The following is a 144,179-nucleotide window of genomic DNA, read 5'->3' on the forward strand; positions in this document are numbered from 1 at the left end:
ACATCCGCCGTCCCCTAATCACCCCCGGATCTACCCCCGGCATCTTGCTGCAGAAAAAAAATGGCGGGTGCATGCGCAGAGTGCACACCGAGATCTGACAGCCGGTACCCGGCAACGACAGGGAATTTTTCCGATTGGTTCCTTTTGATCACTGTGATAAATCCTATCACAGTGATCAAAAAAAGAAAAAAAAAAATCAAACCTCCTTTTGTGACCCCCTTAGTTAGATAAAAATTATAAAATAAAATATTTTTTTTCCATTCTTTGCAGTTAGGGTTAAGATTAGGGTTGTGTTAGGGTTAGGATTAGGGATGTGTTAGGGTTGGGGAAAGGATTGTGTTAGGATTAGGGTTGTGTTAGGGTTATGGCTAGGATTAGAGTTAGGGCTGGGATTTTTTCAAAAGTAAAGAAAAAAAATGATGACGATATGGCGACTAGTCTTGAGCGCAAGTGCTCGCTACTTGAGTTTGCTCGGGTATGCACAGAGTATCGAGGGTGCTCGAGTGACATGCTTGAGTCTCTGCCCCATATGCTTTGCGGCCAAAGAAACCTTGCAGGGATTGCCTGCCATGCAGGAGCGATCCCCGCATGTTTTTTTGGGTGTCTAACAACCGTGAAACATGCGGGACGGGGACTCGAGCATGTCACTCAAGCACCTGCGATACTTGGTGCATACCCGAGTACCCAATGCAAACTCAAGTAGCGAACACTTGCGCTCAAGACTAATGACAACTTATTCAATATGACCTAATGTTATCAAATTCTATGTCGTACCTCTGGGTTCAAAATGTTCACTATACCCCTTCATAAAATCCTTGATGGGTCTAATTTCCAAAATGGGGTCACTTGTGGAGGGTGTCCACTGTTTAGACGCATCACAGGCTCTCCAAACAATGCGACATGGCATCCGCTCTCGATTCCAGCCAATTTTGCGTTCAAAAAGTCACACAGTGCTCCTTCCCTTCTGAACCCTGCCGTGCACCCAAACAGTTTATTTTCCCCACATATGGGATATCGGCATACTCAGGAGAAACTGCACAACAGTTTTTGGGTCCTTTTCTCCTCTTACCCTTGTGAAAATAAAAATTTTGGGGCTAAAAGATAATTTTTGTGGAAAAAGTTTGATTTTTTTATTTTCACGGCTCAATGTTATAAACTTCTGTGAAGGACCTTAGGGTTCAGGTTGCTCACCACACATCTAGATAAGTTCCCTGAGAGATCTAGTTTCCAAAATGGTGTCACTTGTGGGGGTTTCCACTGTTTAGGCACATCAGGGGCTCCCCAAACGTGACATGGTGTCTGCTAATTATTCAAGCAAATTTTACATTCAAAAAGTCAAATGGCGCTCCTTCCCTTCCGAACCCTGTCGTGTGCCCAAACAGTGGTTTTCCTCCACATATAGGGTATTGGCGTGCTCAGGAGAAATTGTACAACAAATTTTAGAGACCATTTTTTCCTGATACCCCTGCGAAAATAAAAAAAATTGGGTCTAAAGTAACATTTTTGGGAAAAAAGTTAAATGTTCATTGTTTTCTTTCCCATTCCAAAAATTCCTGTGAAGCACCTGAAGGGTTAATGAACTTCTTGAATGTGGTTTTGAGCACCTTGAGGGGTGCAGTTTTTAGAATGTTGTAACTTTGGGGTATTTTCTGTCATAAAGTCACTTCAAATGTGATGTGGTCCCTAAAAAAATGGTTTTGTAAATTTTGTTGGAAAAATGAGAAATGGTCAACTTTTAACCCTTAAATTGTGGTTGGTTCAAAAATTGTGCTGATGTAAAGTAGACATGTGGGAAATGTTATTTATTAACTATTTTCTGTGACATAACTCTCTGATTTATGGGCATGAAAATTCAAATTTTGAAAATTGTGAAATTTTCAAACTTTTCTCCAAATTTCAGATTTTTTCACAAATAAACACAAGTCATACCGAATAAATTTTATCACTATCATGAAGTACAATATGTCACAAAAAAACAATCACAGAATCAGTGGGATCCTTTGAAGCATTCCAGAGTTATTACCTTGAAGTGATAGTGGTTGTAATGCACACGCCCGGACTGACTGGCGCGTGCGTGTCTAGTGGTTCCACTGTGCCATGAACCGGAGAGTGCCTGGAGGGGCGTAACTAAGTATCTGCCCGATCAGACCAAAGTCGCACGACGGCATACGACGCCAGTGCACCAGGGAGGAACCGAGCAGAGGGACCAGGGTCTACTCCAGGTCAGACTCCGGACACGGCTGTTGACTCACACCGGGGAATACAGGAACAGGCAGGCTGGGTAGGGTTCAGTACAGACTGGGAGACGAGTTCAGAGCCGCAGATGCGGTGGACAAGGCTGAGCAGAGCGAAACCGCAGACGGGGTAGACAAGGCTGAGCAGAGCGAAACCGCAAACGCGGTAGACAAGGCTGAGCAGAGCGAAACCGCAGACGCGGTGGACAAGGCTGAGCAGAGCGAAACCGCAGACGCAGTGGACAAGGCTGAGCAGAGCGAAACCGCAGACGCGGTGGACAAGGCTGAGCAGAGCGAAACCGCAGACGCGGTGGACAAGGCTGAGCAGAGCGAAACCGCAGACGCGGTGGACAAGGCTGAGCAGAGCGAAACCGCAGACGCGGTGGACAAGGCTGAGCAGAGCAAAACCGCAGACGCGGTGGACAAGGCTGAGATAAATCGCCGAAGAGGTAAACAAAGACAAAGCAAAAGGGATAGGGCTCTGTTCACAAGGAACAGACTGGAAAAGAAAAGCAGAACCAGATACACACAAGGTACTTGCAAAGAAGTAGCGAAAGGACTCCAACTCACAAACGGAAGTACAATGACAACGAGTAGAAGTTAGGTGCAGGTTCAGACTCTACAGAAAAAGGGAGCAAACGGACTTAAAGACAAAACAGGTAAGAAACTAGGAGACAGTTCAGACAAGAACAGTTACTGCAAGAAAATGCAGGAACGAGCCTAGGTAAAGCAAAGCGCTGGTTCAGACACTGCAGAAAAAGGGAACAAACGGACATAAAGACAAAACAGGTAGGAAGCTAGGAGACAGTTCAGACAGGAACTGTACTGCAACAAATACAGGAGAGAGTCTGGGTATGCGGCCCCCAGAGGGTGAGACAAACAGGCTAGGAGCGTGTTCAGACAAGCCTGGAAATACAGCCTCCAGGAAGGCAGAGAGACAGCTGGCTAGAGTGCACAGACAGGACACAGTTCAGACACAGGAACTGATACCATAAGGCAGGAAACATAGACAGGACCTGGCATGTCAGCGACCAGAAGCCAACTGACAGAACAAGATGCTCAGGTATGGATTCCAGGGAGGAGCTGGGTTAAATACCTGGTGACAGACAGCAATAGGCTGAGGACGCATTAGGGGTGTGTCTGCAGCAGCTACAAGAATCAGGAAGTTCGGCGGGCGTCGCTCTAAACAGCAAGAGCAAAGCAAAGCAGACAACATGGAAAGAAGCCAAAGTGGCAGTCTGGACTGCAGATCAAGTGCGCGCTCTTGCACAGTGGGAGATGGACCACTATGCAAGGACGCCGCCAGGTATGTTACAGTGGTCAGAATTGTACAATTTGGCTTGGTCATTAAGGACACAATTGGCTCCGTCCTTAAGGGGTTAATACTTCTAACATAAATAAAAACATGAGAATTAGTCAGTATCACAAAAAAATATTTACATCCAGGTACCTTATAGATGATGTTGTCTCTGACTGGAGTTGTTCTATTTCTTTTTCATCTTGTCCAGATCCCTTGATGACTTTTCATAGTCACAGCTGCGTCTGCAGACTTCCATCCTCTCCGGTCTTTTGCAGAACATCCCCACACGATGCCCTTAAAAATAGCAGTGTCATTATAATTCTCCTTAATAACAATATCTGCCCTACACTGAGCCCCTGAATAAATAATTGCCCCTCATTATATTCCCTGAACAAAATATGGCCCCCACACTGTCCTGCTTATGGTATATGCCCCCCACACTGCCCTCTCCTTTCTATAGTGGGCCCCCTTTTCACATTGTCCTCTCACAGTGTCCCCTCTATAGGGCCCAAGGGCCCAGTCTCTATACTGTGCGCCCTCATCACTGTCCCCCCATGCTATCCCCCCTCCACACTACTCAGTCTCTATTCTGTGCCCACACCTTTCTCTCCCCATATTGCCTCCTCATACATCCCCCGACTCCCCATACTGTGTCTGCACTCACCCCCCCACTCACCATACTGTGTTTGCACCCATACCCCCACTCGCTCCCTATACTGTGTCCTCATATATTCCCCTCTTCGCTCCCCATACTGCGTTCCCACCCATCCTCCCCATTCTGTGTCTGCTCCCCCTCGCTCTTCATTCTGTGTCTGCACCATCCCCCTCACCAAACTGTGTTCACACCATCCCCCAACTCACCATACTTTTTCCTCATACATGCCCCCCCATCTCTCCTCGTGTCTAAAAATTTCTCCTGCTCCCCATATTGTGTCTGCACCTGTCCCTTTCTTGCTCCCCAAACTTGTGTCCTAAAATCTCCACATCACACTAAATCTCCCCACACACTAAATACCCTTATTCCAAATCAACCACCCCCACACACTAAATGACCCGATCCCAAATCTCCCCCCACACACATTGAATACCCCCATTCCAAGTCTCCCCCCAACACACATTGAATCCTCATCTTAATTCCCTCCCATCTTATATTTAATCTTCGGCGTCTTCAGCTCCAATGTGGAACACTTACCACTCATGCGCACCTCTGTCTGCAGCACTGATAAGTGGCGTCAGCAGCGTGATCACATGACCTGATCACGCTGCTGACGTCGCTCTGACTCGGAGGGCAGAGCTTCAATTGTACTTACGTCGACAATTGTTCACTGGGAGCCGCTGCGCTTTCTGTGAGCCAGCTGTCAGCTTCACAGCCGGCTCAGAGAATGGCAAATCCCAGTGGGGGGGTGGCAGAATGCAGCCACCAGTGGAGACACTTCCAACTGCCGCATTAGGCAGCCTGACGGCGCCCCCTTTCCGGCTGCGCCCGGGACACAAGCCCCAGCTGCTCTCCCCCTAGATACGCCTCTGAATCACACTCCACCCTCTCCAGCATTGGCAAGGACTAAAGAGTGTCTAAGAACACCAGGGACAAAATTGTAGACCTGCACAAGGCTGGTATGAGCTTCAGTACAACAGGCAAGCAGCTTGTTGAAAAGGCAACAACTGTTGGCGCAATTATTAGAAAATGGAAAAAAAAAAACACAAGATGACTGTTAATGTTCCTTGGTCTGGGGCTCCATTCATGTTCTCGTCTTGCGGGGTAAGGATGATTCTGAGAAAGGTCATGGATTAAAATCCTGCAGGGCACGCAAGGTACCCATGCTCATGCTGGAACATGTCTAGAAACGTTTGGTGTTCGCCAATGACCATCTGGATGATCCAGAGGCATGGGAGAAGGTCATGTGGTCAGATGAAACCAAAATAGAACTACTATCAACTCCACTTGCCGCGTTTGGAGGAAGAAGGATGAGTACAACCCCAAGAACACCACCCCAACTGAGAAGCATGGTGGGGACAACATCATACTTTGGGGGTGCTTTTCTGCAAAGGGGACAGAACGACTGCACCATATTGAAGGAAGGATGGATGGGGGTCATGTATCGCGAGATTTTGGCCAAAAACATCCTTCCCTCAGTAAGAGCACTGAAGATGGGTTGTGACTGGGTCTTCCAGCTTGACCAGAAACACACAACCAGGGTAACTAAGTAGTGGCTCCGTAAGAAGCATTTCAAGGTCCTGGAGTGGCCTAGCCAGTCTCCAGACCTGAACCCAATAGAAAATCTTTGGAGGGAGCTGAAACTCAACATTGCCCAGCGACAGCCCCGAAACCTGAAAGATCTGGAGAAGATCTGTATGGAGGAGGGAGCCAAAATCCCTGCTGCAGTGTGTGCAAACCTGGTCAAGAACTACAGGAAATGTCTGACCCCTGTAATTGCAAACAAAGGTTTCTGCACCAAATATTAATCTCTGTTTTTTTATTGTATGAAATACTTATTTCATGCATTACAATGCAAATTAATTATGTAAAAATCATACAATGTGATTTTCTGGATTTTATTATTGATTCTGTCTCTCATAGGTGAGGTGTACCTACGATAAAAATTACAGACCTCTCCATTCTTTGTAGGTAGGAAAACTTGCAAAATTGGCAGCGTATCAAATACTTATTTTCCCCACTGTAGATAGATACAGAGTCGGACTGGGGTGCCACATCACAAATGTATATAACAATGAACTGGGTAGATTGGTAAATGGATAAGATGCTGCTTTTGTCTGTAGATAGTATATTGTGCCAAGTACTGCTCACATAAGAGGGGGTGGTGGGCAACTTGCACTGGGGCCCACCGGAGGATTCTCCTGAGGGCCAGTCCAAGCTTGGATAGACAGATGGTACTTTTCATGCAAAAAATGGTAGCAAAGCCCCTCAAAGTTATCACCAAAACCTCTTTCATAAAATCCCCAAAAATGGGGGAACACATCAAAGTCAGATGCCCTTGAGAAAGGCTGTGATATTTTGAGCAGAAGAGTCAGTGGGGGCTGATTAAATTCCGTTTGTTTCACTGACTTTGGGGTGCTGCCCCCATTTTTGGATATATATCTATATAGATATATATTTTTTTATTTTAATTTTGGTAAATCCACCCAAAAAATGAGCACGATTCGGAACGAATTAACTGCTGCAGATTTATTCACTATTCCGCTCGCCCCCCCCCAAAAAAAATCGCCCCATTTGTTCTCCTTTGTCGTTGTTCACACGGTAGCGAGGTTCCCGTTACACCTGCTCTATGGACAGTTTATTTTTTTTTTCAAATATTAACCCCATGAGTACCTGACAGAATGCACTCTCTCTTTTTATTATGTTTCAGGCCAATGTAATCTGCAGGCTGTGTAGCTAAAGTCATGAAATGCTGGCACCTGTAGTTCCACCCCTCTCTTGCACTCCCGGAGACCTCCCCACGGCTGACCCGTACTGGGACTTGTAGTCCCCACGCTGTGGTGACAGGAGAGGGGGTCTCTCTCCGCCGCTTTCTGGCAGTATAGCATCGCCATGGTGACCGGCCGCCCTGGGCTGTGGCGGCTAGTGGGGATGGGCGGGGCCTTCACCTCACACACAGAACTGTACGTGCTGACGTCACCGAGCACGACGTAATCGAGAGAGAGAGAGAGAGGGGAGAGCGAGGAGGAGGGAGAGCGAGGAGGAGGGAGGAAGATGGGAGGGCGGACGGAGAGAAGGGGGAGGCTCCGTGCGGGGCCAGCAGAAAATGGCGAGTCTGTGTAAGAGCCAGCAATGCTCTATCGAGAGGCGCGGTTTTCGACAGGAACTTGACTCTTGGCGGCACAAGCTCATTCACTGTGTAGGTAAGCTCTAATTCTATACACACACCGCACCTTCCAAAAATCACAGCCGGCGGGTCACCTCACAACTTACCGCCCGGTAACTGAGAGAAGGGGGAGGAGGAAAGAGACGACGACTAAACCCGGAACCGGTGTTGTGTCCAGTCCCCGCGTACACGGGCGGACAGCGGCGGCAGTGACTCTGCTCTGAGGTAAAGGGGGGGAAAAAAACGGCGGGAAAGGGGCGTGCGCGAGGGGAGAGCGGCGCGCGGGCAACGGCTCCAACGGTCATGTGACTGCTCCCCTCAGAATGCTCCCCAGCCGTCCGCTGCGCTTCTCTGGGCGGGGAGTTGGCTCCGCACCCGGGATCGGGTCGCTAGTTTTTTTTTTTTTTTATTAGTATTTTCCGTTGAGGGAGAGGCCAATCATACGGCCCCGGGCTCGGGTCTCCGGCTGTTGCTGGGAGTTTGATCAGAGGGGCGGGTACAGGTAGAGAGAGCGAGAGGGGAACTCGCGCCGCTCTGGCCGCCTTTCGAATGCCGGGCGCGTGCACGATGCATGCGCGTAACCCGACTCCTCCCTCCTGTGCGCGCTCCCGGCGCCTCTAATTACCCAAAATTCATTTTTTTTTTTGTTTTTTTTTTTAATTAAACCCCCCCCCCCCCATGTAAAAGTGCAGCAGGGGACTTGTCTGCCAGTGTTCACACTTTCCAGTTCCTCCCTCATTATATTATCAGGTTTCTGTGTAATTTTATTCCTCATTTATTTACAACTGCCTGGATCTGACTTTTTTTTTTTTGGGGGGGGGGGGGTGTTAAAAAAATAAATCTGCTGTTTGTTTAATTAAAGAAACTTGATGCTTTGCGCTTTCTCCCCCTCCCTTCTTTCTGCAAACACTTTTTTTGTGTGTGTGTGTGTTCCTTGAATGGTGGGCAGGGATGGGGGTGAGGCTCAGGAGGAGAGGGGAGTGTGAGAGGGGCCTGAGGCCTAGCTCGCTCGCTGCTGAGTGCTGCTGCCCTTTCCTGGAGGATCCCGTGCTCACCCCATGATTAAGGATCACCCTACTCCCCCCGGGGATCCCCTCTTCTTCGTCTTCATACGGGGAATATGAGAGGCGATCCGTTTTCGGTGGCTGCAGAATGCTGGGGGATGGGCAAGGGATGAATGAAAACTCCCCTCTTACAGTAGGTTGCTTTTTTTTATTTTGTGTGTGTTTTTTTTTTCCCCTTCCCCACTTTAAGGTCCTGTCGACGGGAATTAAAGCGTTAAATTCCGGGTGTTATTCAGTCGCTATTTAATCTCTCGCCCCCACCGTAAAAAGTTGCAAGGCTTTTGTGTTTTCTAATTGAAGATTTTCATCCCCTCCTCACTTGTTTTCATGGGATTGTTTAGTTCAATTTCATCCTCAATTGCTTTTTTTTGTCTTTTTTTTGGGGGGGGGGGGGGGGGGGGGGTGTTGGTATTGTTAAAACCCCAGCAAAGGGGGGTGGGTGCTGCTGCTGTTATTATTCCTGGTGGAAAGTTGATTTCATTTATCTTAAGCATTTTGCTTCGAAATAATTTTTTTTTTTTTTTTTTTAGCAAAGCCCATTATGCAAATTGTGCTTTGGTTGAGATGTAATTTCATGCTGCGATAGCGTTTCTTTGTCCCTTTCCTGAAACAGTAACTGAGCACGTATTACATGAGGAGAAGGAGGAGGGCGAGAGCTAAAAAAAATTCTGTAGGTTTACAGTTTGCACATGATTGATAGGAGTTGACTAAACGCTTTTAACCCTGACACATTTCGGAGGCTCCGTGCAATCTTTTGATGGGATCGAAAAAGCAGGGTGAACAGACATCTAGTAATAAGGCTTGTGTGTTTCCTAAAGGGAAAGGCGCAGGGGATGGTTTTTGTGTTTTTCTTGGCGTTAATGTAAATTTCAAGACTTGTTAACCCTTTCTCTGCAGAAGCTTGGCATGGTTAAGTGTTTTCGGTTCATGATAGACAATACGTTTCCATACTTGATTGCTGCGAAGAGGAAGTGATTATTAGGCTCTAAAATTGCACTTGACCCTAAAACAGTCTTTTTGCTTGCAACATTTTTTACTGAGATTTTTATTTAGGCTGCAGCAGAGGTTTCTAGGTTGTGAATGGTTTCTGGTGAGTGGTCAGCATTCCTTAGCAGTAACTGTCAGGGGCATACTGGGAGATGTAGTTTTGCAACACCCAGAGGAGCCACAGGTTTGGGTAGACTGTTTTGGCCCTAGAACAAAAGGTGAACAGTGGGCCTGTGCACACATTGCAGATTTGTTGTGTTTTTTTTTTTTCTGCTCAGATTTCACAAAGGGATTCACGATGGCCAGCAAAATCATGCACACATTGCTTATTTTTGACTTGCATATTTCAGCGTTTTTGCTGTAGATTTCACTCATACTAATCATTGGGTAAAAAAATGTGCAACAAAAACTCATGGAAAAATTTAACAAATACCTGTTTTATGAAGTGTTTTTCCTGCCAAGAGTTAAAGAAATTTCTGCACCAAATACTTAATGTGTGCATATACCCTAAGGCTATGTGTACATGGTGTGTGGTTTTTTTTTTTTTTTTTTTATGCAGAATTGGCCCCAAAAAATGCACTGCAACCATTATCCCAGGATTTTCTATGAGATTTTGCAAGCTCTGTGCACATGATCAGCATTTTTGCCTGCGTTTTTGCTGCTAAGAGGTGCAGAAACGCTGCAGAAATTTCTGCAAGCAAATACTGATCGTGCGCACCTACCCAATAATGCCCAGTTTCCTGGTTTGTCAGTGACTTGGCATCCTGTTACATTTGATTTTATTAGGTGTGGGCTAGATATTATACATTTATGCAATCTTATAAGTTACCTTTTACCCCTCAATTAATTAATGGGGCTTTTTAGAGATAATTTGAATATTTAGAGCTCATTGGTCAAGTAACTTTTATGACTTTGTTTCGAAGGCAAGTTAAGTACAATTTTTTTTTTTTTTTTTAAAGGTCCAAAGTTTAGAATTGCCAACTATTTTATCTTTACAACAATGACACAAACCTGAAATTGATTACTTTTATGGTATGGCCGTGCGTGTTGAACTTGGGTTTGTCTGTCTTGTATGTATTTAGGGAAGTTTTTTTTTTTTTTAGTTCCTGTTAAATTTTAACATTTTATGACTTGAATAACCTTTTTGTTTCTATGAAACTGCTATAATGTTTTTCAACTTTTTTTTTGTTACGGAGATCACTTTTATCCTAAAATACTTGTGTTTGTGTAGAGTGAATATTAAGGTAGAGAAATTGCTAAGATTTAGCATCCACAGATGCCTACAAGAAGTAGGTACATGATCAGTAGGTCTTCTAAATCTGTTTTGCCTATTATAATAGGACCCAGTAGGTTGTGGGCTTGTGGTGCCGGACAAACCCTTTAAGGCTGTGTGCCCAGGATGCAGAAATGCTCCCGATTTTTCCTGAGCGTTTCTGAGGATTGTACATGCATTTTTCCTGCCAGGGACAAGCGGATGTGAAGTGTTCTTCACATGCATTTCCACATACGGGTTGACAAGCGCTTTCCAAGCGATTTTTAGCATCACTTGGAAAGTGCTTGACAACTTAGTCACATCCACAGCATAAATTTATATAGTGTGACCGAAAGAATGGTAAAAAATAAATATATACTTACCTTCTGATGGTCCCCAGAGTCCTTGTCTCTGCTTGCCGGCAGCTCGCGGTAGATTTAAGGACCTGCCGACGTCAGTCGTCACATGACTAAATGACGTCAGCGTGGGTCCTTTAGTCTACCACGAGCTGCCGGCAAGCAGAGACAAGGACATCGGGGGCCATCAGAAGGTAAGTATAATGTTTATTTTTTTTTTTATTTCTTTTTTTTTTTACAGGTTCTATGGTATCCAGGTCCAGAGGAGTCTCCTCTTCTCCAAACCCGGGTACCATCCGCACATTGAAACTCATGGATTCCGCATGTACAGATGCAGTGATGCGGATGTCATGCGGTCCAATGCAAGTCAATGGCAGCGAAAACACAGCGCTTCCGCAAGATAATTGGTAGTGCTGCTTATTTTTCCGCAATGATAATCCGCAGCATGTGCACAGCACATGCGGATTATCATTGGGGAACATGGCAGGCCTTCTACCAAGCGTTTTTTAAGCGTTTCTGCAGCGGAATTGCCGCTGCGGAAACGCTTAAACACATAGTGGGCACACAGGCTAAGGAATTAGTTTAAAATTTCTCTTAGCCAGGCAGAAAAAATTGCCATATACTTTAAGGGTCTGTTTGTAACTTACTTGAGGCATTTATTGAAAAACTCCCACGGTATCACAAAGCATATGCCAACAGAGTGTGTTTTTGGAGCCCAGTACTTTGCTGTATGTTCCCTGGTTTAGTTCAGCTTATTCAGACATCCGTGCAGCACGGACTGACCGCAAGTTTCCCGACTCAAGAATAACAGCTTTATAGAAATATGAGGCCGTCACAGTTGGGTCGGGAGATCCTCAGTCAGTCCGTGCATTGTGGTCCATGCTCGGACCATATTGCACAGCCGACTCAATGAGCATTTAGGCCGGGCTCACATCACGTTTTATGTACTCCTAAGTTGCTCCATCGGACCTTACATCTGAAACCCTGAAACTAAAACTGTGTTTGGGCGTTTGCGCTGACAGGCCCATTTACTTTAATCATGCAGATGGATTGACATTGTGCTCTTTTAGATATAATTTTTCGGCAGTATCCACCTATTTGAGGTGAGCACAATTTGCAGTTGACCATGTTTTGGTGCTAGCATCAAATAGGCGGATACTACCAGAAATTATGTTCGACAGAGCACATGGTGACTCCATCTACATCATTAACGTAAATGGGCCTAGTCAGCTCAAATGTCCGAATCCCGTTTTTCAGGGCTTCTGATGTAGTCCCCGACAGCCACTGACAAGTTGATAAAATGTGATGCAAAAAAAACAAGTTGTCCGGTACTCTTTTTTTTAAATTGCCCAATGTATTCAGCATGTGGGCATAAGTATATTTGTAAATACCTTGTGTTGCTGATAATGCCTGTGAGCGTCGCTATCGGTGGCCACTCACAGGCATCACGTGACCCCGCGCTGACGTCACGACAAGTGAGGCGTGACTCTGCGCTGGGGTCCCCGCGATGGCTGCTGGGTTGTGGGTGGGGTTATTCCCTGCGTTACACCCAGCATCCACCACGCACTTTCCCAATGAATGGGGAGAGGGAGAGCGCGCGATTGATGCCGGGTGTGACGCAGGGGAATAACCCCACCCACAACCCAGCAGCCACCGTTGGAACCCAGAAGAGAGAGACCCCCGGCTGCAGCCTGGACTTGTCGTGACGTCAGCGGATGTTAGCGCCGGCTGCAGCCGGGGGTCACATGATGCCTGTGAGCGGCCAGTGATAGCGCTACTCACAGGCATTATCTGCAACACAAGGTATTTACAGAGATACTTTTACCCACATGCTGAATACATTGGGCAACTTTAAAAAAAAAAAAAAGTTCCAGACAACCTCTTTAAACTTCCGGAGATCCTCCTGACTTATACCACAGATCAAAGGCTCTTGCAGTGATATGAACAGGGCCAAAAACAAAACTACCTAATAAGTTAGGCGTTAGAAGCAAATCTGATGTATTGGCGATAGTTTTACCAGGAACTTGGTAGCCATCTAATGGCATGTCTGCATGTGTCAGATTTGTTGCAGTATTGTCTGTGAATGTTCCACTAATCTGAATGAGGCTTAGGCTATGTGCACACGATGCAGAAATGAAGCAGAAAATTTCTGCATCATTTCTGCATCTCCCTGGCAGAAAAAACGCATGCAGATTGTGCATGCGTTTTTCCTGCAGAATACATGCGGATCCACATGCAGATTCACATGCGTTTCCGCATGCAGATTCACAAGCGCTTTCCAGGCGATGTTAGCATCACCTGGAAAGTGCTTGATAACTAGGTCACACTATATAAATCCATGCAAACAGCATGGATTTATACAGTGTGAACCGAGAGAGTGTATATACTTACCTCCGATGGCCCGCGCTGTCCTGCTCAATCTGTTCTCCCTCGCCGGCAACTTTGAATTGAAAGACCTGCCGACGTCAGCGTCACGTGACCCGTCACATGACTCTGACGTCACCGCAGGTCCTACAACTCACTGCAAGTGCCGGGAACCAAGCGGGAGCGCTGCGCGGGCCGACAGAAGGTAAGAATACATTTATTTTTTATTTTATTCTTCTTTTACAGGTTTTTTAATGGTACCTGGGTGTGGATGAGACTCTCCTCTCCTCCACACCCGGGTACCATCCGCACATTAGAACGCACCAATTACGCAAGTACAAATGCTGTCTTGCGGAATTGGCGTGTTCTAATGCAAGTCAATGGCGGCGAAATCGCCGCGTTTCCGCAAAATTAATTGACATGCTGCGGATTTTTGACCGCAGCGTTAACGCTGCGGAAAAATCCGCATCATGGGCACAGCACATGCGGATTTCCATTGGGGAACATTGCTTCCCTTCTACCATGCGTTTTTCATGCGTTTCCGCGGCGTTTACGCAACTGCAAAAACGCCGCGGAAACGCATGAAATACGCATCGTGTGAACACAGCCTTATACAGGTTTCACACCTCCATGAAACATGTACCGTGCTATGATCGCAATACCTGGCCCATTCGCCGTGTCTCCGGTCCTGACCTATTTGCTTCATAAACCTATGTTAAGCAGTTAGCACAGGTCTAGAGTCGAGTCAGTTGGGCCAGGTATTGTGATCCGAGCCGAGTCCATGTGAAACTGGCCTTACAGAAATCCAAATGTTGGCTGCCAAACAATCCTATTCAGTTGAACTGTTTTGCAGTCGCAGAAATTTGCAACAAAAGAAATTTGAAGCTTGTGAATATTCCCTAAGGCTGCGTGCCCGCGAGCCGTAATAGCCACGTTTTTGGACGCAGCTCACCTGCACTGCTTCCAAAATGCTGCGTTCTTCAGTAGAAGCACAGTGGATGGGATTTATAGAAATCCCATGCCCACTGTGCTTCTATTTGATGCTGCATAAGCTTAATGGCGGCGCGGCTTTACGAGCCGCCGCATGTCAATTTCTGTTGCGGAGACGCTGCGTCCAAAGCGCTGCTATAGCTTAATCAAGGGCACATACCCTAATAAGATGTGCACATATAAAATTATTTGCACATTGATTTATCCAAACCAGTGGTGAGTAAATAGCTCTGTATCCTTAAATTTTTAGCGCTCACATTTTAGGCCTTGCAGTGTTTTTCTAATATTTTGTTTCTCTTCCTGCAAATCCAGCAGTCTAGCTGTTCATTTCTTCCCTTAATACTCTTGCTTTTGGATGATTTGGTATTAAGTTAATTAGTCATGGGGTTTGAATCACATTTTTTTTATTTGGATTCCTTGATAGAGGGCACATGCAAATACATCTTGACAAATTGCAAGAGCAGTAATGAAGATTACTTTTATTGTAATGCTGCCAGCCTGGCCATATTAGGATGCAGAGCAGCCAGTGATGCTAAAACATTCAATCACTTATAACTTTAGGGAGAATTGCGCTGGTGTGATTCCCTAAGTGTTCCTGAATGAATATCATGAATTATATATTCTTACCCTTCCAAGTTTTGTATAGCTATTAAAAGCTCCACCATGTATTTGGAGTTGACAAGCATGAAGCATAGTGGATAAATGCTTGTGGCTGAGTGCTTCCTCAATCTCCTTTCGTGTAATTTCGAAAATATATTTGATCTAATTGTCACATGATATTTTTTTTTCTGGCTTCTTGTAGTAATTAATTTTTTTTTCTACTATTCCACAATTCCTTTTAAGGCCTCATTCAGATATCTGTTTTTCATACCCATTAAAGTCTATGGTGCTATTCACAGGATTGTTTTTGTGCAGACTATTTAGCCACAATAAAATTAAACATGTCTGTTTTTGATCGGAGTCACAGATGAAAATTACCCGTACTAGTCCATGGGACAGTGAAAATCATGGACAGAAGACTAAGGCCACCAGTGTACGATCTGAGTGCTGGCAAAGATTCCAAGCACAATATATAGGAGAAGCTTTGCAGTTTATTTTTTATCAGTGAAAAATCACTGATGGTAAAAACTAACTTACTGATGAAACACGCAAAAAAACTGTCTGAATAAGGCCTTGGGCTGGGTTCAAGTGGTGTTTTTGATAACTAATGCCCTCACCTAGTGTATCCTCACCCATTCCTTGTAGACTGTGAGCCCTCGCGGGCAGGGACCTCGCTCCTCCTGTACCAGTCGCCGTCATGTTTTGTTCAAGATTATTGTAATTGTTCTTGTACGTATACCCCTTTTTCACATGTAAAGCACCATGGAATAAATGGTGCTATAATAATAAATAAAAACCCAAAGAAGAAAGTAGTTAATAAAGTGAAAAACTGGTCAGATGTTACAAGTCAAGTAGTTATGGAAGTATATTTTTAAGATGTTTTGGGAGATTTTTGCTTTAAAAGAAAACAATCATGCCAGAAATGATGTTTTTTTTTACATGGGCTTGTCTAAATGACATAAAATGCCAGAAAAAAATGCATGTTCTAAATGTTACAAAAAATGCAAAGAGTTAAAGTGGCTTTCAATGCATTCCTTCCAAGTATTAAAAAAATGCTGAATAACAAATTGTTGTGTTTGGGCTTAGAAATAGATAATATTCCGATAGGTATTACCTTTTAATAGGCTTTTGTGTAATGTGTGTGCTTTCTCCCCTCCTTGTGTTTTTGCTGACAACAAGAAATCTTGTTTCTAAGTGGGAGAATCTTACTAACAAATACTGTGAATTTCTGGCTGCAGGGATGAGGGAGTGATCTTACAGCTGATCTCTTCTCTTGCGCTGCAATTTTCCAAATATTACTGCAGAGCCACAGTACAAGTAAGTTCAGACGAGCACTGAACTCTGTGTACAAGTCACATCTGCAAATTGTGGACATGACAGGATTCAGTAAGCAAAGAGCGTATCCGTTACAAATGTAAGAAAAACTGATGGCTAATTAGCAGATCCATCTTCCATAGACTTCAGTGTTAAAAAACTTATCCAGCAGAGAGCAGTTGTTTAAAAGTTGGCTAAAAAGTTGTGCAGACAAAACATTTTAGCCAATGTATTGCTGCTGGATCCGTTGTAACTGATCACTACTGGACTTGTGAACATAGTCTTACTTGGGGTCTTCTTGTTTGGGGCATTAGTGAATGGCTTTTCCTGCCTAATTGACATAAGGAGTTTTCTCATATCTTCTAGTAGAGCTTTTTTTGTTCATTGCTTGAGGTGCTCCCATCTTCTGTCCACTTCAGTTACACTTTGAGAGAGTAGTACTGCAATAGTATCCCTAGTGCATTGTGCAGATGCCCTTCAATCTGCGTTAATTTGTATGTGTACTGAATAACAACACTTGCCTGGCTGCTTTTTATTGGACGCCTTTTTATGTACTTTGGGGATTGACTTATGATGTCTTTGTTCCCTGTTTTTTAGCAAATGGGATCAAATAACCTCAGAGGGGAGAAGGGTGGGGGTGGTTTTTCATTGATTTTTGAGAGCTTTTCATGCAGATCAAAGATGCAGCGTACAATGTCTTGCATCTGAAAATCTGTCAAAATATTTTTTTTTTTTCTTCCAAAAAAAAAGCTATTAAGCCCTTATAATGGGGAACTGTATGAATATAATTTCTCTAAAATACAGTGAGGCGTGTTCCTTAGAGTACACAGGCTTCCATAAACAGGTCTTGTATTCTACGGACAGCTCTCCATCTGCAGCTGCTGTTTCTATAATAAAATGCTGTTTTTATATTTCACATTGTTGAGTGACATTACACAGAGATGGTAGAATAAAGTATTATTACCTAGTAATGTATTGGCTTTATAATTTTTGCCTCTTCAACAGCTATTTTAGACTTGTAAACTAACACACGACAAAATCTTTGTGTGTATATATGCATGCTTGCTTTTTTCTTATTCGGCCTATGTGGTAAAGTGTCAGTTAAGTTTGTTGTTTATTATATTACTAAAGCTACACCATATATACTTGTAAGGGTGTGTGCAGATGATCCGGAGCCGCTACGGGCTGATGCAGCGGCCAGCAGCTACAGCGTAGTGGATGGGATTTGTACAAATCCCATGCCCACTATGCGTCTCTGTGCACCCGTGGAAACTGACATGCGGCACGTTTTCCAGACCGCAGCATGTCAATTTCTCCTGCTGTTCCGCATGCAGACTTTCCCCATAGACCTATTCTCTATGGGGAAAGTCCGTAGGTTTTAAAAAAAAAAAAAAAAATTAGCTCATTTACATATCCGCACGCGGCTCCTCTGCAGTGTCGGGGCCGTAGGCTGGAATGCTCGTCTGCACATACCCTCAGTGGTGAAAACATAATGAGGTGGGTTAAAAGTTAGAGATTTTACCACAGTAATGTTGTTGTGTGTTGTTTTTTTTTTTGTTTGTTTTTTGGGGTTCTTTTTACAAAAACCTTTCCCTTTTGGCTCTACTTTGGTAAGGGAATGGCAATGATGCAATATTTGTTTCAAATGGTGCCAAAGTACTGAAATTTTTCTCAGAGGCAATCTTTCCTTATGAAGTCCCTGCTGCCAAGGTTGAAACTTATCCATCCAGTGGTCCACAGCGATCCTGAGAACGGGACTCTTATTGCAGCAGTGGTCGAGCACATACGCTGTCGGACTTCCAGAGACAGTACAACCTTCTGCTCTTTCTGACAATCCTATAGACAATGAATGGAATGAATTATTGATTCCATGGTGCTGTACATAAGGAGGGGTTACATACCAAATACAGATGGTGCTGTACATAAGGAGGGGTTACATAAAAAATACAGATCACTTAAAGTAAAACTAACAATGATAGACTGGTACAGAAGGAACAGGACCCTGCCCTTGCAGTCTTACATTATACGGGGAAGGAGACAGTAGGTTGAGGGTTGCAGTAGCTCCGGTGTTGAGGTGGCAGGAAGCAAGGTCATGGCAGGCTGTAAGCTTGTTTGAACAGATGGGTTTTCAGGTTCCGTCTGAAGGATCCAGGTGTGGCGGATAATCGGACGTGTTGAGGCACAGAATTCCATAGGATGGGGGATATTCGGGAGAAATCTTGGAGGCGATTGGACGAGGACCAAATAAGTGTGGAGGAGAGAAGGAGGTCTTGGGAGGACTGTAATTACGTAAGGGAGTGTATCGGGGGATTAATTCAGAGATGTACGAAGGAGAGAGGTTATGGATGGCTTTGTAGGTCAGTGTTAGTAGTTTGAACTGGATACGCTGGGCAATTGGGAGCCAGTTAAAGAAGTTGTCCACTACTTTTACATTGATGCCCTATCCGATAACAGCTGTTAGGCTGTGTGCCCACGTAGCATTTTTCAAGCGTATATGCTGCGGAATTTCCGCAGCGTAAACGCTTGAAAAACGCATGTATATCCGCACCCCATGGTCCCCAATGGGATTCCGCAAGTTCTATGCACATGCTGCGGATTTTTCCGCAGCGTTTATGCCGCGTTCAAAAATCCGCAGCATGTCATTTAATTTTGCGTTTCCGCAAGCGGAATTGCCTTTGTCCAATGCATAAAAAACGCAAGGCAATTCCGCGTGATAAACGCGCGAAAAATGCGCGATAAACGCGTGCGGAATTCCGCATGCGTTTTTCCGGGAGAGGACTTGCATTTATGCAGCAGAAATTTTCTGCTTCATAAATGCAACGTGGGCACATAGCTTTATCGGTGGCGGTGGCTGCCGGCCGGAAGTGCTCACCTGCGGGAATCCGCGGTCAAGTGGTAGTGGCCGCTCAATTGAATGAGAGGCGGATCTGCAGTTGACTGCGGCGGCCACTACCACTTGAAGGCCTAGCCCCGCAGGTAAGCACTTCCGGCCGCCGGAACCGATAGCAGATCGGCGGGGGTGCCGCGAGCGGGAGCCTGGCCAATCATACATTGATGCCCTATCCTTTGGATAGTGCATCAATGTTAAAGTAGTGGACAACCCTTTAAGGGATCTGCAAAGTGGGGTAGCAGAGGAATAACGAGTCAAGAGATGGACCAGTCGCGCAGCAGAGTTGAGGATGGACTGGAGGGGTGCAAGAGTGTTAGCAGGTAGGCCACAAAGGAGGATGTTGCAGTAGTCGAGGCGGGAGATGAAGGCATGCACAAGCAGTTTAGTAGATTGAAGGTTGAGGAAAGGACTGATTCTGGAAATATTTTTGAGCTGGAGGCAACAGGAGGTGGTGAGAGCTTGGATGTGGGGTTTGAAGGACAGGGCAGTGTCAAGGGTTACTCCGAGGCAGCGGATTGTTGGTACTGGGGAAATTAATGTGTTCAACTTCTGCTCCATTCAGACTGAAGTCTGCAGAGTGCCATTTTCAGGATTGCAGAGCTCCTAGCATTCAGTCCTCCATACAGATTAGATGGTTTTCAGTCGAACGATGATTCAGCCGATCATTTGGACGAAGGCCAGCTCAGCTCACTCTTCATACTCAGGATTGCTCCTTTGGCCAAGCTCGCCTGTGTTCTTCATAGGAAAAGTGCTGGAGAACACATGGGCCTGTGGCTTATCTCTGAGAGGACAAAGTGGTTGGCAGACTGAAATTGGACATGCATGATTGACATCATGCCCGACCATCAGTTGGTTGGCACCGATATAGAGTATCGGACTAACCTTTTGATATTCGCAAGTGCGGCCAACATTAGTGTTTGGGGTCCTTAAGTTATGTCGTATCCAGTGTCGCCCCCCCCCCCCCCCCCCCCCCCCCAACTCCAGCCCTCGAGCCACCAACAGGTTATGTTTTTAAGATTTCCTTAGTACTTCAAAAGTGATGAAATTATCATGTGGGCAATACTAAGGAGTACCTGAAAATTTGATTTGTTGGTGGCTCTTGAGGACTGGAGTTGGGCAACACAACCTTATCCTGTGGATGAGGGATGACTTTAAAGGACTCTGTCCAAAAGATGTCCTTCCACTCGGTGCTTCACTGCTGAGCCAATCATTTAAATACACCTTCCCACCTGCTTGTTTTCTCTCATCTCCACCCTATCCCTTATTTGGCAGTGCCTTAACTTTCCAAAAAATCAGCTAACATCATCCATCCTCAGATTGTAGAGTCTTTGTCCTTAGCGAACTTTACACGACTGTATTTTCGGTCCATGAAACGAACAGCATTCAGACAAATGTATTTCAATGGGGCAGTGTTGATGACATGGTGTGTGTGTTTTTTGTTTTTCCAGACCAAATTTACCTGTGAAAAATTTCAGAATGTACTAGTGTCTTCCGTGTGTTGGATGACACTCCCCATTCAAACCTGTGTGCCAAAATAATAATAAAAATAAAAATTATCGCACCAACATATTCCGCAGCACTTTACAATTTTAGGGGGGACTTGTAGAGACAATAAAAATTGTATTCCATTCAGAGCCGCTGTATAACATCCAATTTTTACAGATATATTTGAATTCTTTAACACAGGAAACTGTATTTATTCTTGTAAACTTTACCAACTGCTTCTGTATAAAGACAGATTGCACACTGATGACAAATGAAAAAAATCTAACGCTACCTGTATTTCATTTCGACATATTTGTGACTTTTGTTCATATTGCTTACTTCTAGAAAATCCTGAATGGGGTGTGATGTAATAATCCTTTCTCCCTCTGATTCATTATATGTATATTATGGATCATCAGAGACCCAATCCTGGATTTTTCTCACTGCAATCATTCATTTTGAGTTAAAAAAAAAAAAAAAAAAAAATTGCTCAAAATCTTACTACTCAAATTACTATGATGGTAGCGACATCCTATTCCAAACTGCAAATTTTGCTTATTTTGAAGAAATGCTACTTAAATTGCGACACATATGTTTTAAATTATATAAAGTTTGTCCTACTCTCAGGAGATAGATTACACAATTTGCTGAAGTAACATTGCGCTGTCATTATGACCACTCTTTTGATAACTCTACACTGCGGGAATAATAGATCTCTATGCAGTTACAGACCGCATTGTACACTGTATGGAAGTACTTTGCTGCGGGAAACAAAATCTTGTTTTTTTGCAATCCTTTTGTACTGTAGAATACATGATGGTTGCTCACGCTGGAGATTCCAAGGGCCCAAATCATATTGCATTTGTGGGTTTGGGCCTAGTTTTTGGTGTTTTTCAGCTGTTTTTTCTCTTGCGCCTTATTTTCTCTTAATTTGCAGCCTTTTTAATGTCTACTTTGTTTATTTTTTTTTTTTTTTGTCCAACCACCCCCCAAGGACACGCCCATTATGACTAAAACAAATATTTATATTTAATTTTTTTTACCATTATAGTGGGCGTGATTTGGTATTTCTAGATATTTTAGGTTGTTTTAAACATGTCTCCCAAATATACTACTGTCCCCCTTGGAATGATTTTATGTACGCCTGAAATAGTCAAATTTTGCTACTTTTTATGTGCTAAAAAGTGTCAAAAAAGGTAAAGGGAAAACTAAAAGGGCATCTTTGACGACACAAAATTCATTCACCACATGTGCCATGTAAAGAATTTGCTGCAAAAAGTCAACAGATACCACAAGATTTAAAAAAAAAAAAAAAAAATAACAAATAAATTTTTTTGCAAATGATAAATTAAGACCACAAGGGTTTCTTTTTTGAGATGGTCAAAAACCAGAATTTTGTAGTGGGAAATACTTTTTTTGCTGTAGATTTTAATTTTCTGAAGATATTTGGAAGAGGTGTGTGTGTGTGTGTGTGTGTGTGTGTGTGTGTGTGTGTGTGTGTGTGTGTGTGTGTTGTCCCCCCCCCCCCCCCTTCCTTTCCATAAATGGATGGATCCCTAGTTAATTTTTCATGCTTGTATAGCACCATCAAATTCCTCAGCGCTTTACAGAAATCATCATCACTGTCCCCATTGGGGTTCACAATGAGCCCATCATTACTATTAGAACAGCATCTTATTGTTGTCCCCTTGGAACCCTCACAACCATAGGAGGGGGAAACGCATTGGGTCTGTGACTTTGGACCTACAGGGGCTCGGGGCCACCTGGACTAATGGATATTTGCTCCCTACACCAGTACATGGGCCCTGTGCAGAACAGCAGGAATGAAGTGAGTGCTCAAAAAAATAAAGGGAACACTCAAATAACACATCCTAGATCTGAATGAAATATTCTCATTGAATACTTTGTTCTGTACAAAGTTGAATGTGCTGACAACAAAATCATACAAAAATCATCAATGGAAATCAAATTGATTAACCAATGGAGACCTGGATTTTAAATTAAAGTGGAAAAACAGGCTGATGCAACTTTGATGTAATGTCCTTAAAACAAGTCAAAATGAGGCTCCGTACTGTGTGTGGTCTCCACGTGCCTGTATGACCTCCCTACAACGCCTGGGCATGCTCCTGATGAGGTTGTGGATTGTCTCCTGTGCGATCTCCTCCTAGACCTGGACTAAAGCATCCGCCAACTCCTGGACAGTCTGTGGTGCAACGTGACGTTGGTGGATAGAGCGAGACATGATGTCCCAGATGTGCTCAATCGGATTCAGGTCTCTGGAACGGGCGGGCCGGTCCATAGCTTCAATGCCTTCATCTTGAAGGAACTGCTGACACACTCCAACCACATGAGGTCTGGCATTGTCCTGCATTAGGAGGAACCCAGCATATGGTCTCATAAGGGGTCTGAGGATCTCATTTCGGTACATAATGGCAGTCGGGCTACCTCTGGCGAGCACATGGAGGGCAGTACGGCCCTCCAAAGAACTGCCACCCCACACCATTACTGACCCACTGCCAAACCGGTCATGCTGAAGGATGTTGCAGGCAGCAGATCGCTCTCCACGACGTCTCCAGACTCTGTCATGTCTGTCACATGTGCTCAGTGTGAACCCTACTTTAATCTGTGAAGCGCACAGGACACCAGAGGTGACTTTGCCTATCCTGGTGTTCTGCGGCAAATGCCAAGCGTCCTGCACGGTGTTGGGCTGTGAGCACAACCCTCATCTGTGGACGTCTGGCCCTCATACCACCCTCATGGAGTCGGTTTCTAACAGTTTGTGCAGGCACATGCACATTTGTGGCCTGCTGGAGGTCATTTTGCAGGGCTCTGGCAGTGCTCCTCCTGTTCCTCCTTGCACAAAGGTGGAGGTAGCGGTCCTGCTGCTGGGTTGTTGCCCTCCTATGGCCCCATCTACGTCTCCTGGTGTACTGGCCTGTCTCCTGGTAGCGCCTCCAGCCTCTGGACACCACGCTGACAGACACGGCAAATCTTCTTGCCACAGCTGTCATTGATGTGCCATCCTGGATGAGCTGCACTACCTGAGCATCTTCTGTGGGTTGTGGAGTCCGTCTCATGCTACCACGAGTGTGAAAGCGCAACCAACATTCAAAAGTGACCAAAACATCAGCCAGAAAGCATTGGTACTGAGATGTGGTCTGTGCCCCCCCCCCTGCAGAACCACTCCTTTATTGAGGGTGTCTTGATAATTGCCAATAATTTCCATCTTTTGTCTATTCCATTTGCACAACAGCATGTGAAATTGATTGTCAATCAGTGTTGCTTCCTAAGTGGACAGTTTGATTTCACAGCAGTTTGATTTACTTGGAGTTTTATATGCTGTTGTTTAAGTGTTCCCTTTATTTTTTTGAGCAGTGTATATGTTTCAATTAGTGACTACTATATAGCAAGGGTTGGTTTTAGGTAAAGTCCTCAGGGATAGCCACCGTTGAGCGGGGGTGCCATATCGCTACTAGGGTGCCAACCTCTGCGGCCAGACGGGAAATAGAGATTTGGGATCCTAATGGGGGTAGCCTTCCTTTATTGGGCATATATCTTAATAGTCTTTTCTCTCATGGAAATTGAGAAGTTGGAGGTTTGGCTTACCGACTCCACAGCCCTGAGGAAATCCACACAGACTGGGAGAACATACAAACTCCTTGCACTCCATGTTGTCTTTGGTCAGATGTGAACCCAGAGCTGCAAAGCATCAGTGCTAACCACTGAGCCACTTTGCTAGTTTGGAGCAGATTCTATCAGGAGCTGCTTCAAAGAAAAGAAAAACGCTCAAAAGACACAACTTATAAACAAGCAAAGTGGTGTTACAGTGGAAATAAATAGGAAGTATCTTTTAAGTGTCCAATGTGAGTTTAGACAGAAGTATGGACTGGTTGTCAGCCCCTAGGTTTTAAAAAGTTCTATTTACAGTATTTGCACATGAGAAAAGACTTTAAAATGGTGAACTGAAACACAAAGTATATTGGGAATGTGTCCAATATTTCATTCTAAAATTCTAAGCGTTCATTTGCATGAGGTCAAACCTCTTTAAAATATGCTTGCGCTGTCAAAGAATTTACATTGTAGTGTTGAAAAAGTCTATAAAAGTAGACAACCACACAGAAATCTATGCATCTCTTCTACAGGGATTTCAAGTAAATATCTTTTTTTTTTCCTATGAAAAATTGGCAGTAAATTGCATAAAGCTGCCCTACACTGTTTTTTTTCTTTTTAACTTGTCAGTAGACCTTTTTATTTATCAACTATCTAGCAGCAATTTAATATTTATAACCACTGGAAGATCCTAAATTGTTGATTGATACAGAATAAACAAAGGTCTACTGTATAGGGCAGCTTTATGCCGTTCAGTTTTAATTTTCCCTTAAAAAAGCTAATAAAAAAAAATGCTGTTTACTTGAAATCCCTGTTGTACACGGATGCACAACCTTTTTTTTGTCCAAGGGCCAATACTGTCATACTGAACCAATCCATGAGCCGGGAAAGAAAAAAAAAATTCAAGGGGTACTTGCATGAACACAGCACCAGAACCACCTTCAGTACATGATTTGAGTGCCGAATTTAGTACTGTAATCAATTGCAATGTCAGCTCAGCCCGCATCATATACACTTGTATCACATGAACAGTGTGTCCTTATCCATGGTAAGGAAGGAAATGTTAGGAATTGTTATCAGCCGACTGGACCATACAGAAACCACAGCACTGATGTGATGTAGTCAGCACCACAAATAAATATTTACATCCAGGTATCTTACAGGTGATGTCTGCTGAGTCATTTGCATCCCTTTTGCCTTCATATAGTACAGTCTCCATGATGAGATTTCCTATCCACTCTTCTCTGCAGAATTCCCTCTTCTCCGGCAGCCCATTCCAACATAGTGCCCCATGAATTAAAATATACCCTATGCTGTGTCCATGATTAAATTAGTGCCCCATGAATTAAAATATACCCTATGCTGTGTCCATGATTAAATTGCCCCTTACTGTACTTCTTGCACAAAATGACCCCACTCTGTTCCTCTTATAATACATTGCCTCCACACTGTCCTCCCTTACAAACTATAACTGTCATGCTATCCTTCCTTTATGAACTATGGCCTACACTGTCCCCAACACTCCCACCTCCCAATACTGTTACCCCACTTTGCCAACTTTTTATACTGTGCTGACTCTCACTTTCTCCTTTTTGCACACTGCTCCCTCTATACTGTGCCTTACTACGAACACCGCACCCCCTTCCTTGTACAGTAAAAGTTCCTAAAATCTTTAACTCTATAGAGTCATTGCCTTTGCCGCGTCTTCTTGAGTGCATGGGTGATGGCAGCAGCCATTGATCTATTAGTGGCCAATACTAACAATAGGCCATAAATATTTTGATTCCTGAAAACCATCTTAAGTTTTCTACTTTACAATAAGAGTATGTGCACACGATCCGGACAGGCAGCGCTTTGGATGCAACATACGTTATATGAACGCAGGTGAATCCGCATGTCTTCATTGAACCATGCGGATTCACCGCATTCAATACATTGTAGTGATCTAATTTCTCTTTAGGAGACTAGCCACTCCGCAAGAGAAATTGACATGCTGCGGTCTGGAAAGACGCGCCGCAAGTCAGTTTCCGCGGGTGATCCACAGGTGCACGGAGACGCATAGTGGGGATGGGATTTCAACAAATCCCATCCACTATGCTGTAACATCTGGCCGCGTGGGTTTGAAGCTGCAAAACACGCAGCATCAAACCTGCAACCTCTCCGGATCGTGTGCACATACCCTAAAAGAGTAGATTTGGTTTACATAGTGTTACGGTGGAATTTCTTTGCACAGGTCACCAAGCACTTCACATACCCTGCTTTTTATACTCCCATATAATGTTAATCAGCAAGTGAAATGCAATGTATTCATACTGACAAAGTAGAAGATCGAATACAAGTCTACAGCAATTGTTTGCATTGCAAATGGTGGTAACTAAAGTGAAATTTTTTTTATTATTTTTTTTTTAACTGTGTGCAGTGTGATTTCATAGGGGTTGTCCACGACTACGATATCTTGGGTACTGTGCCACTACTTCCATTCACTTAGTTAGAAGCTGAGCCCGCAGCACCGGAGTGGCCTCTATAGTGTATAGCGCTGTGGGGGTTCCAGTTGTGTACATAGTACTGTTTAAGAAAGGATAGGTCATCAATGTAGTAGTTCTGGACAACCCTTAGGCTGCGTGCCCACTATGCATTTTTGCCGTGGAATTTCCGCAGCGAAAACGGTTAATACGCGCCCCATGGTCCCCAATGATAATCCGCATGTGCTGTGCACATGCTGCAGAAATTTCCGCTGTGGATTATCATTGTGGAAAAATACGCAGCATGTCCATTAATTTTGCTGACACTCAGCATAATTACCGACAATGACTTGCATTGAAACGCATATTATCTGTGTCAGCACATTTGCACATACGGATAATATGCGATTCAATGTGCGGATGGTACCCGGGTCTAGAGAAGAGGAGACTCTCCTCCAGACTCCGGTACCATAGAACCTGTTAAAAAAAGAATTTAAAATAAAAAATAAAGATTATACTTGCCTTCCGATGGCCCCCGATATTTTCCCCGCTCCGTCTGGTCTGTTGTATGGGTCGCGGTGGTGTGAAAAGACCTGCCGTGACATCATTTAGTCATGTGACCTGTCACATGACTCAATGATGTCATCGCAGGTCCTTTCACACCACTGCGACCCATACAACAGACCAGACGGAGCGGGGAAAATATCGGGGGCCATCGGAAGGCAAGTATAATCTTTATTTTTTACCATTCTTTATTCTTTTTTTCTTTTTTAAACTATTACTTGGTCACACTATATATGCCGGTTGCATGGATTTATATAGTGTGACCAAGTTATCAAGCACTTTTCCAAGTGATGCTGAAATCGCTTGGAAAAGCGCTTGATAACCCACATGCAGAAATGCATGCAAAAAACGCGTGACAAACGCTTCTACCTGGCAGGAAAAAACGCATGTAAAATCCGCACGCGTTTTTCCTGCCAGGGAGAAGTGGAAAAAATATGCAGCATTTCTGCATTGTGGGCACAAAGCCTTATAAACATTAAGCTGTGGGACTTTCTGGGGTTTTACTGATTTAAAGTAAATCTTACTCATTTGTAATTGCAGTGAGTAAGATTGCAATTGCAATTTTCCAGTGTATTTTGTTTCAACTCCTTACTATTTAATAATCTACTGACTGATGGGGAATAAGAACATTCTTGTATGGGCAAGGTTTACAACTGCATTGGAGGCTTGGTCGCTTATTTTGCCACTGTTGCGCTGGATGCTACAAAATCTTATTTTATTTTTTCCCAGTGAAATGACACACAATCTCTGAAACCATAAGAACCCCATTACTCAGTAGGGTTGTCTGCCAGGAATTAGTGTCGATCATGTGTTAGATTTTTTGTACATCCTGAGATATAAAGCTGTACAAACATTAACTTTATCTTTTTACAGTTGTCTACAAATAATGTCCATTCTTGCTACATAGCGGACATGCCTGTACTCCAGCCTAATACAACCACGGATTAGCCAATCTCATATTTCACCACAGTCATGATTAAAGGGGTTTTCTAGCTTGTATCAGCTTGTAAATTGATATGCAAATAAGTCTGTAGAGCTGAAGCCTCTGTCACTCCAACTCTATTCATGGCCACCACCTTCTGCTTGACTGACAGCCTGTATGCTGTGAGACTTCAGAGAAAGGAGTGTAAGTGTGTAGTAAAAAAAAAACATCCATGTTTCAGGCTTCGGTTGTTTGTAACTGTAGAAAAAAAAAAAGTGCTCACTATTAGTGTTGAGCGAGTATGTTCTATTAACCCTTTCGCCAAGTATGCTCGGGCCGAGCTCCGAGTATTTACAGCTGCTCGGTGATATGTTTAAATCGCTCCCGTGTGCATGATTTGCAACTGTTTGACAGCTTTATTACATGTGAGGAATGTCTATTTTCCCCTTCTCCCATGACAGCACCACCTGAGAGAGGGTATCCGCCCACCAAGGACAGGAACCTACTGAATAAAAAGGCGGTACCTCTCCTCCGCATCAGTTTTGGTTCCTGTCCCTGATGGGAGCCTCACCAGGTGGTACCTCACGTACCTGGATTATGGACGGTGCGGCCTGGAGGCCGTGGAAGCAGCAGATGGTCCCTGTTCCCAGCCCGTCTGGCTGCTGCCCGGGTCTGCGTGTGGGGAGGAGGTGCTGTTTTCCTTTGGATGCCTCCCCGCGTGCGCCGGGGCCTGCGGCCGGGTCTGCGCCTCGCAAAGATGAACTGAGCGCGCCGGCCGGCAGGTCTTCCGGGCTGCGCACGTGGGGGTCGCGTCGCACCCTGTGACGGAGCGCGCCGGAAGTCCGGGCTGCGCACGCGCGGGGTGCTGACGCGCCCTATCACGGAGTGCGCCGGAAACCGGGTCTGCGCATGCGCGGGTGGGAAGCTGTCATCCCGCTGCAAGCGCACCGGGTGCCGCTGGTCTGCGCACGCGCAGAGGCAGGTGGATCTGCGGGTAGCGCGCCAGCTGGCTAAAATTTAAAAAAAAAAAGAAAAAGAGAGATGAGCATGCTGCCGGAAGGGGAGGAGCCTAAAGGAGGTGGAGCCCTACTGCTTTTAAGGATGGGGAGCAATCAGGATGGCGGTGTCTGCATCCCCGCCATGAAGAATGAGGAACCGCAGTCACCTGGGCAGCAGCTGTCACCGCCACAGGAAGTACAGCAGCAGCCACAGCCATCAGAGCAGCGCAAGCAGCTCAAACAAATGGAACGGGAATCTTCCCATCGACAAAGTCACAGCAGTGAGGGGCGTACGAGTTCCGGCAAGACTGGTCAGAAAAGACTTCGTCAGTCCGCCTCCGCCAGATGGGAGCCCTCATGTGAACGGCAACCACCGCCTCCGGTACCCTAGTCTGAACGGCAGTGTGGTGAGTGATCTTCGTGAAAGTCTCACCTTGAATAATGTGCTCTTCTCTCTCTCTCTCTCTCTCTCTCTCTCTCTCTCTCTCTCTCTCTCTCTCTCTCTCTCTCTCTCTCTCTCTCTCTCTCTCTCTCTCTCTCTCTCTCTCTCTCTCTCTCTCTCTCTCTCTCTCTCTCTCTCTCTCTTTTTTCCTCCTTCTTCTCCTTTTATTTCTTGGGGCAGGAGGCGAAGAAGTGTAGTGCTAAAAATAAAAACAGGGAGTGTGCTTTATGCTAAATCGGTCTTCCCACCTCCTATGCCAAAAACCTTTGCTCAGACTGTATTCAGAAAACCATTGCAGAGGAGTCCCCCAAGTTTTCTTTAGAATTAAAGGATCTAATCCAGACAGAGGTCAGAGAGTCTTTAAGAGGCTTAACCTCACTCAAAAAGAAGAAGCGAAAACTAGTTTCTTCAGAATCAGAGGAATCAGTGGAGTCCCGTTTTACGAGAGAACTGCCTTCCTCCTCTAATCACTCCTCATCGTCATCGGAGTCTTCGGATGATAATGGGGGGGGCAGACCTTGTTTTTCGGTTGATAATACTGAGAGACTAGTTAAAGCCGTCAGAGGGACTATGGGTATTACCGATACCAAAGTGCCCAGAACAGTCCAGGATGTTATGTTCGGGGGCTTAGACCAAAGGAGGAGACGCTCATTCCCGGTCAATGACAGGATTAAATCTCTGATAGAAAGGGAATGGAAGAAACCGGAGAGGAAGGGTCAGCTGCCGTCATCCTCCAAGCGGAGGTACCCCTTTGAGGATGCGGCTAAATGGGACAAAACCCCTAAGATTGACGTGGCCATTTCAAAATCTTCAAAAAAATCCACTCTGCCCTTGGAGGATTTAGGAGCCTTAAAAGACCCGCTGGATAAAAAAGCGGAGTCCTTCCTTAAGCAAACCTGGGAGTCGTCAGCAGGGGCCCTTAAACCGGCAGTAGCAGCGACTTGCACTGCTAGATCTATGATGATCTGGCTTCAACAATTGGAAGACCAGATCAGGAGGAATGTGTCCAGGGAGAAAATTCTATCAGACCTTCCTCTTGTGCAGGGAGCGGCTGCATTCCTGGCAGATGCATCGGCAGATTCAGTTAGGCTGGCTGCCCGGTCTGCAAACCTCTCTAATGCAGCCCGTAGGGCGCTATGGCTCAAGAGCTGGCCAGGAGATGTGCAGTCAAAGTCTAAACTGTGCTCAATCCCTTGTGAGGGGGACTTCTTGTTCGGCAAAGGTCTAGATGACATCCTAGATAAAGCCGCAGACAAAAAACATGGATTTCCCACGGTGTCTGGTTCCCGATTTTAACAGTTCCTTTCGGAAGAGAAAATACAGCCGCAGTAAAGCTCCCAGAGACCAAGGTAGCTGGAAAGAAGTTCAAGAGCAGGCCCAAGAACACTGTCAAAATATCAGCCCCCAGAGGTTTAGCGGAACAGATAGCCTTACAGCAGGAAGTTCTCTCTCTGCTCAGGAAAGGAGTTCTGGTGGAAACACCTGCACCCGAGCAAGGAAGAGGATTCTATTCGACCCTCTTCCTAATAAAGAAGCCGGACGGCTCCTTCAGGACCATTGCGAACTTAAAGAGACTGAACGACCATTTAATCTACAGGCCTTTCAAGATGGAAACAATAAAATCAGCCATAAAGATGTTATTTCCGGACTGTTTTATGTGCGTCCTCGATCTGAAGGACGCCTACTACCACGTCCCGATTTTGCCAGATCATCAACAGTTTCTAAGAGTAGCTGTACAATTCGGCAGGCACGTAAGGCATTTTCAGTTCGCAGCTCTTCCCTTTGGCATTTCCATGGCGCCGAGAGTCTTCACAAAAATCATTCTGGAGGTCACAGTGCACTTGAGGGAAAGAGATATTTTAGTCATCCCTTATCTGGACGACTTCTTAGTGGGCAGATCAAGTCAACTCTGTGCTCTAGCCCTGGCGGACGTCATGGCCAGTCTAAGACGCCTAGGTTGGCTGTTAAATCTGGAGAAGTCAAGGCTGGAACCAAAGAGGGTTCAGTCTTTCCTGGGTCTCATTCTGGACTCGGAAAACCAAACCTGTCTTCTGCCAGAGGAAAAGAAACTGAAGATCAGATCCCTAACATCTCAGATTGTCAGCAATCCGACCATCACCCTGAGGAGTGCAATGTCTCTGTTGGGTACAATGACGTCTTGCATTCCGGCGGTTCAGTGGGCCCAGCACCATTCCAGATATCTTCAACAGGAGATTCTGGCAGCGGACAGGCGGCTCAAAGGTCGCCTGAATGGGAAAATATCTCTTCCAGATGTTGTGATCAACTCCCTGGACTGGTGGACATCTCCGGTCAACCTATCTTTGGGGGTTCCTTGGACCTTCCAGGTGTCGGATACAATTACAACAGACGCAAGTGCGGAAGGTTGGGGAGCTCACCTAAGGGATCGTTCTGTACAAGGCCTCTGGTCGGACAGCGAGACAAGCCTCTCTTCCAACATGAAAGAGCTGTTGGCAGCCAGAAACGCGCTAAAAGAATTCAGTTCTGTTCTTCAGGGTCCTCACGTCAGGATAATGTCAGACAACAGATCAACAGTCGCCTACATCAATCATCAGGGGGGTACCAGGTCTCTCCCTCTGATGTTAATAGCGGATCAGATCTTCAGGTTTGCCGAGAGTCGGCTGGTTACGCTCTCGGCACTGCATATAAAAGGGGAAGAGAACATAAAGGCCGATTTCTTGAGTCGTCACATCTTGAAACAAGGAGAGTGGGAGTTGAATCCAGCCGTTTTTCAGCAGATTGTGGATCGGTGGGGACAGCCCCAGATAGATCTGTTTGCAAACAGACACAATCGGAAGACCGAAACCTTTTGCTCCCTGAATCCAAAAGAGGGGGCGTTTGCGGTGGACGCGCTGCAGATTCAGTGGGATTTCACTCTAGCTTATGCCTTTCCCCCTTTAGTACTGATCCCTACTATCCTGAGGAAGATCCGAGAGGAACGGGCGAGGGTTATATTGATCGCCCCGTTCTGGCCCAAGAGACCATGGTTCACTTGGATGAAGAGAATGTCCCAAGCAGATCCATGGGTTCTTCCGGACATCCCGGATCTCCTCAGGCAGGGCCCAGTCTGTCATCCCCAAAGAGCGGGCCTGCATTTGACGGCTTGGATTTTGAGAGGTCGCTATTGACGCAAAGGGGGTTTTCTCCAGATCTTGTTACTACCCTTCTAGCAAGTAGAAAGCTGATAACAACTAGAATCTATGGTAGAACCTGGGCTAAGTTCTTGTCTACCTCGGGTCAGTCTGCCAGAAGGGGTTAAACATGGGACTAGCCACCAGTACTCTTAAGGTACAGGTATCGGCTCTGGGGGCACTGTATAATTATGACTTGGCAGCAAATAGATGGATCATTAGATTTATTAAAGCCTGTCATAGATCCAGACCTATTCCTGTTCCAAGAATGCCTCCTTGGGACCTTAATTTAGTTCTGGAAGCATTAACCAAACCTCCCTTCGAGCCCTTAGAGAAGGTTTCAGAAAAAATCTTAACTTTAAAGACTGCGCTATTGGTGGCCCTGACATCACCTCGTAGAGTCAGTGACTTACACGCACTATCCGTTAACCATCCATTCACTCAAGTATGTATGGATAGAGTAATCTTAAGACCAGACCCGGCCTATCTTCCAAAGGTAGCCTCCAAGTTCCATAGGACGCAAGTAATCACTCTCCCTTCCTTCTATCCTAATCCTAGGGATTCTGAGGAATATAAGCTTCACACCTTAGATGTTAGGAGGGTGTTAGTCCAGTATTTGGAAGTGACAAAAGCCTGGAGAAAGAGTGACGCTTTATTTATATCCTTTCAGGGGGCTAGGAAAGGACTTAAGGTTACAAGGGGGACCATAGCTAGATGGGTCAGGGATACTATTACCTTAGCCTACTCTTCTAGCAATCTGCCGGTTCCTGAGAACCTGAAGGCCCATTCCACCAGAGCGGTAGCTGCTTCCTGGGCTGAGAAGGCGGATGTGCCCATCGACATTATATGTAAGGCGGCAACTTGGTCATCCCCTGCTACATTTTACAAACATTACCGTCTTGACCTTTCCTCTTCTACTGATCTGTCCTTTGGTAGAAGGGTGTTGCAAGCGGTGATCCCTCCCTCTGGTATTTAATCTCTATAAATCTCTCAGGTGGTGCTGTCATGGGAGAAGGGGAAAAGATCCTAGTTACTTACCGGTAACGGGATTTTACAGAGCCCATGACAGCACCCTATTAATTCCCTCCCCTTTATCACTGTGGTGTGCACTTTTTTTAAGGTGTTTAGTACATATGTTGAGGTGGTGGTTATGTATTAACCTGTCTTCGGAGGCCCTCTCATGCTCTGAAACAAAAAACTGATGCGGAGGAGAGGTACCGCCTTTTTATTCAGTAGGTTCCTGTCCTTGGTGGGCGGATACCATCTCTCAGGTGGTGCTGTCATGGGCTCTGTAAAATCCCGTTACCGGTAAGTAACTAGGATCTTTCTTACACATTCCTCACATGTAATAAAGCTGTCAAACAGTTGCAAATCATGCACACGGAGCGATTTAACCTCATCACTGAGCAGCTGTAAATACTCGGAGCTCGGCTCGAGCATACTCGGAACAGAACATACTCGCTCAACCCTACTCACTATGTTAGTAGTGTTCATGCTTGTTGCATTTCTTTTCCGTAATCACCATGTGGTTACGATATCGGCGGCGTCATTCAACAGTATGCAGAAAAGGATATCCAATGACTGATCCCTTTTATTTAGTGCAAAGATAAGGTGCTGCCAGAGGAGTCTGTCAGTGGCTCTCTCATAGAGAATACATGAGCGCTTGATCACGCTGAACGTTCTCATGTACCAGGAGATTGGCGAGAGTGCTGTTGGCTGAATAATTATCTAAATAACAGCTATCTAATGTTCATTGGGAGTTTTACTGCTCTCTTTTCATTGAGTACATAAGTATGTATGCAGGGTGGATTGGAAAATATCTATTGGCTAACAGCTATTTTAGGCATATGGCAACATTAAAGGGAATCTGTCACCCCCCTGGGACTTATCTTACCTCTAATATGGGCATGTGATAGAAATGTAAATCTATGCCTACCTGTATGCCTCATATTAGAGGTCTTGTTGATGTGAAATGTCTTTTTATTCCTACGAGTTTCTGAAGTGTTCCAGTCCCAGTGCCTGGAAGAAATCCCCGCCTCCTGTGTGGATTACTATGCTTTTTCCCCCCTCCTCTGCATGTCACAGTGCCTGGATTTGGCTGCTGCAACATCACAGGGCACTTTAACATTTCTATCACCTGTATGCTCATATTGGAGGTCAGATAAGTGCCAAGGGGTGACAGATTCCCTTTAAAAGTGTTGTCCACTACTAGGCCAACCTCTTTTTGATCTAAATGTTTGGCCCCGATAAGATAAAAAAGCTTATACTTCCCTCTTGTGCCGGCACCGTTCTAGCAGTGTCGGCACTTGCGGTTCTTGTGACATGTGAGCCTGGCGCCCAATCAGTGCTGGTGTCACTGTCCTCTCTTACAAATTTAACATCAAGAGGAAGTCTGGGCCGCAGCTTATCTGGCTTCCTCTTCATGTTCAACTTGTACGAAGACCCAGACAATTACGCCAGTGCTGATTGGGCGCAGGCGTCGTGTCGCTTTAATCGCACAAGAGCTTTGGGACCTGCTTAAACGGCGCCGGCACGGGAGGGGAGTATAAGCTTTATTTTATTGGGGCTAAACATTTAGATCAAGAAGGGTTTTTTCTAGTAGTGGACAACCCCTTTAAGCTTAAGGCTACATCGTCCTGTGTAAACCTCTGCTGTCGAGAGTAATGGTACACTATTGAACTAGATGATCTATTACTGATCTTTCTGTGCGCATCTGAAGCGCAGTTTGCCTGTCTAAATGGACTACTAAACCACCGCCGAGTGGCAAACATGTTGCAGATCGGTGGTCATTGAACACTGCCATTCATCTGGTCTACACCCAGCTTAGGGCTTAATGTTGCTTTCTCTGCAGGTATTTATGAATTTATAGTAGCATTGATAAATTGTCCAATAAGTTGTAGGACATTGAAAAAAAAAACTGCTTTTCTACACACATATTGCCTTTACTGCCATAGTCTGTGTAAACCTCAGTATTCAAGTGAGGTGAACCGATAATACCAGATTCCACCCATGGACTACATACATAGAATAATATGGTTCCTAAAGGAAAAGTAACTTTTCTAATCTTATCCAACCCACTTTTAATAATTAGTTGCTGTGAAAGTAGAATGATTGCCCAGAAATCCTTATATCCATAGCTAGTGTTATCAATGGTACATATTTTTAAGTATATATATATTTTTTTTATATCTAATTTAAAGAGTAATACGTGTACAAGTTAAATGGCAAATTGTGACTAGTATTTCAAATAGTATGGATGTTGAGCTTTCTGTTTATGGTAGGAGTAGCTTTCATGTCATGTTAATTGGTCAAATGAACAGACATGCTGGTTAACAACAATCACACACAATATGACTTTTCTATACTTTGTTTCCTTCCAGTCGCTTTTATGTAAGATTGTATAATTGATTCTGTAAGACTAAGACTGAGTACTCTTTTCTTTTTAGGTTTTGAGACTATTTTAGAAGGGCTGTTTGGATCTGCATTGCTTGATGATCTCAGCTTATTTAAAGGTATTTTAATGTGTTATTACTTTAAACATCCCTGTGAGTTCCTTGCATACTCTAAGGTTCACACAAAGTTTATAAAATATGCTATGGAAATACCATAAAAATCGCTGTGTGTGTACTGCTCTGGCAAAAGTCTGCAACAGATTTAAAGGGAATTTGTCTTCTGATTCATGCTACCCAAACCACGGGCAACATGAATCATCCTGGCCACACGACTTAAGCCAGGTATATTCTTCTCTGAAACACCGGAGCTTTTACTTTAAATATTCATAGCTGGAGACCAGACTAAATTGACCCCCGGCAGGCTCTTCCCAGTGCCACTCTAGGTGATTGCTAGGTGTCTCCCTTATGTGCGCATAGATAGACCGGTCAATCACTTACAGCAGCACTTGTGCTGCTTCTGACCAGCTTTTACAAGACTAGTCTTGACTCTGACTACGGTCCCTGGCCGGATCTTTAAAGTATAGTTTCTCTGAAATGCTTCTGCGTTTCAGGGAATAAAATGCCTATCTGCAGTCGAGCAGCCAGGATCTCATTCATGCTGCCCATGGTTTTACATGTACTTTGTTGTGGAGTTTATCTGCAAATTCTGTAACCAAACCCAAATGTGCTGTATAATAACTCAGCCAATAATTGCATTGTAGTTAGACCTCTTTTCTACATCATGCTGCTTTCTAGGAGTAGCAAAAAAAACTTGTGACATTTTTCCTATAAAGGAATTGTTGGGTTGTTTTTTGTCTTTTGTAGCAACCAAGATCTGGAAATATGTTTAATATAATAAAATGACCATAACTTCCCTATTCAATACTCCACTGCTATAGCGCCACAGGCGCTGGTCCTGCAGCGACAACACCAGGTCATTTGTTCAAGGGACCGCTACAGCCAGTCGCTAGCTCTAGTGATTATTTTTGCATGTTAAGCACATGACGACTGACTGCAGTGACCATGTTTATGACACATGATTAATTGCTATTTTTATGTTAATATTTTTGCAGCACTTAGCTATTTTTTTTAAAAAAAATTCTAGAAACCACTTTAGTAACAAACTGCAAGAAGCTTTGCATTATCTTTACCAAACATTATTCATGTTGCCGTCCTTTATTCTATGCAATGTGTGGCCTTTCCTACTCTTTTGTGTGTTTGTCATGCATATTGTTAGATTTTTTTTATTTTTTTGTTACATGCTGTTATTATACACCCATGAATTGTAAAATATGTTGCAGAAACTAGTTTCACTTAAAACTATTTTTATTTTTTCTTATTGTACCTGAAATGGGAAACACTGGAGTTCCTCGTTATGAGAAAAGTATAGGCAAGTGTTCAGGATATTATCGCTGGTCAATGTATCATATAGGGGAATTACATTTTTCCTTTTCTACAAAATGTTTTGACTTTAAAAGTACACGATCTCCCTTTCTAAAACAGTTAAAATTGTTTGTTGCATAAAACCTGTTCAGTACGTAGTAAAGTTTCCATGCACTCAATTTTTTCAAAATGTTGATTCACAAGTTCTTTTGACTATTCGTCTAATGTTGCTTTCCAGCAGGATATTTGAAGGCAACCTTAAGGGCTGCTTCAGATGCCCGTGCAAACCCATCCTAGAACAGGCTGGCCATGGCTCTCCCGACCCGAGCGTCACAGGCTCATATAGATATATATGAAACTGTAGCAGTCGGGTTCAGGAGACCTGTGGCCCGAACAGTGAATGGTTTGGGGAGGGCATTGGTTAGATAAATCAATCACTGCAATTGTTAAACATACACTCCAACCTTTTAACACCAATTCAGTTGTAGTTATAATGTTCTTCTGACAGTAAATGCCAGATGACTATTTAAAGGGGTTGTCTGAAATTAGGTTTATTAGGCTTGCCCGTGGGTGGGGGGTGCTCGGATTAACTATTTGGACCATCAGTAAGGTCGTGCCTTTGGTCCGAACTGTATACTCTCCCATGCTGCAAGCAGAGACAGCTTTACTTTTGATCCATTAAGTGCACAGTGGCTCTGAAGCTGGCCAGATCCCGCTATCCGGCCAACTGCTGAGCGTACAAGCTCTGTAGCCAAGATCTTCTGCGCATTCCACGCCTTGCCTATGAGACAATCCACCACTGATAATCTACTGACCACTATTGCTGCCTATAAAATTAAAAATCCCTCCCATTGTTTATAATGGAGAGAATTTTTAATAAGTAAATGACAAAGTTGCTGTTTGCTTTTCTTTCTTTTTTTTCTCCCCTCTTCTTAAACAGCACTCTTATACCTAAAACTGCTTTGTACAATGCCATTACTATTAGGCTATGTTCACACATCATAATTTTTTTGATGCGGGTTTTTTTTTATGCAAATTTTTCAGCTGCGTTTTGCAGTACCAGCAAAGTCTGAGAGTCCAGATATCTCATATACACCATGGTTTTTTTGTTTTTGTTTTTGTTCAGTATTTTGTGCTTTGCATGTTTTTTTTGCAAAATAGAGCATGTCACTACTTCCAGCGTTTTTTTTCACCCATTGGAAATAATGGGTAGTGAAAAAAACGCACCAAAAACGCAGGTGTTTTCAGCGTTTTTTTGTGCCTAAGCCAGAATGAGACTTTTTTTCACTGAACTTTATGTACAAGCATAAGGCTATGTGCCCACAATGCAGAAATGCTCCGGATTTTTCCTGAGCGTTTCTGCATCTCCCTGGCAGAAAAAACGCATGCGGATTGTACATGCTTTTTTCCTGCCAGGGACATGCGGATGTGAAGCGTTCTTCACATGCATTTAGGCATGCGGGTTGACAAGCGCTTTCCAAGCGATTTTAGCATCACTTGGTCACACTAAATAAATCCATGCAACTGGCATGGATTTATAGTGTGACCGAAAGAATGGTAAAAAAAATAAATATTATACTTACCTTCTGATGGCCCCCGGCGTCTTTGTCCTGGCTTGCCAGCAGCTCGCGTTAGACTAAAAGGACCTGCCATGACGTCATAAGTACAATATTTTTTTTTTATTTTTTTTTACAGGTACTATGGTACCCGGGTCCGGAGGAGAGTCTCCAATTCTCCAAACCCGGGTACCATCCGCACATTGAAACGCATGTTATCCGCATGTACAGATGCAGTGATGCGGAATCCAAGCGTTCCAATGCAAGTCAATGGCGGTGAAAACGCAGCGATTCCACAAAATTGGTAGTGCTGCGGATTTTTCCGCAATGATTAATCTGCAGCGGAAATTTCCGCAGCATGTGCACAGCACAAGCGGATTATCATTGGGGAACATGGCAGGCCTTCTACCAAGCGTTTCTGCAGCAGAATTGCCACTGCGGAAACGCTTAAAAAACGCATAGTGGGCACACAGCCTTACAGAGACAAAAGGACAGTGAAAAAACGTATCAAAATACTAACCTGCAAAAAAGAGAACAGCAACAAAAATCCTGAACAACCTCCTGGCAAGAGATCAGGTTTTGCTGTAGGAAAAAAAAAAAAAACATGTGTGAACATAGCCTAAGCAGGAATGTAAGAATCCCCATTGATCAGCTGTAACCTGTTCCGATGACCGGTCATATGTAGTAAGTGTTCCTGCAGTACCACCAGACTCGACAGATGCTTCTTGTAGCCACCATGGACAAAAGATAAGGAATCGGAACCTGGCACACATCTCTGCTAACTCAGAATTCTCTAATAGGATATACAATAAAGAAGGTTCTTAATTGGACAACACCTTTTATTCATATTGTGCTTTTATACTGAGCAAATTATTCTTATCGCACAATAATATATAAATCAAACTATGATCATGTGGTAGGCCTTGATACAATGGGCCTACAAACTTTCAGTAGCCAAATATGAGCCATTACTGTTCTTTTGGTATATGCTTTGCCTGCTATGTTCAGCCATAATTGAGCACACTGTTGCAGAGATATGAGCAAGAAAATATTTAGCACCTAATGAGTTCACTTTAGTTAAGTCCAAGTGGGTGTTATTCAGTAGTTTTCGCTGGGGGCGGTTCTGTTTAGTCTCCTGTAGGGCGCTGACCAATCCTAAGCAGGGAGCAACATAGAAGTGCAAAAGGACCTGTGATGGTAATCAGGGTCAGATGACCAGTGTCCAAAGGTCCTGCCACCTGCAGTGTGCAGCCTAGATAAGGAAAGGTGTGGAAATTTTAGCTAAGGGTATGTGCACACCATCAGTATTTGTTTGCAAAAATTTCTGCAGCGTTTCTGCAAGATTCTGCACCGCTTGGCAGCAAAAACACTGCGGAAATTCTGCACGTTTTTGATGCGTTTTTGCCTGCATGTTTGCCACACGTTTTTTCCCAATGCATTGTATAGGAAAAACTCTGGCAAATCCGCACAAAGACTTGACATGCTGCTTATTTAAATACGCAGGAAAATTCCTGATCATGTGCACAGATCTTCCAAATTCTCATAGGAAATGCTGGGATAAGGATTGCAATGTTTTTGGCCCATTTCTGCCTGGAAAAAACGCACTGTGCGCACATAGCCAAACACCCACTTGGACTTAACTAAACTTAACCCATTAGGTGCCAAATATTTAATTTCTAAGATCTCCACATTAGAGAGGTGAAATTAAAAAATACTATTTTTTTTCTCCTTTGCAGCCACTATTACATTGTGTCCAGCTGAAAATGAAAAATTTCGATAGAGGTCCTCTTCATTGTTTCACTACTTTTGCACAAGAAAATCATTTAACTTTTTTTTGTTAGAGCAATAATTCATTTTTCTACGTAGCTGCATAAGGCTTATGTTTGTGTTGTGTGTTTGCAGATCGAGCTGAAGTTTTTCTCGTTACCTATTTTGAAATACACTGCTCAAAAAAATAAAGGGAACACTCAAATAACACATCCTAGATCTGAATGAATGAAATATTCTCATTGAATACTTTGTTCTGTACAAAGTTGAATGTGCTGACAACAAAATCACACAAAAATAATCAATGGAAATCAAATTTATTAACCAATGGAGGCCTGGATTTGGAGTCACCCCCAAAATTAAAGTGGAAAAACACACTACAGGCTGATCCAACTTTGATGTAATGTCCTTAAAACAAGTCAAAATGAGTCTCAGTATTGTGTGTGGCCTCCACTTGCCTGTATGACCTCCCTACAACGCCTGGGCATGCTCCTGATGAGGTTGCGGATGGTCTCCTGTGGGATCTCCTCCCAGACCTGGACTAAAGCATCCGCCAACTCCTGGACAGTCTGTGGTGCAACGTGACGTTGGTGGATGGAGCGAGACATGATGTCCCAGAAGTGCTCAATCGGATTCAGGTCTGGGGAACGGGCGGGCCGGTCCATAGCTTCAATGCCTTCATCTTGCAGGACCTGCTGACACACTCCAGCCACATGAGGTCTGGCATTGTCCTGCATTAGGAGGAACCCAGGGCCAACCGCACCAGCATATGGTCTCACAAGGGGTCTGAGGAGCTCAACTCGGTACCTAATGGCAGTCAGACTACTTCTGGCGAGCACATGGAGGGCTGTGCGGCCCTCCAAAGAAATGCCACCCCACACCATTACTGACCCACTACCAAACCGGTCATGGTGAAGGATTTTGTAGGCAGCAGATCGCTGCACAGGGTGCCAGTGGCGACTTTGCCAATCCTGGTGTCCTGTGGCAAATGGCAAGCGTCCTGCACTGTGTTGAGCTGTGAGCACAATCCCCATCTGTGGACGTCGGGCCCTCATACCACCCTCTTGGAGTCGGTTTCTAACCGTTTGTGCAGACACATGCATATTTGTGGCCTTCTGGAGGTAATTTTGCAGGGCTCTGGCAGTGCTCCTCCTGTTCCTCCTTGCACAAAGGCAGAGGTAGCGGTCCTGCTGCTGGGTTGTTGCCCTCTTACGGCCCCCTCCACGTCTCCTGGTGTACTGGCCTGTCTCCTGGTAGCACCTCCAGCCTCTGGACACCACGCTGACAGACACGGCAAACCTTCTTGCCACAGCTCGCATTGATATGCCATCCTGAATGAGCTGCACTACCTGAGCAACTTCTGTGGGTTGTGGAGTCCGTCTCATGTTACCACGAGTGTGAAAGCACAACCAACATTCAAAAGTGACCAAAACATCAGCCAGAAAGCATTGGTACTGAGATGTGGTCTGTGGTCCCCACCTGCAGAACCACTCCTTTATTGAGGGTGTCTTGATAATTGCCAATAATTTCCATCTATTGTCTATTCCATTTGCACAACAGCATGTGAAATTGATTGTCAATCAGTGTTACTTCCTAAGTGGACAGTTTGATTTCACAGCAGTTTGATTTACTTGGAGTTATATTCTGTTGTTTAAGTGTTCCCTATATTTTTTTGAGCAGTGTATAATACGACTTATTATAAATAAAAAAAATTAAAAAAAATCCTATTTTATGTCAAGCGAGAGCAACAAAAATGACAGTTCTGTCATCGTTTTCTAATTTTGCAGTATTTACCAGGCTGGATAATTGATGTTTTTTATTGTACTGGTACCTACTGATGCGGTAATACCAGATGTCTTGGTTTAGGACATTTGTTTTTTTTTTTTATTGGATTAATCCTTTTTCTACAGCAAAAAAAAAAATTCTCCCCTTGATCCCAAGGTTAATACTCTGCACTGCTTTTGCAATGCAGAGCATTATCAAGCCTGTCAGTGCCACACTGACAGGCAGCCTAATAGACAGTGACTAGACTCTGATATATGGCAGGCCCGGAGGCCATTGCTAGGACTTTGAGCACTATAATATCCATGGGTGCTGAGGGAACAGATGAAGTGACAGAGGGAGCTATCTTCCTTTGTCACACTCCTTACATGCAGTAGTTGCCATTGACCAAGGGATGTGAGGAGTTGGAGCCACTGTAAACACTGACCACACTCTGTTCCCTTTGCTACATCTCTGCTAGTAGATGGAGTTGAAGGCTGAGTTCACACGATGCGTTTTTCATGCGTTTCCGCAGCGTTTTTGCAGTTGCGTAAACGCCGTGGAAACGCATGAAAAACGCATGGTAGAAGGGCAGCAATGTTCCCCAATGGAAATCCGCATGTGCTGTGCCCATGATGCGGATTTTTCCGCAGCGTAAACGCTGCGGTCAAAAATCCGCAGCATGTCAATTAATTTTGCGGAAACGCTGCTCTTTTGCCGCCATTGACTTGCATTAGACCGCATGGAATCTGCATCACTGTATATGTTGATGCGCTTTTCATGCGGTCTAATGTGTGGATGGTACCCGGGTGTGGATGAGAGGACTCTCATCCAGACCCAGGTACCATTAAAAAAAAAAAAGAATAAAATAAAAAATATATATATTCTCACCTTCTGACGGCCCGCGCTGCGTCCTGCCGGCTTCCCGCGCACTTCGCAGTTGAATGAAGGACCTTCGCTGACGTCAGTCATGTGACGGGTCACGTGACGCTGACGTCGGAAGGTCCTACAGTCTTCACTGCCGGCAGCCGGGACCGATGAAGCAGGACACCGGGGGCCATCAGATGGTAACGTATAGATTTATTTTTTATTTTTTGACATCACACACTATATAAATCCATGCCGGCTGCATGGATTTATATAGTGTGAAGTTGACAAGCACTTTCCAAGTGATGCTAAAATCGCTTGGGAAGCGCTTGTCAACCCGCATGCGGAAATGCAAGTGAAGACCGCTTCATTTCCGCATGTCCCTGGCAGGAAACTGCATGTACAATCCGCATGCGTTTTTTCCTGCCAGAGAGATGCAGAAACGCTCAGGAAAAAATCCTGAGCATTTCTGCATCGTGTGCACATACCCGAATACGATTAGGTAGCGGTAGACCCAGGATCATGATTTGGGGATAATGATGATTGGCTAGCTTTTCATGTCGTAGTTGAAAATGGCACATTAGGATGTGAAAAGGCACTGAGTTGATGGCATGCGGCATCATATTTGCTGCTTTACTCGCACCAGTCATGGATGAAATTTAAGTTACTAAAAAGTGAATACAAAACTTCATATAATAAACTTTAGAATGATGCCAAGAGAAGGAAGTTTCATTTAATTTCACAACTTCCTTCTTCAAGGACTTTAGAACTAGTAACATTTTGTTTGCTTGGTTTAGGCTTGTGTATGAGGAGTCAATGTTTAACATTTGGCTTTTCCTTTCCACCCCTCCCTTTTATTCTAGACTGTGAACCTACAGGAGTATGTGATTGGTCCTTTGATGAGAATTGCCTTTTCTGCTGCTTAAGAAGAGAAAAAGTTAAGGTACAGAGTCCTCTGTTCACATTTTTACTTGCTTTTTATTTTATTCTTATTATATTATTTACATAGTTAATACTGTTGAATTAAGACGCGTCCGTTAAAGTTCATTTGAGATGGGAAATGATAAAGGGGATGCGGTATATGTACAACCATAATGCATGTTCCAGTCTGCCCTAAAATGGCTAATCTTTCCCCTCCTTATCCCATATAACTTTTTATCACATGTCACTATGGTGTTTTAATTGTTGCTGGATTTAAAGGCATGTTCAGCCATAAAGAATTCTTCCCTGCAAAAACTGTGGCAAAATCAGCTTATTTTGTGTGGATTGTTCTCAACTTCTGCATTGCACAAGATGAATTCCACAGGATTTCTGCAAAAGTATGAGCCTGCTGTGGAATCCTCAGGGTATCCCAGTAGTCTGTGCTGTTTTAACACCAAAAATCTGTCATAGTTAGGCTATGTGCCCACGATGCAGAAATGAAGCAGAAAATTTCTGCATCTCCCTGGCAGAAAAAACGCATGCAGATTGTGCATGCGTTTTTCCTGCAGAATACATGCGTACCCACATGCGTTAACGCATGTGTTTCCGCATGCGGACTGACAAGCACTTTCCAAGCGATGGCATCACTTGGAAAAGGCTTGACAACTAGGTCACACTATATAAATCCATGCAAAAGGCATGGATTTATATAGTGTGACCGTAAAAATAAAAAAATAAAGCTATACTTGCCCCCGATCCCCCGCCGCGTGTGCTGTCGCGCTTGTCCTGGCTTCTTCCGGGTTGCCGGCATCTTGCGAGACAGCCTGCGGTCACATGACCTCGACGTCCTCTCAGTTCCTGGAAGGAGAAGTGCTGCAGGGGCCGCCGGACAGGTGAATATAAACTTTATTTATTATTTTATTCTTTTTTTTACAGGTACAATGGTACCCAGGTCTGGATGAGAGTCTTCTCTCCTCCTGAACTGGGTACCATCCGCACATAGAGACACGTATTATCCGCTTGTACAAATGTACAGACACGGATTCTATGCGTCTCAATGCAAGTCAATGGCGGCGCTTCCGCAAAATTAATGAACATGCTGCGGATTTATTTGCGCTGCGGAAAAATCCGCAGCATGTGCATTGACATTGCGGAATGCCATTGGGGACCATGGGGTGTGGATTACCATGCGTTTTTGATGCGTTTCCGCTGCTGGAATGCCGCAGCATAAACGCATGAAAAACGCATCGTGTGCACGCGAATTTCGGGGCATGTTGTGGATTTTGAAAATTCACACTACAGCTATTGCTGATACGCTGGATTGTCACAGCAAAGATGAAATCTGACTTGATTCATGTTTAATAGAAAAAAGCCCATATGTCTAAATGTCTCATCGCACCAGCCGCTCGTTGTTAACTATTAAAGGGGTTTTCCACTACTTGGACAACCACTTTTTGATCTAAATGTTTGGCCCCGATTAAAATCAAAAAGCCAATTCCATGCTGGTGCTGTTCCAGCGGTGTCGACACTCGAGCTCTCCCTGGGGCTCCTGTGTTGTTGTGATGCTGGCGCCCAATAATCGCTGGCGTCACTGTCCCCGTTTTTGGTCAAATCGAACAGGAAGCCCGGGCTGCAGCTGATCTGACTTCCTCTTCACGTTCAATTTGACAGGAACTGGGGACAGTGACTCCAGCTCTGATTGGCGCCGGTGTCACAACAGCACGGGAGCCCCGGTGAGAGCGAGTGCCGACAACCACGGGAACGACGCCGGCACGGGAGGGGAGTGTAAGGTTTTTTATTTTATCGGTGCTGAGCATGGGGGATGACAAGGAGTTGGCCAAGTAGTGGACAACTTCTTTAAGCATTCATTGCTAACTGCACCGTAATGTGCATTTACCCATCAGACAACCAAATGTAATTGTGTGTGGTTTCATTATATACAACGGTGCACTGTAACAAATACTAAATAACCTTGATCTATACTTTTTTTTTTTTTTTTTGCTCCAGAAAGCTTAATGGATGGCATCATTTTTATCATCATTTTACTAGGTACAGTCCAAGTACTGCACTCTAGTAACATTTTATGATGAGCAATAAACTTATTGCCAAGCAGGGCTGTGGAGTCGGTATAAAATTGACTGACTCCGACTCCTAAAATCTATAATATATTGGGTACAGTAGTTCAATGCAATTTGTGGGGAATATTTTTTCATAAGAATTTGGGAAAGTTATGAAATGTCCTATAAATGTCTGTCCTATTCCTGATCTAAGGGTCTAGACTTTTAGCTGAGATAAATCTGTGCTGCACTTTATATTCATGAAAAGTAGTGAAGCTCCTCATCTACAGATAAGGAGAAAAATAACAAACAGGGAAGGAATGCCTGCATTCATCTCAGAACTTCTGGAGTGAACAGGAAAGCAGGATTAAGGTAATTACTTCTTAAAGCATATCTAAACTTTCAATAAACTCTGCATAAATCAATAGTCCAGTATATGTTGTTTCTGTATGCTTGATGTTTTAGTTTGTTTTTCCTCTTAGCTCATGTTTGGAGAAATTAGCTGCTCTGATTACTTATATACACTATACATGGCATATAAGGGGAAAAACTGTTTTCTAACATCTCAAATTCAGAAATACAGCAACAGGATTGATGAGGACATATACACTGCTCAAAAAAATAAAGGGAACACTTAAACAGAATATAACGCCAAGTAAATCAAACTTCTGTGAAATCAAACTGTCCACTTAGGAAGTAACACTGATTGACAATCAATTTCACATGCTGTTGTGCAAATGGAATAGACAATAGATGGAAATTATTGGCAATTATCAAGAAACACTCAATAAAGGAGTGGTTCTGCAGGTGGGGACCACAGACTACATCTCAGTACCAATGATTTCTGGCTGATGTTTTGGTCACTTTTGAATGTTGGTTGTGCTTTCACACTCGTGGTAGCACGAGATGGACTCTACAACCCACAGAAGTTGCTCAGGTAGTGCAGCTCATCCAGGATGGCACATCAATGCGAGCTTTGGCAAGAAGGTTTGATGTGTCTGTCAGCTGTGTCCAGAGGCTGGAGGCACTACCAGGAGTCAGGCCAGTACAACAGGAGACGTGGAGGGGGCCGTAGGAGGGCAACAACCCAGCAGCAGGAACGCTACCTCCGCCTTTGTGCAAGGAGAAACAGGAGGAGCACTGCCACAGCCCTGCAAAATGACCTCCAGCAGGCCACAAATGTGTATGTGTCTGCACAAACGGTTAGAAACCGACTCCATGAGGGTGGTATGAGGGCCCGACGTCCACAGATGGGGGTGGTGCTCACAGCCCAACACCGTGCAGGACGCTTGGCATTTGCCACAGGACACCAGGATAGGCAAAGTCACCACTGGCGCACTGTGCTCTTCACAGATGAAAGGTTCACACTGAGCACATGTGACAGACATGACAGAGTCTGGAGACGCCGTGGAGAGCGATCTGCTGCCTGCAACTTCCTTCAGCATGACCGGTTTGGCAGTGGGTCAGTTATGGTGTGGGGTGGCATTTCTTTGGAGGGAAGCACAGCCCTCCATGTGCTCGCCAGATGTAGCCTGACTGCCATTAGGTACCGAGATGAGATCCTCAGACCCCTTGTGAGACCATATGCTGGTGCGGTTGGCCCTGGGTTCCTCCTAATGCAGGACAATGCCAGACCTCATGTGGCTGGAGTGTGTCAGCAGTTCCTGCAAGATGAAGGCATTGAAGCTATGGACTGGCCCGCCCGTTCCCCAGACCTGAATCCGATTGAGCACATCTGGGACATCATGTCTCGCTCCATCCACCAACGTCACGTTGCACCACAGACTGTCCAGGAGTTGGCGGATGCTTTAGTCCAGGTCTGGGAGGAGATCTCACAGGAGACCATCCGCAACCTCATCAGGAGCATGCCCAGGCGTTGTAGGGAGGTCATACAGGCACGTGGAGGCCACACACAATACTGAGACTCATTTTGACTTGTTTTAAGGACATTACATCAAAGTTGGATCAGCCTGTAGTGTGTTTTTCCACTTTAATTTTGGGGGTGACTCCAAATCCAGGCCTCCATTGGTTAATAAATGTGATTTCCATTGATTTTTGTGTGATTTTGTTGTCAGCACATTCAACTTTGTACAGAACAAAGTATTCAATGAGAATATTTCATTCTTTCAGATCTAGGATGTGGTATTTCAGTGTTCCCTTTATTTTTTTGAGCGGTGTATATTTTTGTGTGTTTTTCTGCAATATGATTCAGCACAAGCATGCTCCCTCCCGCCCTCCTCCCCTCTTCATAGACTGAAGAAATATGATGTGAAGCATTTAGTGAGCTGTACCCTGAGACGAGCCTGACATTGAAAGTTCAGAGTAAAGCTATCTAATAACATATTTTGCAAGCGTTATACTTATCTGTCCTATTGATTTATGCAAAGATTGTTTTTTATTTCTATCCCAAATTATACAGTACATGATTCCCTATTCTTGCAAGAATTACAATATACCTTATTTTTTTTTACAGGGCAAAATTATTTTGAGAGCAAATTTACATAATTACAAAATGTCTAAGAAGCATCTTATGAAGTCAGCTGTATTTGAGCATTTCACGGTGACTCAAGATAAAAAAGATTTTGTCAGTGTAGAAGTGACCCAGATGAAAACAAATGCTGTGATGTCAAAATCAGTGCATACTCAGGCAGTGATAAAAATGCTCCTTCAAGAGCTTCCAATCTAAAAAGACATTTACAACCCTGCCACCCAAAAGTTTACAAAGCTGTGATTGAAAAAGATCACCGCAGCACCAAGAAACCAGAGCCCAGCACTTCCCGCCAGACAAAGGAGGAGGAAAGAGCGTCTCAAACATCAGTTACAAGATATTTTGTAAGTGACAAAGTTACTGTAAGAATGACAGCAAATATATTTAAAAGACAGCTCATCCAGCTTGTTGTGAAGGACGGTGTACCATTATCATTATTTGCACGACCAGCTTTTACAGCTCTTAATGGAGAAATGGCCCGCAAACTTGGTGTTTCTCTGGAAAGAGAAAGTATTAGAAAATTAGTGATTGAAGAAGCCCTTAACCAAAAGGAAGATCTTAAAAAGACTCTGAAGAGACGCTTTGTGTTTCTTAAAATGGATGCCTGCACACTACACAGAGTTAACTATTTTGCTATCAACGTTCGATATGTTTTCGACGACAAAAAAATTGTTACTAAGACGCTGGCAGTAAAAGATAGTAAGGCTGAGTTCACACGATGCGTTTTTCATGCGTTTCCGCGGCGTTTTTGCAGTTGCGGAAACGCATGAAAAACGCATGGTAGAAGGGCAGCAATGTTCCCCAATGGAAATCCGCATGTGCTGTGCCCATGATGCGGATTTTTCCGCAGCGTAAACGCTGCGGTCAAAAATCCGCAGCATGTCAATTAATTTTGCGGAAACGCTGCTCTTTTGGCGCCATTGACTTGCATTAGACCGCATGGAATCTGCATCACTGTATATGTTGATGCGCTTTTCATGCGGTCTAATGTGCGGATGGTACCCGGGTGTGGATGAGAGGACTCTCATCCAGACCCAGGTACCATTAAAAAAAAAAAGAATAAAATAAATATATATATTCTCACCTTCTGACGGCCCGCGCTGCGTCCTGCCGGCTTCCCGCGCACTTCGCGGTTGAATGAAGGACCTTCGCTGACGTCAGTCATGTGACGGGTCACGTGACGCTGACGTCGGAAGGTCCTACAGTCTTCACTGCCGGCAGCCGGGACCGATGAAGCAGGACACCGGGGGCCATCAGATGGTAACGTATAGATTTATTTTTTATTTTTTGACATCACACACTATATAAATCCATGCCGGTTGCATGGATTTATATAGTGTGAAGTTGACAAGCACTTTCCAAGTGATGCTAAAATCGCTTGGGAAGCGCTTGTCAACCCGCATGCGGAAATGAAAGTGAAGACCGCTTCATTTCCGCATGTCCCTGGCAGGAAACCGCATGTACAATCCGCATGCGTTTTTTCCTGCCAGAGAGATGCAGAAACGCTCAGGAAAAAATCCTGAGCATTTCTGCATCGTGTGCACATACCCTAAAGCTCATCACAGCAGCTAGTTTCTCCAGGCCTTGGTGGAAAAAGTTCTGCAAGATTATGAAATCAAAAAAGAACAGGTTCTTGCTATTGTAGCGGATAATGCTTCAAACCTGACAAGTACAATTAAACTGATGAATGAGAATAATGAAGGTGAACAGCAGCTAGAAGAACATTTCAGATTCAGTATGTTGGAGATGAAAGGCCACAGTCCTGATCCCATAATGGAGGAGCAAGCAGATATTACTACAGAAGAACAGCAAAATGATTCTTTACAATTAGATGATCTTGTTGAAGCTGCTTCACACCTCTTTCCTATTCATCACATGTGCTGTGTTGTGCACACCCTGCAGCTGGCAATAAGAGAGTCTGCAAGAGGGACATGCTGCAACTCTGATCAGCAAAGGGAGGAAATTGGCTATTGCTGCCAGAACCCCTAAAATTGATTCCATGTTGAAGAGACGTGCTGGAAAAGGGGTGATTGTGGATCAAGCCACTCGGTGGGGCAGCACCTATTTAATGATTGAGCGATTGCTTGAGCTGAAACTTTCTTGTCGATATGGCGAACCCTCAAGTAACACTACATGATGGACAATGGACACAGGTGGCTGAATTGAAGGAATTGCTTCATCACCCATTTGCAGTGACTAAAAAGCTACAAGCTGAGGATTTAACTCCTGGCATTTTTATTAAGGAGTGGAAGCACTTGTTGTTTTGCCTGTCCCAAAGAGGAGGTTTAATCGCAGATGGCATTGCTGCTTCAATGAAACGGGAGAGAGACACAGCTATTAGAAAATAAAATTCTTTTGGCAGCTGTTTATGTGGACCCCAGTCATCGTATATTGCTGGATGATCAACAGCTTACTAAAGCAATAGAAGCTCTGACTGAGATAGCAGTTAGGATGAGCGGGCTACAGGACGACCAAGAGGATTTGTGTCCTGCCAGTGCTGCTGCCGTTTCTTCAGCCTCATCAGAGGAGGTGTTTAATTTCGAAAAGTATTTGGACAACCTGGAGCAGGCAAAGCGTTGCCGCAGGGAAAAAGATTCCACTCCCATAGAAAACAGATTGATCATATTTCAGCAAAATTTTTCACATGCTCTTAAAGAAGTAGAAGAGTTCAATCGTTCATCAAAACTGACTGTGCACGAGGCAATTCCTTTATACCCTGAAATTGTTAGAGATGTTGCCCATGTGGTTACTGCTTTGCCACCAACCCAAGTTAGTGTAGAGAGGTTGTTCTCTAGCCTTAAAATAATTAGGTCAGATTTGAGGTAGTCTATGAAGAAGGATCTGATGGAGGCGATACTATTTCTCAGAACAAATTCATAGACTGCACAAATGTTATTTGGTACGTTTTTGTTGAAAACTGTTTTCCCACTTACTGCATAGTGTATAATAAATTGTAAATATGCAAAAGTTTGTTTTGTTCAAAAGTTGTATTCCAATAAATATATTTTATGCTCTTATTTAAATGCCATGATTAAAATATAATTTACCATTTTACTACAGTAAATTTATCACTTAAACATGAGCCATGTATGAGGGAGTCGGTGTCATGGAAATTGATGAGTCGGAGGTTTGGCTTACAGACTCCACAGCCCTGTTGCCAAGTATGAAGGTTTTTTTTCATCAGTGGGGATCTGAATCCGGAGACCTTCCGTGATAACTGTATCAAAAGGGCAGAAACCATCCAGATCAGTTGAGCACTTTGTCTCTTTGTTTTAGTGATAACTGAAAGATCTCAGAATTGGAAACCTCATGAATCAGAACTTCAGATATGCTGCTGTTATAACATGTCAAAAAATCTTTAGTTACCCTTCTAACCCCTTTACCACCAATGGTGGTTTGCACATTAATGACCGGGCCAACTTTTACAATTCTGACCACTGTCACTTTGAGGTAATTTCTCTGGAACGCTTGTTTTTTCGTGACATATTGTACTTCATGATTGTGGTAAAATTTCTTCGATTTGTGGAAAAAAATGGAAATTTGGCGAAAATTTCGCAATTTTCAAAATTTTAATTTTTATGTCCTTAAATCAGAGAGATATGTCACACAAAATAGTTAATAAATAATATTTCCTACATGTCTACATCAGCACAATTTTTGGAATTAACATTTTTTTTATTTTTTTTATTAGGGAGCTATAAGGGTTAAGTTGACCAGCGATTTCAAATTTTTCCAGCAAAATTTGCAAAACCATTTCTTTAGGGACCACATCATATTTGAAGTGATGTTGAGAGGCCTTTATGACAGAAAATACCCAAAAGTGACACCATTCTAAAAACTGCACCCCTCAAGGTGCTCAAAACCACATTCAAGAAGTTTATTAATCCTTCAGATGCTTCACAGGAATTTTTGGAATGTGGAAGAAAAAAAAAAAGAAAATGAACAGTTAAATTTTTTTTCAAAAAAATGTTACTTTAGACCCCAATTTGTTTTATTTTCGCTACGGTATCAGGAAAAAATGGACCCCAAAATTTTGTTGTGCAATTCCTCCCGAGCATGCCAATACCCCACATTTGGGGGAAAACCAGGGTTCAGAAGGAAAGGAGCACCATTTGACTTTTTGAATGTAAAATTTGCTTAAATAATTACCGGACGCCGTGTTGCGTTTTGGAGAGCCCCTGATGTGCCTAACCAGTGGAAACCCTCCACAAGTGACTCCATTTTGGAAACTAGACCCCCCAAGGATTTTATCAAGGGGTATAATGAACATTTTGAACCCAGAGGTACGACACAGAATTTGATAACATTACGTCATCATTTTGAATATGTTGTCATTAGTCTTGAGCACAAGTGCTCGCTACTTGAGTTTGCATCGGGTACTCGGGTATGCACCAAGTATCGCGGGTGCTCAAGTGACCTGCTCGAGTCCCTGCCCCGCATGCTTCACGGTCGTTAAACACCCCAAAAAAAACAACAACGTGGGGATCGCTCGTGCATGGCAGGCCATCTTCACAATGGTTTTTGGGCCACGAAGCATATGGGGCGGAGACTCGAGCATGTCACTCGAGCACCCGCGATACTTGGTGAATACCCGAGCACCCGATGCAAACTCAAGTAGCGAGCACTTGCTCTCAACACTAATCGCCATATCGTCGTCATTCTTTTTCTTTATTCTTGAAAAAATTCCAACCCTAGTCCAACCCGAACTGTAGCGTTTGTTTTACGCAGTTCCTTATGTGGTATAAGTGATTAGACGACTTTATTCTTCTGGCCGACGCGATTGCAGTGATACCAGATTGATATCAGGTTTTTATGATTGACAGCTGTCACAGTAAAAAAAACTTTTTTTTTTTTTTTTTTTTTTTTTTTTTTTTATTTTTTGCAAAGACTAGTTTTTGTATTGCCATATTTTGAGAGCTATTTTTCCATATTTCGGCCGACAGTCATGTGACTGCTTGTTTTTTTTTTTGCGGGACAAGTTGACGTTTTTATTGGTACCATTATCGGGCACGTGACTTTTTTTGGATCGCTTTCTATTCCGATTTTTAGGAGGGAGAATAAGCAAAAACCAACAATTCAGGAATTGTGTTTTTTTTTTTTTTTTTTTTTTTCTTTATGCCGTTCCGCGTGTGGTAAAATTGATAAGGCTATGTGCCCACGATGCAGAAATGAAGTAGAAAATTTCTGCAGCATTTCTGCATCTCCCTGGCAGAAGAAACGCAAGCAGATTGTGCATGCGTTTTTCCTGCAGAATACATGCGGATTCACATGTGTACCCACATGCGTTAACGCATGTGTTTCCGCATGCGGACTGACTAGCACTTTCCAGGCGATAGCATCACTTGGAAAGGGCTTGACAACTAGGTCACAATATATAAATCCATGCGAAAGGCATGGATTTATATAGTGTGACCGTAAAAATAAAAAAATAAAGCTATACTTACCCCCGATCCCCCGCCGCGTGTGCTGTCGCGCTCGTCCTGGCTTCTTCTGGGTTGCCGGCATCTCGCGAGACAGCCTGCGGTCACATGACCGCGACATCATCTCAGGTCCTGGAAGGAGAAGCGCTGCAGGGGCCGCCGGACAGGTGAATATAAACTTTATTTTTTATTTTATTCTTTTTTTTTTTACAGGTACAATGGTACCCAGGTCTGGATGAGAGTCTTCTCTCCTCCAGAACTGGGTACCATCCGCACATTGAAACGCATATTATCCGCTTGTACAAATGTACAGACACGGATTCTATGCGTCTCAATGCAAGTCAATGGCGGCGCTTCCGCAAAATGAATGAACATGCTGCGGATTTATTTGCTCTACAGAAACGCTGCGGAAAAATCCGCAGCATGTGCATTGACATTGCGGAATGCCATTGGGGACCATGGGGTGCGGATTACCATGCGTTTTTGATGCTTTTCCGCTGCGGAAATTCCACAGCATAAATGCATGAAAAACGCATCGTGTGCACGCAGCCTAAGGCGGCTTTATTCTTCGGGTCAGTACGTCCCAGCGGTACCACATTTATATCTTTTTTTTTTTTTTTTATGTTTTGGCGCTTTTACACAATAAAAACTATTTTATAGAAAAAAAGAATTGTTTTTGTATAGCTTTATTCTGAGAGCTATAACTTTTTTATTTTTCGGCTGATGGAGCTGTATTGCGGCTTGTTTTTTGCGGGACAAGATGACGTTTTGAGTGGTAGCATTTCTATGTACATGTTTCTTTTTTATTGTGTTTTATTCCATTTTTTGTTAGGCGGTATGATAAAGTATAATTTTTTGCATCGGGTCACCATGACCGCATTCGGGAGCCGCTGCAGACAGCGCGGGACATCGGCAGAGGAGGTAAGTATCGGCTCTTACCTCCTTCCTTACTCCCGCAATGCTGCAATCGATTTTGATCCTAGCATTTCGGGGGTTAATGTTCAGGGACGGGACCACTCTTTGCACATTAGTACCAGGTGTCAGCTGTGAGAATCAGCTGACACCCGGCGGCGATCACACCCGCACAGCCTGTGTGCGAGCGAAATAGGCAGGAGATACTATTCCGTATATGGCCCAAAAGGCACAGGGTGCAGGTACGCCTAACGTCAGAAAGGGGTTAAATTCTATGTCCTTTTTATTTTTGCTATGACCATTCCTGTTCTTCACCCTTGTCCCTGTAAATAGAGCAGATTGCAGAGTGGAAATATTATATAATATATTTATTGTTCACAAATCTATTAACGCTTTACCTTGCTGATGGTTTTACAGTAGACTGTGCAAATGAGCGGCGCCAGGATTTTTTATTTTTTTTTTCACCTGTGGACTTTCCTCATGGAGGTTAGTCTACGGGGAAAGTCCACATACGGACCCGCAAGAGAAATTGACATGCTGCGGATCTGAAAGAAGCACCTCATGTCAGTTTCCGCAGGTCGCGTACTAGACATGAGATTTTCAGAAATCCCATCTACTATGCTGTAACATCTAGCCGCTGCAGGTTGACGCTGCATAAACACGCAGCGTCCAACTCACAGCGGCTCCGGATCGTCTGCACATACACTTAATCCGCTGTCTTGTGCTGGAGCTCGTAGGTCTAACTGGACACACTACAGCCCTGATGGCTACAATAACCAAAGTTTTTGGCATATCACTCCTTGCTAAGTGTCTGGAGGTCTAGCCTTATGAAAACTATTCATTGTAAGTTTTCTTTGAGGTAACTCTTTCAATGCCAAGGACATGTGTAATACATCACAACCTTAGCTCAAAGTCAACCCATATGGAGCTGCCGAGCGAAGCACTCTGCTTTTTTTTTTTTCTGCAGCCCCATAAAGAAAAGGGATAACCAGCTGGAGCTTTAATCTGCTTTATCAAACAGAATGCTGAGGTGTGTTTTTTTGGGTCACATGAAAGTCCTTTTTAATGTAGATATATAACAGCATGCCATCTTATGTGTTTATTTAGGAGCATTTAGCTGGCTTTCATAAACCAAATAATGAATCCGGCCAAGAAAACTTTCTGAAACAAGAGCAAGCAAAGATAATTCGACTAGAAAGACAAGCAGAAGAATTCATCAATGCAGTCTTCTACAAGAAAGGTTTGTGGTGTTTCTGTATAAATCTCGTTTCTTGTCTATAAATTTGATTTTAGTTTCTGTTCTTACTATCATCGTACCAGTATTTTATATGAGGGCTGGCAGACAGTTTGAGCTGACTAGTTGAGTCATTTGAGGTGGACTTGTAGTTTTAATCTTCAGTACTACCAGCTTCAGCTTTTTCAGCTTTGTTGTTACGTAGTGCATCCATAGTAACCAGTCTCCCTTGTACTGTGCAGATGTTCAGTTCAAAGGCTGAATCACCGCTAGGAAGTTAAGAGATATGATGCTTGGGAGAATTAATATTTTTAGAATAATCTTAGGTCTTGAAATATTAAATTCAAAAAAATTGGCAAAAATGGTGTTCTATATAAATTTTAGAATTGCATGATAAAATGTATTTTCATACATGTTTAATGTTAAAAACTGTAATAAATAAAAAAAAAATAGTTGTATAATATATTTTTTCTTTTTTATTCCCCTGATAAATCTAGACAGTCCTAGGATCTCTGATCCGAATATTCCCCTAGTTGCTCGTGAGATCATGCAGCGAATGATTCGACAGTTTGCTGCTGAATATACCTCAAAGAATAGCTCTACTCAGGATTCCAGCCCGCCCAACAGCACAAAGAACCAAAGCTTGCCGAAATCACCCTCCGGACAAAGTTCACCTCCCCCTGCCACTACCCAGAATCCTGTGCTTAGCAAGCTTCTGATGGCTGACCAAGATTCTCCCTTAGACCTCACTGTCAAGAAGCCCCATTTGGAAGAACCCTGTGAGCAAGGTATCTTCGTTTGTATACATTTGTTTCAATGACTCTAGTTTCACTTCTTGAGTGTCTGATTTTATTGCTCTTTAGCTGAAGCAAAGTTTTTCTTTCCTAACCAAAATGAAGCACTAACAAAATAGAGGACAGAATTCGTATATCTGTACTTTAGGTATAAACCCACTAAAACGCTATATATGTATTGCACTGGTGGTCGCCGAAGGCAGTGGTTCTCAACTCCTGTCCTCAAGACCCACCAATTGGTCATGCAAATTGTGGCCCTCTGTTTTGCCGCCTGCACGTTGCGGCCCTCTGTTTTGCCGCCTGCACGTTGGGTTAGGCAGGGTTCACTTCTATTGGGGAATTCTGTATAACTGGAACAAACAGAATTGAGGTCCAGATCAGATTGTTTATATGACTGGTACAAACGGTAGCCAAATGGCCGCATTGACTACTATACTGTGCTTCTGTAGTCCGTTGTTAAGACTGAAAAATTAAGTCCTGCTTGCTGTGCTTTTTGTTCCATTTTAAAAATGGACACATAACAAAACTATGTGAACCCTGGGGAAATCAGTCGGGCCCTTCTACCTCTGCATCTGCAGAGATATGTTTTGGACGTGAAATCCATTTGTGTCCCAAATTCAAATGTGAATCCTGCTTTACTCATAAATCTTGTATGAATCTAAATGTGTAAAGGTATTCTAGAGTAAAACAAGACTGTCCAATAAATTAGTGAAACTTTCCCATATGTCACTTTGTTGTCTATAGTGGGTGGAGAGTATTCACATTAAATTAGACAGGTTAATGCTAGGTGTTCCCCTCTCTGCTTGTTCTCTAGCAATGACTCATTGTTGACTTCCTTTCTTAATGATGGCAATTACCTATAGTAATAAAGAAAAGTAAATGTTTTTTGTCTTGTTCTATTTCAGCAGATGGAGTGCTTGACTTGTCCACTAAAAAGAGTCCTTGTTCTGGTAGCCCGAATTCCTCTATTTCTCCAAGTACCTCAAACAATATAGGGAATGGGTAAGCATCATCGACTCATCACATACGATCTATTCTTTTAATTGCTCCTAACAAAATCATATCAGGTTTCTAAACTAAAGTGATTATACCTTCCATCCTTTTAGAGCAATGAAATTCACTCTTTAAATTAGTGTCGTGTTCATGAAATCATATGCTTTGTTCCCATTCATTGTATGACCGATTTCATATAAATCTGCAGGATTTTAAGCTTACAATGATTGTAAGGATTGTGTGAGCACTTATAAAAGGGGAAACATGGCTTTGACCGATTAAATATCTAGGAATTTGCATAGTGCCTAAATTTAATAAGCATTTTCCATTTTTTAATTTTACTTTGTAAAAAAGGACTTTTTGTCTTTTTTAACCATTTTACCAAATATTTGTGGTTTCATAACTTAAGTCCAAAAATTCATCCCTGCATTTTCATTATATTTAGTGTGGCTTTTTTTTTTTCTTCATAACCCTTTATCACGCTATAAGGCATTTGTACAGATTTTATAGTTCTAGCTGTGTTTTAAAATAAAATGTAATTTTTACTTTTTTAACTATATACAGCTGTGGTAATTCAGCTGAGTGTTTGTTTGGGATTCATAAAGTTGGGACAGCATGTAACTTCTTTTAGACGTGGCTGTAGGAAGCATCCATATGCTCTTATTTTTTATATATATATATAAATATATCTTACATTTCAATGTATTAAATCACGTCTTAAAATCTATAATCAATCACCATCTAAATCACGCCTTTTGTCACCTATCGAATCTGTTCTGTCAAGAGGAAAAATGGTCTGACTGATGCGGTAAACACAACATAGACTTACTGATTTGTTGTGGTTTTGGTGTTTTTTTGGTTTGTTTGTTTTTTTTTTAATCCAAATTATAGATCTGCCCAGTGCACAATATTTGACTTTATAAATGGCACATGTTAAAAGTGCAGACTTCAAATTGTAAGGCCATTTTTTCTCTTATTTTATTTTTAAGAATAAAATCATTTAAGTAGTTGAAGCCTCATTGTCTTTACACATGGGCTATATGTTTTTTTTTTCTGTAAGATGATGTGAGCAGCAGACACTGTCTTAGTGTTATTTTAGAAGATTGCATTATGTACCAAGTGGCTTACTCTTTTATTACTGTACTTGTTTAGTGGTAACGTCACATAAATCACTTGTGTATACACCTTAAAGGGATCGACCACTATTTTCTTATTGATAGCTAAAGTGCTACTCACAGACCGTTGCGCAAAATCATTTTGATTTATTTTTTCCTTTTTCCTACAACAATTTGTGAACCCAGCCAAAGATCAAGTGAATTTTTTTTTGTTGTTTTTTGTTGCCCACAAAATTTCATTTTATTTTCTGTGAACCTAGTTTTATTTTTGTTAAACACACACTGATGCTGAGATAATGTTAGAATACAAAAAAAAGTGATGTTACCCAAGCAAGGCCTTCTAATAAAGGAGTGGCCCCATTCACCCATCCCTCCCTACCTGTGCAAGTTCTGCTCACATCAGTTTCCTTCCATCCAATTAGGCGACCTGGGAGACCCAGCCTGCACCGTCCAGATGGGCTTCTGCGCAGTGGTGATGGGGTGCCTCCAAGAAGTTTGCTGGATGCAACCAGGGAAACTTATGGCCACTCCACACCTCTAAAAGTGCCATTGGCTCGCTCCTTGCAGATTAGTGAGGAATTGCATAGCAGAAAATTTTCAGCAGCTGCCAGCCATGGTTCGTCTGGACTGCAGAATCAAGGACAACATTTGATCTTATCCAGGGAAGCTTCTTGGGCAAAACCGCACTACGAATTAAATTTTGGCCGTGTGAAGTATAGGGGTAATGGCGCACTCAGCAACATCAGTGACCTGCCTATTCTCACAGAAAATGCAAATGCTTTTCAAAAAAATGTTCACAACAAGCATGAAATTAAAAAGGAATTGGGCCTTTCTTCTCCAGTTGATTTAAAAATTCCACAGGTCCGAGGCATGGATTTGTCTTGGGAGTCCCGCAGTGGGGATCTTTACAATTACAACTCTTTGGTTATGGGTTCACAAACTGAGAGTGCACTTAGCAAAAAATTAAGGACTATCCTTCCAAAGCAAAATCGAAGGAATTTATTGGATACTACCACTGATTCCTGGAGCTCAGATGTTGAGCAGTCTACCTCTGGACAGCCATATTCCACCTCAGATCAGGAAGGAGATCCTGGCTCTAAACAACCAAGAAAAAAACGAGGGAGATACAGACAGTATAACAGTGAGATACTGGAGGAAGCGATTGCCGTGGTCATGAACGGCAAAATGAGTGTCTCCAAAGCGCAAAGCATTTATGGGATTCCTCATAGCACACTGGAGTACAAAGTTAAAGAGCGGTTAGGCACATTAAAAAACCCTCCAAAGAAAAAGCTGAAACTAATGAGGTTGGAAGAACAAGATGTTGTAGTAAAAAGTGAACTGGAACCTCAGGAAGAGGTGGAGGCATCGCCAAGTGCAAATGAATCTAAAGATGAATAGGCATGTTGTAAAGTCCTAAGTTTAGGAAATGAGTTGTAACCAAACTGGGCCTGCACTTCTGTCTTCTGATGCACAGCACACTTTACACCTGCTTAACTTATTGTGTGAAACTTTAAGGCAGTTTCGTAACAGACCTCTACAGGTGCAAATTCTGTGCTCAAAATCAGGCAGATTTGTAAATTCCTCATGCCCGGTACAACCCTTGAATACTTTATTTGGCCTTTACGCATGCTCTTTATTTTCAATAGCGAATTGTTACCTCAGCAAGAGAACCTATACATGTGAATATGGACTCGTTGCTATAGAGCCTGCATGTATTGTGTTCTTGATGTATATTTTGAGAAGAAAAAAAAATTTTCTTTGTTTTTTGAACACAAGTCCACTTTAAAAATTTCAGGAGTTACTTAAATATATACTACCATTGTCTAGGGGTAAAAAAAAGCAGTCTAAAGATATTTAAACAATTCATTTCCTAGAAGTCTGATTTTAAGTGTTTTATGCCAAAATGATTATTTCTGAAAAATTGAATGTACCTCGTGTAACTTTTGGAAGTTGTTACTTTTTTCGGAGAATGCAAAAAAGAAAGGCTTTAGTTCAGAGTGGCAGTGTGCAAAGAGCACAACATGTGGGTATGGGTAGGCCTCGCGGCAGTACGTTTCTAACCTACAAATGAGAGAGTATTACTAGAGCTTTACATTTCTTAAGTTTCAGAGATTCTCCTTGAAGCAGGGCAGTGTTCGTCCTGTTCAGCCAGGAAGCATGGAGGCATCTCATGAACAGGTGTGCGTGTGGTTTTTTGAAAACAAAAACAAAAAATTATTTTATTTTTTTTTTTACCTTGTGAAATGAAATTTTATGTATGTGTCAGTACACATATATCCTCATAACACTCCAGCAACGACCATTGAAAACATTTCATTGCAACTGAAGATGAACTTTTCTGTAGGTTTAGATAGATTACATGGTTAATTTACCACTACACTTCTTTCCCCATACCCCCAATCTTTGCTTTACCTGCCATATTACTTACAGGGAGGATCTTGTACACACTACCTTCAAAACTGTACCAGTTGCCAGATCAACACTAAACCTGTGTGGCAAAGTGATGGTAGGGTTTTTCTGTAGTAGCCTTATCACAAAGACTAGCTCTCTTTCTGGAGATGTTGGTTTACACACAGTCCTCATTTTAGAAAATATCCGGATATGTACATTCTACCTGATTTATAGTTACTAAACTGTGTGGTTTCTACATTTGTAGGTTTCAGGGGTCTCATACACACTTTTAACTACTGTGATATTTATCTGGTGCATATCGTTTCATAACAGTACAACCTCATAATTATTCCTCAGATTTCAGGAATGATGGGCACTCCTTGGGTCTAGCATGTTTGCTAGGATTGATTTTTACTGTATAATAGTCATTGTGTAAGCTGAGTCAATCATTGTCCGGTGTAGATTATCTTGAGCTACAGCATTTACAGCCTCTTCAGGTAACTGTTCTTTATCAGCACTCCTCCATGAACCACACAGTTTTGTACTTTTGTACAATATATATATATATATATATATATATATATATATATATATATATATATATATATATATATATATATATATATATATATATATATATATATATATATATATATAAATATAAATTTTTTTTTCCTTTCTGCTCTCTATACATTATAGACACTCCACTCTGAGCTTGTTTTGCACCATTTGTAAAAGCTGATAATAACACTATTTTTTTTTTCTTTCTTCAGTTGCTATGCTTTATACTCGTATGCAGTGGTAAATGTAAAATAGGTTTATACTTTACAAAAAAAATAGTCCGCTTAGGTTGCTACTTAATGACTGCAACGTTAACATGGCTGGATCCTTGTACATTATACATTAAAGGGGAGGCTCACGTTTTTTTTTGCCTTATACCGATGCTATAAATTTAAAAGGGGGTCTTTTCTAACAAGACATCCACCCCATTATTTACAATGTCAAGGCTCACTTAATTGGGTCCTAATCTGGTATCAAGTGACTTTGTATAGAAAATGGAGTTCTTAATGTGGATTAGGATGGTGATTTGAGGTCTGATTTGGTGAGGACCCCTGCCTGATACCGTCCACTGATGCTGATCCAGTCTGTACAGTGAATCATATTTAACTTGGGGCTTGTAAGGATTGTCAAACCTTCTTGTAGAAGCTTCAAATAAAAAGTCTTAAACTATATGTGCTGGGATGTTACCACCCTCCTCCCCCATCTATATGTTGTCTGTCTTATAAAACTGACAGCACACTGGACCATAAAGTGTAATGAAACCATTCACACATCCTTTTATTATTATTTGTGTACAGCCAGACTGAGCTTGTCCTATTCTCAACAGACCTGGCGAATCAAGTCTGAGGATCCATCACAATTGGATAAAAGCTCCATTTACATCAGTTTCTATCAGTTTTTCATCTGTTTTATAACTGATCTGTTGTGAAGTGTCATTAATGGGAAAATAAGTTTGGTCAGTTTACTGCCTTTTTTTCCCCAAACGATTGGCACATGGGAGGAAAACAGACTGGTATTTTTGACTGATGTAAAAACTGGAAACTGACAGTTGCCTTAGGCGATGTTCACACATCATGGTATTTTTAATGCAAATTTTCTGCTGCCTTTTGCAGCACCAGCAAAGTCTATGAGATTCCAGAATTCTTAGTTCACACATCATGTTTGTTTTTTTTCAGGATTTTGTGCCTTGCATGGTTTTTTTTGGAAAATAGAGCATGTCACTTCTTTCAGCGTTTTTTTTTTGTTTTTTCACCCATAGGAAGTAAAAAAAAGCTCAAAAAACGCATCAAAATTTTTTTCAGCGTTCTTGATGCCAAAATAGAATAAGGTTCTTTTTTTTCCACAGAACTTTATATACACTCATAAAAAGAGACAGAAGTACAGTGAAAAAAACGCACCAAAACTGGAAGAAAAGTCTGCAGCAAACCTCCCTTGAGAGATAAGGTTTTGCTGCAGATTTGTGACGCAAATAAAACCATGATGTGTGAACATAACCTAAAGTGGATTCAAAAGGCATTAAAAATGTCAAAGAACTTATCCTTCTCCTTTTTTTTTTGTTGGTTCATGTTTAGCTTGAACGGCTTCAAAACTGCAGTGAAACCCCCTCTAGGAGGTAAAGTCCCATCTTCTAATGTTATAGTACATTTGTGTGTGCCACACATGGCTTCAGTCCCAGCCACTTAGTTGTGCAGGGAGCCAAGACCCAGCGGTACAGTGAAGGGGTCCGGCACTAATCCAGCATTGTGGCCCCTTTATTCTCAGGTTTGGATTCCCAGAAGTCAGACTCCCAGCAATAGCATATTGCTAGGATATGACTATCTCATATCATAAAAGAAACTTAAAATCTTACCACTTGAGCTGCTACTTGCCTAAACATTTAATCAACTTGAAAAATTCTGGCCTATGGAACTGCAGAAAAATCACCCAAATCCTGCGATTTCTTAGATGTTTAATTGTAACCTTCAGGCCAATAGTTTAACCTCAGGAACCCTTAACTTTCATTACTGCCAACTACATACTTAGCTCTGACAATCGAGCCCTGGCGAAACTGTGTGCCTACCTTTTAATGTAGAAATGATACATGTGTAGTCATTGGAGTTTAGGATATAGATAGCTATCTCGTTTGGGTCTCTTGTTTTCTTTTTTTTTTCTTTTTTTTTTTTCCCTTTTGTTTCTAACATGTATGCCAAACACGTTAAACCTTTCTAATACCACTAAACTATCCTTTGACCTGAAGATTGTATTGCATTTTGTCAGATTATAAGCATTCCACTAGGATATGAAACTAAACTTTCAGGTAAACTTGTTTGAGAAGCTAAGAGCTTATTTACAGGGCACTTCTGATTTTTGCAGACGCATACATATATAAACCTTCTTCTTTTTTTTTTTTTAAGCACGAATTTAATTTGCAGTAATGTCTTTTACTGTTTTGTGAAGCAAAGTTAAAGGGGCTTTCCAGGACTCAAAGTAACTGCTAATTAAAAGAATATTTCCTACTTGGATTGAGCCCCTTTATCAAACTTGTTAGAACACCGTATTTGACTGTATGCAGTAATGGCAGTCTCTGGGAACGTACCACACGGTTATCCAATAAGCGCGCACTTGACGTCATATGGAGGACCAATTATATTGGGCGTTTTGCTTGCCATACTGCTGTTGCGTTTCAGAGTCATAAACCTAATGGTAGTATATGGGTTATTTATTTTTTGCAGATGCTTTATGAAAATTCTTCAACTCCCTTCTTTTCTGTAACATGAGTTTTAATGGTCCCTTTAATATTTCATAACCCTTTTAAAAGAAAAGCTGCTGATTTTATTTCAAAAGATTTCTATTTTATCTTGTAGATTTTGTAAAAGTTTCAGTCTTAATATTCAGGTGCACCTTGTTTGTGACACTAATAAGTTTAAACATTCCTACTTTAATGTACCCCTACCCCTAAAACGCTTCAATGTTAGGAATCCTGTACACAAATCTTTCTCCTAACATCGTTACCTTTTCAATTTCAAGTTCTGTTAACTTGTCATGTTTTGCATTACAAAGTAGTACTTCTCTAGAAGTAGCCCCCACCCCCTAAAAAAATAATAATAATCCTTTTAGTTTTAACACCGATTTTAAATCGGTGTGACTGAAATATGCAATGTAACTGCAACAGTGGAAAGGGTTTTTAAATTATTATTCTGAGCCATAATAGACCCAATTCTAATTGTATGGTTTTTGTTTCGTTTTTCACTACAACAAAATCTACCTTTTTGACCTTCTTTTTAAGTGATTCATAAGTGATGCACGATTCTGGCTTACTGTATAACAACCACCATATTGGAACACAAAATACCTCTTGTTCATACTCTGCTTTTGATAATGTCTGTCTGCATAGTCCAACTCGGTATGACCAATTCCACATCAGGTTTGCCATCTTATCTGTGAATTGTAAGTATATACTTTTGCAATGCCTACTATGCCTTTTTTGTAGGATTTTTTTTTTTTTTTCTCCCATTGATGGTTATCGTGGTCGATAGATCATTTTACTAGTTAACAACCTGCTGTAAATATTTTAGTTCTGTACGGTCACTTTTTTTTTTTTTTTTCATTAAGATCACTAAATTGAATTATTTTTATGTACAGATAAATTCCATACCTCAAAGTTAACTTTATTTTTAAAACTCGTAGCTTAGATTTAGTTCGAGTGAACAAGTTTTAATGGAGTTGTTTTAAAAAATTAAAAATGGAAAAAAAAAAAATTCTCTTGCTAAGGGAGAGCAGTGCAATTTCAATAAAGCCGTTTTTACGACAGAGCCATATGCAGGCAAGGGAATGTATTGCTGTGTCACTGAATTGTCTAGCATGTAAGTATTAATGCATCAGCTCATCCTCCTGATTACGGACTATTGGTTATTTAGCCGGTAGGAATTTTTTTTATTTTTTTTTATTGCTACAGTCTGTCAGTGGACCAATGCTAGATGTGCTTACAGGTGTATTTGCCAAAAAAAAGTCTATATACTACTAGATTGCAGCTTGTTGCGCTATGCTTATGTAAAGTGTTTTATTATCCTAATATTCGTACTCCTTTTGAAAAACGGGTGAGGGGTAAACCAGTTCAGCAGTTGTATGACGATGTATCATGTGCACAGGAAGAAAATAACACTGCAATCTTGTCTGCCATTTTACTAACACAAGTTTGGTAAATGCTGTATCTTTTTTTTTTTTTTTTTTTTTCTTTTTTTGTATACATGATTTTTAGATGATTTTAGAAAGCACTTGTCAGTTCCTGTTGAGTTAGAGAGAGGAGCTTTAGAAGCACTTTTTTCTGTTTCAGCACTAATATATATATATATATATATATATATATATATATATTCCTCACTGGAATTATCACTGAGATTATCACTGTTATTAGATGTAATTGTTTAGATCCTTTCTTTGATATATTTATTTTTCAAATACTGTTGGTAAAATTATCAGAATGTAATTCTAATACCCACGAGTTTAACTTTCAGGTTTGTTTTTCTGATGCTGTTCCTTAACGTACACTTTTAAATACTTAAATTTGTTTAATTTTCTTGAAAAAAGAAATCCAAAAATGGCATAATTTTGACATATCTACTATAATGACAGATACTTGAGGGTAATTGCAGGTAATAAGCAATCCTTTCACCAAGTGGAAGAATAATGTAGTCCAAGCCTGAAATGTATTAACCTACAAGTTCACCGAATAGATAAGCGTAATTACTAGTGTTGAGCGAGTATGTTCTGTCCGAGTATGCTCGGGCCGAGCTCCGAGTAGTTACAGCTGCTCGGTGATGAGGTTGAATCGCTCCCGTGTGCATGATTTGCAACTGTTTGACAGCTTTATTACATGCAAAACCTACAAAAGACAAAAAATATCTCATACCCTACCATCATTATATATAAATGTAAAGCAAAGTTGCATATGAAATATAGGGTACTTAGTGAACTATTTTTGATCAAAAAAAGTATACAAGCCGTCCCACCAGTGACAAGGTGACCCTAAATTGGTACGGTCCTAAGAATGTGTAAGAAATAGACATTCCTCACATGTAATAAAGCTGTCAAACAGTCACAAATCATGCACACGGGAGCGATTTAACCATATCACCGAGCAGCTGTAAATACTCGGAGCTCGGCCCGAGCATACTCGGCGAAAGGGTTAATAGAACATACTCGCTCAACACTAGTAATTACTTTCATAAATATGCCCCAAACTTTGTGGTGCAATTGATTAGTACGGCACACTGAATTCATTCATACTGAATGCCCTAGTTATAAAACCACTCAACTTCTTTTTTTTTTTTTTTTTTTTTTTTCTTCCCCATTTCCCCAATCGTAGCAATTTTGTATGGTCAGTGGGTACGACTAGCAATGTTTTTCAAGCTATATTTTGTACGACTGATTTTACAAAAGTTTTCTCACCACTCTTCTGTGCATTGACAAATATCTGCCACAAATGATGTGGAAATTTATGCAAATTGTGTTTTGTTTTTTTAAAACGTTAACATTAACTTGCTTTTTCCTCCGTGAGGTTCTAACACCTTCTCAGAAAAAAAAACCCCTCAAACTCGCATGTGAATTACCTGTTAAAATTAATAGGAAGAATATTCGAAGTACATGATTGCTCCGCTTCAGTATCTGGGTAAAAAAAAAAATACTTAAACATCTATACCATATATATGGTAAAGCAAACTTTAGAAAAGGAGTGTGGTAGACTGCACTTTTTTGTACAGTGAGCTACTGCAAAGAAATGTATACCACGCAGAAAGTGTATATATTTTTTATTCCTAATACAGTGGGGTCACTATTGTGAAGGGATGGCTCTGCCTCCATTCTGATTGCTCGCATTATCGGCGCATAACCCCAGAGCATATGCACCAGACCACCGCCACAAACGTAGTGTGGTCTTAGCCCATATGTATCACTTGCATATATTGGATGCGTGAATTAATAGGAATACCCAATCTCCAAGATCCTATCCTTATATGTAGTAGGTGTAGTAATAATAATATGCGCAAATACCTCCAATTAGAAATGTAGTATAGTTATTTTGATTAGCCATGTCGTTTACCCCATGTGCAGGGCATTGCAGTAGCTTGGGTATCCATAGTTACCACCACTCATAGTGAAAATTAGTTGTTAGTGGTGATAACCATGGATACCTAAGCTACTGCAATGCCCTGCACATGGGGTAAGCGACATGGCTAATCAAAATCACTACACTATAATTAGAGGCATTTGCTAATATTAGTAACGATTATTCCTCCTACTACATATTGAGATAGGATCTTGGAGCTGGGACTACCCCTTTAAGGTTTTTTATGTAATTAAAAAGGATTAAAGTATCTTGCTCAATATATTGATTATGTCCTTAGTGGCATAACCCTTTTTAGGACAAATTACAGTGAACATCTCTTGATAAATCCAGTACTTTATACGCATTAAAATGCGGCTAAAATTCTTAATTTTCAATTTTTATTTTCTTGTTTTGCTATTTCTTTTTGTAGAAAAAAAAATTTGATATATATTTAATGCACATGAAATGTTGAAATTCCCGCACTTTGGGTTTGTTTTTTGTTTTTCATGTAATGAGTAGACTAGTGTAATTATTCTACCAGCATACAGAAATGCCGTTGCAGAAGTATTTCTAGCCCATGAATGCATTTGATTGTAAACTGATAATTTTTTCAGGAAATAAATGTTTATATAATTTTTAAAGTAAATGTTTTATCTGACTCCCATGTGTTGAGATTACAGATGGGAAGTATTTGTACAGCAGTTGACTGCTGCTAGGAAGTTAAAAAAAAAAAAAACCTTGTACAAAATAGACTTAATGGTTTTTTTTTGCATTAATTGTAGCCTCTGCTTGATGGGATTACTGGGATTGCTTTTTTCTGCTGTTGCTTTCAGGCTAAAATGTTAAACTTAGGAATTCAACATATGTACACACTGCTTAAAACCCTCAGGGACACTCGACTCACTACTCACTTGATTCAGGTACTTATACTCTCTACTTAAATTTTAGCAGTGATTTGTATTTTCTTTTTCTTTGTTTCCTTCTTTTGACGTGCTTGTAGCACATCCTTGATGAATGTCAAGTTAAAAAAAAAAAAAAAAAAAAAACTCACTTCAGGTATCCAGGTATAACTCAGCCAAACGGTTTATAAAAGCTGCATATTAACTCCTCAGCACACAGTGCCTCAGACACGTATAGTGGCATTCTGTATATTCAGTGACTACTGAACAGATAGCACGGGGGTTCCTGTTTTGTTTTTTTTTTAAATAAAAATAAAAGACAGTATATCTGAAGAAGTTGTAAGCATAAATCAAAAGGAACTTAAATATTTGTCTCGTTTCTTTTGGATAGCGCAAATGAAAAACCATTTAAATTGAGTTAAAACCTATTCTGACCACTTACTCATTTGCCAATGAAAACCACTTAAGGCTTGACGAATGGTTATTCCTCAAGCTTCCCTTTTAAAAGCAAGACCTGATACTCTGCATCTGCTAAGAAACTCAAATTTCTTTTCCATGTGATGACTACTTTTTTTTTTAAATTGTTTATATATTTAATTTATGGTAATTGGATAACCTGTGTTTAAACAGGAACCCCCTCCTACACACTTATTGACCTCATTTCAATATGCTGTTTACAGTTTGACAGAATTGTATAATTTAATATTTCTCTTGTACTGTAGTTTATATTTATTTACAGATTTTTTTTTTTTTGTATTGTGTGATTTTAACTTTTTTTTTTTTTTTCGTTCTTGCTATGATCAATGTCTTATGTAGTAGAGCACTTATGATCACGATTACTTTTTTTTTTTTGTTTGATTGCACTACATAATTTTTTTTTTTTTTTTAATGCAGTTCTAATTTTGACTGGACTAAATAAGATGTCTTTTAATGTATGTGATAAGTACTTTAAAACTTTAAAAAAAAAAAAAAAAAGAAAAATCCATGTGGTTCATTTTATTAATTTTTATTTCGGCATTGTATGTTGAAAGCGCTGATTCTGTCGTCGTGCATGTGTAAAATTTAATGGTTCCATTGTATTATTTGACCATGTCCTTTTAAAAACTACGAGAAAAAAAAAAAATACATTCCCAGCTGTAATGTTGTGTATGGTAGTTCTCACTGGATGCTAGACTTTTCAAAACCACTATTCTTCTAATAAATTTGTTGTGAAAAAAAAAAATTCTTCTGTTCTTTATGTATTTTTAACGTGCTTTGATTTAGTGTTTATTTCAGATAACTGGTTTATTTCACGGTCTCCGAGTCTGTTAAAATTTCTTCTCAGGGTGCAGTCAGACAGCCGTATAAATCAAAAGACTGGAATGCAGTACATGGACCGGCCGGCAGCTCTCCTGACCCAAGCGTGACAGCTGGATGGAAATGCATGAGGCTGTCGCGGCGCTCGGCTCAGGAGAGCCGCCGGCCAGTCCTTGCCTTACTGTCCGATCTGTCCTATTTCTCCGGCTGTCTGACTGCGATCTTAAGGTTTGTCTGTTTTTTTTCCCCGGGATCAACACATTCATTTATAAGAGGTGAGAAGTGTCTGATCCAGATACTGGGCCTTCTACAATCATGGTGCCCCATGTTCCCAACTTTAAATAATGACGGTCAAGCATGCTTGTTGCTGCTCTATTCAGAGTCTACAGGACTGATTGACAGATGGCTGGCTAAGCGCTGTATTTGTCGGTCACATAGACTTTGAATGGAACGGTAGCAACCATGCTGAACCGTCCCTCCATTCAGAAGATGAAGCAAGACCCTTGTGATAAGTCAGGGTCTCATCAATGGGACCGGTGATGATAAATCTCCTATCTTTATATCCTGTGAGTAGGTGATGTTTGATCCAGATGAAAAATGGTTTTCAATAGTATATTGACAATATATTATATATCAGAAGATTGTCAGGAATGTTTTCCTGAAAGAAATGGTCTTTGCCTTGACCTTTTTATAGGGATATTCCAGCCAAAAAAAGTAATATCTACTGGTTAGATGATTGTCATTGGGGTCTGACTCCTAGGAAGACAAACATAAGACACCAAATACTTTGGAGCTGTTAAGCATGCAAGTTGCTATTACAAACAAACTATACAAGGCCACGTTCAGTATTTGGTCAGTGTTTTACATCAGTATTCAGAAACCAAAACCAGGAGTGGGTGATAAATGCTTAAGTGGTGCACATGTATTATGCTTTGCCTCTGATTGTCCCACTGCTGATTTGGGCTTACAAATACTGATGTCAAATACTGAACGTGGCCTTAGAGTGAAATTACCAATGAGTATTTCTGGTCCCAACAGTCAGATCCTCATCAATGGAACCCATGACTGGATTATCAGAAGAAAAAATTTTTTATTCTGAACACTGAGGTATATGTTGAGACTCTATTGATATTCTCATCTACTTTTATGGAATCCCTGCAGTATGTGCAATAAATGTATACTATACGAGGATTGCATTGGTTGGACCCATATCTATCTTTCGTGGGGCCTCCTCATGCTGTTTGGGGTTGGTTGGAATTGTCATACAAATGAGATTTCTGACCATCTCTCAGCTGGCAGCTGTGCGCGTCAGGGCCTCATTCTCAATATCTTTGCTGGTCCTATTGGGGGTGAGGGGGGATCCACATATACTGTACATTTCACACGTGTCCTAAATGTCATTACAAGGGATATTCCTGACAAATTAGTTCAGCTTTACTAAAATGGGTAGTTGACTTAGCTTTTCAGTACAGAAGGACTCTTCAAAATATTTAATATCGTGTGGTTCAAGCAGTTGTAAAGGGAAAAATAAACCTGATAACTAATCGTTCACCTCTTCGGATGCCAAAAAACGACTTTAGGCCCCTGTCTGGGCTGCTGCTTTCTGCCTTCACGCACCACAACTCTGGTCTCTTCACTATAGGCCTGGACTTCTGGCTGGCTCTGTTTCAGAGGTCACTACTACATGTTGTAAGATTGTTGCGTCAAGACGTGCTGCTACTTTATAACACACAATAACTTCCAAGGCCTGGGCACAGCGAGAAGTCCCGGCCCATAGCGAGGACAAGACTGCGAGCAGTAGGGCAGCTTGAGAGGTCAGTATTTGTCTGGAGGCTTTTTTGCCGTCCCTATTCCAACTAACATACAGATACGGTTTATGAACAAACTTGTAACCCCAGGACTGCCTGTATATGTTTGTGTGGGAGATTTTGTCACGTGTGCCAAATGTTGAGCAATGAAGTGTGTGAAGGCAAAAATTGCTGTAGTTTAGATTCTTAAAGGGAACCTGTAACGTCCTAGTTGTCCTATAGGCTGCCCCCAAATCGTCGTCAGTGATGCAGTGTGCATCACAAACAAGCTGTTTTCATGAAAATTGATGCAGCTATAATGATTTTATAACGTTTAATATACTTAGATCCTACCTGTGTTTTCAGTCTTAGGGGCATGCTTGTCCTATTCAGTCATGGGCAGGCGCAGCATTCACTCACTGCTGGCGCCGCCCATGTATTTAATTCCTGTTCCCGGCCAACGCTGATATTGTGGGGCGCAGGCGCACTTGTATATGTCTGGCCGCCTGCGCAGTGAGGCTGTGTGATTACCAGCTTCACTGCGCTATGACATGTTATGTTCCCCGCGTATGCGCAGTGAAGTTGGTAATCACACAGCCTCACTGCGCAGGTGGCCAGACATATACAAGTGCGCCTGCGCCCCACAATATCAGCGCTTGCCGGGAGCAGGATTCAGATACATGGGCAGCGCCAGCAGTGAGTGAATGCTGTGCCTGCCCATGACTGAATATGACAAGAACGCCCCTATGACTGAAAATACAGAATCTAAGTATATTAAACGTTCTAAAATCATTATAGCTGCATCAACTTTCATGGAAACAGCTAGTTAGTGATGCACATTGCGTCACTAACAACGCTATGGGGGCAGTCTATGGGGCAACTAGAACGTGACAGATTCCCTTTAAACTGGGGCTGGTGAAGGTTGACTGGAAAGGGGATATTAAGCTTGCTGTAAAAGTATGTGCACCTACCAGGCAAAATTATTTAATGCCGGATATGGAATAGATAAAGCTGCATTTTGTCCCAGGATAATAGTCAGGTGCAGGAACCACCATGTATGAAATGATAAATAGAAAACGGATACATGGCTCTGCTGGGTATGACAGGCAGGTAGTGTATACACATAAAAATGTATTTTTAGAGTAAATAAATACAGTGCTATACATTCTGACAAATGTCTTCCTCAGGCCAGTTATGCATGTCCGCAATACAATAAACAGTACAGACCAATTTTATTTTTTCATAATTGTTTATACTTTTGTTCTACATGGGAGCCAGAGGGCAGTATATGGATTTTCCTTTTGGTACAAAATTAGATTTTGTCAGTGTGTAATAGATAGAGATTGGGTTTTAGTCTTTGTAAATTCTACTTTGAAGTAGTCCTAGATCAGCAGAGAGTAACTTAGAAAAAGACAGTTAAAGAGGTACACACTCCTTTTAGACCATTTGAATGAGCTGACTGGCAGATCCTCAGTTAACTCATTCTGCAACACAGACTAGAAAAAAGGTGGACAGCCCATTTTTAGGAAAATGTTTACCCCTACATTTATAGAAATTACCATGTAAGCAAGGGGTAAATGTCTATATAGACCTGTGGTGTATCCCGCTAACCCAACTGGTAAGGAGGTCAAACGTTTCGCCCTTTTGGACTCGTTATTTAACTCCATGCCATGGATGGAAACGTTAAAGGGGCACACAGAAGTACCATTTTTTTTTTTTTTTGGGCAGCTGATATAATTCCCCTCCCCAACAGAATGCTCGCTGCAGAACATTTCCACAATGTGAACATATCTTTAGATTATTTCACTGTGTTTACCTAACGGGCAAATCAGACTACATATCATTCTTTCCTTTTATATACTGTTCCCTGCCATGGCCTGACCATACATTTATAAGTATAGAGGATACAACATTGAACAAACATCAGAGCGCTGCATTGATTGTAAATGTGCAGAGCTTTTAAAACCATGTAGGAGAGTGTCTAACACATGCTAGAAGCCATAAAAGCTTTTACTTTTAAAAGGAAGGGAAAAGTAACACACTACATTTCACCGCTGTTTATACCATAAATAGCCACTGATATTTGGAGTGAATTCACGCAGTGGCAGGCACGCTGCTTTATACGTATTCTACAGCTTGTTAGCTGAAATTGAGTAGCTAATAAAGCCATCTTCCTTGCAATCACTTTTCTCTCTTTCAACATGATTTTAGTTAAATTTCAGTACTTGGATATTTGTCTGCCAGAGATCAGTGGTTACATTGGTAAAGACGTGTTAGAAATTTGCAAAAGCAATTAGAATTATCAAAACTTGACTTTTTAAATACCTCTTCATCCCCTCAATCAAATGCGTATGATGGGGGCTCTGGAGCTTAATTTTCCCACTTTGCGGCAAACACCGGCTATATTGCATAGCCAGCATCTGTCTTTAACAGCTGTAGCAACTCTGACCGCAGCTTTTTAGCATTTAAATGCCGCGTTTAAAAGGAATGCACGCCACTGCTCATGCGTGCCAGCTTCCGTCAGCGCCCTGTGACGTGAATGTCGGGCACCGATGGCTTACCGTCGTAGTCGGATGGGGTCTGCTGAAGGCTCCTGTCGAACCCATCTTTGGTCATCCGGCTATCTTCTGAAGCTCGGCTATCTTTCACTATTTACTGCAATGCTGTAGTATTGCAGGTGTAGTATAAGCGATAAGACTATCACATGTTCAAAAATGAGAGTAAAAATGTTTTAAGGGAAAGGAAGCAACAATGAACATGTATAGATTTCAATCCACCCCTCTTTTCCATTCATTAAAAATAAAGATCTAAAAAATAATAGACATTTTGGTATTACCGCTTTTGTAAATGTTCTAATCTAAATATAAAATTAACATGAATGGTAAACTCCATAACGAGAATAAAAAAAAGCCAATATTGCATTTTTTTTTTTTTTGTAACCTCTACTCCTCCCTATAATATATGCAGTAAAAACAGATTAAAAATTCACACCCCCAAATGGTATCAATAAGTCAGCCCATCGTGAAAAAATACAAGCCCTCACACAGCTACATCGACGGGAAGTATAAAAAGGTTACTACTCTCGTAAAAAGGACAACACAAAGCAGAATTTTTTATTTAATATACATTATATATAATATATTCTATAACATTCCCCCTCCCACCACATGATGAGCATGGCGGAATTGCATATATATTTTTTTTTTTTTTATCCCCCACTATTTCACCATACTTGGAATCTTTTTCTCTGTGTTTTTCAGTAGATTGTATGTTAAAATGCATGGTGATATTCAAAACTACAAATCCTGCAAAACCAACAAAAAAAAAAAACATTTATACGGTTGTCGACAGAAAAATTATTTCCCTTGAAAGGAAGGGAAAATACAAAAGTGCAAAAATCAAAATTGACAGAGGGAAAGGTTTAAAGGTATCCTTTTTTACTAAACCTACAGTGTATAACTGGTCTGAAAACTTTTATAGTTGTATTGTCAATTTTTTCAAACTTGCATATTTTGTTACAAGTGTTTTTGTTTAAAACTACACGCTGCGATTTGTGACTTTTACAGCCCAATTGCATTAGACACAACCCTGGTGCATTAGGGTAGGCATACACGCTGAATAGTTTCCAAAGGAGTGCACAAGATGGTTGTAACTGGGAACCTCATTGGTACAGTGTTTTGTGCCATTACTACCTGTAAAGAAGTTCATAAGTTTTTCACATACCTGAGGAGCTCCTCCATTCTTAGCATTATGTTGGATAATGCTTAAAAGGTAGGGGAGGGGCTTCCCCTCTGTTTTAAGATGTTTTCTTTACAAAAGTCCTTCTGTGTTACATCTTGCATTATAGCCCAGACTTGTATTAACATTCTGGACAGTAGTGTTGGCATAATTTTAGGTAGTCTATTGGTTTATTTAATATCTAGTCCCTTCCTGATGGGCAGCAGAACAGTGGAGGATTTGAGTTTTAAGACCCCAATGATCATTCAAAAAAATTTTGCTGCTCAGCAGGCGGTAGCGCTGCGCTGCTGCATGAGCAGGCGCAGAGAGGTGTACGAGCTTAGAAGAAAGTCTGAGCTAGCACTCCACTCAGTAGATGTTCTGTTGAGCCCATACACCGCTTTCTTTATGCAGGAGCTCAGGCTTCTTAGGAAGAGCCACATATTAAATAAAACAATAGGTATCCTTTTAAGCAGAAGAAACTTCCGATCTCTGTATTATGAGCGCTCAACTAAGCTTTTATGGGTCTGTGTAAAGGTGAGCTTTGTGATGCTTTCTGATAATGATCAGCTGTATTGTGCATGCAGCTTTACATTCAACTAAGAATTACTGCTAGGTCCTTTTGCGTTTGCAAGCCTTTTTTTTTTGGCACTCCCACTAACATTTTTATTGTTGTGTGTGTGTGTTTATGTACATCACGTACCGCCACACTCTCTGGTGTCCAGTGTCGCTCTTATGAATGACGTCACGTCTCTACACACTGCTCTCTGAGTGACCCGGAAGTGACTTTGACCATGTAAGCTTTTGGAGCGTGAGAACGAGGCTCCATAGACTTTTTTTTTATTTTTTTTATAACAGTGACTTCCATGACTGTGTGTGAGCCGGCAGGTCTCATTTACGAATGACGTCTCAGAGAAGAGTAGAAGAACGGCGCTGGACACCGGAGAAAGCAGCGGTAGGTGGGTGTATTAACACGCTTCATTACACGCATGTACATAATTAAAATGTGATTGAGTTGGAGTGCTTCTTTAATTTTGGAAACCAGCAAATATAGTTTGCACTGACTCTGTTATTCTAGGACAAAATTTGGTTAATCTATCATTGCCGTTTTGGGGTCTTTCTTCCACTATACCTTTTTCTCATATCCTATATGCAAAAAAAAATGCAGCCATGATGATTCATTACATGAACAAAGACAAAACAGTTTTTAAGCGTTTAATGGTTTCACCTGTAGACCAACACCACAGAAGTCATGTAACATTAAGGCGTCCTAATGCAGTATTACTCTACCTTGGTTGAAGCCCATGATAGTTTGTTGCTAATGTATTCCTTAATAAAATTGAAAATTGACAAGTTGGGCTAATAGCCTAGCTGAATTCTTATCATGAAGTTTGTTTTTTTTTGTCTTTCTATTATTGTACAGTGCTTGCTGTCAATGTGTAATTTTTCCGAAATGCAAGAGGAGTTATGGCATGCATTTAGTGTCTGTGTCCTTTATAGCCTTCTATCGAATTCAATGAATCATGTGTTATCTCGCAAAACTATCGCTAACTGGTCTTGAAAAAGTCAGTGTGAGTCAGGACACCAATGTTTCAAGAAAATTTTATTTGTACACAGCAATTACATTTTTCACTTTACATTTTAAACACCTTTGACCTTAGAAAAGTCATTTACCAGTATTGGGATGTTGAGTCTATTGTAAGCAAGAATTAGAAATTGGTAAAATCACACTTACTTTTTTATTTAGTTCATTTCTGCATGTAAACTGTAAAATTGTGCTTTTTAGTTTGTTCCTTGTGACTTTTATCAAAATTATGAAAATGTATGAAAATTTTCCATTAGACGAAAAATCCGTAAACTAACAGATCTACTTGTTAATTGTTTTGTATCTGCTAAACGACGGATCCAATTATTTTTCTGATTGTCATACAACAATAATCTCTAGCTGACCTCGAACTCTTCAAGAATACATTAATTAGGCTTTTTGATGTTTGCTAAGTCTATTCGTTCTTCTTAAAAATGCCTTTTGGTACATTTATGTATGATGTGCAGATGTGTGTATTGTAAAATTTTATTTCAAGGAATCCTACTACTGCTTCTGGAATGCTGAAGAATATTTTGCTAAATGAACTTGAAATTTTGCAGGTGCAGATCCTTGCATGGTGTTTTTATAAACCTTTACAAAGCATTACCGCAATGCAGTTTTGCCAGTAAGGAAAAATTTGCTAGGAATGTATTGACTGTAAAGTGTAATCTCACTAAATGTTATTTCTTTTTTTTTTTTTTTTTTTTTTTTCAGCACTCAGGATACAGAGAAAAAAGCAATAGACCTTAACAATTCAAGTTTATCACTGGAAATGTTCATAGCCAAGCTGTGTTCACATCACCAAAAGCAGTTTATTCTTGTGTTGAACAATTTATGCACTGAAGAATCCATAATGAAATCGAAAAGTCGAAGTGCCTCGGTTTCTAAGACTGAAAGTCGTGATAGTATAGACGACTATGATCATTCCTGTTCTGATAGAAAAGCGGACCTTTCTCTCGTTGCGATAAACAAATCTTACTCAGAATCTTGTTTGAATTGCCAAGTTTCTATAAATACGCCAACAAATCCACATGAGGACAACTACCACAGTGAAAAGTCACATTGTTCAGGTTATCTTTCAAAGGTACCCATCTCCTCAGATTACGAAGAAGATCATGCTAATAATATATCTCATGCTCCGGACCAAACCATTACATATAACCCTTTAGGTATTCCAACCACAGAAGAAAAAAGGGGAACCTCCTTTACAAAAATATCTGACATCAGTCAGACTGTTTTCTTAGAACACTGCGTTCTCTTAAATAGTAACTCTGCATTAAACATGCTCAATGATTCCCCAGAGTCCGAGCTCCCTACAAACATCCCCGAAAGTGCAAATAAAGAAAACACACAATACACTCCTAAACAAACACATTCGGACTGCAATGACTGTAAATTAAAGCAGGAGAATTCTACAACTACAGCAACAACAAAAAAGCTTGAAAACCATTGCGAAAGCCCTTTTCTGGATTTTGCTGACCATTCTGCTTCATCTTTTCAAAAAATAAAGTTGCATGAAAATAAACGCTTAAATAACATTAAATGTAAGAATAATAGAGTCTTGATGACAAATGATTGTGACAAACAATGTGATGTCGTTTACATTAGTGAGCCTGTTACGACTGAATGCCACTTTGAAAATCACAAGTCTGTAGCGTGTCCTCGGAACACTGCAAGGAAAAGTACCCGAGGATATCTGTTCAGTGGCAACTGCTGTGAATTGTCCACTGTTCGCACATTGGTGAGAAGCTCAAACGTTGAGGACCGAGAAAACTCTGCATTACATACTTCTGAAGCATTAATTATTCCTAATGGCTTGATTGAGACACTACCTTCCACGGATATTTTATCACTGATACATGTAGAAGAGAAAAAAATAGAAATAGAGACTTTTGAACCTATACCACAGAATGATGAAATGGCTGAGACTTTACCAAATTCTTCTAAAAAGAGTGAAACAGAAAATTGTGATCCAAGTCAAAAAATGGCTAAAGAGCCAGTAGAGCACATCTCTGATTCTTTGGCAGATGTGTTTTCGCTTAAACAAAGGGAGTCTGAAAGAACACATGTTTTCAGTAACCACGCTGAAATGGCTTTTCATGAACATGCTGATGAAATTCCAAGGATGAAACTGAATTCTGTAATAAATACAGATGCCAATTCTTTATCTGTGGATGATCTTGAAAAAAGTGTAGCTGACTTGGCTACAGATCCAAATTTTGATGTCTCCCCTTCCATTAATTCTTGCAATCAAGAAGACAGTTCAGGTACCCAATCATTAGACATGGAAGTAATCGTTTCATTAAAAAATAATCATGTGCTTTCTGAGAGCACACCTCCTGAGTGTTCTCCACAAAATGCATTAATGGAAGAAGCTTCTGCTACATTACAATATAGTCATGCTAGTCTTTCCACAGCATATTCATCTTCATTCCCAAATGGAGCGACAGACAAACATCTCTCAAACGCCGGTTCTTCCAGTGTTGTTGATGCCAAGATTTTACCTGAAGTTATTACTGATCCTGCTCTTTCTTCTGACCAACAGTTAATAGAGATGTCTTCAGATTGTGTACCCAAAGAAAATTTTGAAAGTCAGATTTCTAAAACTTTACAAGATAATCTTAGTAGTTCTGATATTATGATCAACTTGAATGGCCACGCTACCCATGGTGTGGCCAAAGAAAATGTAGACTTTGTTAATGTAAATAAATCAGAAAATGTTAAGGATGGTCAAAGTGTTCATTTTAACGATTCTGTGAAAATGAAGATAACTGAAATGGTGCCAGAGAATATAGCTATTGTGCAGCCTTTACTTGATGAACTGCAGTTTCCTACAGCCGACGATTTAAGGCCCAATGAACGTGTTCATAGCCCTTTAAATAGATGTGTAAAAATTGTTGAAAATATTACTGTGAAACTAGAAGCTAATTGTTCAAAGGAAGATCTTAACCACTGTGCTACTGTATCTTCAACTGAATGTAACAAAAATTATACTTTTAAGAAGCCCTTGGATATCAAAGTGGTTAATCAGGAAAGCAAGTTGGATAATGTTAGTCTGGACAAAATTGACAATTCTTTAGTGTACAACAAAAAAACTAATAGGCGTCTTACACCAACAAAGAGGCACAAAAAAACACCTGCCCCAACTGACAGATGTCTTAGGAGTCATGAAGCCCCCGATAACCCCCCTTTTCATAAAATTTCTTCCCTTCAAGTTCTAATATCCTATTCTACAGAGACAAACTCCGCACAGAGGTCTGTGGAATTAAGAGCAGAAGATGCACCACGTGCCACTGCCAATCATTTCCTTGTTAATGAGACCATTAATGATGAAAATTATTTTGCAATGTTTATAAATAGCCATTGTCTAGAGGGAAAACCATTACTTTATGAAAAGATGTTAAATTGTTCGTCCTCCTTTAAGATATCGGAAAACCTCAAGATATGTTATGAAACAGGTTCTGGTAAGCGCGGAGTGTCTTTTGCAACAGAAAATCATCACAATTGCCTGAATATGATGGAGACAGAATGCAAGTCTAGTGCAACATGTTTGAGACATACTTGTCAGTTGCAATTTAAGAAATGTGAAAAAGAAATTATAGAAAACTCAAATTCCATCTCTCAACCCAAGAATAGCAATAAGCAATATACAGTAAAGGATAAAATTATGTACTCCAAATCTGGTGAACTAAAGAACCTGTCCACACAAAATAAAAAAATAAATGACTGTAATAACCAAATAAACAGACCCAAATTTTTAGACTGGTGTTCCGAAGAAGAAAATCAGGAGCGTATTTCTAGTTTTAATGATAAGTACTCAACTGTTCACAAAAACTGGATACCACTGGAAAGAGAAATGGCGAATGTGGTAAAGTCCAAAAATAAATCCGACAAACTAAAAGAGATTTGGAAAACTAAGAAAAGGGTTCGTAGACCCAAGAGCGTTCAAGATGCACAAAAATGTTCTCCAATGCAAATGTTGTTTATGAATTCTTCCAAATTATCAGATATTTGTGGGTGGTTTATGGAAACCACCGAAACCAAGTCTTTAGTGATTGTGAAGAAATTAAACACTCGTCTTCCTGAGGAACATCAGCTGCCAATGATTCAATCGCCGAAATATCCAAGTGAAAGTCTGTATCCTCACATTTTGCAAGCTCAGCGCTTAAAAAAGCATCTGAAGAAATTTGCTTCTGTTTGTCCGGCACGCAATGACCTTAAAACTCAGAATTCATTAAATAAATTGATTGAGGACAGCAGTATATCACTTGATCAGGTTTCTAAGGATACTGTAAAAGGACCTAATGATGGTCAAAAGCAAGAACCACATGATAAAGCTAAAAAGACTGGTCTTGTTGATCTACCAAAATACAGCAGATTGAGGGAAAATTTAAAATATAAGCCTTGTACAGTGAATAAAAACAGTTTGTGTATGATGAATACAAAAAAGGTGGGCAATGCTGAAAACCGAAAAGAGAAATCCCCTTCAGAATCAAGCTTGCAAAAAGTTCCAAACTCAAAAAAACTGAAAAATAAAAAAAACAGAAGACGTTCCAAAAATGACTCCTTGATTGAATCTGTTCAACTAAATCTGCCGACTAAAAAAAGAAAAATTGAAGCAAAACAGGGACTTCTTAAAAACGGACTTCATGTCAACAAAAATGTATCTCCAAAAACAAAAGTCAGTAAATTAAGTAAAACAGACATTAATTCCAATTCACAGTCTCCAAAGAAACAAGCGAGAGAGGCTGGTATCTTTAAGACAAGTTTAAGGAACGGAAAAGCAAAAACTCTTATGCAAAAACAATCCCTTAAATCACAATTTGTTCAAAGGCGTATGACAAGATCAGCTAAGCGTAGACAAATTTCCCCAAATTGTTCAGATTCTACTAAAATCACTAGTTTGTCATCTTCACATAGGATAAAGGAACTACGTAAAATATGCACTGTGTCTACAAAAAACAAAATAAATGTAGCACCCCAGGTGAGGCAGCGCAAACAAAGGTCACAGCTGGAGCCTTCCACTCGCAAAAGACGATCACTTGAATTTAAATGACAAACTAGAATTTGTGTACTATTTGTACATTTTTTTAAATTTTTTTTGCATTAATTTTAAACTTTTTATATAAGCTGTAGCAGCCCCTTAAAATCTTCCAGATCATGTAGGCATTGTGAGGCTTGGATTGTAAGGAAGTTAGCTTTTAGTTTCGTTCCCTCTGGTGCTCAAGACATAAGTTATTTTTCTCTTTTGGGTTTTTGTTCTTTTTAACCTTTTGAATGTTAAAATTTCAGTGCCTTATTTATCTTATTTTAAAAGCCCTTCCACATGATAAGCCTTGCATATTATACTTGACGCACAAGCACTTGTACCAATTTAAAAAAAAATTCAGGCACACAATGTTTCCTTTTGGTGGGTTTTTTTTTTTCCGTTTGTACACAAAAATTTTTTTTTTTTTAGCCGCAATAATTTGAGATGTCTATTTGGCTGATGAAGAGTAACTGTGCTTCCATTGTTTTTCTAAATTAACCAAAAATCTATGAAAATGGAGACAACTTTTTTATGGCTTAATCATTAGGATAAAGGGATAGTCGCAAAGGTATCGGCTCCCTTCACGCAACGTTATTTCACATGTAAAATCATTTTAGTGGCTGTATGCTTCTTTAGTTTAGTACATTTAAGTTTTCCAATATGTGTTGTTTTTGTTTTAAATACGTATGTCTTTTTGAAACCGGTTTGTCAGGTCATTAATTCTGATCGTATATGCATCTAAGTTGCTAATATTTTATTTATATTACACTTAATTTGCACTCACTTGAATTTCATTGAATTTGCACATATATGAACTGCTAACTGAAAATCTGTCAGCATTAATTTTGGAAAAAAAACTTTTAAAGGTTTAGACACATTTTAGTATCCAGCAGTTTATCAGGAAAGGTGGATTTTTAATAACATCAGGGTTTTTTTAAGACTTTATAAACGTTGAGTACAGTAATGGCTTTTTTTTTTTTTTTTTCTTATGGGTAAAAAAAAAAAACTTGTTGGTAAATCCAACACTACTGAAATGTGTTTTTTTTTTTTTGTCAAGAAAAATACTTTTCTTGTGCATTTTCTATGCCAAGCAAATATTGGCTGCAGGTAGAGCACATGCAATACTATAAACTAAAGTGACACTTGGTGCATGGTGAATTGCAGACTGTTTGTTTGCACTGGTGTTTTTAAAACTTGATTTTTGTTTAGAGAACCTTACTTTTTTACTCTCCTTAAAGAGTGGTCAGTCCTGCCCACCCACTTTTGATAAAATGAAGCCATAAAGAAAATGTAACCTTCTGAAACAGTCAATTGTAAAAAAAAAAAAAAAAATCTAAAAGGATATCTCATTAATTATTTCGGCGTTGACTGTTAAAGCTAAGCTCCATTCTTCATCCACTCGTTAACCGGTCTTGGGCAGTTCTAGAATTTCTATTCTGCCACTTTTTTTTTTTTTAAAAATGTCTCCAAAGTGGCTTAGTTCTGCTTGAGAACATCAGGCAATTTGACCTGTGTTGAAAACTAGAGGTTTTATGATCTTTTTTTCAGACTGCAGCTATGTATCTGGTAATGCTTTTGCAGCACTTAAGCTGCTAAATGTTTTTTATCATTTTTTTAGGGGAGCAGCGTATAATCATTGCAATACTTTTGGCTCCAGAAAGCTCTGTGTAGCCCATTTAATAAAGTGCTGCCAAATATCTCTCCCTTTTTGGTTACTACAGTTCCATTAGCAAATGAGATCAGAATTGTAAAAGGAACACAAAAATGTTGACTCTCTTAAACAGACAATTGCACACTTCAAATCCCATTATGTCAATGTAAAATTCTGTGTTAACTTACCTCGGTAGTGTTTCCTAACACATCTTACATCGAATTTCTTTAAGCATTAATTCTTTAGTTTGTCCTTCTGGTCAATTTAGGATAAACAGTGTAGATAAACCTGTGCAGTAATTAATTGTGTATTGCCATGAAATGCTAGCATGTAAAGGTTGAATGGTGTAGGTTAAATGTATTAAAGAAGAAACTTTTTTATTAGATTTTTTTTTTCTACTGAAGAGAATTGCATTTACACTAAAACATGCTGCCAGTCGATCGCAGCAAAAGATCATCGCAAAATCAAGGATTTGTGCTGCCGAGAACTATCGCAATCTATGGCGCACTGAATAATCTAGTGCAGATGGCTCAGTTCGCACTGTTTTACTATGGTTTTCTTATGTTAGCAGGCTATTAAGTGACTGCCGATGGCTAAAGGTTTACCGTTCGGTAGTCATTTAGTGCTGTCGGTCGGGCAGTGTAAATTGCCCCTTGTATTTTTTTAGGCAATAGTCGAGGATCCATCCAGTTTACCAGCTATATTCTATTTCCTTGATTTGTTACACAACCGCCGTTGCTTTGCATGATTCATCAGAGTACTTGATTCCCACGTGATGAGATTGAAGTACTTGAGTGATGTACTACACACAATATTACTCAGTTGCTGTATTATCTAACAGTAGGGTTGAACGGTTAATGGTATCACAAAACACACTATTTTGTGCAAATACTCTTCTGTTTTCATGTAGAAAATTGTGCTAATTTATTCACAACCAATTCTGTATAGTTTGACAATAATGTGTTCTGTATTGATTGTGGCAGTACATGCCTTCTATTGCACATCGTCAACTCCTTTTTGTGTGTTTTATCTGTTATGTTAATGGAAAACATGCCGTGTACAGAGCCATCTCTAAGAAAAGGTTCAGGGATATTGAGCTGTTAAAATATTTTTGTATTGCAGTGTCGTTTTTGTAGGCGTGGGTTTAGATGTTTTGTTTTTAACACGACTGTACAGATACTGTGAAAATACGTTAAGGTTTTATCAACTTCTGATTTGGGGTATTTAAAATATGTTGTAGTAGAAGTAAATTAAACGTCTGGTGTACTCTGTATTTATATATAAATCAATTGATATATTTGTTGAAGCTATTCCTTGCTTTGATTACTATAAAGATTTTTTTTCAACACCAAATTGACTTGTCATATTTCTGAGAATGTATTGCTAAAGTAATTTTTGTTGTGTATCTGAAAATGAAAAACATTTTAACATTTTGACCTTGTAAAAAAAAAATCCACATTCTCTGTGGTTTTGTTTGCTTTTTGTATAACTCAAAAGTACCAATGATTGCTACCCTAAGTGTGTGGTTAAATTGGCTTGTGGCTGCTACTAGGGAATCTGCTTTTATGTCTCCTTTTTTAGGATGAAGGAAGCTTTTCTGAAGATGACTTCTTTCAATAATTGGTAATTGGCATTTTGTTAGCAAAGAATGTTCGAGAATACCTATTTGGGCTACTTGAGCAGCTCAGCCATCAGGATCTATGGTCTCAACGTGATTTTTTTTTTTATTAAACTCACAAGGCTATTGTTGAAAAATAAAGACACTTCCATATTACAAATTGTCCAGACACATAAGATGTTTTAGAGGTGGATTCAACTTGCTTCACAGAGCAGCACAAGCTAGCACTAAGCGCAACAGAGAATTGGGAGTCTGTTTCAAGTTTCGCAGGTCCTCACAAAATGACTGAGCAGCGACTCTGGGATATTTAACTTCAAAGAAGTGTTTAAAAGTAACTCGTATAGGATGCGTAGGAAAAAAAAATATTACAATGGCAACAAGACCAGATATTTAACGACGATTAGAAATATATTACGGACCGATGACTCTAATTTTGAGGGTTGTCTTCACTTAGATTTAAAAAAATAGTACAGAAGTCTTAGCATTAAAAATATCTTTAAGATCTAAATTGGATTTCAAGAGCTTGCATGGCAGCACTGCCTAAACTCACTAGCGCTATGTACAGTCATGTTGGAGGATTTACTGCTAATAGCACAGTAAAGGAGATGATGTAGTAGTGCTTACGCAGGGCACAGCCCAATCCACCTGAGCTCTGAAAGGTGAATATCTGCACTGAATATTTTGTGGGGCGCAAGAACACTCCCAAAGTATCACCACTGCCAGAGTTCATATTTCTAGCGCATAATAACAGAATATATAAAAGCCTAACAAGTAGACTAACGAGTAAGCAGTTTAGAAGAGTGAGGCGAACGGTCTGCCGAAGTATCATTTGGGACTGACCTAGCTATGGTGTATGGGGAGGGGGAGACTTTCCTGGGGAAAGCATGCAGATCCTTATCTTGGTAAAATGAACATGCAATGCTACTATTCTGCCATATCCAGACTACCAGCTGAACAGGGCTGTCATGAAAACCCCTCTACTATCCATTCTAGCTTAAACAGCAAAGTTAAGTTAGCTGCAGAGTGTAGGAAGTGGTAGCATATTGTGATTGTTCTAAAGTCCAATGTGAAAGCCGGAATATTTTACAAATTTTTTACGATTTGTGTGAATACTAATCAAAACGTTTATTTTATTAGTATTCTCAGCAAACATTCTCATAAAGACTTTCAAGCAGATATGCTGAAGATTCAGGAACTTGATATATGAAGTGTAACATTCCTGGCGGTGTGCTTGCATGGTGCACCTCCTCCCACCATGCAAGACCGCAATCTTACCTGTCAGTCCATGCTGCACTCTTTGTTTCAGTTCCTGCTGTGTCCTGTCTCTTGGATTGATTAGGGCGTCGGCGCGGCTTTTTGCTTGTTTCTTATAGCTACCGTGTGCACAGTCCTAATGCGTCCCCAGCCTATTGCTGTGAGTCACTGGATACTTAAACCCCCTCCACCCAGTAGGAGGTGCCTGAGCGAGCAACACCTTCACACATTTTGTCTTAGCAACTGAAGTGCCAGGTCCTGTCCTGTATCTAGTCTGTTTCTGCCACCCTGGGGGCTGTATACCCAGGCCTGTTACCTGTACTTGTGACTTTAGTCAGTTTCCGCCACCCTGGGGGCTGAGTTCCCAGGCTCTTTCCTGGTTCAGATCCTGTCTGAACAGTGTCCTAGTCTGTTACCTGTTTGTCTCTATTTCTGTACCTTTCCATTTTCCTGCAGTATCTGAACCTGCACCTAACTCCACCTCATTGTCTCTGTACTTGTTTGTGAGTTTTGTGTCCATTCGCTACTTCATTGCAAGTACTTTGTGTGTATCTGGTTCTGCTCGTTCTGTTTCCCTCCCTCTGTATCTAACTCCTGTGTTCCAGCTTCTTGTGTTCTCCAGTCTGTTCCATGTGAACAGCCCTGTCCTGTCTACCGCATCTGCGGGTTTTGCTCTGCTTTGCTTGTTCACCGCATCTGCGGGTTTTGCTCTGCTTTGCTTGTTCACCGCATCTGCGGGTTTTGCTCTGCTTTGCTTGTTCACCGCATCTGCGGGTTTTGCTCTGCGTTGCTTGTTCACCGCATCTGTGGTTTTGCTCTGCTTTGCTTGTTCACCGCATCTGCGGTTTTGCTCTGCTTTGCTTGTTCACCGCACCTGCGGTTTTGCTCTGCTTGGCTTGTTCACCGCATCTGCGGGTTTTGCTCTGCTTTGCCTGTCTACCGCATCTGCGGGTTTTGCTCTGCTTTGCTTGTTCACCGCATCTGCGGGTTTTGCTCCTCTCCTCTTGTCTACCGCACCTGCGGCTCCGTTCCTGTATCCCAGTCTGTACTGGTTCTTATCCTGCCTGCGTTTCTACCTGCCAGTACCTGCCTCTCTGCATGTCAGCCGTGCCTGCCTGTGCCCACCTGTCTGCATACCAGCCGGGTTTGCCAGTACCCACCTGTCTACATGCCAGTCTAACCTGCCTGTTCCTGCATTCCCCGGTGTGGGTCAACAGCTGTGACCGGGGTCTGACCTGGAGTAGCACCTGGTCCCTCCGCTCAGTTCCTCCCTGGTTCACGGAGTCGACTGAGCCGCCATGCGACCTTAGTCAGATCGGGTTGATACTTAGTTACGCCCCTCCAGGCACTCCTCTGTTCATGGTACAGTGGGATCACTAATCACGCTCACCCCAGTCAGTCTGGGCGTGAGCGTAACATGAAGAAAGATGTATTGATACAGACTTAAACCTCAGCAAGTACAAAGGTCGATTAGACCACACCAGTGTATTCTAAACTAACAAAAGCAAACGGTTCATAGTTGTATATCAAAAGTCCATGAAATCTTTACCCTCAGGGGCAAAAAAAGTGAAGAGGATGCAAAAAATTGCATCACCTTCCTGTCAGAGCCAAATTTTTTTTGCATGTCTTCCAGAAGTTTTAACTTTATTTTATATCAACATAGCTGTATGATGGCTTAATTATTGAAAGACTACTTGAAGTTTTGAGTTACACTGGTCGCTTTACAACATACAATTATGTACTAAAAAAGAAGCAAAATAGAAATGATGAAATGGTAAAAAAAAAAAAACCTGACCCTTTTTTGGGGAGTATTGTTTAATACGTGATTTAAAAATAACATGGTAAAATTAAACTTTTAAAACGTATAAAATGTTTTACTCAATGGGTTAAAAATTTTGGCATTTTTTTCAGACTTAAGGAGATGCAGCGTTGCATGGAAAAATAAAAGCATATTAAATATGTCGAGATGGGGGTTAAAGCAGTACCAATTTTAACGTAAAATTGAGGATGAATAAGAAAGGGAAAAACTAACTTAGATAAAACTTAAAGAAGTTTCACTGTGGATGGGAAGAGAAAAAGCACTATGTTGAGGATGAGGTACTCCAGTAATGTGCATGCCTCTCTGTTGCAAAAAGAACATATAGGAAAGAGATTGTCAGCAGGTGTTTTGAACTGGAAGCAAGGAACCCACAGTCTAAAGAATTGATAGTTCTCTTCTGCTAGGAGATTGTCTATTTTTATATTAAAGGGTAATTCCCACAATATCAGTCATAGCTCTGTGGCTCAAAATCCTAAAATATGGCTGTCAAATGCAATCCTATTCCAAACGTGCTTTCTGCTCTGGCTATCTCCCACTGAAATCCCACATGTCAAAGACTGACGTATCTGACTTGCCTATGGATACATCCTGTAGTTTTTTCAGCACAGGTCATACAAGCTTCGTAAATACCTGCTATTCTAAAGTGCAACTCTGCTTTCATACTATTAGGCTATGTGCCCACGATGCAGAAATGCTCAGGATTTTTTCCTGAGCGTTTCTGCATCTCCCTGGCAGAAAAAAATGCATGTGGATTGTACATGCATTTTCCTGCCAGGGACATGCAGAAGTGAAGCGTTCTTCACTTGCATTTCCACATGCGGGTTGACAAGCGCTTTCCAAGCGATTTTAGCATCACTTGGAAAGTGCTTGTCAACTTGGTCACTCTATATAAATCCATGCAACCGGCATGGATTTATATAGTGTGACCCGAGAGAATGTCAAAAAATAAATATATACTTACCTTCCGATGGCCCCCGCAGTCTTGTCACTCCGTTCTCCCTTGCCGGCAGCGGTACACTGAAGGACCTGCCGACGTCAGTGTCGCGTGACCCGTCACATGACTATGACGTCAGCGCAGGTCCTTCAGTACATCGCGATTTGCCGGCTTGCGAGGAGGAGCGCATCGGGGGCCATCAGAAGGTAAATATATATATATTTTTTATTTTATTCTTTTTTTTTTTTTTTTATACAGTTTTCTATGGTACCCAGGTCTGGAGGAGAGTCTCCTGTCCTCCACACCCGGGTACCATCCGCACATTAGAACGCATGGAATGCGCATGTACAGATGCAGTGATGCGGAATCCATGCTTTCTAATGCAAGTCAATGGCGGCGAAAACGCAGCACTTCCGCAAAATAATTGGTAGTGCTGTGTTTTTTTCTGCAATGATAATCCGCAGCGGAAATTTCTGCAGCATGTGCACAGCACATGCGGATTATCATTGGGGAACATGGCAGGCCTTCTACCATGCGTTTTTTTAAGCGTTTCTGCAGCGGTTTTGCCGCTGCGGAAACGCTTAAAAAAACGCATCGTGGGCACACAGCCTTAAACAGCCTTGGTAAAATGAAAGCTGCACTGTGGTTGGTTGCTATTGGGCAACAGCGACAGGTTTTGGAGCCAGGAGAGGGGACACAGTAAAAAAAAAATCTGAACGCATACAGATTTGGAGGATAGAGGATTAAAAGGCTTTGCACAAAGGGGTAGAGAGAGTAAAATTTTACTTCGTGATATATTACAAACTACACAGCATCATGTCTCCTCTTGCTGCTCCCAGGGGGCCACTGGCAGATCACAGAGCAGTTGGGGGTAATAGCTAATGATATCCGTGCAGCATGAAGCTGGAAAAGAAGCAGATTTTTGTTGGCAATCTAGTGCCACTTATGGGATGTAGCAATCCTAAAACTATTGACGCTTTATCGAGTGTTGCCACATGATTTAAGATAAGCCAAGCCAGAAACTTCATTTGCAGACATGTTTCAGTATGTTTGCCCCTCATCAGTGCAAAGCATAAGTTCTGCTGTCGCTTATTGCTGCAAGGCAGCCAGTGTAAACGGAACTTTAGAGTCTTGCCAAATGCAAAAGTTTGCAAAATATAGTGGTTAATGGTCCAGGATGATGAGAGAGCAGGGCTATATGCTATGAGCATCTTTCCACAGTGGGTGGACTAGGCAAGGTTTTAGAGACACTGAATAGCCACTTTTATTAGAGACACGTTCTATATAAGATTTTAGTGTCCATGTACGGAAATTGTACACACGACCTGGAGTGAGCAAGTTTTCCATGGCTTAGTTTGTTTTAAACAATGTTAAATTGGGAAAATAAAGCAGATTGAGCAAGACCTGGTTACTGAAGCTAGAGTAGCTGGGGCCAGTATTTAAAAATCTGCCAACTTTGTAAGGTTTTATCTTGCAATTGTGTGATCAAGGTAAAACATTTAGAGAAAGATGACTGTAAACATATTAATGAAAGAGGACAGAGGAGGATGTTTAGAATAATTATGACAAAGCGTGCAGTCAAGCATGTAACGGGTCTGGGAGGCGGAACCTCTGAGCAACTATACAAGGGGGCGGTCTATACATGGACGGAGTGAGCCGTCCTTTTTGACGAAGAAGAAGCCTGCTCCCGCCGGGGAGGTAGATTTCCGGATAAATCCCCGGGCCAGATTCTCCTCAATATATTCTGACATGAACCGGGTCTCCGCTGTGGACAAAGGGTAGATATGCCCACGGGGAGGAGTAGAGCCGGGTATCAGGTCGATTGGACAATCGTATGGTCTATGAGGGGGTAATGTCTCTGCTTCTCTTTTATTGAAGACATCCGCATAAGACCAATAGGGAACCGGTAGACCGGGTAGACTGCCTGGGGTAGGAGAAGACGAGCAGGATGAACGGGAACTAGACAAGTCCTATGGCAGTCCTGTCCCCAGCGAAGGACTTCTCCGGTCTGCCAGTCAAGCACGGGTGCATGTTTCTGGAGCCAAGGTAGGCCTAACAAGAGTGCGTGAGCGAGTCCAGGCAGAACATGAAAGGAGATGCTCTCAGAATGCAGCATTCCCACCTGCAGAGTTATGGATTCGGTGATGAGTTGGATGGGATGTGGTAAGAGGCCCCCGTCCACGGCGGCGACAGATAAAGGTACGGCCAGAGGTTTGGTGGGAATGCGGTATTTCTCTACCAGAGACTGAGAAATGAGATTTCCAGCAGCTCCTGAGTCAAGTTGAGCCAGTTCGAAATAGCGGTTCTCTCCGCAGGTGATAGAGACTGACAGCATCAGAGATGGAGAGGGTTTACTTTTGTCTAGGGTGACCTTTCTGAGCGATCCTAGACACAGGCGTTTCCCGACCTCTCTGGGCAGGAGCGGATCCGGTGCTCCTTACTGCCACAGTAGAAGCAGCTCCCTTCGGCACGGCGTAAGTCTTGATGGGTTTTGACCATCTTGGTCTGGTCGACCTGCATAGGCTCAGGTGAGTGTGCCTGGGGAGAAACTGAGGGAGTGACGGGTTTCTGGAAGGTGGGGGCTAGACGTGGAAACCTCCTCTCACGGGTGACCTCTTTGGCGCGCTCCTGGAATCTGATGTCAATCCGGGTGGCAAGTGTTATTAAGTCGTCGAGAGTGGTAGGAATGTCCCGACCGGCGAGTTCATCTTTAATACGGCCGGACAGACCCTCCCAGAAGACAGACACCAGAGCGTCGTTATCCCAGGCCAGCTCCGAAGCAAGGGTACGGAACCGTATGGCATATTGGCCCACGGTGAGATCTCCTTGACGGAGGCGTAGCAGAGACGATGCGGATGAGGTCTTCCGTCCGGGTTCGTCGAAGACTTTCCGGAAAACCGTGAGAAAGGCTGGCAGGTCGGACACCAGGGGATCTCCTCTCTCCCACAGAGGATTTAGCCAAGCCAGAGCCTCCCCCGTGAAGTGGGACATGATAAAGGCTACTTTGGACCGGTCGGAGATAAACTGGTGGGACAAGAGTTCAAAGTGCAGGGTGCACTGGTTTATGAAGCCCCGAGCTTGAGCGGAGTCACTTCCGCAACGAGGAGGAGCAGAAAACCGGGGTCCGGGACAGGATACCATGGTATTGGTGGGTAGCGGCGCTGCCGGGTTGCGAGTCATGACACTAGCGGTGGTTGCAGGTGGAGCAGACAGAGTGTCCAGGCGAGAGTTGACACTCCGCAGGTGACTCAGGATGGACTCCTGTTGGGACCTCTGACGGGACAGTTCATGACATAGGTCCGAGAGCGAGGGAGCTTGGGTGCCACCGGATTCCATGGCCCGAGCAAACTAACGGGTCTGGGAGGCGGAACCTCTGAGCTACTATACAAGGGGGCGGTCCTTGTAAGGAAGCGGGTGGCTCCCAGGGAAGACGGGCAGGTAATCACGGCAAGTGACAGGGACAGTCTCTGGGTAGAAGGGCAGGTAGTCACGGCAAGTGACCGGGACAGTCTCTGGGTAGAAGGGCAGGTAGTCACGGCAAGTGACAGGGACAGTTTCTGGGTAGGACGGGTACTCACGGCAAGTGACAGGGACAGTCTCTGGGTAGAAGGACGGGTACTCACGGCAAGTGACAGGGACAGTCTCTGGACAGGCAGGTGGTCACGGCTGGTGACGGCAGAGCCTCCAGGTAGGCTAGCAGGCAGGTAGCAGGTGAGCGCTCCTAGGTGAGCAGGCGAGAGTCTCTGGACAGGCAGGTGGTCACGGCAAGTGACAGCGGAGCCTCCAGGTAGGCTAGCAGGCAGGTAGCAGACGAGCGCTCCCAGGTGAGCGGGCAGGCTGGTCCATAGACAGACTGACAGGTGTCGGAAGGCAGACCGTCGGACCGCAGGCTTGCAAGCAGGTAGACTGATATCTGGCAGGTAACAGGCAGGAATCTGGCAGGTAACTGGAAACGGGACCTGAGGGCTGAAGCAGAGTGAAGGCTTTGCAACAACATTGCTCGGGCACCTCCATTTTGGAGGAGGTGCCTTATATATGGTGAAGTCCTCCAGCCATTGGCCGGGGACTCCTTAGGACGGCGCGCGCGGCCCCTTTAAGAGAGGGGGAGCGCGCGCACGCCCTAAGCACCGTGGCCGGGAAGCAGCGCGCGCTGCCAGCAGAGCGGGAGGAAGACGCCGGGCACAGAGCGGAGAGGTGAGGGGAACAGCGTCCCTGCCTAGCAGGAGGCAGGGACGCCGACGCTACAAAGCACTCTGCTTATGCAAGTGATAAAACTGTCCAAGCGCACAACTTATCGTTGGCAAAGACAAGTTTAAATGTTACGGCTGTATTGGTAAAACGGCCTAGATTCCAGTGGGCCCCCACAAAAAAAAGTGCAAAAACTGGATTACTGATCAGTGGGAAAATATGCCTGGACAGATGAACCAAGATTTCTGTTGCAACATGCTATAGTGAAGTCCATAGTTTGACGCAAGCAGTGTAAAACTATGAACCCTACCCATCAGAATGTAAACAGTTCAAGCTGGTGACAGTTTGCTTGGCACCCCCCTATGAAATTCTGGTTAAATGTTCGGGCTCACCTAAGTATTGTGGCTGACTGCCTTTCCACAAGGGTCATATTTATTGGATTCCGGAACATGACTGAGTTTTCCTTGTTTCCTTTTCCTTCCCCGTTCAAGATCTGAATTGTAACGTGAAAGTGCTGTTCAGACAATGTCAATACCTCAATCTAATTTACAGCAACTGTGAGAAGCTATCTCTTGCGCATAGACAAATATTCCTTCAGAAAGATTTTAACATCCTATGGAATCTAAGCTATGACAAACTTCATGTTCTGAAGTCCAAAGGAGGTTGGAAATCCTACGATACAGTTTGTAATAAACTGGCCATTCAGTGTGTATTGTCTATAGATACAGATCCTCAATAAATGGAAGCAGCCAATGAGATCAACATGGAAATTGTTGTGCATTTAAAGGGAACTTGTCATCAGAAAATGACTTACTGCTTAAGGGGGTCTTCTAGTCTAACGGATCTGAAAAATCTTTTTTTTCATGTATTTAGTGTAGAGACTATATCTGCGAAACGATTTAGCTCAATTCACAATATTAAAGTTTATAGCACCTTTCATAAGGAACGATCTACGGCGTGCGCTCAGTTGCTTGAACTGTGCGGAGCACAATGGAGCATTCTGTCAGCCTTGTGTGTGTGTGTTTATACTTTTTTAGCTTTCAGATTAACTTGCTCAATAGATGTTCGTTTAAGGATCTCAAATCTCAGTTATGAAAACTGGCTCACAGACTTCTAGTTGTCCAAAGCAACCAATCACTACCTTACTAGTTTCAATGCTGAAAGCTGCATTCTGGTTTCTGTAGGCGATCTGTGTTGAATGTCGAGGTGAGTGGACGCTAATGAAGTTATTTGTGAATTTTAGAAGCTTTAAAAAATTTGTGGAAATGGATAAAGGGTTGAAGGATTATAAAGTGCATTCATATTGTTCTAAAAAATAGACATTTCGAGGCAACCAACACACAAGTGAACCAGATTTACAGTTTGCGAGCACGTTGGCAAAAAAGATAAAAACTTTGAAAAATATAGATTTGCCCGTTTTGATAGAATTTGGTTACTGTATTTGAATTTTTTCAGTGTTTTCGGCAGTTGCATCAGTCGTAATATGCAAAACTTGCAGAAAGAATGTAAAATTCTCTCAGACGCCACATCGAGGTGTAGGATTTAAAATTAACGTCAAGTGCTGCTGTATCGATGTTTACATTGATTCCTCGGCAATTATTGAAAATGCATTTGAGATCAACCATCGTTTGTTTTTTGATTTTTAGTTGTTCGTCAAGAAGGCCTAAATTTATTTTGCAGCTTTGTGAACATTTGCCACGACATGGCTATAAACACTTGCTTTGGGGAAAAAAATAGATGTGTTTGTGTGTATATATACAGTAAAGGAAATAAGTATTTGCTCCCTTGCTGTTTTTGTAAGTTTGCCCACTGACAAAGACATGAACAGTCTATAATTTTAAGGGTAGGTCAGTTTTAACATTGAGAGATAGAATATCCCAAAAAAAAGATGAAGTAAATCACATTGTATAAATTAGATACATTTATTTGCATTTTGCAGTGAGAAATAAGTATTTGATCCCCTACAAACTATTATGAGTTCTGGCTCCTACAGACCAGTTAGACGCTCCTAATCAACTCCTGCATTAAAGACAGCTGTCTTACATAGTCACCTGTATAAAAGACTCCTGTCCACCAACTCAATTAATCAGTCAGACTCTAACCTCTACAACATGGGCAAGACCAAAGAGCTTTCTAAGGATGTCAGGGACAAGATCATAGACCTGCACAAAGCTGGAATGGGCTAAAAACCATAAGTAAGATGCTGGGAGAGAAGGAGACAACTGTTGGGGCAATAGGAAGAAAATGGAATAAATACGAAATGACTTGTCAATCGATCTGGGGCACCATGCAAAATCTCACCTTGTGGGGTATCTTTGATCATGAAGAAGGTGAGAGATCATTCTAAAACTACACAGGGGGAACTTGTTAATGATCTCAAGGCAGCTAGGACCACAGTCACCAAGAAAACCATTGGTAACACATTACGCCTTAAAGGTTTAAAATCCTGCAGTGCCCACAAGGTCACCCTGCTAAAGAAGACACATGTGCAGGCCTGTCCGAAGTTTGCCAATGAACACCTGGATGATTCTGTGAGTTATTGGGAGAAGGTGCTGTTGTCAAATGCAACAAAAATTTAGCTCTTTGGCATTAACTCAATTCGTCATGTTTGGAGGAAGAGAAACGCTGTCTATGACCCAAAGAACACCGTCCCCACTGTCAAGCATGGAAACATGTTTTGGGGGTGTTTCTTTGCTAAGGGCACAGGACTACTTCACCGCATCAATGGGAAAATGGGTGGAGCCATGTACCGTAAAATCCTGAGTGACAACCTCCTCCAGGACATTAAAAATGGGTCGTGGCTGAGTCTTCCAGCAAGACAATGACCCAAAACATACAACCAAGGCAACAAAGGAGTGGCTCAAAAAGAAGCTCATTAAGGTCATGGTTTGGCTTAGCCAGTCTCCATACCTTAATCCCATAGAAAACTTATGGATGGAGTTGAAGCTCCGAGTTGCCAAGCAACAGCATCAAAATCTTAATGATTTAGAGATGATCTGCAAAGAGGAGTGGACCAAAATCCCTCTTGACATGAGCGCAAACCTCATCATCAACTACAAAAAACCTCTTGACTGCTGTGCTTGCCAACAAGGGTTTTGCCACCAAGTATTAAGTGTTGCTTGTCAGAGGAATCAAATACTTATTTCTCACAGCAAAATGAAAAAAAAAATTATCTAATTTATACAATGTGATTTTCTTGCTATTTTTTAGGGGGGGATATTCTGTCAATGTTAAAATTAACCTACCCTTAAAATTTTAGACTGTTCATGTTTGTCAGTGGGCAAACTTACAAAAACAGCAAGGGATCAAATACTTATTTCCCCCACTGTAATAATATACATATTCAATATGTATATATATGTGTGTGTGTGTGTGTACAACCCCTGGCAAAAATTCTGGAATCACTGGGCTCGGAGGATGTTCATTCATTTGTTTAATGTTGAAAAAAAGCAGATCACAGACATGGCACAAAAGTAAAGTCATTTCAAATGGCAACTTCAGGGCTTTAAGAAACACTAAAAGAAATCAAGATTAAAAATGTGGTACTCAGTAAGGGTATTTTTTTCAGACCAAGCAGAGGGAAAAAATTATGGAATCACTCAATTCTGAGGAAAAAATTATGGAATCACCCTGTAAATTTTCATTTCTGGACTGACATGAATCATGGCTCCAACACAAGAGATGTCAATTCAAACAAAGGAGAGGATTATCAAACTCTTAAAAGAAGGTAAATCATCACTCAATGTTGCAAAAGATGTTGGTTGTTTACAGTCAGCTGTGTCTAAAATCTGGACCAAATACAAACATGGGAAGGTTGTTAAAGGCAAACATACTGGTAGACCAAGGAAGACATCAAAGCGTCAAGAACGGAAACTTAAAGCAATATGTCTCCAAAACAGGAAATGCACAGCAAAACAAATGAGGAACGAATGGGAGGAAACTGGAGTCAATGTCTGACCAAACTGTAAGAAACTGCCTAAAGGAAATGGGATTTACATACAGAAAAGCTAAACATAAGCCATCGTTAACACCTAAACAGAAAAAACAAGGTTACAATGGGCTAAGGAAAAGCAATCGTGGACTGTGGATGACTGGATGAATCTGCATTGGGCAAGGTGATGATGCTGGAACTTTTGTTTGGTGCCGTTCCAATGAGATTTATAAAGATGAAGAGAACATGCAAATTTCCACAGTCATTGATGATATGGGGCTGTATGTCAGGTAAAGGCACTGGGGAGATGGCTGTCATTACATCTTCAATAAATACCTAAGTTTATATTTTGAACAGTTTTCTTATCCCATCAATTGAAAGGATGTTAGGGGATGATGACATCATTTTTCAAGATGATAATGCATCCTCCCATAGAGAAAAAACTGTGAAAACATTCCTTGAAAGGAGACACATAAGGTCAATGTCATGGCCTGCAAATAGTCCGGATCTCAATCCAATTGAAAATTTTTGGTGAAAGTTGAAGAAAATAGTCCATGACAAGGCTCCAACCTGCAAAGCTGATCTGGCAACAGCAATCAGAGAAAGTTGGAGCCAGATTGATGAAGAGTACTGTTTGTCACTCATTAAGTCCATGCCTCAGAGACTGCAGGCTGTTTATTAAAGCCAGAGGTGGTGCAACAAAATACTAGTGATGTATTGGAGTGTTCTTTTGTGTGTGTTTCATGATTCCATAATTTTTTCCCTCTGCTTAGTCTGAAAAAAATTACTCTTACTGAGTACCACATTTTTAATCTTGATTTCTTTTAGTGTTTCTAGAAGGCCCTAAAGTTGCCATTTGAAACGACTTTAGTTTTATGCCATATCTGTGATCTGCTTTTTTTCAACAACATTAAACAACTGAATGAACATTCTCCGAGCCCGGTGATTCCATAATTTTTGCCAGGGGTTGCATATACAGTGGGTACAGAAAGTATTCAGACCGCTTTAAATTTTTCACTCTGTTTCATTGCAGCCATTTGGTAAATTGTAAAAGTTCATTCTTTTTTCTCATTAAAGTACACCCTGCACCCCATCTTGACTAAAAAAGAAAAAAAAAAAAAAAAATTTGAGATTTTTGCAAATTTATTAAAAAAGAACTGAAATATCACATGGTCATAAGTATTCAGACCCTTTGCTCAGACACTCCTATTTAAGTCACATGCTGTCCATTTCCTTGTGATCCTCTGAGATGGTTCTACTCCTTCATTGGAGTCCAGCTGTGTTTAATTAAACTGATAGGTGTGTGCCTTTCCAAATCAAGTTATGTCTATATAAGACCTCACAGCTCACAGTGCATGTCAGATCAAATGAGAATCATGAGCTCAAAGAACTGCCCAAGGAGCTCCGAGACAGAATTGTGGCAAGGCACAGATCTGGCTAAGGTTACAAAACAATTTCTGCATTACGCAAGGTTCCCAAGAGCACAGTGGCCTCCATAATCCTTAAATGGAAGAAGTTTGGGACCACCAGAAGTCTTCCTAGATCTGGCCGTCCTACCAAACTGAGCAATCATGGGAGAAGAGCCTTGGTGAAAGAGGTAAATAAGAACCCCAAGATCACTGTGGCTGAGCTCTATAGATGCAGTAGGGAGATGGGAGAAAGTTCCACAATGTCAACTATCACTGCAGCGCTCCACCAGTCGGGCAGAGTGGCCCTACGGAAGCCTATCCTCAGTGCAAGACATATTAAAGCCCGCATAGAGTTTGCTCAAAAACACATGAAGGACTTCCAGACTATGAGAAATAAGATTCTCTGGTCTGATGAGATGAAGATAGAATTATCACCAAAAATTTCTAAGTGGTATGTGTGGAGAAAACCAGGCACTGCTCATCACCTGCCCAATTCAATCCCAACAGTGAAACGTGGTGGCAGCATCATGCTATGGGGGTGTTTTTCAGCTGCAGGGACAGGACGACTGGTTGCAATTGAAGGAAGCATGAATGAGGCCAAGTACAGAGATATCCTGAATGAAAACCTCTTCCAGAGTGCTCAGGACCTCAGATTTGGCCGAAGGTTCACCTTCCAACGAGACAATGACCCTAAGCACACAGCTAAAATAACAAAGGAGTGGCTTCAGAACAACTCTGTTACCATTCTTGACTGGCCCAGCCAGAGCCCTGACCTAAACCCAATTGAGCATCTCTGGAGAGACCTGAAAATGGCTGTCCACCAACGTTCACCAACCAACCTGACGGAACTGGAGAGGATCCCCAAATTCAGGTGTGAAAAACTTGTTGCATCATTCCCAAGAAGACTCATGGCTGTGCTAGCTCAAAATGGTGATTCTACTCAATACTGAGCAAAGGGTCTGAATACTTATGACCATGTGATATTTCAGTTTTTCTTTTTTAATAAATTTGCAAAAATTTCTACACTCCTGTTTTTTCAGTCAAGAATGGGTGCAGAGTGTACTTTAGAATTTACCAAATTGCTGCAATGAAACAGAGTGAAAAATTTAAAGGGGTCTGAATACTTTCCGTACCCACTGTATATGTGTGTGTATGTATGTATGTATGTGTGTGTGTGTGTATATATATATATATAATATAATGTGTGTGTGTGGCAGCATCTGAAGTATACAATTGCAGTTCAATGAAGAAGCTGGAAATGTTACAACACATTTAAGTTTCCAGCGACTGAACATGCAAAAAGAGTATTCTCATCTTTTTTTTTGTGTTTACTCTAATTGGAAAACATTTGAAAAAAGTAGTCGATGCAGTGGTTAAAAGTAGGTTGTGTAAAGCGTGTAATTTGCCGACCAAAAAAAAGGACAGTATTGAGGTATACAATGAATGATATGAAACACGAAGAAACGTGCTTCATAAAGCACGAAGGCAGTGCGGGTAAAATGGAGATTGACACGATCTCTGAAATGTTTGAGATTGCAGGAGAAGCACAGAGTTCTTTATAAAGAGTATATTGGAGACGGGGACAGCAAAACGTTTCACGGCATTTTACATGCAAATCTGTATGAAGATGAAGCTACTGTCGTGAAAAAGTGTTGGCAATGTAGAAAAAATAATGGGCATGAGACTTTTCAATGCGGAAAAAAATAACAAATGTATCAGTGGAAAAGGTGCTGGAAAGTTAAATTATTGGTGAACTCAATAAGTATTATGGCTTGGTTATTCGCAGACTCCGTCGAGAAAAGAAATATGGGCCATGTACTGTCATAAAAGTTCAACCGATAAGCCGTACTTGACAACAGCCCACTGGATAAAGTCAGCTGGTGCAAATGGCGTAAAGCCGAAGGTACACTCACGTTTCATCACGATAATCCACCTCCTTACTGCAAAGCTCTATGAAGAGCTGTCATTGGATGATTTGTTGGAGCAGAAACACAATAACTAATCACTCAACTCATTTGGACTTTTTCTCCGAAACATCTTCATGGTTAAGTTGCAAAGATTGTGAAGATAGCTACATTTTTGTTAATAATTATCTTTAATGAGGGATTTCTGACAATTCTTAAAGTAATGGATGTGATGGGAATGACTATTGGACAGCTAGGGGAGATGTATGCACACACTCCAGGATAAGAGTCGTTTAAGTCGCTCAGAGCGGCATTCGTCTGACTCTGTTCGAGACTAAAGAGCTCATCGCAGAAAAGAGAAGCTTTGCAGGAATTTTATGAACGCTAGGAAGGATCTCTCTATGGTCCTGGAATAGCTGATCATAAGTAAACGTGTCTGTGTAATGAGGATGATAATAATATTTTTTTATTTTTATAGCGCCAACATATTCCGCAGCACTTTACAATTTTAGGGGGGACTTATACAAACAATACAGAATAAGCATTTCTCAAATCAAAAGGAGTGAGGGCCCTACTCGCAAGCTTACAGTCTATGAGGAAATGGGGGAGACACAAAAGGTAAAGTGTACATATATTGTATAATGCAGCCTTGATATACTAAATAGGATATATAATAATACATGGACTGGTCGCCAGCCAGTATGTGTACAGTCCTGACCGAGGCTATTAAGTACATGGATGGTATGAACTTGAAATTGAAGAAGATTTTAATATGGGGGAAAACTGGGACGGACAGATAGTGTGTTAAGGCGATACGCTAGACTAAAGAAATGGGTTTTTAGGGTCCGCTTGAAACTGTGGGTATTGGGAATTAATAGAACTGTCCTGGGTAGTGCATTCCAAAGAATTGGCACAGCACGCGAGAAATCTTGGAGACTGGAGTGGAAAGTTCAGATTATGGAGGATTTTAGTTTTAAGTCATTGGCAGAACGGAGGGCACTTGTAGGGTGGTAGACTGAGACAAGGGAGGAGATGTAGGGGGGTACTGAAGCATGGAGCGCTTTGTGGGTAAGCGTGATAAGTTTAAATTGAACTCTATATTGGATGGGCAACCAATGCAATGACTGGCACAGGGAAGAGGCATCGGTGTAGCGGTTGGCGAGGAATATGATCCTTGCTGCTGCGTTAAGGATGGATTGGAGAGGGGAGAGTTTAGTAAGAGGGAGACCGATTAGTAGAGAGTTGCAATAGTCGAGACGAGAATGAATAAGAGCTACAGTAAGAGTTTTTGCCGAGTCAAAGGTGAGAAATGTCCTGATTCTTGAGATGTTTTTGAGGTGTAGATGACCTGAACAAGCGAGTGATTTGATGTGAGGAGTGAAGGAAAGACCTGAATCAAAAATGACCCCAAGACAGCGGGCTTGTTGCTGGGGAGTAATGGTTGAGCCACAAATGGAAATGACAATATCTGGCACAGGTAGATTAGTGGAGGGAGGAAATACGAGTAATTCAGTGTTTGACAGGTTCAGTTTTAGGCAGAGGAGGACATAATGTTAGACACAGCAGAAATGCAGGGGTGATGTCCGGAGCAGAGGTGTCATCAGCATAGAGATGGTACTGAAAACCGAATCTGCTGATTGTCCAATAGGAGCGGTGTATAAGGAGAAAAGAAGGGGGCCTAGCACTGATCCTTGAGGAACCCCGACAGTAAGGGGAAGAAGAGAGGAGGAGGAGCCGGCAAAAGACAGAGAAGGAGCTGTCAGAGAGATAGGAGGAGAACCAGGAGAGAACAGTGTCCTTGAGGTCAATAGTGCGGAGCATAGTGAGGATGAAAAATGAACACATTTTTCTCAAAAAACATTTTTTTTTAAATCGGTGGTCACGATATCTCCAGAACCAAATGGTCAATTGAGTCGGGCTTATTTCAGTATATAAGTGCCTATCTCCTGTACCAGAATCAAGTCTAAATTTTAATTTTTTTTTTGTAATTGTGACAAGCCTCCAATTGTGCCAAAAATCATACTTCATTTTCAGGATGCCATTTTTTTTTAAATTTTCACTTATTGTTTTTTAACTTTGATACCGGAGATGGTGACAATCATAGCAGTTTAAGATTCTGCTGGATTTTTTTTTAGACACGTACAACAGCCGGGATCATGGTCACCATTCACCACCATTTTATTTTCCTTGCCCACTTCACTGCATTTTTACAGTACTTAATTTTTATATAATGAAAAGAGTATAAATATGTAAGCATACTTGTCAATCATATCAAGAATATCACAGCCCTGGAAGGTCACACAGATCCACCCACTGTAATCTTTGTGTCAAACAGCTCTCTGCTGCCCCTATCGTCCTGTCAATTACACGATTGGCCGACTATCAATGGAGGAGACCGCAGGCTGTTTGCACAGGCCGGTTATCAGAAAACTAACAGGGAGCCTATGGCATATACACCTATGGATTCCAACACATGGAATATGTGTATACACCACCGTAGATCACTGCTAACTCCACGATAACGCCAAACTACTTGCTGCCACCACCAGTCATTTTTTTCAAGCTGACTGGACGCCTGATAGTTAGCGTTTGGTTTCAAGGCGTGGTTATGGAACAAAAGGAACATAACTATTACATTTTATATTTAATCCAAAGGGAGGCATTGTTAGGACACTGGGTCTTCCATGGGCATAATACTATTCAGACAACACAGGGTGAGGTTTAAACAGTGTGGCAATACTTTATTGAACTACCAAACAGACAATAACATATAGAACAGTGCCAGCAAATACCCAAGATGGTGCAAAATGACAGTCTCATCATTTCACTGGCCCACCAGGAATAGATCAACTGCGACTTTGGGACTTCTTGGGCCAACGCCCTCAACCAGTGGCCCCCACTTTTGGCGGCTCCCACAGAGAGGAGGTAGCAGCAAGCTTAGGAAGCAGACAGTCCATTGAGGTATGTGGTGAGAAAACCCGAAGATCCACCCTGTCTTTCTCCGAACATATCCAGATAGTCCTAACCTTGGTTTCTCCGGGTGTATCCATGGGTTCCAAGTGACTGGATGGTCCCAACCTGGCTAACCCAACCATATCCATGGGACCAGGTGACCTGAGGGTCACAATCCTGGCTTTCCCCAAATGTCTCCATTGGACCAGGTGATCGGGTGGTCCCAACCTGGCATCTCAGAAAATATCCATGGGCCCAGGTGACTGGAGGGTAACAATCCTGGTTTCCCCAAATATCTCCATAGGGTCAGTTTATAATCTGCAACATGTACTAAGGAAAGAAGGGGGAAAGCTGTCCCTACAGTAAGACTAAGCTGAATTCCTACGATGTAGCGGGCTGCCTGTTCCTTGCGAACGGACCCGCCTTAGTCCTCGGCTAGTCTGAACGAAGACCTATAAAATAAAGGAAGAAGTCCCTAAAAGAACTAAGGACTGGAACAAAAATGGGACACCTCCTGAACAGAGAAAGTTGTTGCAGAACACAAAAAAACAAACTGACAAAAAGGTACTAGAGGTCCCAGAAGGACCAAGCGAACTGACAGAGATAGGCACCGAAGCACCTGGCTAGAAGGCTAGAAAAACAGTCAAACAACACTGAAGTCCAGCACAGCCAAAATGGCGGAGCTGGAATATTAAGGCAGGTGGTCACGTGACTGCAAAACACAAGATGGAAAAAAACAAACAGGAGGGTTCTAACAGTACCCCCTCTTTTATGAGGATCCTCCGGATCCTCCGGGCCTAGGCCTATCCGGAAACCTCTTGTGGAAAGCTCTAACAATCCTAGGAGCAGAGACCTCATCCGCCCTTACCCAGGAGTTATCTTCGGGACCGAAACCCTTCCAGGAGACAAGATGCTGTAATCTCCCTCTATGCCATCTAGAATTCAAGATATGAGAAATTTCATATTCGCCGTCTTCCACCACAGGAGGAACTGTGACAGTGGCATCTCTATCTGATACATCAGCCTTTTTCAACAAGGAAACATGAAACACAGGATTAATCTTCCAGGAAGTAGGGACATCCAACCTAACAGCAGATGGGTTAACAACCTTAAGCACTTTAAATGGACCCACAAACTTAGGACCCAGTTTTTTAGAGGGAATCCTCAACCGCAGGTTCTTTGAGGACAACCAAACCATGTCACCCACAGTAAACAAAACCTCCTTACGTTTTCCTGTCAAAATACTTCTTGGACTTATTGTTAGCCTCTTGAAGGTTGCAACGTACATTAGTCCAAACTCTCTCCAAATCAGCGGAAAAATTCTCCTCTGGCACCGCCGACCCCAATTTAGAGAACGAACCAAAAGACGGATGTCTCCCAATACAACAAAAAAAAGGAGAACACCCAGCAGAGGAGGATGTATGATTGTTAAGAGCAAATTCTTCGAGAGGCAGAAACTCTGACTACACCTCTTGATTGTCCGCCACAAAACAACCCAAAAACTGTTCTACATCCTGGTTCTTTCTTTCAGTCTGTCCATTAGACTCAGGTTGATACCCAGACAAAAATGACAAATGGACTCCCAACCTGTCACAAAAAGCACGCCAAAAGTGAGTCACAAACTGAGGTCCTCTATCAGAAACAATATCTGTGGGAACGCCATGAAGCTTGACAATCTCCTTAACAAACGCCTTAGCGAGTGTCTTGTCGCAGGGCAACTTAATGAATGGCACATCTTACTAAAACGGTCCACGACCACCCAGATGACAGTAAAACCCTTGGACACAGGAAGATCAGTAACAAAATCCATTGTGAGATGCGTCCAAGGTGCACTAGGAACCTCCAGAGGGCAAAGCAACCCCGCAGCAGGAGTATGTGAAGCCTTTGACCTAGCACACACCGTACATTGATGCACCCACTTGATGACTTCTTTCTGCCATCCAGGCCACCAAAAACTGCGACTGATAAGTCTGTTACTCTCTGAAATTCCTGGATGACCTGCCAACCGAGACTCATGACACTCCACAAACAAATCTCTCCTAAAGGTTCTAGGCACGAACAACCTCCCATGGGTAGTGTTAGATGGAGCATCATCTTGAGCTTTCAGAATCCCATTCTCCAAAACGGAGTCCAATGCCGCCACCACAACTCCTTTCTGTAAAATGCTCTCCTCCTCCTCGGTACCGACCGTAGGAGAGAATCTGCGAGATAAAGCATCGGCTTTAACATTCTTAGTACCTGGGATATAGGTAACAGAAAAATGAAACTGAGAAAAAAAAGTGCCCACCTAGCTTGACGGGCATTCAAGCGCTAGGCAGCATCCAGATAGATCAAATTCTTATGATCTGTGAAAACCTGAATAGGAAATCTAGCACCTTCCAAAAAATGACGCCAATGTTCAAACGCGAGTTTAATAGCCAGCAACTCCCGATTTCCAACATCATAATTCAGTTCGGTTTCCGAATTTTTTTTCGAAAATAAGGCACAAGGATGTACTCCACCCTTGTTCTCCTGAGACAAAACTGCTCCGACCCCCACCGATGAAGCATCGACCTCGACCAAAAAAGGCTTGGTCTCATCAGGCTGCATAAGGATAGGGGCAGAACTGAACCTCTCTTTGAGATACTTAAACACTTCAATGGCCTCAGTAGTCCACTGGACCGTATTCGCACCTTTCCTGGTGAGATCGGTTAGAGGCTTAACAATTACAGAAAAATTCTTAATGAATTTCCTGTAATAATTGGCAAAACCCAAAAATCTCTGTTTAGATTTCAAACCAATAGGCCTAGGCCATTCCTGCACAGCCTGAACCTTCACCGGGTCCATCTCAAAGCCCTCGCTGGAGACAATGTAGCCCAAAAAACTAATTTTCTGCACAGCGAACTCACATTTCTCCAGCTTAGCAAAGAGTGAATTATCACTCAATAACTGCAAAACTTCACGTACCCTCTGCAAATGGGACTCTAGATCTGGTGAATAAATCAAAATGTCATCCAAATACACAACCACATTCTTACCAATCAAAGGTCTCAGGATGTCATTAATAAGGTTCTGAAAAAATGCAGGTGCATTGGTAAGACCAAAAGGCATCACCAAATTCTCAAAATGACCTACCAGAGTGTTAAAAGCAGTTTTCCATTCATCACCCTCCTTCACTCGTAACAAATTGTATGCCCCCCGGAGATCAATTTTATAGAACCACTTGGCCCCCACTAACTAGTTAAACAAGTCAGAAATTAATGGCAATTGGTAGGAATTGCGTACGGTAATCTTATTAACCCCTTAACAACATTAGACGTACTAATACGCGTCTGTGCCCTGGGACTTAAGAGCCAGACCCGTATTAGTACGTCATGGCGATCTCGCGCGCACACAGGCTGTGCGGCGCGATCGCCGCCGGGTGTCAGCTGATTGTCACAGCTGACACCCGGTACTATGTGCAGGGAGCGGTCACGCACCGCTCCCAGCACATTAACCCCCGCGATCGAAGTCGATCACAGCATATCGGTGGCAAGGGGAGGTGATCGCAGATACTCACCTCCTCTTCCGGCTTCCAGCGTTGTCTGCCGTGGCTTCCAGGATGTTGCCATGACGACCCGATGTCATCATGACAACATCTGGGTCACCAGACAGAAGGAAGTTTTTTGGACATGCGCAGTGCATCTCCAAACAATCTTCTCCCTGTCCAGCGCTGACAGCCTGCATGGCACAGGGATGGTGCTGCATTCCTGTGCCATGCAGGCGATCAGAGAAAAAAATGTGAAAGTCCCATAGTGGGACAAAGTAATAAAGTATAAAAACTATCAAAGTGAAAAATATTTTTTTTTAAAAATTGAAAAAATATAAAAAAAAAAATAAAAAAAATAATCCACCAAAAATAAAAATATAATGTACCCATCAATAAATATTATTATAAAAAAAAAACAATAAGTACATATATTTGGTATCGCCATGTCCGGAACAACCTGACCTATAAAACTGTCCCACTAGTTAACCCCTTCAGTGAACACGGTAAAAAAAAAATAAAAAAAACGAAGCAAAAAACAATGCTTTATCACCATACCGCCAAACAAAAAATGGAATAACACACGATCAAAAAGACAAATATAAATAAAAATGGTACCGCTGAAAACGTCATCTCGTCCCACAAAAAAACAAGCTGCCATACAGCTCCATCAGCCGAAAAATAAAAAAGTTATAGCTCTCAGAATAAAGCTATGCTAAAAAATAATTTTTTCTATAAAATTGCTTTTATGTAAAAGTGCAAAACATAGAAATACGATATAAATGTGGTACCGCTGTAAACGTACTGACCCGAAGAATAAAGCTGCCTTATCAATTTTTCCACACGCGGAACAGAATAAATAAAAAAAAAAAAAAGCGATTCCTGAATTGTTGGTTTTTGTTTATTCTGCCTCCTAAAAATCGGAATAGAAAGCGATCAAAAAATGTCACGTGCCTGAAAATGGCACCAATAACGTCAACTCATCCCGCAAAAAACAAGCCGTCAAATGACTATCTGCCAAAATCTGGAAAAATTATAGCTCTCAAAATATGGCGATGCAAAAACTAGATTTTACAAAAAATGCGTCTTTTAGTGTGTGACAGCTGTCAGTCATAAAAACCCCATATGATTCTGGTATCGCTGTAGTCTCACCGACCCGAAGAATAAGGTCGTCTAATCACTTATACCGCATGAGGAACGGCGTAAAAAATACTCTCAGATTAGGGTTGTGCTAGGGTTAGGGTTGTGCTAGGGTTAGGGTTGTTTTAGGGTTAGGACTGGGGTTGGGGTTAGGGTTGGGGTTAGGGTTGTGATGGGGTTGGGATTTTTTTCAAAAGTAAGAAAAAAAATGACGATATGGCGACTAGTGTTGAGGGCAAGTGCTCGCTACTTGAGTTTGCATCGGGTGTTCTGGTATGCATTGAGTATCGTGGGTATTTGAGTGACATGCTTGAGTCTCCGCCCCATATGCTTCACGGCCCAAAAAACTTTGCGGGGATTGCCTGCCATGCACGAGCGATCCCCGCATGGTTTTTTTTGGGTGTCTAATAACCGTGAAACATCCGGGCGGGGACTCGAGCATGTCACTCGAGCATGTCACTCGAGCACACGCAGTACATGGTGCATAACTGAGTACCCGATGCAAACTCAAGTAGCGAGCACTTGCGCTCAAGACTAATGACAACTTATTCAATATGATGACCTAATGTTATCAAATTCTGTGTCGTACCTCTGGGTTCAAAATGTTCACTATACACCTTAATAAAATCCTTGAGGGGTATAGTTTCCAAAATGGGGTCACTTGTGGGGAAGCGCCACTGTTTAGGCACATCAGGGGCTCTCCAAACGCGACATGGTGTCCGCTAACAAATTGAATGGAAAATCGGCTCAAATTGTTAGCGGACGCCATGTTGCGTTTGGAGAGCCCCTGCATGCCTAAACTTTGGAGCTCCCCCACAAGTGACCCCATTTTGGAAACTAGACCACCCAAGGCACCTATCTAGATGCATAATGAGCACTTGGAGCCCCCAGGTGCTTCACAAATTGATTCGTAAAAATGAAAAAGTGGAAAAAAAATACTTTTTCATTTTTACGAATCAATTTGTGAAGCACCTGGGGGTTCCAAGTGCTCACTATGCATCTAGATATGTGCCTTGGGTGGTCTAGTTTCCAAAATGGGGTCACTTGTGGGGGAGCTCCAATGTTTGGGCACACAGGGGCTCTCCAAATGAAACATGGCGTCCGCTAATTATTCAAGCAAATTTTACAATCAAAAAGTCAAATGGCGCTTCTTCCCTTCCGAGCCCTGCCGTGCACCCAAACAGTGTTTTTTCCCCATATATGGGGTATCTGCGTGCCCAGGGGAAATTGCACAACACATTTTGGGGTCCATTTTTTCTTGGGCCTAAAGTAACATTTTTGTGAAAAAAGTTAAATGTTCATTTTTTTCTTCCACATTCCAAAAATTCCTGTGAAGCACCTGAAGGGTTAATAAAGTTCTTGAATGTGGTTTTGAGCTCCTTGAGGGGTGTAGTTTTTAGAATGGTGTCACTTTTGGGTATTTTCTGTCATAAAGACCTCTCAAAGTGACTTCAAATGTGATGTGGTCCCTAGAAAAATGGTTTTGTAAATTTTGTTGGAAAAATGAGAAATCGCTGGTCAACTTTTAACCCTTATAGCTCCATAACAAAAAAAAATTGGTTCCAAAATTGTGCTGATGTAAAGTAGACATGTCGGAAATGTTATTTATTAAGTATTTTGTGTGACATATCTCTCTGATTTAAGGGCATAAAAATTCAAATTTTGAAAATTGCAAAATTTTCTAAATTTTTGCCAAATTTCCATTTTTTTCACAAATAAACGCAAGTGATATTGAAGAAATTTTACCAAAATCATGAAGTACAATATGTCATGAAAAAACATTCTCAGAATCAGGGGGATCCGTTGAAGCGTTCCAGAGTAATTACCTCATAAAGTGACAGTGGTCAGAATTGTAAAAATTGGCCTGGTCATTAACGTGCAAATCACCCTCGGTGGTTAAGGGGTTAATTTCACGAAAATCCAGACATGGACGTACACCGCCGTCCTTTTTTTTAACAAAGAAAAATCCAACTGCCACAGGTGACTTAGAAGGTCTAATGTGACCAGCAGCCAGGCTAGTCTGTATGTACTCCTCCAAGGCCTTTCTTTCAGGGATAGTCAGATTAAACAAGCGACTCTTGGGAAGAGTAGCTCCAGGAACAAACTCAATGGCGCAATCATAATACCTATGAGGAGGTAAAACTTGTGACTCCTCGTCTGAAAAAACCCTACAAAAATCTTGATTAGGTACCGGTAATTCCCCTTTTTCCACAGCCGCAATGTGACCATTACAACATTTATCATAGCACTTCGGACTCCAAGATTTAATCACATTAGTAGACCAGTCCAGTAAAGGATTGTGCAGTTTTAACCAAGGCAAACCAAGAACGACCAGAGAGGGTAAATTATCTAATACAACCAAGTCCAAAATTTCTTGGTGAACTCCATTGATAGTGAGGGGAAATGCAGCAACCTTGTGAGTAATACATTTCAAAGGAGTGTTATCAATTGCAATCACAGAAATAGGTGATGACAAAGGTTTGGATTTCAATTTAAGGTTTTCCAAAAACCCTTTATCAATCACATTAAGTGTTGAACCACAATCCACAAATACCTGAAATTCAATCAAATCTTCCTCCAAAGTAGTACTCCCAGAAAGAAATACTCCTGCAGAGCGTAAACAAGCAATACGGGCATACCTGACCTCTTTTTCTTTTCTTTACTTAAACGAAGCTCACAATACTTAATCAAATGGTCAGCTTTACCACAATAAAGACACAATCCCTTGGCAAACCTCCGGTCTCTTTCCTGAGAGCTGAGTGACATCGCCCCAATCTCCATTGGTTCTCTGCCGTCTGAGCAGATTTTCTGGGGACTAGGACCTGGCATTACAGGAGTCTTTACCTCATTCAGCCTGGACCTCAGCCTCCTATCCACAAGAACAGATAATTGCATGGCATCCTGCGGAATCTCAGGTGCGGGGAATGTAATTAGCAAATCCTTAACCCTTTCACTCAGACCAGCAAGAAATAGACATTTCAGAGCAGGATCAATCCATTTAACTTCTGAAGCCCATCTTCTAAAGTGTGTGCAATAATTTTCAACATCACCTGACCCCTGATTCAAACGCCTGAGTTCTGCCTCAGCAGATGAGATTCGATCAGAATCGTCATATAATAGCCCCATAGCAGAAAATAATTCCTCTACCGACCTTAAGCATGAATCATTAGGTTGGAGAGAAAAGGCCCACCCCTGTGGTTCATTGCGCAAAAGTGACATAATAAAACCAATGCGCTGTGATTCATTCCCAGAGGACCTTGGTCTCAAACGAAAATACTCGTATAACAAACAAGCATTTTTAAAGGAAAAAAAATCTTGCTGTTTACCATAATAAAACATCAGGCAGTCCTACCTTGGGTTCCACAAAATGCGCTCCAGAACAGCCACTCACGTGTTGCTGGAGCTCGGCCACCTCCAGAGACAATCCCTGCAAGCGTTGAGCCAAATCCTGGACGGAAACCATACTGATCCCCGAATTTCTTTCCTTTTAGTTTTTTGGCTGAACTTACTGTTATGATCTGCAATATGTACTAAGGAAAGAAGGGGTAAAGCTGTCCCTACAGTAAGACTAAGCTGAATCTCTATGATGTAGCAGGCTGCCTGTTCCTTGTGAACAGACCCGCCTTAGTCCTCGGCTAGTCTGAACAAAGACCTATAGAATAAAGGAAGGAGTCCCTAAAAGAACTAAGGACTGGAACAAAAATGGGACACCTCCTGAACAGAGAAAGTTGTTGCAGAACACAAAAAGACAAACTGACAAAAAGGTACTAGAGGTCCCAGAAAGACCAAGAGAACTGACAGAGATAGGCACCGAAGCACCTGGCTAGAAAAACAGTCAAACACTGAAGTCCAGCACAGCCAAAAGGGCGGAGCTGGAATATAAAGGCAGGTTGTCACGTGACCGCAAAACACAAGGTGGAAAAAACAAACAGGAGGGTTCTAACACAGTTATTGTCAATGGAGCAGATCTGTATCCTTCCAGCCAGGGCAGTGTTCCCTTAGGCTGGCATCCTGTAAAATCCTTCCCTTGGGATGGAGCCATGCTACCAAGCTGCTGTCCTGAAATGTCTCTGATTCTGCTTGCACACATCTGTGGCTCCGGTCATCATTCACAGGGCAGGGGGGAAGGTGCAAGGCTCATGTCTCATTGTTTGAGCAGTTAGTCAATTTGCATAACTTATTCTCTGCTCCTGTGAGTCACCAAGCCACAGTGTCCACCCAATGGTTAATCAACATATTTAGCAAGCATTCATTGTTCACAGACCAAGAGAAGTCAACATTCAGACCTATGACAAAAGTCCATGTTTCTTGTTCCACCCAAAGACAGAAAGAAAAACACAAATTCAAAAGTCAACATAAACATAGGTGTATTTCTCCTGGCCTAACGTCTGACTAATTCAGATTAGAAGCTGAGTCCTCACAGGCTGGGTTTGTAAAAAATGTTGTATATTTTCCATAGAGGGGACAAAACAATACAGCATATACAGTTACAGAAAATAAAAGGGATTAACAAGGGAGCTTGCTATGCCACTCGTCAACTTAGCCGAAGGAGAGCACTTTGCTTAGGGACGTTCAGATAACAGGAGTCATGCATACAGGATAAGTATCTCTACACGAACACCAATCATAATTCAGCTTGATCTTTTATCAACCCCTGAGTTCCACCCACACACACCCCCACAATGACCTCACGGGCTGTCCTTAGCCCTTTAGGATTTTATGAAATCCCAACTTCTGCGATAACTTCACTCCTGATGGTGACAGAAGTTCAAGTTTGCTGCCGTATTTTCCATTGGGGCTTTACCTTTTCATAGATAGTAAACATGGCATAGCTGTTGTCAGTTATCTGGTCACCATAGATTTGTGGCTCATAGGCAGAGGTTACAGTTATGAATAATTATGTCTTCTTCCCCTATTAACCCAGGTGATGAAAATGTTTGAATGTTTCATCAATATTTGATTTATGCAAATTTCAATATTCCATTGTCTTTCAGGTGCAATACTTGTCTGACAGGTGAAATATTTCTCTTACAAGGACAAAGGTGTCTAGTGTAAATGTAAAATATTTCCCTTGAAAAGACCATGTATTTCCTGTTAACAAAAGGTTTCTTCCACTTATATTTCTATGTGACCACACATGTCTCTATTGTTGTCTGAAAAGACCTTTTGTCTAATTACCTGTCCATTCTGAATCTTTCTCAAAGGCATCTTCTTTCAGTCATCTGAGCATCAAAAGAACTTCATGCATTTTAACTAAGATGGTTCACATCTCTGTCTAATGTACCAATAAGTCTGCAGTCACTCTGTGTAACTGCAGACTTATGAATCGCCCCAGCACACGCACTGTGCGTTGCTGGGATTCGCAGGTTTCAGACCCGGGAACGGAGGGAATGTATGAGTTATACATACTCCCGCCCACTGGGTGTGGCTTCACTCCGTACACTTACATTGAGCCTAGGCCGCTCCCCGACTAGTGACGCTGCTGTCTAGTAGGCATGGCCGAATCGAGGGCGCAGTGTATGGAAAGCGAGGCCGCACCCACTGGCCGGGAGTATGTATAACTCATACATCCCTTCAGTCCTGGATCTGAAACCGGCAAATCCCTGCACAGTGCGTGCACTGTGGGTTTCAGAAGTCTGCAGTCCCACAGATTGACTGCAGACCTATTGATTTGGACCGGAAAACCCCTTTAAGCATACGATAGAAAAGGTTTGAACACCCAAGGAATCAGTCTTGCAACCTCAAACACTTAAGTAAGAATTTTAGAAGAATGCCAATTTGAATACAAGAACGGATAAACCGAACAGAAGGGAAAGCTAAAGATGTCAGCTCTACTGTCTCACCCATACATGCCAAACTCGGGCGAGACTACAGGTATTTTCTTTGGGATAGTGGAATAAGACTTTGGCCCAACCTTTCTGATGGTGTGTTTATCCTCCTACATTTAATTTAACATGGCTAATCCTTTTATTCCTTGATCATGATATATCCTGGGAGAAGCTGTAGACTACCATGCACTTCTTTCTGCTCTTCTTTAAACTAGCCACTCTTAAACGTTGTGGGCCGAATGCTCATTTAGATGACTGCTAGTCCACCATAAACATACATTTTTGGGTCAGCGGAGTATATTTTTCTTTAGGAAAAGCAATAAATTCTACAGATGTTCAGGAAGGGAGGAAAAGGAGAGGTAAGTGTTTATACATGGGCAGACTGTGGATCACAGGAATATTATTCTGGACTAAGCTGCATCTTGCTTATGTAGCGCCCCGAGGGTTCGTTTGCTACAGGGGTATTGCACCTCAACCAGAGGTGTGATATTCGACTCCCAGGTAAGGATGGAGTGTGGACCAGGGCTCAGTTAGCTGCATACACACATATACACACTCCCCATTTCCGGGGGACAGCTCGACGGTGCTCCCATATAATTGCAGGCACAACTGACCATGTCCCTGGCTGGAGTGGGGAGGGGGGAGAGAACCCAGTGATGTAGGAGCAGAAGGGGACGGTTTCTTGAGCATAAGAAGGAGCTCATTGGATGCAGGTCACCTGAGCTCAGACACAGAGAAGCAGATAAAAGGTGGGCACCATCTTAGACCAGTGGTTAGTTGGGAGAGAGTTCAGTCAGAGCAGAGTGAAGGAGTAAAGAGCTGACAGGGAGCTGCGGCTCAGCCTGAGCTCAGCTCCACGAGGCAGGCCTAGAGAAAAGGCCGGGGCCAGAGAGGGGAAGAGAAGGAAGGAAAGAGGAGAGACAGAGGAGTAGAAAGGCTCCAGAAACCAGAAGGGACCCTAAGAGAGCAGAACGGATAGCAACCGTTGCAAACCCGCGTTATATCGGGTGAAGGGTCAGGCCGTGGAAGGGTACCGGATTCCCAATTTGGTGGAGGTAAATCATCCCTCAGCCAAGAACCGGAGGTCGTGATCATTTATTGGTGCGACCCCTTGCTACACCCGCTAGGAAGGCACCACATAGGGTCAGGGAAACTGGCGCCAAGTTTTACCAGAGAAGGCCCGAGGCAGCCGGACAGAAGAGTGGTCACTGGTGGGGCACGAGAGGCCAGAGAAAGGATAGAAGGGGGTCCTGTGCCATACTCCTGAATTGCCCTGGGGGTTGACCGAGCCCCTCACCTGGTGGACGCAGCACGGCTTGGGCAGTCATTGCTGACAGAAGTGACTTGGAAAACAACTGTGAGTAAAAGGCCTGAACTGCACCATTAGACTCTGTGTGATTTATGCTGCGCCTGCACCATCACCCCCAGCATCCTCCTACGCTACCCTGAGGCTACACTCTTCCCGTGGGGAGTTATCCTATCCCTGTGCTGCACACCAACATCAGCCTCAGCGGTCTGCCTTGCAACGGCGGTCATCCCTGACCGCAATCCACGGGTGGCGTAGTCGGACATTCATAACTCTACAAATAGACTGCCACAGTATTTGGTCTGACCACCCTGAGCCCCGGGATCGGGTTGCCACTACTACACCCATCATCGCACTGAAGCCCGGTTCCGGGTGCCCCACGGCCCAGGGGGCGAGTCACTTAGACTCGCTATGGGGCCGGAGCACGTAGTATATGGCATAAAAGGGATATGCCATACATGTATAGTAAATGTCAGTTACGTCAATGGGACCTGGATTTATCCAAACCATGGGACCTCATGACACTGCAATCAGTAAAGAAGTGGTTGGAATTCCTGTAAAAATGAATATTCTGACCACCTCTCTACTGATAGTGGTGTGCATTAGAGCCTTGTTCTGGAAATAGATGCAAGTTTCATTGGTGGGACCCGCATTTAGTATATGTTTTATGGCATCTCCTGTGATAATGCAATGTGAGAGCTAATAATACCCTTTAATTTTCCAAATTGGATAACAGGAGGGACTAGCTGAGACTGGTGAAAGCTGGAGCTTGCTTCCTTACTTAATAGAAGTTATTGCGTATTGTTTAAATCAGACTTTACATATACATGTATTTTTGAGAAAAAAAAATGGCAATGTTTTCTTTTTGTTTTATATCACAAGTTTAAAAAAAAATGTGTTGACTTACAATTTTTACTCAGGCGTTTAGGGCTGTTTTAGACTTTTGTCCCTTCAGGCAAAGTTTTACAGGAGTAGAGGCAGGAATAAAATGACAGATAACACCTCTATAAAAATCCGATAATAAAGAATCCAACAATCACAATAGCTGATCCTGCTCCCCTCCTGTACAATGGCCTTTGTACATGCTCATTAGACCTTTCAATAAAATGATAGGAATGAGAGTTCACTATTGTGGCTGTTATCTCCTGAAACAAAAAAGTATCAAAAGTAGCCAGTAGACAAGATTTCTATTGTCCTTTTTTCTTATTTTTTTTTCTTTTTAATTCAGATTATGTTAAAAAAAAATGCCAAAAACTTAAATCAGATTTTTGTGTTAATTTTTTTTATCGCTAGGTCATTTTCTCATAACTTCCCTTTAAGCATTGCCAGGTCTTTTTAGTTTCCATGATAATTTATTGTCTGCAAGAGGATGGAGCTAATGCTTATAGTATACATCCTTACTTACGCTTCAGCAGCAGTGGACAGAAGGAGTTAAAGCTAAATTATGAATATTAGAATAATTGTATTGTTCGCTCTTTGAAATCATTTGTCTTAGGCTTTTGTGTTTCTGACTTCTATAAAGTAACGTTCTGCGCTGCTGTTTACAATTCCGAGCAGTAGCTGAGGCTTTGTGGCTGCACTGTTACTCGTACACATTAATTACACATTAAGAAAATTGAAACTAGGGGAAAAAAAGAGTGCTTCACTATGATTTCAATTGGTAAATAAAAACAAGTCACACACTAAAATAACCTCCAAGCTCAAAAACATTTCCAGCATCCGCCCTTTTCTCAGCTCGAGTCTACAAAAATGTTAGTACAGGACCTTATCTCCTGCCTGGACTATTGCAATATCCTCCTCTGTGTCCTCCCATCTAACACATGCTCATTCCTCCACCTACAGAGTATGATGGCCCCACCGCTCCCCATATGGTATGATGGCACCCATAGACCTCCACATAGTAGGATGGTCACCACAGCCTTCCATACAGTATGATGGCCCCCATAAACTCCCAATTAGTATGATGGTCACAACAGCCCCCTATATACAGTATGTGCACCACAGCGCCTTAGAGTATGTTCAGTAGACCCAAAAAAGTATACCTCCATCATCCGACTCCCTGTCCAAATAATATAATAAAAACCTAACTCCCCTAATTCAGTTTCCCATCCCTGGAGCTGCCATCTCCTTTTCTATCTGGTCTTTTTTTTTTTCCCCTTTTCATTCTCCCATTCCCTTTTCTTTTTCTCCTTTTCTTTTTCTCCTTTTCTCTTTTCCTTTTTCTTTCTCTGCTACAATGGTATTATCAATTGTGCACTACAAATACATCCCAACGCAATAACCGGAAGCTACTTGCGCCTCACTTATTCTCCCTGCGTTTCACGCACTGCACATGACCGGAAGTTCCGGTGTTCCGAGACTGCGCTTATTCTGACGTGCGTTTCACAGACTGCGCATGACCGGAAGCTCCGGCATATAGAGATTGCGCTCATTCCGGCGTGCGTTCCACACACTGCGCATGTCCGGATGTTCCTCTAAGGGCGCCCACATACCGTTAGGATTCTAATTAGTCCCCATGGGTTGATGTATATAAAAAGAGGGGTATACCCCACTTATCACCACATGGCATGGCTTACTGACGCATCCACATGGAAGGCATTTCCTAATTTGCAGGTATGTTTCCTGGTATGGACAGATTCTAAACATGATACATGTTATAACCGGTTCTTAAGTTCACTTTTTTGTTTTCTTCTATTTAGCCATCTTATCCAGCTCCCATAGCTTGCAGAATACCTTGAACTTACAAAAAAAAAAACTATATTCAGTAAGTTCTGAACTTTCTCTTTTGAATATCTCACTATTACTAATTGGTGACACTGCTTTGCTATCATTCCTCTAATTATACCTATATATACGTGATTGCCATTTTTTGTTTGTTTACTATTGCTTTATGTACTAATTGTGTCCCTGACATAATATATCATATAGGTGGTTATACTTTGTCAATCTTGTGACATACTGCTTTTTACTTTTTTTATCTAGAAAATATCTTGAAAAAGACCAAATAGGTCGAAACGTTGATATATAATTTTTGGCTCTTGCCAATAAGGGATCTATTTTCTGCAATAAAGTAATTTTACATCAATACAACTGGAGTGCCGAAGTTCTTTTACAATTTGGACTACTTCTTTCTTCAGAGCACCCAAACAGAACGGTGAGCGACCCCTCTCTTTTTTATCTAATATATATATATATGCGTTAATAAAAGCTACTTAACATATTGCCTCACGCGGAACTACTCCTTTTTCACAGTCGCGCAGTCTACCAGAACGTTGATCTTCTACTTATAAAATCTATCTACATGCAGAACATGTGTTTTTATCTGCAGACGCGACTGCAGCAGCTAAATAATCTACAGACATTTTATTGGAGTTGTGACATACACAACCCAATCAGATAAGCAAACCCTTCACCCTCAAATTCACTTTTAAAATACATTATTACCGTATATGCACCTGTCTCCCTTTTTTATTTTCTGCTGGGGTAAGTAAAAAGCAGGGAGACTTTGGCGCTTAGGATGCCGATACTGCTGACAGTGTTGGAATCAGTGTCCCACAGCCGGACCTGCTCATCTGGCATTTGCTCAATGTCCAGTCTTGCCCAGCTTGCTGCCATCTCACTACCACTGGAGTTGTTCCCCTTGACCTGGTGTTTCCTTCCCCAATAACTTGTAGATTGTAAGGGTCTTCTCCACCTCTGTGCCAGTCTGTCACTGTTTGATTGTAGTTTAACTTTTAGAACACTTCACATTTACAGCAGCTTGGAGTTAATGGTGCTCTAAAAATAATACTTGTGTTACTTGAAACTCATAAAAATCTTTGCAGTGTTTTGTTTTTTATTAAAGGGAAAAACATCGATGTCGAAGGTGCGACTGTTGGTTAAGTATAAGTAATTTTCTTTCATCCCTAAGCAGCACAGACAAGAGTGGATCTAATGAATAGAAGATAAAAGGGGAGGGGTAATTAAATCAATGTAGATTACAGCTCGCTGCCTCCTTGGCATATAAGACAGTTAGTATTGTTTTATAAAAGGGTTTAGTGAACTCGAGGTTGCCGCTCTGCAGATTAAAGCAAAGGACCGGAAGTTTCAATTTGCCCACGAAGTTACCATGGTTTTGGGTAATATATATATATTTTATGTATATAAGAGGGGACACTGTTTATTCTCTTCCAAAGAGATCTGTTATTCACATGGCTATGGATACTTTGTGCCTTCTTTTTCTTGAAGACCTTTTTAAATGACTGTGATGTCAAAATTTCTGTATGGTTCCACGGAAAGATTTTTACATTTCTGATATACAATTATACTGAGATACAGTTAGGTCCAGAAATATTTGGACAGTGACCGAATCTTCGTGATTTGGGCTCTGCATGGCACTATTTTTTTTTATTTAAAATGAAACCACTGAGATGCAAGTTGTGTAGACTTTCAGGTTTAATTAAAGTGGTTGACCAAAAATATCCTGTGAAACGTTTAAGGAATTGCAACCATTTTTCTTCAAAGCCTTCTCACTTGAGGGACTCAAAAGTAATTGGACAAATTATCTTTACCATAAATAAAATGTTCATTTTTAATACTTTGTAGAGAATCCTTTGCAGGCAAAGATTGCCTGAAGTTTGGAAGCCATGGACATCCCCAAATTCTGGGTTTCCTCCTTTGTGATGCTTTGCCAGGCCTTTACTGCTGCTGACTTCAGTTGATGCTTGTTTGTGGGCCTTTCTACCTTAAGTTTTGTCTTAAGCATGTGAAATGCTGCTCGATGGGGTTGAGAACAGGTGACTGACTCGGCTGTGAGAAGCTGGCTACAGACTAAAAACTATTGGACCCATGGATGTAGAGTGGAGTCCACGGCTCTAAGGGATGCAGAATTTTTCCAGCATGGATCACCGTTTAGGTTGATCTTATTGTTGTGTTTCATTAAAGATTTGCTTGCTCATTATTTTAAGGTGCATAAATATCTTCTGGAATGTGTCCAGCCTCAGGAATCAATGTTTCCATTCAGTGACAGTAAACAGAGGAAGGAAGTAGTTTACTAATCTACACAACATAGGACAAATATGCAGGTTAATTGAACAATAGGACAATGAAGGATTACCTTCCCCCAATCCTGTAGAAGAATGTCCTGAATGGGAACTGTGGGTATAAATCTCTGTCTCCCTCTGCAGAAGTACTCTACAGAAACAGCCTAAGGAACCATGGCTCCATCTGGTGGAACACAGATTTGCTCCACTGCCCATCACTGAACCCACAAAGACGTTTGGTGAACCCAGGTTGGGACACTCAGGTCACTTGACCATATACCTTACTGTACTATATGTTGTTGCCGGCTGTAGTTGAATGCATGCGCTGCGGTCGTGGTATCCATCTTTTGGAGGAGCATGGACTGTGACTACAGGCTATACCGAAGGGAGATACAAAAGCTGTGGGTCAACCAAAAGTTGGGAGACAGTGGGTACACTTTGCTACACTTTTCCATCTATGCGCCTGCACATGTGCCATCTATCAATCTTGTGACTTTTTTTTTTTCCCATTTGTGGTAGGACTCAGTGGAGTGTTGTGGTTGTAGATATGCGTTATGTGCATAAAGCTAATGTAGTAGGAACTCATTATCCAACTTTCACAGGAATTACTGAACTTGGGAAGTTTGTGCTGTTTTAGGGCAATCATTTTCTCATATATACAGGTCTTATTGACCAGAGAAATTGTTGGATGTGAGTCTGGGTAGGTTGCATTTAATGACAGGTAATGAGTAGTTGAGTGGCTGTAAGCTCTTATGAGCAAAAATTGTGGTAAAAGAACTTGAGTTTCTCATTCTCCACAAAGAGGTGAGATGATTCTGTAGTTGTAGAATGGGATAGCAGGGATAGAAAGTCTCACTATATTCGAAAACAATGATCTAAACGTGAATCTCTTGTTTTTGGATGAAAAAATGTGTCAAATGTATCTTTAGTGAATCCTGAAAAAGTATATTTAGAATGATGAAACAATTCGTAACAGCACTTGAAACCATTCTGCTGCAGTTATGCATTTGAAATCTTAATTTCCCAAAGTTAGTGATGTGAAACTGAAAGAAAGCATTTTTATAGTGCCACAAATAAGATCAGTGATGGACAATGAACAATTTCAGAAACTATTAAATCCATTGCAAAAAGCAGCCTAGCTGTCCTTCAAAGATGTCTCTTTTTTTCTCGGAAAACAGAAAACTAGTGTGATATAGTGAGTGATCTTGTGAAATTATACCAAACTATGTGCTGCAACATGTCCTTAAAACTTTTTCTTGGATTTCCACCTGGACTTCTTTCTAGAAAATCTTGGTGCTGTCAGTGTTATGTTCTGCAACTTAGAACTAAGGAATAGGAGGGAAAAGCTGTCCCTGCACTGAGACTCCGCTTTACCCTTCACTGGGGTGGGTGCCCTATTCCTTATGAATAGCCCCAGCGAAACTCCTCCACTCAACTCAAACGAAGACCTGTAGGAAAGGGAAAAGGGGTCACTAAAAGATCTAAGGACTGGGAGCAAAAGCAGGAGACCTCCTAACAGAAAAGTTAGTTGCAGAAACGAAAATTAAAGGAAACAAAACTGGTGGAACAAGAAGTCCCAGGATAGTAATAGTCAACAGCAAGAAGAACTAAACCAGGCTACTTAGCCAGAGCACAAGCGAAACAACACTGATATCCAGCAGAGAATGGGGGCCAGGTGCTGGGTAATAAAGAGTGCAGAGATCACGTGACCAAGAAACCCAGCACCAGAGGAAAAGACTAGAAGCCAGCAAACCACAACAAGATGGCCGATAGTAAAACAACATAAATTCTAACATAGTGACCATAATGAGGAGCGTTTACGAGCAGAATTTTATGATTGAAAGGAGGTACCAAGGCAAATGGAGCCCCAGTATTCTGGCTGACTATTGCTGGACCATGGAGACAAACATCCCAGGAGCAAACCAGGATAATTGGAGCTGCTAACACAGGAAGAGAGAGATGTCATAGATATCACTGAAACTTGGTGCAATGATGCACATGAATGGAATACAAACCTTGAAGGCTACAACTTATTTCTAAGAAACCGGATTAACAAGAGGGAAGGAGGTGTTGCATTCTATGTTAGGAAAGCATATATTTCCACAGAGATCCAAGATTCAGAGAATGGTAACTCTGTAGAAACTGTTTGGGTAAGAATATAAGGAGAGAAGATCAGAAAGGACATTATTGTGTGTGTGTTTACTATAGACCCCCTGGACAGACTGAATATATGGATGGACCCTTTTTACATCAGATTTCTTTGTTCTCAAAAAAGTAAGACATAGTGATAATGGGAGATTTTAACTATCCAGATATTTGTTGGGAATCTCTCTCAGATAAAAGTAATGGGTCCAGAAAATTCTTATCTTCTTTCGCTGACAACTTAATCTTTCATAGGGTAGAAGAGAAAACAAGAGGATCTGCCATCTTGGTCCTAATTCTTACCAACAGGGAGGAAATGGTTGAGGATGTAAAGGTGGCTGGTAATTTAGAAAGTAAGTATCATGCTATCCTCGAATTTTGGATTATAAGAGGAGGAAGACCTGCGAGGACTCAGGTTTTAAGGTTAGACTTCAGAAAGGCAGATTTTAATGGACTCCGAAAGATGGTAGGAAAGGTCCCAATGGCTGGATGTTCTAAAGGCCAGAAATGTCCAAGAAGGATGGGAGATTTTGCTAAATGAAATTCTCATTGCACAATAAGTGACAATCCCGAGAAGGAAGAATTGGAAGCATTTAAAGAGACCAGAATGGATGAACAAAGAACTTGCTAAAAAGGAAAAAAATGTATATCAATTGGAAAGAGGGGAACATACCTAAAGAAGAATATAATGCTGTCTGCAGGGAATGCCGGGCAAGTGTTAGAAGAGCTAAAGCGAGTAATGAACTGAAGCTTGAAAGGGAGACCAAAAGCAATAAAAAAGGATTTTGGGGGTATGTCAATAGCAAAAGAAAAGTCAAAGATGCTATAGGATTTTTACAGGATGAAAAGGGTGAAGTAGTCCAAAATGATGTTGAGAAGGCTGAACTTTTAAATTCATATTTTGCTTCTGTGTTATCTAAGAAAGCAAATGTAACGTGAATTGATCTTCACTGTGCTTTCAAAGGAATAAAAGAAGCCACAATATCTATAAACCGAGATGGTGAGGGAACACAGCTAATTTGAATTAATTTAAATCTCCTGGTCCAGATGAATTACATCATGGGGTACTGAAATAGATAGCAGAGGAAACTTCAGAATCTTTGACAATTCATGCAGAACAGGAGAAGTCCCAGAAGATTGCAGAAGGGTCAAATTTTGTCGCTATCTTCAAAAATGGAAATAAGAGAGCCAGGAAATTACAGGCCAGTGGGCCTTACTTCAATACCAGGAAAGATCTTTGAACAAATTAGTAAACAGCATGTATGTAAGTACATGGATAGGAATAATTAACCAGAGCCAGCATGGGTTTGTAGTAAACAAGTCATGCCAGACTAATCTAATTTCCTTCTATGATGGAATCACTGACTGGGTGGATCAAGGAAATGCGGTAGATGTACTATTTCTTGACTTCAGGAAAGCATTTGGTAAAGTATCTCGTACTATCCTTGTTGAAAAAATTACCAACTATGCGGTTGACAAGGCTTTGGTTAGGTGGATTCATAACTGGCTCAGTGATAGTACTCCAAGAGTGATGGTGATGATGATTTTTATTTATTTATATGGTAATAAATGGTTGCACATCCAATTGGAAGTGTTTCAAGTGGGTACCACAAAGCTCTGTCTTGGCCCCAGTTTTGTTCAACATTTTTAGAACTCCTCTAGATAAGGGAACTGAAGGTAAATCAAATTTTCAGACTATGCAAAGATGGGAGGGATAGCTAAAATGAGACAAGACAGAGAAACAATTCAGTAGGATCTAGAGAAGCTTGAGCAATGACTAATAGAATGGTATTTAAGAGGAAGAAAAGCAAGATTCTACATCAGGGCAAGAAAAATGAAAATTACATCTACGGAATGGGAGGAATTGAACTAAGCAACAGCACGTGTGAAAAAAACTTGGGTATACTAATAGATCACAGACTGCACATGACTCAACAGTGTGATGCAGCAGCAAAAAAGGCAAACACAGTTCTTTAATGTATTTAGAAAAGCATGGAGTCTAGATCACATGAAGTAATTATCCCCCTCTACTCCTCCTTGGTTAGACCCCATCTGGAATACTGTGTCCAATTCTGGGCACCACAATGTTAAAAAGACATTAAAAAATGAGCAAGTTCAGAGAAGAGCTACCAGAATGGTAAACGGACTGCAAAGTATGTCCTACGAGGACCGGTTTATGGATCTGGGAATGTTTAGCTTGCAAAAAAGAACGCTAAGAGGAGACTTAATAGCAGTCTACAGATATTTGAAGGGATGTCACAGTGTAGAGGGATCATCCTTATTCACATTTGCACATAGAAACACGAGAAGCAATGGAATGAAACTGAAAGGAAGAAGATACAGATTAGATATTAGAAATTTTTTTAACGCTGACGGTGATCAACAGTGGAACAGGCTGCCACAAGAGGTGGTGAGTTCTCCTTCAATGGAGACATCTGTCTGAGATGGTTTAGTAAATCCTGCATTGAGCAGGGGGTTGGACACGAGGACCCTGGAGGTCCTTTCCAACTCTAACATTCTATGATTCCCGTAAATGATCATAACATTTTTTCTAGGAAAGCAGTATTTCATATAATGTTGACTACACAAGTATTTTTTAATATCTCCATAAAACTTGAAATGTATCAGAAAAAAAAACGTGCCTGATGGGAAAAATCTGAAAGCATATTCAAATTCAGCACAAAACAATGTATTTAAATCCAGTTAAGTTTTTTCTTTCACAAAAATAATTTTTTTTTTTTTGTCAACCAGTGATTGAAGCAGGTTGTCTGATGAAGAGAAGACATGGAGGGTGTATACAGTGTAAGTAACAGGCAGCTGTCAATCTTGGATTACCAATTTAGCCATGCTTCCCCTGGCACATGGGTGTTAAACGCAGGGGCACCAATGCTTTCAAAGATTGTAGCTGCTCCATCTGTACTCCATAGACAGAACAAGATTAAACAATATTTTAAGCTTTTTTGAATTATAATTTTAGTTTTACTGAATCCATAGATACATCCGTGATCGGGGAGCATATTTGCATCTGTGGGTAAAATTGGAAAACTTTTGGTAGCTGGGAACATCCAGGAGCGCAATATCTCACTGAATTATGGATATATCATATTCATGTGTGGTATGTATAGAATGCTTGAAGGATGTTCAGTAAGATGATGGCCCTATTGTCTCTCTAGGAGGTTCCTGGAGAAAATATGACCATGAGCAGAAATGAAGAATAAAATTGGATTAGAATCTAGACTAATCAGCAGTCTTACCTCAGCGAAGGAAGGAGTAAGGGTTTGGTGATACCCTTTATAACATGTCCTCTAATGAATATCCATGTCAGATCCCAGGAAAAGCAATGGGCATTGCAGATCTGTCCATATTTCCCATGGCGTTTTCCGCTGTGCAGCGCCACAACTCAGCACATTTAGCTGGCACATGGAACAGCTGATCGGCAGGCATGATGCACCCACACCGATCAGATATCGATGACCTATCTTAATATAAAAGTCCTGGACAAACTCTTTTAATGTTTAGTAAGTTTGTTCATATACAGTGCAATATGAAAGTATTTGGCCCCCTTGAACTTTTCTACCTTTTGCCACATTTCTGGCTTCAGACATAAAGATATAAAATTCTAATTTTTGGGGGAAGAATCAACAACAAGTGGGACACAATCGTGAAGTGGAACGAAATTTATTGGATATTTTAAACTTTTTTTTAACAAATTAAAAACTAAAAAGTGGGGCGTGCAATATTCGGCCCCCTTGAGTTAATACTTAGTAGCGCCGCCTTTTGCTGCACTGTAGCACCAACATATTCCAAAGCGCTTCACTGACGACGTGAAATCCACTAGGGATAGTTAGTGAGTACAATCTAAACAGGGAGAAATGCAAGATTCTTCATCATGCAAGAATAACAAAAATGACATCTACAGCATGTGAGGAATAGAACTAAGAAACAGCACATGTGAAAGACTTGGGTATACTAACAGATCACAGACTGCACAGGAGTCAACAGTGTAATGTGGCAGCAAAAAAGGCAAACAGTTCTGGGATGTATTAAGAGAAGCATAGAGTCTAGATCACGTGAAGTAGTTATCCTCCTCTACTCCTCCTTGGTCAGACCTCATCTGGAATACTGGGTCCAGGTCTGGGCACCACATTTTAAAAAAGACATTGAAAAATTAGAGTAAGTTCAGAGAAGAGCTACCAGAATGGTGAACGGACTGCAAGCTGTCCTACGAGGAACAGATCATTGCACACAATGATTAAGGACATATATTTGAAATGTGTCTGCCAGACCTTTTAACCTTACAAGTGGTGATGGGTGAGGTTTGTTTGTGGATTTTAATGATTATGTAAATACATTTTGGGATTTTTGTACCGGATTTGCCTGCTGCTGGAATTCCTCTGGTCTCCACCCAGATATAACCCTCTCAAACACGAGGAGAATATAATAATTTCCCCCAGATGTTTTACTTGTTATGTAAATGGTTAGTGAGACAAATTAGTCCGGGATCTTCATTCATGTTGTTGCAGGATCCCATAGTTATGGGGGTTATTTTTGTGAATTCTTAAAAGACCTACCTAATTCTCTAAATGGCAAACAACTTGTCATTAAGCATGGACAGGCTTTTATTAGAAAAACATGGGGAAAAAAGTGACCCGACCAGGGCTAATCATGATGGTCATTCTCAAATTCTACTGGCTTCTTGGGTAAAGTTCTTGCATTGGTGCCTATTATACTTGTCTCTTTTCCTGATGGCTTTATGAAATCCCTGCATGAAAATGAAGCGCTGTCTACTCATTGGTGAACAATATAATGGACATTTTATAATGAAAATATTGCCAAACTCAACCCATGAATACTTTTAGTGAAGATTTTGGAAAACAAAATCATTGTTTCCCGAGTCTGCCTTGAGTGAAAGTGAACCTCTTTAATTATTCAGTTCTCACAGGCACTGCGAGCCAGGCTTTTATGCGTTATATTATTTTACAAAACTAAGAGTGTATATGAGTATCTTTGTTGGAAGATATTGGCATACAGTACAATGATCTATCTTCAGCTATTCATCTGTCATTTCTTCTACAAGAAGGAGAAGAGAGGAAATAAAAATGTTTGCGTCTACAAGGCCAAGAGCCGTTGTTATTCTATATGTTGAATTCTTCAAGTTTGCATATGAGTAGACATTGTGCCCAAACAATGAAGCTAAGAAATAAAATCCTTGCAGTTCTGTGCCCAGTCCAATGTGTTGACTTATTATTACCTCTAATTACAATGATCTTTCGAAAAATAAAGTGTAATCCGCTACATATGCTACTTATTGGGGCCAAGGCTATTGCTGCAAATTGGTGTGGGGGAGTCTGTCTGTACTTACAGGCCAGGCTACTGTATGATTTTGTCCCCATTTAGTATGTCTTAAAAGCAGCGCAGCTCTCAATGGGTTTACTTGTAATTTTGCACCTGACCTATTAGTATGATGGATTTTCACGCTCCCCAGTCATACTGTAGTTATCCTGTAAATAAATGTATTTCTTTGTTGACTGAGATATTGGTTGTATATTTGTGCAGATCTTTTGTTTTTTGTGGATGTTGTTTTTGTGTAATGGGATAATGGTTTCAATCCAGAGTTGGCAAATAACAGTGTAGATAGTATGGAGACACATCCATCCACTTAAAATTGAAAGGCCAGGAATTGTTGGAGTAGGTCATTTTATTTCTGTCCCTTTGGCCACTATAGATAACATGCTCTAATTGCCAAAATGGACATATACATTAATGTTCATGGGTGTTATTTGGAACTGATGACGTATCGTAGACTTTATAAAAAAAATGTTCTTGCTTTTCGATACATCTCATCAGTTGGATGCTTTCCATCACCAGTTTACTTTTGTCCGCTTCAAGCTTTGATTGATGAAACGCTTAGCTTGGGTAGTATGTATCCGTTAAAAACAGGTATCAAAGGTTTGGAATCGCAGAGAAAATGTTTGTAATTTTGTAACTCATACTAAAAAGTATAAAATTATCAGAAATTAGAATTAAGGTATGAAATAAAGCAATATATATATATATTTTTCTTTTTTACAGAAGAACGTTATCCACCACTTGCTAGTTTACAAATTGGCCCATGGTGATCTCAAAGGGAATATATCAGCAGGTTCTTGCTGTGTAGTCCAAGAGCAGCATGATGTAGAGGCTGAAAGCCTGATTCCAGTGATATGTCATATGCATTTATCAGCAGGAGATTCACTACAGGACTAGGTATCTTGTGCCTCTTAGTCCTGCTGCTCCATGTACCATGCCCCCCACCACTGATTGGCAGCTTCCTGTCATCATAGTGTGCACAGAAAGCTGCCAATCAGAGGTGTGGGCGGGGTTATACAGGGCTCAGCTAGATCTGCAGCAGAGAAAACTGTGATTGTATCAAAATGACAGCAAGTAACACATTGCTGGTATCAGCGTCTCTGCCCCCACATCATGCTGCTGTCAGATTACATTGCAAAAACCTGCTGACAGGGGAGCAGCAGGGTGGACGCTATCTTCATATATACACTGGACTTATAAGCTAGGAGTCCATTATATTTTTTTAATGTTCCTTTTATCCAAATGGCACTTTTTGTACCATTTTGTATATTAGGATTATAGACCCGCAGGCAGTAACATAACTAGAGTCTGATGCGCCCCGGTGCAAGATTTGGACGATGGCCCCCCCATCCTGGTGTGTGTGTATGTGTGTATATATATATATATATATATATATATATATATTTGTGTGTGTGTGTGTATGTGTATGTGTATATGTATGTATATATATATATATATATGTATATATATATATATATATATATACAGTACAGACCAAAAGTTTGGACACACCTTCTCATTTAAAGATTTTTCTGTATTTTCATGACTTTGAAAATTGTACATTCACACTGAAGGCATCAAAACTATGAATTAACACATGTGGAATTATATACTTAACAAAAAAGTGTGAAACAACTGAAAATATGTCTTATATTCTAGGTTCTTCAAAGTAGCCACCTTTTGCTTTGATGACTGCTTTGCACACTCTTGGCATTCTCTTGTTGAGCTTCAAAAATGTAAAAATTTTACACTCGCCTTCCCTCCGCTCCCCCTGCCACTCAGCGTCCTCTTCTGAAGTCGGCTGCTGACTTCAGCATGCAAGCGACGGGAGCGCATGACGTCACCTCCATGCACCCCCACTAACATGCATGCCGATGTCTGCTGCTGGTGCCTGGCAGCATGTATTGCCGCGCACTGACCCGTTGGACCTCTGTGACCGCGGTCTTTACGCCCCTGTAGGTTCGATAATCTTGGGCAGAAAATTATGCCGATAAAAACAATAATCACCTAACGTGCCAAATTATATCTGCCTCATAGACTGCATTTGCAATAAAAAAAAAGCAGTGTTGTTGAAAGAGCTATTGAAAGACTGGGCTGTAATCTACCTAAGCGCCAGACCAATGTAAAAAATTGTTTTTATGAAGGATAGGCTGTCAAATCAATTTATTCTTTCACACAACGGTTGCTTTGAATGTCTTAAAATAGCCGCCATTGATAGTATCAGTCCAAACATCCCAAACAGGTTAAAGGCTTTAATGATTAGACTGTTTCTAAATGTACAAGGTAGATACATTACTTCCAGAAGGCTTTATCCTTTATTACATTTTTCCAATTTTTACAACATCAAAAATTAATCACCCTTAAGTATACATAGAACATAAAACATAAACATATAATTGCACTTCCATTTTCAAAGAGAAAAAGTTCAATATTTCAAAATCATAAAAGGAGAGCAACATGTAACACACAACATATAACATTACAAGACAGCATAATTTTACTTAAATCATCATGTGTTAATAGGAATAGCCCACGGGGACAGAGCCCACAATTTCCATCTATCCATAATTTTCTTTTTGTTTTGTTGCTAGAATGCTAGCATATATTCATAATGATAATAGGTGTTAATTTTCGCAATCAAATCTTCCATCGTGGGAATGAGAGATTTCCATTTCAGTGCTATGCATTGTCTAGCTGAAATCAAAACCTGTATTACCATCCATCTGAACTCATGTGGAATTGTATGTATTCCAATATTCAACATTGCTAGAGATGGATTCGGTGCTAATGAACCCCTATTAAACCAGAGATAGGATCCCTTTTGGTCTTTGGTTTTCGGGTCTATCTTAGGACAAAACCACCATACATGACGTAATGTATCGACTTGCAGACACTCCTTCCAGCATTTATCCGAATAACTCGGACTACAATGTGCTAATTTAGACGGAAAGAGATACCATCTCATACGGATCTTCTTCAGTTGTTCAAGATGGTTAATACATCTTGATATTTTTTGTATCCTTATGTTATATGTACCAATTCATTATGCCAATTCTGAATCGGTACTGATTAGTGTTGAGCGATACCTTCCGATATCGGGAAATTTTTTACATTCTTCATATTCTACTTCTTCATCTTCTTCATATTCTTCTTCTTCATCATATTCTTATTTGTGACAGGCATTCCTGTAGTTGTTATCTATAAAAGGTTGGACATTACACCTTTCGTTCTGCCCGTCACAAAAGATTTACAACAGGATTTGTCCGCGTTCAGTTTGGCCTGCAGCAGCAGGTCTTTTCCAGGGGCACCACGAGGAGGAACGGACTCCCCCCCCATACACTGCTTAGTCATCTTCTGCTTATAATTTAGATATTATCTTTTGCTCTGATTTTTAGTCTTATGCTTAATGTTCTTCCGCTTTTTGTTCTGCAGCTTCTTGTATTTCTGCTTCTTGGTTTTCTGTCTCTTGTTCTTCTGTATCTTGGTGCTTGTCTTCTCTTCTTTGTCCTCTTGGTCAACTTCTTCAGGGTCATCTTCTTGGTCTTCTTCGGGGTGGTCTTCAGGGTCGTCGTCTTCGGGGGTCTTCGTCTTCGGGGTCCTCGTCTTCTTCGGGTTGGTCTTCTGGGTCCTCGTCTTCGGGGTCCTCGTCTTCTTCGGGGTGGTCTTCAGGGTCCTCGTCTTCTTCGGGGTGGTCTTCAGGGTCTTCGTCTTCTTCGGGGTGGTCTTCAGGGTCCTCGTCTTCGGGGTGGTCTTCAGGGTCCTCGTCTTCTTAGGGTTGATCTTCAGGGTCCTCGTCTTCAGGGTCCTCGTGAGGGAGATCCAGAGTGATTACCAAGAACCATTTCAAAAAACTTGAACTTGGAAATGTAGCAGAAGGTACAAGAAGGCTGAGGAACTACCGAGGACCAGCTGACGGTACTGGAACCCGGATGGGTAGCAGAAGGTACAAGAGCCAATGGAACTGCCGAAGACCAGCTGACGGTACTGGAACTCGGTTACTAAGCAGGAGGTACCTGTGCCAGAAAGCACTACCAAGGACCAGCAGACGTTGGTGGAACTTGGATACCGAGAAGGAGGCACCTAATCCAAAGGCACTGCCGAGAACCAGCTGACGGTACTGGAACCCGGATGGGTAGCAGAAGGTACCCATGTAAAAAAAAAGTTCAAGGCCGCGAGCTGGCCGCAGTTACCAAAACCCACAGTCCTACAGGGGGTGCTTGTCCTATTGGCACTATGGAACCAGCCTTCATTGCCAGATCCCGCAGCCCACATAGGAGTCACCTAAACTGCAGGCACCATAGAGTCGGCTAACCCGACCGCAAAACGACAGGACAACGCATTGGAGGCAAAGTGATGTTGACACTACCCGGAAACAGCTGGCGTGCTGGAACCAGGCTGGGCAGGAGGGAGTACCCGTGCCAAAGACACTGCTGAGAACCAGCTGACGGTACTGGAACCCGGATGGGTAGTAGAAGGTACAAGAGCCAATGGAACTGCCGAAGACCAGCTGACGGTACTGGAACTCGGTTACTAAGCAGGAGGTACCTGTGCCAGAAAGCACTACCAAGGACCAGCAGACGTTGGTGGAACTTGGATACCGAGAAGGAGGCACCTAATCCAAAGGCACTGCCGAGAACCAGCTGACGGTACTGGAACCCGGATGGGTAGCAGAAGGTACCCATGTAAAAAAAATTTCAAGGCCGCGAGCCGGCCGCAGTTACCAAAACCCACAGTCCTACAGGGGGTGCTTGTCTTATTGGCACTATGGAACCAGCCTTCATTGCCAGATCCCGCAGCCCACATAGGAGTCACCTAAACTGCAGGCACCATAGAGTCGGCTAACCCGACCGCGACACGACAGGACAACGCATTGGAGGCAAAGTGACGTTGACACTACCCGAAAATAGCTGGCGTGCTGGAACCAGGCTGGGCAGGAGGGAGTACCCGTGCCAAAGACACTGCCGAGAACCAGCTGACGGTACTGGAACCCGGATGGGTAGTAGAAGGTACAAGAGCAAATGGAACTACCGAGGACCAGCTGACGGTACTGGAACCCGGATGGGTAGCAGAAGGTACAAGAGCCAATGGAACTGCCGAAGACCAGCTGACGGTACTGGAACTCGGTTACTAAGCAGGAGGTACCTGTGCCAGAAAGCACTACCAAGGACCAGCAGACGTTAGTGGAACTTGGATACCGAGAAGGAGGCACCTAATCCAAAGGCACTGCCGAGAACCAGCTGACGGTACTGGAACCCGGATGGGTAGCAGAAGGTACCCATGTAAAAAAAAGTTCAAGGCCGCGAGCCGGCCGCAGTTACCAAAACCCACAGTCCTACAGGGGGTGCTTGTCTTATTGGCACTATGGAACCAGCCTTCATTGCCAGATCCCGCAGCCCACATAGGAGTCACCTAAACTGCAGGCACCATAGAGTCGGCTAACCCGACCGCAACACGACAGGACATCGCATTGGAGGCAAAGTGACGTTGACACTACCCGGAAACAGCTGGCATGCTGGAACCAGGCTGGGCAGGAGGGAGTAACCATGCAAAAGACACTGCGGGGAAACAGCTGGCGGTGCTGGAACCCAGGGTAAATACTAAAAACAGAGTGGAGCCAGAGGTGTAATTGGAGCAAGTTTTAAATCAGTAGTACAGTGGATGTGGACAAAGCAGGAGAATTTGCCGGACACACAGCAGGGGAACAGCTGACGTTACTGAACCCCAATAACACTGGAGCAAGCGTTGACTGTGCAGACGGCACTTCTGAGCAGCAACTAGCGGTATTGGAGCCCAGGTAAATACTAAAAACAGAGGTACTCCAGAGGTACTCCTGCATTTTACGCTCCCGGTTCAACAGTGTTATGAGGCTTTGTAAGTTGTCCCGGTAGCGAGGATCTAGGAGGGTGGACACCCAATAATCAGCCGTGTTGAGAATGTGGGCGATGCGGCGGTCGTTTCTCAGGCACTGCAGCATGAAATCAACCATGTGCTGCAGACTGCCAACTGGCCAAGAAACGCTATCCCCTGCTTGAGGCGTGATCTCTGCCTGCTCTGCATCACCCCACCCTCGCTCTAGATACTGACTACTAGAGCATTGTGTACCTCCCTCCTCTGGACAGATGTCTTCCTCATCCATTGACTCCTCCTCATCCTCCTCACAAAGTGTCCCCTGCCTAGGCCTTTGTGAGGAACCACGTTGCGCAGACTGTAGAGAAGCAGATGGCATTTGTGACTCCTCATCCTCCACCTCTTCCAAAACCTTGTCCCTTAGTGCTTGCAGTGTTTTTTCAAGCAGGCAGATAAGGGGGATAGTCATGCTGACTAGTGCATCATCTGCACTCGCCATCCGCGTGGAATAATCGAAGGCACGCAAAACGTGGCAAATGTCCTTCATAGAGGCCCACTCAGTGGTGGTGAAGTGTGAACGGCGCGCACTGCGACTTGTTTGCGTCTGCTGCAGCTGGTACTCCATTACTGTTGCCTGCTGCTCACACAACCTCTCCAACATTTGTAACGTTGAATTCCACCTGGTGGGTAGGTCACATATGATGCGATGTTCCGGAAGACATAATCGGCGCTGCAGAGCTGCAATGCGTGATCTTGCATTGCTGGAACGCCGCAAGTGAGCGCACTCTATGCGGACCTTGTGAAGCAGTGCATCAAGATCCGGATAGTCCCTCAAAAAACTCTGCACGACCAAGTTGAGCACATGTGCCAGACATGGGATGTGAGTGAGGTTGCCTAGGCCCAGAGCTGCCACCAGATTTCGGCCATTGTCACACACTACCATGCCTGGCTGGAGATTCGCTTGCACAAACCACACGTCGCTCTGCTGCTTGATGGCATTCCAGAGCTCCTGCGCGGTGTGGCTTCGATTCCCCAAAGAAATTAATTTTAATACGGCCTGTTGACGTTTGGCCACGGCTGTGCTCATATTGGTCACCATAACAGGTAACCGTTCACGGGTCGATGTGGAGGTAGACCGTGACGGCTCCTGCAGCGCTGATTCAGAGGAACTGGAGTATGAGGAGGAGTCAATGTGTACAGACTGGATTCCTGCAATCCTTGGAGTTGGCAGAACACGTACAGCGCCACTCTCAAGATCTGTACCCGGCTCCACAACATTTACCCAATGGGCAGTGAGGGAAAGGTATCGTCCCTGTCCATGCTTACTGGTCCACGCATCGGTGGTCAGGTGGACCTTGCTACTGACGGCGCTTTGTAGCGCATGTTTAATTTTTCCCTCCACATGATGTTGCAGGGCAGGGACGGCTTGCCTGCTGAAATAAAAGCGTCTGGGCACGTTGTATTGTGGGACTGCCAATGCCATAAAGTTACGGAATGTGTCAGTCTCCACCAGCCTGAATGATAGCATTTCAAGGGCCAGTAGTTTAGCAATGCCAGCATTCAGAGCCTGTGCTCGGGGGTGGTTTGCCGAGTATGGGTGCCTTTTCTCCCATGCCTGTGCTAACGATGGCTGTAGACTGGCCTGGGAGTGTGAGGATGACTGGGAAAGTGGTGCTGTGGGTGTAATTACACTGTGTCTCTGTACAACAGTGCCAGAGATTCTTCCATGGCGATCCTGTGAGGAAGCCGAACCAGCTGTGTGTGAGCTGGAGGAAGAGGCTACAACATGAGCTGAAGAGGTGGTAGGTGGCGCTGTAGGTTGGCCTAGGTCTTCAGTGTGTTTTTGTAACTGCACCACGTGCTTGGTCCGCACATGTTTCCACATATTTGTGGTATTGAGGTTGCTGACACTTTTCCCTCTTTTCACCTTCTGATTACACAGCTTGCATTTGACAAAGCAAATGTCATCTGCAACTGTGTCAAAAAAGGACCAGGCACTGCAAGTCTTGGGAGCGCCCGCTTTGGATTTTGGAAGAGCCATGCTCCTAATGGGTGCCGAAGTGGAGGCTACAGGCAACCAAGTCTGCCCCCTCCCTCTCCCTCCTTTTTGGGCTGTTCGGGGAATCTCTTCCTCAGAGCTGCTCCCACCACCTTCCTGTCCCTCACGCCATGATGGGTCAAGGACCTCATCATCTACACCACCCTCTTCAAACAACTGCTTCTCCTGGGTAGTCTCGACAGCACAGTACGCACCAGAAAGTGGCACCTGAGTCTCATCATCAGATGCGTACTGAGGTGTGCTGCTGACCATAGGCACTGGCCCACCCGCCTCTTCAGATTCAGAGAGACAAAACGGTTGCGCATCACTGCATACTACCTCTTCTTCAAATTCTCGAATTCTGCTTGGCTGGCCCCCTCTTTCCAAGCCAAGAGATTCAGAGAACAGAAGTAGAGATGGCTCCGGTCCAGGGCTCTCTGACTGCCTGGGAAATTTGGCAGGTGGTGAAGAGACAGATGGGTGCTCTTCAGTGCTCAGGACCTGAGAGGATCTGGAACTAATTGAAGTTGATGCGTTAGCTGCCATCCATCCAACAACGGCTTCAATTTGGTGCTCCTGCAGCAGTGGGGTACGGCTAGCTCCTACAAAGCTGCGCATAAAGGACTGTTCCCTGGTAAAACTGGGGGATGCTGAGTCACTGGTGCCCACAGCAGGCACAGAATCCCCACGTCCTCTCCCTGCAGGCACAGAATCCTCACGTCCTCTCCCTGCAGAAACTCCACGCCCACGCCTACGTCCACGACCACATGCCTTACTCCCTGCCTTCTTCATCTTGGTAGACTGATAAAGATAGGCAGAAAAGTACTAAGGGCTTAGTGTGCTTATTCCTGAACAGCTGCTAACAGGTATAAGAAACACTAATTTTATAAAGTGTGGACTAGACTTTAATATGAGCTAATGTGGCCTACACAACTGTAAAGTGGAGTGTTTGGTGAACTTTATTTAGTTTTTTTTGTCACAAAAAGACACTGGATGTGCTTAAAGATGTAATAACGATAGTATCACAAACTTTTTGTAGCTATTACAATGTAGGAAGGTAACCTACAATGCAATAGATGAGGCTGCAAAAAATAGGCTAATACTAATCTGGCTGGGGCTCCAGGGCCCAATGCTGCAGAAAGGCTCCTCTAACTACTCCTATATAGTGTGTCTGGAACCAATTTAGCTGAATACGGATAGAACCACCACACTAATAGGATAAATCAGGAAAAATTATGAATTGGCAAAAAAGGACAATGTATGAGTCAGTGACGCACGCTGAGTGCACTACAACCAGACGGGGTTGAAGCATACACTACAGGGTGAGCTGCACTCACACACCAGACCTTGCAGACAGCGGTGAACAGTACAGATGCAGAGCACTGTGCACTAGCGCTGCAAGACCAAAAAATTTCTCTATCTACTCCTATATAGTGTGTTTGGAACCAATTTAGCTGAATACGGATGGAACCACCACACTAATAGGAGAAATCAGGAAAAATTATGAATTGGCAAAAAAGGACAATGTATGAGGCAGTGACACACACTGAGTGCACTACAACCAGACGTGGCTGAAGCACACACTACAGGGTAAGCTGCACTCACACACCAGACCTTGCAGACAGCGGTGAACAGTACAGATGCAGAGCACTGTGCACTAGAGCTGCAAGACCAAAAAAATTTCTCTATCTACTCCTATATAGTGTGTTTGGAACCAATTTAGCTGAATACGGATAGAACCACCACACTAATAGGAGATATCAGGAAAAATTATGAATTGGCAAAAAAGGACAATGTATGAGGCAGTGACACACACTGAGTGCACTACAACCAGACGTGGCTGAAGCACACACTACAGGGTGAGCTGCACTCACACACAGAGACCTTGCAGACTGCGGTGAACAGCTCAGAGAACTGTGCACTAGCACTGCAAGGCACAGCGATTTATAAAGTAGCTTGGGTAAAGCAGAATAGACCAAATAGGTAGCTAAAACTGTCCCTCAGAACAACAGCGTCCTATCCCTAACTGAATTCACAGCAGAGTGAGCTCAAAATGGCGGCGGCGGCTTTTATAGTGCATCATGACATCATTTCAGCAGCCAATCACAGCCATGCCATTAGTTAAGATGCCTACATGCCTAACAGGATGTGCCCACACTTCTTAGGATCCTCATTGGCTGAATAAAATGAAAATGGCTCTTTGCATTATGGGAACTTCCGATTCCGGTATACGATATTGCAAAAGTATCGGAATTAAGTATCGGAATTCCGATACCGCGAATATCGGCCGATACCCGATATTTCAGTATCGGAATGCTCAACACTAGTACTGATATATCTAAATCCGTTTCCCACTTAAGCATATACGGCAATTTCCCCTCCTCTAGTGGACTATTTAAGATTTTATAGATTAAAGACATTCCTTTAGTTGTGGAGTTCACATTATTTAAAAAAAATTGAAGCAGACCTCTAGTATGTCCTTTATCTAGCAAACCTGATGGTAGGAAATGTCTAACTTGTAAATATTGATAAAAACAACTTTTGATCAAACAATACTTACCGTATTTTTCGGATTATAAGACGCTCCTAGGTTTTAGAGGAGGAAAATAGAAAAAAAATGTAAGCATTAAAATGTGGTCATGATGCCCTGGTAAGGGGGAAGGGGTCTGCTGCCGACACTGTTTTAGGGGTAATGTCCCCCAATTCTGTTAATATCTCCCATCCTGGTATATATGGCCCCCTCCTTCCTGTTATACGTGGCCCTCATTCTTATCCTGATATGCATAGCCCCCCTCATCCCCATCCTGGTATGTATTGCACCCTTCATCCCTCTTCCTGGTATGTATGGCCCCCCTCATCCCTCTTCCTGGAATGTATGGCCCCCCTCATCCCTCTTCCTGGTATGTATGGCCCCCCTCATCCCTCTTCCTGGTATGTATGGCCCCCCCTCATCCCTCTTCCTGGTATGTATGGCCCCCCTCATCCCTCTTCCTGGTATGTATGGCCCCCCTCATCCCTCTTCCTGGTATGTACAGCACCCATCATCCCTCTTCCTGGTATGTATGGCCCCCCTCATCCCTCTTCCTGGTATGTATGGCACCCATCATCCCTCTTCCTGGTATGTATGGCACCATTCATCCCTCTTCCTGGTATGTATGGCCCCCCTCATCCCTCTTCCTGGTATGTATGGCCCCACTAATCCCTCATCTTGCTATGTATAGCCCCCCTCATCACTCTTCCTGGTATGCTTGGCACCCACTGATCCCCATCACACTGCACACAAAAAAAATACTCACCACCTCTCTCCTTCAGCGCTGCGTTCTGCTCTGCTGCCGATAGGGATCTCACTGTGTGAGCCGCCCATGGAGTAACTGCCATGCCCTCACACTGTGAGATGGTCTGCCGAAATAGTCACTGCTCCCCTCGCCGGGACTGTGTGCGTGTAGAGCAGTGACCATTCATTTCCCTTAATAGCGCGCACACTGTACCTGCAGCGCGGCTCCTGCTGCCGCTCTGCGGTCTGTGTGCCCGTTATTAAAGACCATGAATATTCACTACAACCCATCACCCCCACCCATCACCCCCACCACCCACAGCCACAGTATACATACAGTACAGACCAAAAGTTTGGACACACCTTCTCATTTAAAGATTTTTCTGTATTTTCATGACTATGAAAATTGTACATTCACACTGAAGGCATCAAAACTATGATAAAAATCTTTAAATGAGAAGGTGTGTCCAAACTTTTGGTCTGTACTGTATGTATATCGGACTATAAGACGCACCCCCACTTTCCTCCAAAATTTTGGAGGAAAAAAGTGCGTCTTATAGTCCGAAAAATACGATATTTCTAATAACATCATATGGCATAAGAACTGAGCCGTCAAATATATCTGCTAATGTATTAATTCCACTCTTATGCCATGATGCTCTAAATTTAGATAATGGATATGAAATTATATGAACCTAATGGAAATATTTGTCAATGAAATCGACAGATTCCATTTAGCCCAGTTGTTTCAAGCATATATAGTTGCCACCATAGTTGGTAAAAGAAAAAACTGTTGGCTTTAGATATTAAATTTTAAAAGTTCTCCTTGTAGAACCACTGTTAGCATAAAAGGATTCAATTTGCATCCATCTATGAGAACCTTCTTCCAGCCATCAATCCTTCGTTGAGTCAAGAATACTAACTTTATAATATTTCAAGACATCCGGAACTCCCATACGCACCCAACCTAAAAGGATAGGAAATAATTTTTTTTCTGACTCTTGATTTTTTTTCCCCACTCATATAAATATCCCAATTAAAAACTTGAAATTTGTTAATCAGCTTACGGGGAATATTTAAGGGAATACATCTAAATAAATATAATAATTTGGGAAGTAAGGTCATTTTAAAAGCATTTATCCTAGCTATCCATGATAGGACGATCGTTAAGTATCTTTCCAGCTCCATTTTAAGTGAGCTATATATGGTGTCAAAATTCTCCTGTACCAATAGATGTGTAGATGTAAGAAATATACCTAGATATGAAATTCCCTTTTCAGCCCACTTAAAGTGGAATAAAGTCTTTATCTTACTTTTAGTTTGATAGAGAATATGAATAGGAAAAATTAATGACTTAGACCCGTTAAGTTTATATTCCAGAAGGCTTTAAATAACATTACAGGAACGATTTTATAAACCAATGCATTTTTTATTCTTTACTAAATTCTTCATGTTTACTCATTTCACCTTCAGTTTTATTTGTCTTGTGTATATATCCAGTAGTCTATTGTGGTTTAGAACAAAGCCGCCTTTCTTCACAAGGTCAAAGCGTTTAAAATAATTGTATTTATTTATCTGTTAATTTGTTTAAGTGTTTTGTTTCATGAAATCATATGAAACAATGGGTCTTTTTTACCTGGCATGCACTTCTTTGTGTTCATTTTACGTATGTGTTTATTCACTTTAATACTCATTTAGTAATCCGTTATATGCTAGTTTAATTGATTAGAATATTTAGGCTCTATATACATTCCTTATGAGACTAAGGTCAGACATATACGCTGAGAATATTCTGCCGTACTGAGGAACCCGTCACCATTAGTGTTGTATTTTTAGGCTAAGTGCCCACGATGCAGAAATGCTGCAGATTTTTTCCGCATCTCCCTGGCAGGAAAAACACATGCGGATTTTACATGCGTTTTTCCTGCCAGGTAGAAGCGTTTGTCACGCGTTTTTGCATGAATTTCTGCATGTGGGTTATCAAGCGCTTTTCCAAGCAATTTTAGCATCACTTGGAAAGTGCTTGACAACTTGGTCACACTATTAGTGTTGAGCGATACCTTCCGATATCAGGAAATATCGGATCGGATTGGATCGGGGCGATACCCAAAAAGTATCGGATATCGCCGATTCCGATACCGGAAACCAATGCAAGTCAATGGGACACAAATATCGGAATGAAAATAAACCCTTTCTTTCCCTGTAGGTTAATTCTACATGAAGGAAAACAACTAACAATAATGTAGAATGTATTGGGGGAGGTGGTTGCCCAAATCGATGGGAACAGTGCTCACAGTGAAACATGAAAAGTCGGCAATTCAGCAGCGGCATACACCGGTACCTGACAATTTAGAACAGAAAGAATAGAGCTTCACACATAGATTAGATAGATAGAAACATGTCAGTCACACATATATGAAGTACAGTGACAGTGTTGCTTACTGTACTTGTCATTTAGTGTAAAGGATTTATTAAAAAAATAACAGTGTTTTCATGCACCGTCTCTTTAAAAAAGCCGGCCGGCAATTCAGCAGCGGTACCCGACAATTTACAAAAGAAAGAATAGAGCATCACACATAGATTAGATAGATAGAAACATGTCAGTCACATATATAAGAAGTACAGTGATAGTGTTGATTGCTGTACTTGTCATTTAGTGTTAAAATAAAGGATTTATTAAAAAAAAAATTGGCGTGGGGTTCCCCGTAATTTTAGTCTCTAGCGGAGGTTAAGCAGACAGCTGGGGCAGATGTTTGAAGCCTGGGAAGGGGGTAATACCCACGGAGCTCCCCAGGCTGAATACCTAGCCTTTACTAGCTATTAAAATGGGGGACCCCCCCAAAACATGACGTGGGGTCCCCCCTATTTTTATAGCTAGGAAAGGCTAGGCAGACAGCTGGGGGCTGATATTAATAGCCCAGGAAGGGTACCATGAATATTGGCCCCCTCCCAGGCTAGAAACACCAGCCGTCAGCCGCCCCAGAAATGGCGCATCCATAGGATGCGCCAATTCTGGCACTTAGCCTCGCTCTTTCACGCTGCCCTGTAGCGGTGGCAGTGGGGTAATAGGGCTGGGGTTGATGTCAGCTTATAATGCCAGCTGACATCAAGCCCAGGTTAGTAATGGAGAGGCGTCTATAAGACACCCCCATTACTAACCCCATAGTCAAAGTTAAAAGAAAACACAAACACCCAGAATAAAGTCCTTTAATTGAAATAAAGACACAATCCTTTATTGTTCTAAATTAAACCATACTTACCATCACGCCCATTCCAGCTGAAGCCAACGATCTCCTGCAATAAAAGAAAAATAATAAAGCAACATCATCCTTACCTTTCCATGGTTCCCACGACAGCTTCAGCTCTGCTACATCGAGATGACAGGCTGGACCGCAGCAGAACGCTGCCATCCAGCCTGTCATCCCGCAGACACTGAGAAGCGCAGGCATGCTTGCGCTCTGCAGTGTCTGGCTGTGACGGCATAAAGATGAGACGAGTTCATGTCCAATGAACTCGGCGCACCTCATGCACGTCACTGACCGCGTGGAAAAATTCTCACGCTGAAGCGCTGAGTGCAGGAGAATTCTTCCACGCTGTCAGTGACGTGCATAAGGTGAGCTCATGTCCAATGAACTCAGCTCACCTCCTGCACGTCACTGACAGCGTGGGAGAATTTTCCTGCACTCAGCGCTTCAGCGTGAGAATTCTCCCACGCTGAAGCGCTGAGTGCAGGAGAATTTTCCCACGCTGTCAGTGACGTGCATAAGGTGAGCTCATGTCCAATGAACTCAGCTCACCTCCTGCACGTCACTGACAGCGTGGGAGAATTCTCCTGCACTCAGCGCTTCAGTGTGAGAATTCTCCCACGCTGAAGCGCTGAATGCAGGAGAATTTTCCCACGCTGTCAGTGACGTGCATGAGGTGAGCCGAGTTCATTGGACATGAACTCGGCTCATCTGGATGCCCTCACAGAGAGACACTGTGGAGCGCAAGCAAGCCTGCGCTTCTCAGTGTCTGCGGGATGACAGGCTGGATGGCAGCGTTCTGCTGCGGTCCAGCCTGTCATCTCGATGTAGCAGAGCTGAAGCTGTCATGGGAACCATGGAAAGGTAAGGATGATGTTGCTTTATTATTTTACTTTTATTGCAGGAGATCGTTGGCTTCAGCTGGAATGGGCGTGACGGTAAGTATGGTTTAATTTAGAACAATAAAGAATTGTG

At 42.2% G+C, this 144,179-nt stretch overlaps 1 protein-coding gene across 6 annotated transcripts; it reads left to right on the top strand.

Annotated features, from left to right (window-relative positions):
• The first annotated feature begins 7,204 nt into the window (after positions 1-7,204).
• Positions 7,205-85,853, top strand: LCOR (ligand dependent nuclear receptor corepressor). Of its 6 annotated transcripts, none has more exons than XM_073684950.1 (7): positions 7,205-7,392; positions 36,250-36,315; positions 44,432-44,511; positions 56,474-56,606; positions 57,098-57,388; positions 58,303-58,396; positions 59,925-62,359. In XM_073684950.1, the coding sequence occupies exons 1-7, from the start codon at positions 7,296-7,298 to the stop codon at positions 60,898-60,900; spliced, it is 1,737 nt and encodes a 578-aa protein (XP_073541051.1). In that variant the 5' UTR covers positions 7,205-7,295; the 3' UTR covers positions 60,901-62,359. The 6 variants fall into 6 exon arrangements, with proteins under 6 accessions (XP_073541051.1, XP_073541050.1, XP_073541046.1 ...); XM_073684949.1 differs by having other exon boundaries at positions 7,206-7,392; positions 58,300-58,396; XM_073684945.1 differs by lacking the exon at positions 59,925-62,359 and adding an exon at positions 78,535-85,853 and having other exon boundaries at positions 7,220-7,392; positions 58,300-58,396.
• Positions 85,854-144,179: the final 58,326 nt, after the last annotated feature.

The sequence above is a fragment of the Phyllobates terribilis genome, unplaced genomic scaffold (genome assembly GCF_046119375.1).
Source record: "Phyllobates terribilis strain yellow unplaced genomic scaffold, ASM4611937v1 Scaffold_5__5_contigs__length_657084704, whole genome shotgun sequence".
Taxonomy (NCBI): domain Eukaryota; kingdom Metazoa; phylum Chordata; class Amphibia; order Anura; family Dendrobatidae; genus Phyllobates; species Phyllobates terribilis.

Coding starts and splice junctions, on each gene's coding strand:
- LCOR (XM_073684945.1), top strand. CDS start 7,296: ATGGCGAGTCTGTGTAAGAGCCAGCAATGCTCTATCGAGAGGCGCGGT. Junction 36,316..44,431: donor TGATCTCAGCTTATTTAAAG/GTATTTTAATGT, acceptor CTTTTATTCTAG/ACTGTGAACCTACAGGAGTA. Junction 44,512..56,473: donor TAAGAAGAGAAAAAGTTAAG/GTACAGAGTCCT, acceptor GTGTTTATTTAG/GAGCATTTAGCTGGCTTTCA.